The 137,776-nt window shown below is 43.6% G+C and overlaps 1 protein-coding gene and 1 non-coding gene across 12 annotated transcripts; both read left to right on the forward strand.

Annotated features, from left to right (window-relative positions):
• The first annotated feature begins 10,443 nt into the window (after window positions 1–10,443).
• On the forward strand, window positions 10,444–10,517 carry trnal-uaa. Its single transcript has one exon. It is a non-coding gene; the product is annotated as a tRNA-Leu (tRNA).
• A 14,606-nt stretch (window positions 10,518–25,123) lies between these two features.
• On the forward strand, window positions 25,124–104,757 carry LOC121576350 (C2 domain-containing protein 5-like). Of its 11 annotated transcripts, none has more exons than XM_045213609.1 (29): window positions 25,124–26,342; window positions 47,968–48,076; window positions 48,174–48,260; window positions 48,574–48,745; window positions 51,067–51,162; window positions 51,283–51,438; window positions 60,175–60,424; window positions 70,900–71,060; window positions 71,573–71,803; window positions 72,517–72,605; window positions 80,680–80,788; window positions 93,709–93,823; window positions 93,985–94,158; window positions 94,347–94,538; window positions 94,661–94,847; window positions 94,960–95,124; window positions 95,222–95,266; window positions 96,378–96,518; window positions 96,635–96,698; window positions 96,793–96,854; window positions 96,956–97,054; window positions 97,179–97,268; window positions 97,448–97,508; window positions 97,666–97,758; window positions 98,385–98,423; window positions 98,721–98,852; window positions 101,478–101,674; window positions 103,255–103,401; window positions 103,599–104,757. In XM_045213609.1, exons 2-29 carry the CDS (start codon window positions 47,987–47,989, stop codon window positions 103,722–103,724), a joined length of 3,570 nt encoding a protein of 1,189 aa, XP_045069544.1. In that variant the 5' UTR covers window positions 25,124–26,342; window positions 47,968–47,986; the 3' UTR covers window positions 103,725–104,757. The 11 variants fall into 11 exon arrangements, with proteins under 11 accessions (XP_045069544.1, XP_045069541.1, XP_045069545.1 ...); XM_045213610.1 differs by having other exon boundaries at window positions 25,125–26,342; window positions 98,751–98,822; XM_045213606.1 differs by having other exon boundaries at window positions 98,385–98,822.
• The last annotated feature ends 33,019 nt before the right edge of the window (window positions 104,758–137,776 follow it).

Genomic DNA, 137,776 nt, shown 5'->3' on the forward strand with positions numbered 1-137,776 from the left:
ATGCGTTTTTCTGGATTTTCTGTTGTTATTCTGTCTCTCACTGTTCAGATAAACCTACCATTACAATTATAGACTGATCATGTCTTTGTCAGTGGGCAAACGTACAAAATCAGCAGGGGATCAAATACTTTTTTCCCTCACTGTACCTGACACATAAAAAAAGTCACAATCGGGCTGATGGAAACAGGAAATTTTATAAATGCCGACAGACAATTTGTTCGTTCGACACGGTGGGATCTTTTTGTGTCTGTAAAATTAATTATGCGAGAAATGGCGTAATGCGCAAATATTGATTTATATATAATTTAGTAATGACCATCATATCGAAGTAAACTTGGAGTCACGCAACGATACACTATATATACAATATATATAATAACCTGTCAAGGGGTGCTGAAGGTGGGTGTGGTGCATGAATCAAGCGCAGGACGCAGAAGCTCAGTCCAAAAGACTTTAGTGCAATAATCACGTAGAAAATAAGCACAATAAGCCCGAAGGCGAAATCACGGCGCACACAGGCGTCAAACAAACGGCGCACTAACATGTGTGTCACGGTTTCGGCCGAGGCTGCTCCTCCTCCTGGTTTGGGCAGGCATCGGCGGTCGTCGTCCCCGGAGTACTAGCTGCCACCGATCTATGTTTCATGTTCGTTTGGTTTGGTCTTGATGTTGTACACCTGTGTCTAGTTAGTCCTCATTAGTGTTCTATTTAAGTCTCGTTGGGTGTGTCTGTGTTTGTGTGTGATTGTTCCTGTCGTATGTTTGCTTGTCGATTTCCTTATTCGCTCGGTTGAGCTTTACTCCACTGTGTTGGAGCGTTTTACGCACCTGTGTAGTGCGCCTTTTGTTTGTCGCCTACGTGCGTAGTTTCGCCTTCGGGCAAGTTTGTTCTGTTTTCCTTGTTGGATATTCCACTAAAGTCTTTTGGACTATACTTCGGTGTCCTGCGCTTGATTCCACCACTACACCCACCTACAGCATTTATGACAGACCATCGGAACCTGGAGTACATCCGGGCAGCGAGGAGACTGAACCCTCGCCAGGCTCGATGGAGTATGTTTCTCACCAGGTTCGTATTTAAAATCACGTACATCCCTGGGTCCCAGAATGGTAAGGCAGATGCACTGTCCCGGCGGTATGACACGGAGGAGAGGTCCGTTGAGCCTACTCCCATACTACCGGAGTCTTGCCTTGTGGCACCGGTGGTGTGGGAGGGTCGTGCCGAGACGAGCGGCGTTGCGTACCGACCCCAGCCCTCACAATGTCCTGAGGGTCGGAATGACGTTCCGCTCGAGATCGGGATCGACTCATCTACTGGGCTCAGCGTCACCCTCCTCTGGACATCCGGGTATTGGCCGGACAGTGCATTGCCTTAGCACTAAATACTGGTGGCCTACTTTGGCTAGGGATGTGAGGGTTTACGTCTCCTCCTGCTCGGTGTGCGCCCAGTGTAAGGCGCCCCGACATCTGCCCAGGGGGTAAGTTACAGCCCCTACCCGTTCCACAACGACCATGGTCCCACCTCTCGGTGGATTTTGTAACAGACCTTCCCCTCTCTCAGGGGAATACCACCATCCTGAGTCGTTGTGGACCCGGTTCTCTAAGGCCTGTCGTCTTCTCCCTATGTCGGGTCTTCCTACTGCCCTACAGACCACTGAGGCCCTATTTACCCACGTCTTCCGGCATTCGGGGTCCCCGAGGATATAGTGTCTGATCGAGGCCCTCGTTTACCTCCCGTGTGTGGAGAGCGTTTTGGAGCGGGGGTCTCGGTTAGCCTTACCTCGGGGTACCACCCGGAGAGTAACGGGCAGGTAGAACGTGTTAACCAGGATGTGGGTAGGTTTCTGAGGTCGTATTGCCAGGACCGGCCTGAGGAGTGGGCGCGTTACATTCCCTTGGCCGAGATGGCCCAGAACTCTCTCCGCCACTCCTCTACTAACCTAACCCCTTTCCAATGTGTATTGGGTTACCAGCCGGTTCTGGCACCATGGCAGCAGAGCCAGATCGAGGCCCCTGCGGTGGATGATTGGATGAGGTGCTCAGAAGAGACGTGGAACGCTGCCCACGTCCACCTGCAGCGGGCCGTCCTTCGTCACAAGGCGAGCGCCGATCTCCACCGCAGTGAGGGGCCGGTGTACGCACCCGGAGATCGAGTCTGGCTTTCTACCAGAAACCTGCCCCTCCGCCTGCCCTGCCGGAAGCTGGGTCGGCGGTTTGTGGGGCCCTTTAAAGTCCTGAGAAGATTGAACGAGGTGTGTTATAGGTTACATCTACCTGTTGAATATAAGAATATTAACCCCTGCGTTCCATGTGTCTCTTCTCAGGCCGGTGGTAGCTGGTCCACTCCAGGACAATGAGATAGGGAGACTCCTCCGCCCCCATTGGACATCGAGGGGGCTCCGGCGTACACCGTTCGGTCCATCTTGGACTCCAGACGCCGGATGGGGGTCTCAGTATCTCGTGGAGTGGGAGGGGTACGGCCCGGAGGAGCGGTGCTGGGTGCCGCGGGAGGGACATCCTAGACCCATCTCTCCTGTCGGAGTTCCACCGGGACCATCCCGCGCGCCCTGCTCAGCGTCCTCCTGGTCGTCCCGGGCCGGGGCGGCGCCGGCTGGAGCCGCGCGTCAAGGGGGGGTACTGTCACGGTTTCGGCCGAGGCTGCTCCTCCTCCTGGTTCGGGCAGGCATCGGCGGTCGTCGTCCCCGTTACTAGCTGCCACCGATCTATGTTTCATGTTCGTTTGGTTTGGTCTTGATGTTGTACACCTGTGTCTAGTTAGTCCTCATTAGTGTTCTATTTAAGTCTCGTTGGGTGTGTCTGTGTTTGTGTGTGATTGTTCCTGTCGTATGTTTGCTTGTCGATTTCCTTATTCGCTCGGTTGAGCTTTACTCCACTGTGTTGGAGCGTTTTCACGCACCTGTGTAGTGCGCCTTTTGTTTGTCGCCTACGTGCGTAGTTTCGCCTTCGGGGCAAGTTTGTTCTGTTTTCCTTGTTGGATATTCCACTAAAGTCTTTTGGACTATACTTCGGTGTCCTGCGCTTGATTCCACCACTACACCCACCTACAGCATTTATGACAATGTGCGAAAACCCTCTCCAAAACACTGGAGGGAAGTACGTAGCTCCAACACGAAAACAGAAGAGCAATCACACACAAAGACAAACACAACCAACGAGAACTAAATAGGACACTAACGAGGACTAACAAGACACAGGTGTACAACATAAAGACAAAACCAAACGAACATGAAACATCGATCGGTGGCAGCTAGTACTCCGGGGACGACGACCGCCGAAGCCTGCCCGAACCAGGAGGAGGAGCAGCCTCGGCCGAAACCGTGACATAACCCTTTCAAATTAGTGGTTATTTCAGCCATACCTGTTACTGACAGGTGTATAAAATCGAGCACACAGCTATGCAATCGCCATAGACAAACATTGGCAGTAGAATGGCCTTGCTGAAGAGCTCAGTGACTTTCAACGTGGCACCATCATAGGATGCCACCTTTCCAACAAGTCAGTTCTTCCCTGCTAGAGCTGCCCCCGTCAACTGTAAGTGCTGTTATTGTGAAGTGGCAACGTCTAGGAGCAACAACGGCTCAGCCACGAAGTGGTAGGCCACACAAGCTCACAGAATGGGCGCTGAGTGCTGAAGCGTGTAATGCTTAAAAATCCTCTGTCCTCAGTTGCAACACTCACTAGCGAGTTCCAAATTGCCTCTGGAAGCAACGTCAGCACAAGAACTGAAATTCATGAAATGGGTTTCCATGCTCAATGCCAAGTGTCGGCTGGAGTAATGTAAAGCTTGCCGCCATTGGACTCTGGAGCAGTGGAAGGCGTTCTTTGGAGTGATGAATCACGCTTCTCCATCTGGCAGTCCGACGGACAAATCTGCGTTTGGCGGATGCCAGGAGAACGCTACCTGCCCCAATGCATAGTGTCAACTGTAAAGTTTGGTGGAGGAGGAATAATGGTCTGGGGCTGTTTGTCATCGTTTGGGCTAGGCCCCTTAGTTCCAGTGAAGGGAAATCTTAACACTTCAGCATACAATGACATTCTAGACGATTCTGTGCTTCCAACTTTGTGGCAACAGTTTGGGGAAGGCCCTTTCCTGTTTCAGCATGACAATGCCCCCGTGCACAAAGCGAGGTCCATACAGAAATGGTTTATTGAGATCAGTGTGGAAGAACTTGACTTGAGCCCTGACATCAACTCCATCTTACACCTTTGGGATGAATTGGAACGTAGACTTCGAGCCAGGCCTAATAGCCCAAATTCAGTGCCCGACCTCAGTAATGCTTGTGTCTGAATGGAAGCAAGTCCCCGCAGCAATGTTCCAACATCTAGTGGAAAGCCTTCCTAGAAGAGTGGATGCTGTTATAGCAGCAAAAGGGGGACCAACTCCATATTAATGCCCATGATTTTAGAATGAGATGTTCAACGAGCCGTGTCCACATACTTTTGGTCATGTAGTGTACTTGAGAAGGCATGCAGTTTATTAGGCTACAGATTAAATAAATTATGATGAACTTCACAGGGTGGTGAATGTGCAAGGTGACGCGCATTTCCAATAAATATTGAGGGTCTTATTCTGGTGACATGATGATCGATGCTTGGCTGCCGTTTGACAAATACAAATAATATAGCTCTTATCCATAATAATCTTATAATGTACAGTGGGGAGAACAAGTATTTGATGCACTGTCGATTTTGCAGATTTTCCTACTTACAAAGCATGTAGAGGTCTGTAATTTTTATCATAGGTACACTTCAACTGTGAGAGACGGAATCTAAAACAAAAATCCAGAAAATCACATTTTTAAGTAATTAATTAGCATTTTATTGCATGACATAAGTATTTGATCACCTACCAACCAGTAAGAATTCCGGCTCTCACAGACCTGTTAGTTTTTCTTTAAGAAGCCCTCCTGTTCTCCACTCATTACCTGTATTAACTGCACCTGTTTGAACTCGTTACCTGTATAAAAGACATCTGTCCACACACTCAATCAAACAGACTCCAACCTCTCCACAATGGCCAAGACCAGAGAGCTGTGTAAGGACATCAGGGATAACATTGTAGACCTGCACAAGGCTGGGATGGGCTACAGGACAATAGGCAAGCAGCTTGGTGAAGACAACAACTGTTGGCGCAATTATTAGAAAATGGAAGAAGTTCAAGATGACGGTCAATCACCCTCGGTCTGGGGCTCCATGCAAGATCTCACCTCGTGGGGCATCAATGATCATGAGGAAGGTGAGGGATCAGCCCAGAACTACACGGCAGGACCTGGTCAATGACCTGAAGAGAGCTGGGACCACAGTCTCAAAGAAAACCATTAGTAACACACTACGCCGTCATGGATTAAAATCCTGCAGCGCACGCAAGGTCCCCCTGCTCAAGCCAGTGCATGTCCAGGCCCGTCTGAAGTTTTGCCAATGACCATCTGGATGATCCAGAGGAGGAATGGGAGAAGGTCATGTGGTCTGATGAGACAAAAATATAGCTTTTTGGTCTAAACTCCACTCGCCGTGTTTGGAGGAAGAAGAAGGATGAGTACAACCCCAAGAACACCATCCCAACTGTGAAGCATGGAGGTGGAAACATCATTCTTTGGGGATGCTTTTCTGCAAAGGGGACAGGACGACTGCACCGTATTGAGGGGAGGATGGATGGGGCCAGGTATCGCGAGATCTTGGCCAACAACCTCCTTCCCTCAGTAAGAGCATTGAAGATGGGGTCGTGGCTGGGTCTTCCAGCAGACAACGACCGAAACACACAGCCAGGGCAACTAAGGAGTGGCTCCGTAGAAGCATCTCAAGGTCCTGGAGTGGCCTAGCCAGTCTCCAGACCTGAACCCAATAGAACATCTTTGGAAGGAGCTGAAAGTCTGTATTGCCCAGCGACAGCCCCCGAAACCTGAAGGATCAGGAGAAGGTCTGTATGGGGAGTGGGCCAAAATCCCTGCTGCAGTGTGTGCAAACCTGGTCAAGACCTACAGGAAACGTGTGATCTCTGTAATTGCAAACAAAGGTTTCTGTACCAAATATTAAGTTCTGCTTTTCTGATGTATCAAATACTTATGTCATGCAATAAAATGCAAATTAATTACTTAAAAATCATACAATGTGAGTTTCTGGATTTTTGTTTTAGATTCCGTCTCTCACAGTTGAAGTGTACCTATGATAAAAATTACAGACCTCTACATGCTTTGTAAGTAGGAAAACCTGCAAAATCGGCAGTGTATCAAATACTTGTTCTCCCCACTGTAGGTAGCCTACCCACGCTGTATCTGCGAGCTGTTGGGTAGAGCACACGTGCCAAGACCAGAGTGGGCACATTTGCTATGTAACGCAACAGTTTTTGTGATAAAACCATCAGTAGAGTTGAAAATGCGGTGGAAAACCATTTGACTTTCATTCGGTACGTGGGAATTTAACCACAAAATTATTTTTTATGTGTACTACTTCATCACGCACAGCCTTTTCTCCGCAATAAGTCAATTTGATGGAAACATCTCTGGTGGGGAAAATGTGCAAATTGTTTTATGCAGACTTTAGAATATTTGCATGAAAATCTGTCGCAAATAGGATGGAAACCTAGTTAGTAACTCTTGAATTGTTCAAGTTAGAGACACCAAACCAACTTTCCTATGTTCAGGCTATCCTAACTTCAAATTCTTTAAATTCTTGATCAACTATAACTATGTAAATGTGAATAAACTAGCATAAAATAATCCACAAACAATATCTCTTGAACTGTTCAAGCTAGAGACACCAAACCAACGTTCACATGTTGAGGCGATCCTATCACATCATATCCAATCATTCAATCTTTCCATCTACCAACTTTTCCAACTATAACCAGTCACTACCATTACTACAGCTGTCACGACTTCCGCCGAGGCTGCCCCCCCCTCCTGGTTCGGGCAGGCTTCGGCGTTCGTCATCACTGGAGTACTAGCTACTGCCGATCCCATTCTCATCACTCCACTTGTCATGTCTTGTCAATCACACACACCTGGTGCTCATTCCCCTAATTAGTATGTGTATAAGTGTTCCCCTTGTCATTGTGAGTGATTGTTTTGTTGTGAGAGTGTGTAGCTCGGTTGAGCTGCCGTTCACTGTGTTTATTGCCAAGGTGGATGGTTTCCCTTGTACAGTTTCGTTTGATGCTTGAGGCGTTTGATTTATGCAAACGGATTAAACTCTGGACTTCGGTATTTTACCTCCTGCGCCTGACTCCTTCTTTCACACCTCGTCACAACAGCAGTCACTACCACTACTAAAACGTATTTTAAAACCATTAATATTTTAAAACAAATCTAGTAAGCACACCACATTTTCTTTAGGAAATGTACTTTTCTACTTATTGTAATGGCATGATTTGAGACAAAAATTTAAATAAAACTGTGCAACTTGACAATGTTTTTTCTTCACCTACCAAGGGTCAGTGTACCTTTTGGCTAATCAATTTTGCAGTATAGTCAATTTTATAAGACTGACAAATTCAAATGCAAACTGTAATTGGGTAAACCAAAAGCAATCTCCCATTTGAGATTTCATTTCCTTGACATGCATTATCGGTGTGTACTAACTGGGATCTTTGAGATAACCCTTACCTTAACCATAAACCTTACCTAACCTTAACCCCTTACCTTAATCGCTTCAACTTCGTCAGAGTTTGGTCGTCCCAAGCATACCAATTAGCACAAACCATGCATTATCCTGAGCCCTATACTACAAATCAGGTTTAAGGAGTTACCGAAGTAATGTTGGTAAACTCTGAGTTCAACTCAGGATAACCGGTACCACGAAAGTGGCTCACCTTTTAGCCAGGTACGTTTCTATGGCAATGAATCCTTCAGAACACTGCTAGCTTAGGTTAACTGTTTTGAACTCCAAGCACAGATAGGACACTGTCACGGTTTCGGCCGAGGCAGCTCCTCCTCCTTGTTCGGGCAGGTTTCGCCGGTCGTCGTCTCCGGAGTACTAGCTGCCACCGCTCTATGTTTTCTGTTTGACTAGTTTTGTCTGTTAGCCACACCTGTCTTGTGTTATGTCTAATTAAGCACCCTATTTAGTTTCCTTGTTGTTAGTGTAGTGTTGTGTGTAATTGTTTCGTGTTAGGTGTCATTTTCGTACCTGTGTTTGGTACGCCTCTACTGTATTGCTTACTTCTCGGTTGAGAAGAGTTTTGCGCGCCTGTTTGTGCGCGCTTGTATTTTACGCCTGTGTGCGTTTTGCCTCTGGCTGTATTGGATTATTGCCTCGCACTTTCCAGTAAAGATTATTGGACTATCAATCTGCTTCTGCACCTGATTCCACACCACACCATTTCTACACGGCCCTGACAGAATTACACACCACTTCGATGGAATCAGCAGGAGCACAAGTCGACAGCGTGGAGGACCGTCTCCAGGGACAGGAACATCGCATCAATCGGATCGGGCACGCGTTGGAGGGCGTCATGGACACTCTTCGGCGCTGGGAGATCAGCGGTGTTCCCACAGCCCCACCGGTCGCTCCATCACCACCAGAAAAACCCACCACAACGAGACCAAGCAGCGTTTCCAGGAGTTGGATGACGAGTGGTGGAGACAGAAGAGCGAAGGTTGGGAGAGGACTATAGAGGCCTGGTCCACCGAGAGGAGAGACCCCCAGAAATTTTTTAGGGGGGGGCTCACGACGTCGGGGCAGCAGGAGTACGGGTTAGAGGAGTGCAGTAGGTTGGCAGAAAAGGCCGCCAGGTTAAGGGGGCCACTGGTCACGAAGGGGAAGGAAGGTGTGGAGGCACGGCGAAGGGTACTGGGGTGTGTTACCAGTCCGGTCCGGCCCGTTCCTGATCCCCGTGTAGGGCCAGGGGTGTGTGTCCTCAGTGCGGTCCTGTCTGTTCCTGTTCCTCGCATGGAGCCTGTGGTGCGCGCCGCCAGCCCGACTCGGTCTGTTCCTGCTCCCTGCACCAAGTCTGTGGTGCGTTTCGTCAGCCCTGTCCGGCCCGTCCCTGCTCCCCGCACCAAGCCAATGGTGCGCGTCGCCAGCCCGGCCTGTCCCTGCTCTACGCACCAAGCCAAAGGGGTGCGTCGCCAGCCCAGCCCGGCCGGTTCCTGCTCCACGCATCAAAACTACGGTGTGCGTCGCCGGCCCAACCCGGACTGTTCCTGCCACTCGCACCAGGCTAAGGGTGCGAGTCGTCAACCTGGGTCAGCTCGTTCCGGCTACTCGCACCAAACCAAGGGGGCGAGTCGTCAACCTGGTTCAGCCTATTCCTGCTACGCGCACCAAGCCAGGGAGGCGAGTCGTCAGCCTGAGGAGGTCCGTTCGGCTCCACGCACCAAGCCGAGGATGCGTATCGTCAGCCAGGTCCGGTCCGTCCCTGCCTCACGCGCCAAGCTAGGGGTGCGCGTCATCAGTCCGGATCCAGCCAGCTGGGTGGGATCGGACCGGGGCCATCACGGGGGATGGATGTAGGAAGGTGGTCAAGCCCGGAGCCAGAGCCGGAGCCGCCTCCGAGGAGCAACACCCACCCAGCCCTCCCCTATTTGGGTTCTTTGGGCGCGGTCGCAGTCCGCGCCTTTAGGGGGTACTGTCACGCTCTGGCTCCGGGACTTTGTATTATTGAGCCAGGGTGTGTTCATTTTTGTTGTGTTTGGGGATTAGTTGGGTTGTTATTGGTTGTTTCATTGTTTGGTCCAGTGACTCCCAATCAGTGGTAACGAGTGTCAGCTGTCGGCTCGTTATCTCTGATTGGGAGCCATATTTAAACTGTCATTGTTCACCTTGGGGTTGTGGGTTTTTGTTCTATGTTCAGTCGTTGTCACTGAGGACTTCATGATCGTGTTTTGTTTTGTATTCTCGTGTATTGCATTAAAGTCAATATGTTCGCTACCAACGCTGCGCTTTGGTCCTACTTCATAGACGATCGTGACAGACACATTTAAATTAATTTGCTTAGGCATTTTATTGTGGCATCGTGTCAGTGAGATTCACACCTATGATCTTCTATTCTCTATCCATTGAACTGGTCCACTGTGCCACTAAGATGGAGCTAGTGTTTTAAAAAAAATATATATTAATTCAAAGCTTTATTTACACCAGAACAAGATAGAGAATAGAGAGACACTGAGAACGGAATGTATATGTTTTTAAATAACATTCTTAGAACATTCTTTGAATGTTACTAATGTTTTGTTGTGGTTTTTATGGAAAGTTTTCTTAATGTTCTGAGAACATTACTTTAAATAGAACTATGAGGAAACCTGTAGGAAATGTTATGCTGAAGTACTGAAATTCCCACAGAAAAACGTTGTTTATTAACGTTCTCTGAACTATTTGAGAACATTCCCAATGTCAAACCAGTTGGAGAACGTTCCTAGAACATTACCAAAATTGAAAAATCTAACCATGTTTGAACTTTTAAGAGACGTTCTGTTAAATTAATGTAGCCTCCTGTAGCTCAGTTGGTAGAGCATGGCGCTTAAAACGCCAGGGTTGTGGGTTCGATTCCCACGGGGGGCCAGTATGAAAAATGTATGCACTCACTAACTGTAAGTCGCTCTGGATAAGAGCGTCTGCTAAATTACTAAAATGTAAACATTTAAAACTAACCTGCTCTGGGGCAGGCTAACTCAGAGTAACTCAGAGCCGTGAGTTGAGGACCAATGAAATCAGATCCCCTCCCTCTCACAAAGATTGCGGCATCCCCTTAATTTGAGGAAGATGACTGATTATACATTTTATTAACCAAATGTTTGTTTGTGTGTAAAATAATTGTAATGTCAAAATACCTATCACATTACACCTTTAGTAATGACTGAATACATTTTAAACTTCACACACAGTAAAACTTTAGTATGACTTAATACAATTATTTTACAAAAGCACACCAAAGATGGCATTAACGATAAGTAATAAAATAAAGACGGCACTTCTAAAAGCCTATTTCACACAATAGCCTGCTGAATTTGCAAGATAACTTTTCTTACATTTTGATTCCGGCATAAATGAAAATGTGGCACCGACTCCCCCTTGGATTGATGTTAAAGCATTGTCTCAATGACGAGTTCGGTGTTTGACTCACCAAGTACAACATGCACATGCAGTTACAAGCCTGCTAGAATTAGCGGCAGGCGTATGGAGGTTTCATAGTGTCTTAATTATACAAGCATGTAAAGTATGATTTGCGCATATAAAATATGAGTTTCACCTGTATACTGAGTTTTGTAGTTGCAAAAAATATTTTCTAACATGTAACTTCTTTTCAGAATAAATGCAACACTTGCAAGCGCATAACTTGATGTGTGAATAAATGCAACAACACTTGCAAGTGCATAACTTGATGTGTGAATAAATTCAATAAGATTTGCTAGCATGCAACTCAATTTCAGAATGGATGCAACTCATTTTCTAAACTTGCGACTGGTGAATCTTCTGTGAATCAAAGCTACATTTGCTGATGTCGAATCTGTGCTCTCAGAGTTTTGGCCCAAATTTTGTGATTAACCTGTGACAAAAGCTTTGCAGTTGTATAAAAAATGAAAAATCTGCAAGCAAGCAGCACAGAACACAAGCCTTTCTTCCGACCAATGAGGTGAGGTGTTGTCATTCATGAACGTGCTTTCACGTTTTACAGGGTTCCGGTCTGGAAGCAAGCTTTCGACTGCTAAATATGGATAACATTTGTTAAAATGACTAGCTAGTTAGCTAAATGATATTAACAGAATGTGAAAGCTACAACAAGGCGTTGGTGAGGAAGATGACGGGAATAATAAAAATTACTGTTTACACATAGCATTACTGCTACAAAGCTGATGCCTAGCCTACTTCATCTTCAAGAGGCCTGTGAGTTTCACCTATCAATCACACTGTCTGTATGAATAACTCTTACAGGTCATCTTACATCATGTGCATTTCCCCTGTGTTTGAAATCTCTTTCACACTGGCATAACAATCAAAGAAAACATAGCACACTAACAAGGGTCTAACAATGTCTTGATGAGTTTCTATGCTACTCTCTGTACTCCAGGCGATTGAGCAGCCAGTGCGAATCAAGATCATTAGGCAGATCCATTAACATTCCTTCTTCACCAAGCCCGTGCCCCGGAACCGTCATGGGGGCATCCATCCCTTCGGCTGCATCTTCATTCAGCTCTTCTTCATCCTCAACAGCATCTGGTTTGAGTTCCTGTTCCTGGTGTTCATCATTTTCCTCATCACATGCTCCAAGGCCACCGTCCTGCTGTGCTACTTCTACTTGTGTGCAGAAGTGGGTGGAGACATACAGTATGTACATGGATCTGGTTATCACAGTAATGGCATTCTATGCTCTCTCTTTGAATGTAAATGAATTATGTTATATTTGTAAAACGGATTTCCAACCTTTCCAGTTTGCCAGATTATCTATGCTGTTATGTTTAGCTACCAAGTGTGAAGTCTTCGTGTCAACAGTAAATCAAATGTTTTAAACATTCTAAATGATGCAAAAGTTTCTTTCTCATATCACTCAATTTATCTCTGCTCATCGATCCAAGCACTTAGACCTCACTACAGTGTCAAAACATTTTATTGAGCCGAACCCAGAGTGTGTTGTGTTTTGTATAGGACTCACTGGTGGTGGCACTCCTTCCTGAGCAGTCTCTTCATTTTTATTTATTTAACCAGGTAAGCCAGTTGAGAACAAGTTCTCATTTTCAACTGCGACCTGGCCAAGATAAAGCAAAGCAGTGCGATTAAAAACAACAACAACACAGAGTTACACATGGGATAAACAAAACATACAGTCAATAACACAATAGAAAATCTATATACAGTGTGTGCAAATGTAGTAAGTTATGGAGGTAAGGCAATAAATAGGCCATATATAGGCCAAAATAATTACAATTGAGTATTAACACTGGAGTGATAGATGTGCAGAAGATGATGTGCAAAAAGAGATACTTGGGTGCAAATGAGCAAAATAAATAACAATATGTGGATGAGGTAGTTGGGTGGGCTAATTACAGATGGGCTGTGTACAGGTGCAGTGATCGGTAAGCTGCTCTGACAACTGATGCTTAAAGTTAGTGAGGGAGATAAGTGTCTCCAGCTTCAGAGATTTTTGCAGTTCGTTCCAGTCATTAGCAGCAGAGAACTGGAAGGAATGGCGGCCAAAGGAGGTGTTGGCTTTGGGGATGACCAGTGAGATATACCTGAGGGAGCGCATACTACGGGTGGGTGTTGCTATGGTGACCAATGAGCTAAGATAAGGCGGGATTTGCCTAGCAGTGATTTATAGATGACCTGGAGCCAGTGGGTTTGGCGACGAATATGTAGTGAGGGCCAGCCAACGAGAACATACAGGTCACAATGGTGGATAGTATATGGGGCTTTGGTGACAAAACGGATGGCACTGTGATAGACTACATCCAATTTGCTGAGTAGAGTGTTGGAGGCTATTTTGTAAATGACATCGCCGAAGTCAAGGATCGGTAGGATAGTCCGTTTTACGAGGGCATGTTTGGCAGCATGAGTGAAGGAGGCTTTGTTGCGAAATAGGAAGCCGATTCTAGATTTAACTTTGGATTGGAGATGCTTAATGTGAGTCTGGAAGGAGAGTTTACGGTCTAACCAGACACCCAGGTATTTGTAGTTGTCCACATATTCTAAGTCAGACGCGCCGAGAGTAGTGATTCTAGTCGGGCGGGTGGGTGCAAGCAGCGTTCGATTGAAGAGCATGCATTTAGTTTTACTAGCATTTAAGAGCAGTTGGAGGCTACGGAAGGAGTGTTGTATGGCATTGAAGCTCATTTGGAGGTTTGTTAACAGTGTCCAATGAAGGGCCAGATGTATACAAAATGGTGTTGTCTGTGTAGAGGTGGATCTGAGAGTCACCAGCAGCAAGAGCGACATCATTCATGGCAGTCTACCTGTTTGTCTACGACTTGCACTACTTCTTCTCCAAGCTGCAGTTCATCAGTGCGGCCACTACCATCCTCTACTTCACCATGATCATGGTGCTCATATTCTTCCTCTTCACAAGGGTGTCAACGACAGTGCCACACTACGCAAGGCTAGACTCTGTAACAGGTTTTTGCAGAGCTCAAACAAATGGAGTATCTCCTGATTTTCACTTTAACAAACACAGTGCTAGAGCTTTTTGCAGACTTTGGCAGATTTGTCTGTTTCCAGCCACCTCGCTCAATAAGAATTGTATCCACCTTTAATAAATGGAAATTGGTGGTGCTGTAATAGCGAGCCGAGCCAGTTGAAAATATTGATGCCATGGATATTTTTGGTGTCTGTGTGCTCCTGAAGTGCTGTGGCCCTGTGTGCTCTTTCATTAGTTTCGTGTTTTTATTCATTTATTTCTGGTACCCTCCTACCTGAGTGCAATGAGGCCTGTGTGGCATTGCATTGTTAAAATCATCCCAGTGTGGAGATGAAACATCTGTGAGGTGCAAAGCCACATGCTCTAAGTCCTCTCTGCTCTAGCTAAATGTATATGTTTTAATGGGCTGATGTGAGTAATACTAATACAGAGATAACCATTGTAAATGTATTTTCTCCTCTTTATTGCTTTTTGCCTTTTTATGCCATTATGTTTTCCACTTCAATGCCCGTAAATCTGTAGTTTGAAGCATATATAAAACATTTTTCATTATATTACATATTCAACAATAAACATCACACAACACTTTAGAAGGGTATCTGTGATGATTCTTACCATTCAATTATGTTTGTTAGCTATCTCTTCTGGTCAATTAAGTTTTATACGTTTCATTTTTCACCACCCAAGTCCACTTTACATGAATACCTAATGCACATCTGAGGTTGACGAGTGCTAATTTCACTAACATTTTGTAAAAGGGTAGTAGACATTTACAGATCATAGTCTAGCCCAAAACGAATGAGACTGTTTCAGCATCTACAAAGTAACAACACATCATTTTAGCAAACATTTAAAAAGGCAACATAAAATAATCCAAGTGACTTGCGACTGAATATATATTTAAGAAACACAGCTTCTACCCCCAAGCCATAAGACTCCTGAACAGCTAATCATGGCTACCCAGACTATTTGCATTGACAGTTGGTGCGATTATTCGCAAATGGAAGAAACACAAAATAACTGTCAATCTCCCTCGGCCTGGGGCTCCATGCAAGATCTCACCTCGTGGAGTTGCAATGATCATGAGAATGGTGAGGAATCAGCCCAGAACTACACGGGAGGATCTTGCCAATGATCTCAAGGCAGCTGGGTATATAGTCACCAAGAAAACAATTGGTAACACACTACGCCGTGAAGGACTGAAATCCTGCAGCGCCCGCAAGGTCCCCCTGCTCAAGAAAGCACATATACAGGGCCGTCTGAAGTTTGCCAATTAACATCTGAATGATTCAGAGGAGAACTGGGTGAAAGTGTTGTGGTCAGATGAGACCAAAATCGATCTCTTTGGCATCAACTCAACTCGCCGTGTTTGGAGGAGGAGGAATGCTGCCTATGACCCCAAGAACACCATCCCCACCGTCAAACATGGAGGTGGAAACATTATGCTTTGGGAGTGTTTTTCTGCTAAGGGGACAGGACAACTTCACCACATCAAAGGGACGATGGACGGGGCCATGTACCGTCAAATCTTGGGTGAGAACCTCCTTCCCTCAGCCAGGGCATTGAAAATGGGTCGTGGATGGGTATTCCAGCATGACAATGACCCAAAACACACGGCCAAGGCAAAAAGGAGTGGCTCAAGAAGAAGCACATTAAGGTCCTGGAGTGGCCTAGCCAGTCTCCAGACCTTAATCCCATAGAAAATCTGTGGAGGGAGCTGAAGGTTTGAGTTGCCAAACGTCAGCCTCGAAACCTTAATGACTTGGAGAAGATCTGCAAAGAGGAGTGGGACAAAATCCCTCCTGAGATGTGTGCAAACCTGGTGGCCAACTACAAGAAACATCTGACCTCTGTGCAGTGGCGGCTCCTGAAAAAATTCTCAGGAGGGGCAATTTTTCTGATGATTTAGGTGACCTACACACATTTTAAAAAAGATATGTCCAGCAACAACATGAAGACAGGGGCAGCATATAAGTCAATACCAGAAGCATTTATTGACTGATCTGGGGAGATGGATTCCAGTTTCTGTGACAGATTATAAATAATCTCTGATGCCTTTGTTATATTAGCTTTTGGTTGAATGTACTGTCGTAGTAAATATATAATGTTATAGCTTGGTCTGACTAAAATCTTGTGCATATCCACCCTGTCCAAAGTCTCTACTTGGTCTCAGTTCTCCAGTAAACTTGTGATTATCAACAGTACACAACGGTAACAAACAATTGGGGGAACTCACGGGGCAGATAGTAAGGTCACAGTGACACAGAAAGCAGTTCAATGTCGGGGCTCGGGGTACAGAGTCGCTCTCTTACCAGGATCGATTTTCCCTGTGACTGTCAGATCGAGGTCCGCTCCGACCAGGGTGAAGCCGGCCGGCTCCACTTCTCTGTCCGGGACTCTGTCATCCAGCCAAGTCTCCCAGCTGTATTGGATTCCGCTGCCAGCAACGTTTTCATTATTTAGTCCGTTCGTAGCGGGTATGTACACGATCAACAAGATCAGTCCAAAACCCACCACTCGAAATCCATGGTTGGCAGAATGTTTGTAAACTAAGTGTACAAATTAAAAACATAAAATAACGCCACTAAGTGTACAAATTAAAAACATAAAATAACGCCACACTGCAGGTCGCAAAGAGACGCTGCTAGCCGCTATTTGCTTAGTTACGTTCATGGTTACGTCACGTATGACGAAAGCGCGTAAGTGCAAGCCCACAGACACCCATAGAGAATGTATTGAAAGCTTTGAAATTTGAAAAAAATAGATTTTACATGACAGGCTATGAGAGACTTCTGGGCGATTTTCAACCTGACTGAAATCGCCCAAAAACGGGCGGGGCCATTTGAAGCACGACTTTAGCCTGATTTGACATTTAGTGGCAGTCAGATCAGATTACAACACTGATAACTACTGTTGCCGTGATATAATTGATTAGAAAAAAAATCCCTTCCTTTTCCCGTTTGGCAGTGCGTCGCCCATATCGCCCTATTGAACAGGCCGTCCCTGCCTCTGTGACTGCCAACAAGGGTTTTGCCACCAAGTACTAAGTCATGTTTTGCAGAGGGGTCAAATACTTATTTCCCTCATTAAAATGCAAATCAATTTATAACATTTTTGACATGCGTTTTTCTGGATTTTGTTGTTGTTATTCTGTCTCTCACTGTTCAAATAAACCTACCATTAAAATTATAGACTGATCATGTCTTTGTCAGTGGGCAAACGTACAAAATCAGCAGGGGATCAAATACTTTTTTCCCCCTCACTGTACATATTACCTAAATTACCTTGACTAACCGGTGCCCCCGTACATTGACTCTGCACCGGTACCCCCCTGTATATAACCTCCCTACTGTTATTTTATTTTACTGCTGCTCTTTAATTTTTATTTTATTTTATTTTTTAAACTTTTTATTTTTAAAACGGCATTGTTGGTTAAGGGCTTGTGAGTAAGCATTTCACTGTAATGTCTACACCTGTTGTATTCGGCGCATGTGGCAAATAACATTTGATTTGATTTGTGTAGGTGATGTAGAGAGAAGCTGTTGGTTTTCTTTCCCATCATTTGTCCGTGGTGCTCGTTCAACATAGCATTAGGAGAGTCCTGTGAACATCAACAGTCATGAACATGTCATTCTGAACAGCACCATCTTCCTAATAGATAACTTTGACAAATTAGCATAATATTACATCTGATGGGCGACAGCGTCACCCCCATAACCTCCATACATAAAGTCTAAAGACATGTTTAAAGACTTTTTCATTCAAGCATGTTGCTATGAGGTGTAGAAGATGTTACTGACAAAAGGGAATATTAATCATGAATACATAGAAAATGTTGTTGTTCCATTTACAATAGATTGAGGAATATTAATTAGAAAAGTGGTGGTGGATTGCATGTGGATAGTAGTCATGGGTTATGATGGGTTTTAGTCATCCTAGCAAATAATTTTAATTCAAATATAGTCCACTCCAGATCAACTAATTTGCAAAATAAGGATCTACAACCCCCAAACTACACTAACTGTTCTTGTTACAAATGCATGACTATTGTCTCATGTTAATCAGGACAGCCCTGATCAACAGTCAGAAAGAGCTTTACAGATACCCAGCCTAAAACCCAAAAGAGCAAGCAATGCAGAGGTAGAAGCACAGTGACTACCTGGCTTGATCAGCAGGGGGTCCACAGCTGCAGTCGGAACGGCAGTACCACCAGGGGCTCAGATCCTCAGGGAGGGGAGATATAGTGTCAGGTCCCACCAGTCAATATAATTTGATTCATTACAATCTAAAAGTAAAAACTGATACTAGATCAGCACTCCTACTCTAAGACGCTTTGTGAATACATGTCCAGATAAGACAAGTTGACCCTAGCATAATAATTACTGGGGGCTGAGACAGGGGGTTGGGAGACACTGTGGCCCTGTCTAATGTCACCCCTGGACAGGGCCAGCCAGGAAGGAGCTTACCCAACCAATCTGAGGCAGTGGTTGTGTGGCTAGCAGAGGCAGAGGTGTGCTTGGCAGATCTGAAAGAGAGGCACAACATTATTTGAATGAGAAACCTGAAAATTCAAACAGAATTTATGCTGATGATTTGTACAACTTGAGACAGATAGCAATACAGTACAAATAGATTAAAACATCATATTAAATGTAACACAGATACAGATTATGTGCATGTGGTGGTTTCAAATAATAAAATGACTACTGATAGCTAGCTCTATCCATCCTTTTCCAGAAAATGTTTATCTGATATTATAGCTAGCTAGTTGATGTTGTTCTAGCGAGCTCACCCAAAGCAGGCTTTTCTCCTCCTCTCTGGTCTGCAGATGCATGACTACATGATCATGATGTTGTGGCTGCAACATTTAACTGACACTAGAACAACAACTAGCTAGCTACAGTATATCAGATAGACCTTTTCAGGAAAAGCAGCTCATATAGCAAGCCAATAAAATTAATATAATTGCATTGGTTCGACATTGACATCTAGCTAGCTAAACTAATGTTAGTCTCAACCAAATGAAAAGTACAAAGCTAGACCTATTGCTCTGATACAAAACGTAAGAACCATTAGATACATGCTAGCCAGAAGGCTCTAATGCCAGCTAGCTAGCTAATCAGTCATGTAATGCCAATAGAAGAGACTAGGAAGCTAGTTAGCATCAGCTTTGTAGTGGTTATGCTATGTGGAAATCATCCTCACCATCATCCTCACCAAAGCCTTGTAGCTTTCAAATTCTGTTAATATCATTTAGCTAACTAGCTAGTCATTTTAACACATTTTATCCATACTTAGGACATTGGAAAGCGTGGTTCCAGACCGGAACCCTGTAAAACGTGAAAGCGGGATTCTTCAGATAGCATTGAGGAGTACACCACATCAGTCACTGGCTTCATCAATAAGTGCATCGATGATGTCGTCCCCACAGTGACCGTACGTACATACCCCAACCGGAAGCCATGGATTACAGGCAACATCTGCACTGAGCTAAAGGGTAGAGCTGCCGCTTTCAAGGAGCGGGACTCTAACCCGGACTCTTATAAGAAATCCCGCTATGCCCTCCGACGAACCATCAAACAGGCAAAGAGTCAATACAGGACTAAGATTGAATCGTATTACACCGGCTCTGACGCTCGTCGGATGTGGCAGGGCTTGAAAACGATTACAGACTACAAAGGGAAGCACAGCCGCGAGCTGCCCAGTGACACAAGACTTCCAGACGAGCTAAACCACTTCTATGTTCGCTTCGAGGCAAGCAACACTGAAGCATGCATGAGAGCACCAGCTGTTCCGGATGACTATGTGATCACGCTCTCCGTAGCCAATGTGAGTAAGACTTTTAAGCGGGTCAACATTCACAAGGCCGCAGGGGCCAGACGGATTACCAGGACGTGTACTCCGAGCATGTGCTGACCAACTGGCAAGTGTCTTCACTGACATTTTCAACATGTCCCTGACTGAGTCTGTAATACCAACATGTTTCAAGCAGACCACGGACAAGGACACTAAGATAACCTGCTTAAATGACTACCGACCCGTAGCACTGACGTCTGTAGCCATGAAGTGCTTTGAAAGGCTGGTCATGGCTCACATCAACACCAATATCCCAGAAACCCTAGACCCACTCCAATTTGCATACCGCCCCAACAGATCCACAGATGATGCAATCTCTATTGCACTCCACACTGCCCTTTCCCCCCTGGACAAGAGGAACACCTACGTGTGAATGCTATTCATTGACGACACCTCAGCATTCAACACCATAGTGCCCTCAAAGCTCATCACTAAGCTAAGGATCCTGGGACTAAACACCTCCCTCTGCAACTGGATCCTGGACTTCCTGACGGGCCGCCCCCAGGTGATAAGGGTAGGTAACAACACATCTGCCACACTGATCCTCAACACGGGGGCCCCTCAGGGGTGCGTGCTCAGTCCCCTCCTGTACTCCCTGTTCACCCATGACTGCATGGCCAGGCACGACTCCAACACCATCATTAAGTTTGCCGACGACACAACAGTGGTAGGCCCGATCACCGACAACGATGAGACAGCCTATAGGGAGGAGGTCAGAGACCTGGCCGTGTGGTGCCAGGATAACAACCTCTCCCTCAACGTGACCAAGACAAAGGAGATGATTGTGGACTACAGGAAAAAAATGAGGACTGAGCACGACGGGGCTGTAGTGGAACAGGTTGAGAGCTTCAAGTTCCTTGGTGTTCACATCACCAACAAACTATCATGGTCCAAACACACCAAGACAGTCGTGAAGAGGGCACGACAAAGCCTATTCCCCCTCAGGAGATTGAAAATATTTGGCATGGGTCCTCAGATCCTCAAAAAATTATACAGCTGCACCATCGAGAGCATCCTGACTGGTTGCGTCACCGCCTGGTATGGCAACTGCTTGGCCTCCAACCGCAAGGCACTACAGAGGGTAGTGCGTACGGCCCAGTACATCACTGGGGCCAAGTTTCCTGCCATCCAGGACCTCTATACCAGGCGGTGTCAGAGGAAGGCCCTCAAAATTGTCAAAGACTCCAGCCACCCTAGTCATAGACTGTTCTCTCTGCTACCGCACGGCAAGCGGTACCGGAGTGCCAAGTCTAGGTCCAAAATACTTCTCAACAGCTTCTAACCCCCCACCCCCACCCCAACCCCCACCCCATCTTTTTACGCTGCTGCTACTCTGTTAATTATTTATGCATAGTCACTTTAACTCTACCCACATGTACATATTACTTCAACTACCTCAACTAGCCGGTGCTCCCGCACATTGACTCTGCACCGGTACCCCCCTGTATATATAGCCTCCCTACTGTTATTTTATTTTACTTTTTTCTCAACACTTTTTTGTTGTTGTTTTATTTTACTTTTTTATTACAAAATAAATGCACTGTTGGTTAAGGGCTGTAAGTAAGCATTTTACTGTAATGTCTGCACCTGTTGTATTCGGCGCATGTGGCCAATAAAATTTGATTTGATTTGATTTGAGGAATGACAACAACTCACCTGATTGGTCGGAATAAAAAGCCCTGTACACCAGAGCTCGTGTTTTTCTGTGCTGCTTGCTTGCAAAACATTTTTTTTTACAACTGCAAAACTTATGCCACAGGTTAGTTGCAAAATTAGTGCCAGAACTCTGAGCGCACAGATGTAGTTTTGATTCACAGAAGAAAATTCACCAGTTGCAAGTTTAGTAAATTAGTTGCATTCATTCTGAAATGTAGTTGCATGCTTGCAAATCTTATTGAATGTATTAATATATCAACTTACATGTTTACAAGTGTTGTTGTATTTATTCACATATCACGTTATTCGCTTGCAAGTGTTGTTGCATTTATTCTCAAAAGAAGTTACATGTTTGAAAATATTTTCTGCACCTACAAAACTCAGTATACAGCTGCAACTCATATTTTACATGTGCAAATCATACTTTACATGCTTGTATAATTAAGTCACTATTTTACCTCCATACAGGCGGGGGAGCAATATCCACCATCATAATATGGATGAAGCCTGATGGAATGTGAAGCTAACTGAAGCTGGCTAGCTTTAGAAAACCCTGAGTAGACCTACCATCCTTCCTTCATAGTATACCCCTCTGGCCACAACTAAAATCACATCTCATCCCAGTTTGGCCTGTCACTCAGTCACTTTGTGAGAGACAGCGTTGGTAGGGTTTCAGACCTGTCAATCAATCACTGGGGATGGAGTACAGGGAGGGGTTAGGATCAATTACGTATATAAACCTGATGCTATGTATTGGCCATTGACAGGCTTTGAAGCCACCGGTCGGCCATATTGGCACTCCCTAGTAGGAGCAGTCCTCCATAGGAATGAATGGAATTCAGTATTTCAATTAAATGTTTCAAGGACAAAATGACATATATTTAAGTATTTTTGTTGTTGTAGTGAGGAGAGCACCATCAGTACTCCCCAAAAAAATACTTCAAGGAAAATGTTTTTATATCTTTTTTCCTTTTTTTATTTTTTCTGTTTAGCTCACATAATATAATTTAAAAGTATGCATTAATGTGTGTAACATAATAAACGTGTCAAAAACGAATGTAGACATTAATAAATGCATTTCTATAGCTTCAAAAATATGTTTTACAATTGAGGAGTACCGAGATGGCGGCGCGGTGGCTTCAATACAGCGCCCCCTGTCCATCCAGGGTTTATACACATCGATTGGTAGGACGCTACTAGGGCTAGGCTGGGTAGACAGGCATAACAGTTGGGTTTACTGAAGCTGGGGTGCACCATGGCCGTTTTAATCATGTTTGACGGGTCTGGCCTCTGTGTGTGATGTCTCTTCCTTCAGATAGTAATTATCTGGTCATGTGGCAGACTTTTCTCTTTAATACATATAATCAGTATGTATTAGTGGCCCATGCAGGGCTCAAACCTACCACCCTCTTCTATAACCAAGCGATCTGAACCAGATCTAGATCTACAGTGCATTCGGAAAGTATTCAGAGCCCTTGACTTTTTCCACATTTTGTTATGTTACAGCCGTATTTTAAAATGGATGAAATAAATAAAAATTCTCATCAATCTTCACACAATACCCCATAATGACAAAGCGAAAACCAACAGAAATACCTTATTTACATAAGTATTCAGACCCTTTGCTATGAGATTCGAAATTGAGCTTAGGTGCATCCTGTTTCCATTGATCATCCTTGAGATGTTTCTACAACAGTCCACCTGTGGTAAATTAAATTGATTGGTCATGATTTGGAAAGGAACGCACCTGTCTATATAAGGTCCCACAGTTGACAATGCATGTCAGAGCAAAAACCAAGCCATGAGGTCGAAGGAATTGTCCGTAGAGCTCCGAGACAGGATTGTGTCGAGGCACAGATCTGGGGAAGGGTACCAAAAAATGTATGCAGCATTGAAGGTCCCCAAGAACACAGTGGCCTCCATCATTCTTAAATGGAAGAAGTTTGGAACCACCAAGACTCTTCCTAGAGCTGGCTGCCTGGTCAAACTGAGCAATCGGGGGATAAGGTTTTTGGTCAGGATGGTCACTCTGACAGAGCTCCAGAGTTCCTCTGTGGAGATGGGAGAACCTTCCAGAAGCACAACCATCTATGCAGCACTCCACCAATCGGGCCTTTATGGTAGAGTGGCCAGACGGAAGCCACTCCTCAGTAAAAGGCACATGACAGCCCACTTGGAGTTTGCCAAAACACACCTAAAGGACTCTCAGACCATGAGAAACAAGAATCTCTGGTCTGATGAAACCAAGATTGAACTCTTTGGCCTGAATGCCAAGCGTCACATCTGGAGGAAACCTGGCACCATTCCTACGGTGAAGCATGGTGGTGGCAGCATCATAGTGTGGGGATGTTTTTAAGCGGCAGGGACTGGGAGACTAGTCAGGATCGAGGGAAAGCTGAACGGAGCAAAGTACAGAGAGATCCTTGATGAAAACCTGCTCCAGAGCGCTCAGGGCCTCAGACTGGGGCAAAGGTTCACCTCCCAACAGGACAGTGACCCTATGCACACAGCCAAGACAACGCAGGAGTGGCTTCGGGACAAGTCTCTGAATGTCCTTGAGTGGCTCAGCCAGAGCCCGGACTTGAACCAAATCGAACATCTCTGGAGACCTGAAAATAGCTGTGCAGTGATGCTCTTCATCCAACCTGACAGAGCTTGAAAGCATCTGCAGAGAAGAATGGGAGAAACTCCCCAAATAGAGGTGTGCCAAGCTTGTAGCGTCATACCCAAGAAGACTCGATGCTGTAATCGCTGCCAAAGGTGCTTCAACAAAGTACTGAGTTTATTTTTAATACATTTGAAAAAAATTCTAAAAACCTGTTTTTGCTTTGTTATTATAGGGTATTGTGTGTAGATTAATGAGGGAAAAACAATTGAATACATTTTAGAATAAAGCCGTAACGTAACAAAATGTGGAAAAAGTCAAGGGGTCTGAATACTTTACGAATGCACTGTATATATATTACACTAATTTCTCCGCTTGAGACCCCCCATTCTCCGCTTGAGGCATAATAAAAAAATCCCCATGCAAATCTTTCTTTAACTAGAGATATCCGTTTTTTTGCATGGGCTGCGTCTCAATCCACCACATCCGCCGATGTCGGCCTTCCACATCTGCGGTGGAAGTTGGCAGAGCTACAGCGATGTATGTCAGACCAGGAGACATCTCGAAAATCGGTCTTTTCACAAAAACATCCGTAGCATACCCCCCTATGGAAAGATGATGTCTACGACCCCCAACATGTGTCACGGGACTCGTCTGAAGGTAACCCGGTACCGGGCAGAAACATTTATGGAACTGAATAGGGAATTTCCATGTCAAAGGTATACAGGTAATTCCATGGTAAAAAGTTTTTATTTTATTTTTTTCTGAGCTCTCTCAGATATAGAACAGACACGCCACGTATGAATCTGTTATTCAATGCATTTCTATTGGCGAATAGGCCTAAGACCAAATTCAATGTTTCATCAAATAGTTTTACAAATATATGTATTTTTTATATCTACCAGGGGTCCTCCAATTCAAAATCAAATAGCTACATATTTCTTGGTATGACCATCTTAAAATAATTCCATATGTTAGTTTAGTAGTAGTCTGGCGTTGGCATATCTCCAAAGTCACATAGCTGCCATGCCTCTCTTGGAGGTCTGGATAATTTTGAATGGCAAAAACGGTTTGAATGGTCCGCTGGCTCCCAGCAACAAGATTTTGATTGGATGTTACATTTCAAGAACCCTCCCACACATGTATGTTGGTGGTAAATCACAGAAAATAGATGTGGAAGCTGCAGAGAAGTATTTGATCATATGAGATTTGACTTTAGTGGTGGTGTCCCGTCCTTCCAGGCCGTTGGCATGGTGCAGGAGCAGATGGGGTCAAAGTAGTGGAATGGGGTAGTGGGTTTTTAAATGAGTGTAAGGTTAGTTGGACTTTTTCTTTTCTTTTCACCTTTTCCCATTTTGTTTCACGAAGCATCATGGATTTAAATAATAGTCCAGTTGGAGGCGGTAATACAACATTTTGGATTCCAACCGCCGTTAAACTCCAAAGAAGAAGAAGAATGACGTCTGTTGGTGCTATGTTCATCACTGTTTTCAGACCAGGAAGGACACATTTGACCTTATGCTAGTTTGCAACATTGCAGAAAAAAAACGTAATTCTGTTTTGTCAGAAGTGTGCTCTATACACAAAATCGACATACATTTTAATCGGCGATTTCCCTGCCATCCTCAACATAGACTTAAAAATAATCCTCACGCGCTGTTGCAGACCGCCCCTGTGTGTACAATTCATTATCAAGTAGAACAGACAACCAGCAGGCTCTCGACCTCGTAGGGTAAGAGTTGAATCCCCCTGTCCTAGTGAGTAATCCCAACCCTACTTTTTACTTTGGCACCTAGAATAGTGGACTTTTATTTTGAAAGATTCCGAAACGGCGTTACCCGGAACTACTTTTTAGTGTTACTGCCGAGACGCTAGCATTTTCCATTCGTCGAGTCGGGGATGTTAGCCGCAATGTGTCTACAGTGTATTTGCATTTTTTATTAGCTAATTATCAACTTAACAGAAGTAACGTTTTTGAAGCAGTGAATGGCCATATAGCGTCGAAGAGTGAATTAGCCAACTCCAACCGGTATTTGAGAGGAGAACCCTTCTGTCATGTTTGGGAGAGAGGCGGAGGTCAGGCGCGCGGGTTGTCAACAATGTCCAGCTGAAAAAACGCTGCTGGGTCCCCAACTTTCTCGTAAGTCATAGTCCTGGTAACGACACTCAATGACGTCTAATAACATAGTTAGCCAACTTGCTTTATATGTTAGCTACCTATGCTGTTTTTAACAGATGTCAATGTTGTGTGGCGACCCAGAAATAGCTAACTACGCATGTCACTCAACTGCAATGCCGTAACGTTAACGCTAGCTACTGGTAGGCTGGACACATTACATTTTTTACCATTTTTTCTGATTAAAACTACTTAATTGCATCCGCCATGGAGCCCAGTTTCATTATTACCATATGTCCCAGCTGATTGCCGTAGTTTGAAGTAATCGTGAAAAAACGGGCCTTACTTTAGGACATTTTTCAACCTGCCAGCTCCTATTAGTTCTATTGAGCAGCAACTCTCCTTCCGAAAGTTCTATTCCCAGACCATTGTTCTGCGTCACAATGCCAACTTCGCTATAGTTGGCACATTAACCTTGTAGGCTTACCCAGTGGCGACCCGTCATTCAGGGAAGTTCATTGAGTTAATAAAGCCGCATACAAACATGGTCTCTTTTTTGCTTTCTTTAGTAAGGCAGCTCCAAAATGCAGGTGTTTCAGCCTAGCTCAGTGCTTTCTGTGGTGGTGGGGTAGCCAGTGGAAAATACAGAGTTTAGGGGTTGGTAACGTTCTCTAGTTTCGCCGTGATTGGATCAGTGTTCTGTCACTCATGGGGACCCTATGTCACCGCCAAATCTAAGGGTAGAGCCATAGTTACATTAGAAGTGCCCATCCAATAATGCTCAAGGTCATTGGCCACATAAAATGACATCAAATCACGTTATATCTACAGTAGTTTTGATTGGACTGATCATGTCAACATCATACTTTCAAAATCTTAGCTAGCAGTCATCATCATGAGTCAAGTTGACAATCTACTGGAAAATCATGTTTAATCCTTGTCATATGAAGATAAATATTCTTGAGAAATTATATGAAATGTATCGGTGCTCATCGGCCATTGGACATAAACAGTACACAACAAGTTGGAAATCGCAAATTCAACAATGAGTGGTTTGAAAGGAATTAGTGACTAACTGCAAGCATTGCAAAGCAATAACTAGCCTGCTATTCAGTGGATTAGGTGTGGGTCCCATATCTGGGTTTAAGGGTCTATTTTCCAAGCTTAAAAGGATAAACATTCAACATTGGCCATGCTGTCAAGCCAGCATAATTTATGCCGCGCTCAAAACAACTGTTAACTCGGAATTGGGAAATCTGACTTCAGTGAGTTCAAGACAACTGGGAACTCAAGGAAAAAAATTAGCTCTGACTGGGAAAATACGTTTTGAACGGTCATCCAACTCGGAATTGTAAGTCGGGAACTCAGGCCTCTTTCTAGAGCTCCGACCTGAAGATCACTGACATCATCATGATTCGACCTTGTTTTTTTCAGAGTTCCCAGTTGTCTTGAAAGCACCATAAATCCAGAGAATGCCAGACTTTGATGACAAAGTTTGATGACAAAATTTGCCCACAATGGACTGCCGCGCCACCTTCCTGTTCAAGTAAGCACAACAAGGTGAGTCCAAAAATTTCTTGAATGCTGCTGCATAAATGTAATATGCCAGGGAGATATGTATACTGTAGCTAAGCATGTAATACTAAGTGTATGTTGTGTAGTAAGCTGTTAGTAGCCCATGTGCCTCACCCTAATAATTTTGTCTAATTTCACCTACTGTTCTGACTTGGTGGTGCACATGTGGCCTATAACCTGTTTTAGAGAAATGTAGTCATTGAATATTGTAAGAGCTTTCATTGTCTGCTTATATGCCCCCTTTATTTATCATACGTTTCTGACTTGGTGTACAGGGAGAACACTGTAAGAAAGGCCCATGTTCTGAATTCTATCCCTGTACATTTCAAAAGTGCTGAACAAATAGTTATATTGACTACATCCGTCCTAGCTCGCTCATTAATGTCTTTATAAAATGACGGATTGCCTCTTATCCGCATGTCGTCCCCTTATGCCATAGTTTGTACATCTCAATTGTCAGTAGAAACCCAATTTGTTTAAGCAAGTCACCCATATCAGCAATGTTTTTTTAAAAGGCAGTAAATGAGCCTGAATGAACTGTTTCGCTGCCAGACAAGGCTCCGCTGAAAGCCAGGTGTAACAGTGGTAAGGTGTTGGGACTGCTGTTGGGACAGACCGCTTTATGTAGGCCCTAACAATTTGTGGTCACCTTTATAGTGCAATTCATGTTTTGTGTTATGTTGTGTAGTGGCTTTGCTGGCATGCATCCCCAAATATTGTTTTTTTGCCCACCAAGATTTACATGCTAAAATCGCCACTCCGCTAACCTCAGGTAACTTATTATTACGGCTACTTGGTGAGCAAGCAAAGTGTTCCCCTCGGAACATGTTGTGATGACCCACAGTGCTAGAGATGGCTGGCCATATTTTTTTTTTCTTCAGAAAAAGGTGTAAAACTTGGCCTCTTATTCAAAATGTGGCCAATTTAAACAGCCAGAATACATATAATTTAATTAAGAACTTTTTTTTAAACGATTTGTTGTTTCTAAATGGCTGCTGGATAACTTGATATGCGTTGAAATCTGTTCGTTCTTAGGCATCGAATTGAGCGAATACTGCGCAGGTTCACTTGAGTTGCAAACCAAATGGATAGGTTTGCAACTCAGTCTCCAAAGCCCCATATACTACCCACCACTGTGACCTGTACGCTCTTGTTGGCTGGTCCTCACTACATATTCGTCGCCAAACCCACTGGCTCCAGGCCATCTATAAATCACTGCTAGGCAAATCCCCGCCTTATCTTAGCTCATTGGTCACCATAGCAACACCCACCCGTAGGATGCGCTCCAGCAGGTATATCTCACTGGTCATCCCCAAAGCCAACACCTCCTTTGGCCGCCATTCCTTCCAGTTCTCTGCTGCCAATGACTGGAACAAATTGCAAAAATCTCTGAAGCTGGAGACACTTATCTCCCTCACTAACTTTAAGCATCAGTTGTCAGAGCACCTTACCGATCACTGCACCTGTACACAGCCCATCTGAAATTAGCCCGCCCAACTACCTCATCCCTATATTGTTATTTATTTTGCTCATTTGTACCCCAGTATCTCTATTTGCACATCATCTCTTGCACATCTATCATTCCAGTGTTAATACTAATTGTAATTATTTTGCACTATAGCCTATTTATTGCCTTACCTCCATAACTTGCTACATTTGCACACACTGTATATATATTTATTTATTTCTGTTTTATTTTTGACTTTGTTTTGTATTACCCCATATGTAACTCTGTGTTGTTGTTTTTATCGCACTGCTTTGCTTTATCTTGGCCAGGTCGCAGTTGTAAATGAGAACTTGTTCTCAACTGGCTTACCTGGTTAAATAAAGGTGAAAAAATAAAATAAAAATAAAAATAGGTCTAGCTCATTGATTTGTAGCTCTACCTCAGAATATGAGCCTAGTAAGTGTGAGGTATGTAGTACCCACAGTAGGCCACAGGGAGGAGCAAGAGCACTATAAACACAGTTTTCCCCCCTTAAAAACCCTAAATCTAACCCTAAACCCAATTCTAGGGTAGGATTTTTTATAAACTATTTTAGTAATAATATTATGTTAGTAAATACCATTTATAGTACTTCAAAATGCTATTTAAGCATTTTGCTGTTTTTTTTTTGTTATTTTATTTATTATTGCAAGGCAGAACACTTGATAATCAAGCCACATTTGTTTTATTTTTCAAATGTTGTTTGTACTGGGTGTGACCTAGTAACCTCTATGTGAAAGTCCAGAAATTGGCGTGGGATACAGTGAGGGAAAAAAGTATTTGATCCCCTGCTGATTTTGTACGTTTGCCCACTGACAAAGAAATGATCAGTCTATAATTTTAATGGTAGGTTTATTTGAACAGTGAGAGACAGAATAACAACAAAAAAATCCTGAAAAATGCATGTCAAAAATGTTATAAATTGATTTGCATTTTAATGAGGGAAATAAGTATTTGACCCCCTCTCAATCAGAAAGATTTCTGGCTCCCATTTGTCTTTTATACAGGTAATGAGCTGAGATTAGGAGCACGCTCTTAAAGGGAGTGCTCCTAATCTCAGCTTGTTACCTGTATAAAAGACACCTGTCCACAGAAGCAATCAATCAATCAGATTCCAAACTCTCCACCCTGGCCAAGACCAAAGAGCTCTCCAAGGATGTCAGGGACAAGATTGTAGACCTACACAAGGCTGGAATGGGCTACAAGACCATCGCCAAGCAGCTTGGTGAGAAGGTGACAACAGTTGGTGCGATTATTTGCAAATGGAAGAAACACAAAAGAACAGTCAATCTCCCTCGGCCTGGGGCTCCATGCAAGATCTCACCTCGTGGAGTTGCAATGATCATGAGAACGGTGAGGAATCAGCCCAGAACTACATGGGAAGATCTTGTCAATGATCTCACGGCAGCTGGGACCATAGTCACCAAGAAAACAATTGGTAACACACTACGCCGTGAAGGACTGAAATCCTGCAGCGCCCGCAAGGTCCCCCTGCTCAAGAAAGCACATATACATGCCTGTCTGAAGTTTGCCAATGAACATCTGAATGATTCAGAGGAGAACTGGTTGAAAGTGTTGTGGTCAGATGAGACCAAAATGGAGCTCTTTGGCATCAACTCAACTCGCCGTGTTTGGAGAAGGATGAATGCTGCCTATGACCCCAAGAACACCATCCCCACCGTCAAACATGGAGGTGGAAACATTATGCTTTGGGGGTGTTTTTCTGCTATGGGGACAGGACAACTTCACTGCATCAAAGGGACGATGGACGGGGCCATGTACCGTCAAATCTTGGGTAAGAACCTCCTTCCCTCAGCCAGGGCATTGAAAATGGGTCGTGGATGGGTATTCCAGCATGACAATGACCCAAAACACACGGCCAAGGCAACAAAGGAGTGGCTCAAGTAGAAGCACATTAAGGTCCTGGAATGGCCTAGCCAGTCTCCAGACCTTAATCCCATAGAAAATCTGTGGAGGGAGCTGAAGGTTCGACTTGCCAAACGTCAGGCTCGAAACCTTAATGACTTGGAGAAGATCTGCAAAGAGGAGTGGGACAAAATCCCTCCTGAGATGTGCGCAAACCTGGTGGCCAACTACAAGAAACGTCTGACCTCTGTGATTTCCAACAAGGTTTTTGCCACCAAGTACTAAGTCATGTTTTGCAGAGGGGTCAAATACTTATTTCCCTCATTAAAATGCAAATCAATTTATAACATTTTTGACATACAGTGGGGAGAACAAGTATTTGATACACTGCCGATTTTGCAGGTTTTCCTACTTACAAAGCATGTAGAGGTCTGTAATTTTTTATCATAGGTACACTTCACCTGTGAGAGACGGAATCTAAAATAAAAATTAAGTAATGCATTTGCATTTTATTGCATGACATAAGTATTTGATCACCTACCAACCAGTAAGAATTCCGGCTCTCACAGACCTGTTAGTTTTTGTTTAAGAAGCCCTCCTGTTCTCCACTCATTACCTGTATTAACTGCACCTGTTTGAACTCGTTACCTGTATAAAATACACCTGTCCACACACTCAATCAAACAGACTCCAACCTCTCCACAATGGCCAAGACCAGAGAGCTGTGTAAGGACATCAGGGATAAAATTGTAGACCTGCACAAGGCTGGGATGGGCTACAGGACAATAGGCAAGCAGCTTGGTGAGAAGGCAACAACTGTTGGTGCAATTATTAGAAAATGGAAGAAGTTCAAGATGACGGTCAATCACCCTCGGTCTGGGGCTCCATGCAAGATCTCACCTCGTGGGGCATCAATGATCATGAGGAAGGTGAGGGATCAGCCCAGAACTACACGGCAGGACCTGGTCAATGACCTGAAGAGAGCTGGGACCACAGACTCAAAGAAAACCATTAGTAACACACTACGCCGTCATGGATTAAAATCCTGCAGCGCACGCAAGGTCCCCCTGCTCAAGCCAGCGCATGTCCAGGCCCGTCTGAAGTTTGCCAATGACCATTGGGATGATCCAGAGGAGGAATGGGAGAAGGCCATGTGGTCTGATGAGACAAAAATATAGCTTTTTGGTCTAAACTCCATTCGCCGTGTTTGGAGGAAGAAGAAGGATTAGTACAACCCCAAGAACACCATCCCAACCGTGAAGCATGGAGGTGGAAACGTCATTCTTTGGGGATGCTGTTCTGTAAAGGGGACAGGACGACTGCACCGTATTGAAGGGAGGATGGATGGGGCCATGTATCGCGAGATCTTGGCCAACAACCTCCTTCCCTCAGTAAGAGCATTGAACATGGGTTGTGGCTGGGTCTTCCAGCATGACAACGACCCGAAACACACAGCCAGGGCAACTAAGGAGTGGCTCCGTAAGAAGCATCTCAAGGTCCTGGAGTGGCCTAGCCAGTCTCCAGACCTGAACCCAATAGAAAATCTTTGGAGGGAGCTGAAAGTCCGTATTGCCCAGCGACAGCCCCGAAACCTGAAGGATATGGAGAAGGTCTGTATGGAGGAGTGGGCCAAAATCCCTGCTGCAGTGTGTGCAAACCTGGTCAAGACCTACAGGAAACGTATGGGCGGCAGGTAGCTTAGTGGGTAAGAGCGTTGTGCCAGTAACCGAAAGGTCGCTGGTTCTAATCCCCGAGCCGACTAGGTGAAAAATCTGTCAATGTGCCCTTGAGCAAGGCACTTAACCCTAATTGCTCCTGTAAGTCGCTCTGGATAAGAGCGTCTGCTAAATGACGTAAATGTAAAATGTAAATGTATGGTCTCTGTAATAGCAAACAAAGGTTTCTGTACCAAATATAAAGTTCTGCTTTTCTGATGTATCAAATACTTATGTCATGCAATAAAATGCAAATTAATTACTTAAAAATCATACAATGTGATTTTCTGGATTTTTGTTTTAGATTCTGTCTCTCACAGTTGAAGTGTACCTATGATAAAAATTACAGACCTCTACATGCTTTGTAAGTAGGAAAACCTGCAAAATCGGCAGTGTATCAAATACTTGTTCTCCCCACTGTATGTTTTTCAGATTTTTGTTGTTTTGTTATTCTGTCTCACACTGTTAAAATAAACCTACCATTAAAATTATAGACTGATCATTTCTTTGTCGGTGGGCAAACTTACAAAATCAGCAGTGGATCAAATACTTTTTTCCCCTCACTGTAGGTGGGGCAGGTTTGAGACTGATCTCAGGAATTAATAAGAAAAAAGCACTTTTTCAGCTTCCTCACCAATGTCTTTATGTGAATGAATAACTTTTAATTGCTAAATATTTCCAATAGATGGCAGCATAAGACCACGAAGCATCAGTTATAGGCTACAAGCAGCAATATGATTGACATAAAATAGCATTGACCAAAGACTATATGTCCCATGATTTTCTAAAATGGTCACTCATGACTTTACAGTTAGCTATATATATATCGTATTAGGCCTGTCTTGCTTTTGAGAGAGCAAAAAAATATTAACTATAGCAGGTATTGAACTCCAGCCAAATAATCACTAGTCAGATGTGCTAACCTCTACCCTAGTATACATGTATTATATATTCATCTTAATATCTATGACAGTGCGAGTAAACAGCCTCGGAATAGAAAAGACAAAAGAGTGCATCTTCAACAGCCCGCCAATAAATTACATCATGCAACCCTCGCGGTTAGAAAATGTACCTCAACATCCCCCTCGCTTGCGCGAGAAGGCAGAGTGCTTGCTGCCCCTGACGGCACAAGCTTTTGGCAGGGCTTGTTGAGTTGGCTACTTGTGCGAGAAGGCAGAGCAGCTCGATGCTGATTGATGAATTTGACAGTGAATGTACTAGGAAAATCGTTTTTTTTCGTCGACCAGAGGTGACTGAATTAATGTTCAGGATTATTTATCATCATTATAGTAATGAAGTATAATTTCAAAACATGAGCATAAAAACAGGAAATAATAAACATGAATCATCATTGTATTACTTCACAGTAATCTGTTAACCTCTTAAGGATCTGACCCTTTTTTCAATTTCCGCCTAAAATGACATACCCAAATCTAACTGCCTGTAGCTCAGGACCTGAAGCAAGGATATGCAAATTGTTGATACCATTTGAAAGGAAACACTTTGAAGTTTGTGGAAATGTGAAATTAATGTAGGAGAATATAACACATTAGATCTGGTAAAAGATAATACAAACAAAAAAACATGGATTTTCTATTTCTTTTGTGGTTCCATCATCTTTGAAATGTAAGAGAAAGGCCACAATATAATATTGCAGTTTAGGCACAATTTAGATTTTGGCCACTACATGGCAGCAGTGTGTGTGCAAAGTTTCAGATTGATCCAGTGAAGCGTTGCAATACTGGACTATTTTGTATCAAGTCTGCCCAAATGTGCCGAATTGGTCAATTGATACATTTTCAAGTACATACCTATAGAGAACATACATTTTGTATTACCATATCATTTTTGTATGTTTACACACTCCCAGGATTGTCAGACATGATGGATCATTAGTTTATACACTAACTTTCACACATCTAGATGGCCGGGCGGGGTGGGTGTGGAGCCAGAGACAACAGGCGTTCAAACTGTAGAACCCAGTTCCTACATTTGAATATGAAAATGGATTTTATCAAACAAAACTATGCTACATTTTATCTCTGGGACCCTCAGGGTGTCAAATCCAGAGCAAGATTACTGAATGTAAGTACATTATTTACCTTCAGAAGTGAATATATCAAACCAGTTGCCGTGATATGTTCTTTGTTGTTGTGCACTCTCCTCAAACAATAGCATGTCTTTTTTTACTGTAATAGCTACCGTGAAATGGACAGTGCAGTTAGATTAACAAGGATTTAAGCTTTCTGCCCATATAAGACATGTCTATGTCCTGGAAGGTTTGCTGTTACTTACAACAGTCATGCTAATCACATTAGTGCACGGTAGCTCAACCGTCCTGTATACGGGAAACCGATCCTGTAGAGGTTAAATGCTTTTTCAGACCTTCCTCTTGCGTTAGCCGTGTGGAAAGGGACAGAAAAGGCGCGTGCAGGAGTTTTCCTGTGAGGGGGAGTGGTGTATCCAGGGAGAAAACGAATCTTCTGAAATTTCATTTGTGGTCTTATGCTGCCATCTATTGGAATTTTTTAGCAACAGCAGTAGTATTGAATAAAGTATATCCTTACTAATTATATATCCTTACTAAAGTAGTATTACTCAGAATTGCAAAATATATAATGTTCTAGTTCATTTTATCACTTACAACCATAAAATAAAAATGTATAGCATAACAAACAATGAAACTGACATAAACCAAAAACACCATACATTTAGTTAATTATATATATATATATATATATATATATATATATATATATATATATATATATAATACACACACACACACACACACACACACAGTTGAAGTCGGAAGTTTACATACACCTTAGCCAAATACATTTAAACTCAGTTTTTCACAATTCCTGACATTTAATCCTAGTAAAAATTCCCTGTCTTAGGTCAGTGAGGATCACCACTTTATTTTAAGAATGTAAAATGTCAGAATAATAGTAGAGAGACTGATTTTATTTCCTTCATCACATTCCCACTGGGTCAGAAGTTTACATACACTCAATTAGTATTTGGTAGCATTGCCTTTAAATTGTTTAACTTGGGTCAAATGTTTCGGGTAGCCTTCCACAAGCTTCCCACAATAAGTTGGGTGAATTTTGGCGCATTCCTCCTGACAGAGCTGGTGTAACTGAGTCAGTTTTGTAGGACTCCTTGCTTGCACACGCATTTTCAGTTCTGCCCACAAATGTTCTATAGGAATGAGGTCAGGGCTTTGTGATTGCCACTCCCAATACCTTGACTTTGTTGTCCTTAAGCCATTTTGCCACAACTTTGGAAGTATGCTTGGGGTCATTGTCCATTTGGAAGACCCATTTGTGTCCAAGCTTTAACTTCCTGACTGATTTCTTGAGATGTTGCATCAATATATCCACATAATTTTCCTTCCTCATGATGCCATTTATTTTGTGAAGTGCACCAGTCCCTCCTGCAGCAAACCACCCCCACAGCATGATGCTGCCACCCCCGTGCTTCACGGTTGGTATGGTGTTCTTCGGCTTGCAAGCATCCCCCTTTTTCCTCCAAACATAACAATGGTCATTATGGCCAAACAGTTCTATTTTTGTTTCATCAGACCAGAGGACATTTCTCCAAAAAGTACGATCTTTGTCCCCATGTGCAGTTGCAAACCGTAGTCTGGCTTTTTTATGGTGATTTTGGAGCAGTGGCTTCTTCCTTGCTGAGCGGCCTTTCAGGTTATGTCGATATAGGACTCGTTTTACTGTGGATATAGATACATTTGTACCTGTTTCTTCCAGTATCTTCACAAGGTCCTTTGCTGCTGTTCTGGGATTGATTTGCACTTCCTGAGCAGTATGACGGCTGCGTGGTCCCATGATGTTTATACTTGCATACTATTGTTTGTACAGATGAACGTGGTACCTTCAGGAGTTTGGAAATTGCTCCCAATGATGAGCCAGACTTGTGGAGGTCTACAATATTTTTTCTGAGGTCTTGGCTGATTTCTTTAGATTTTCCCATGATGTCAAGCAAAGAGGCACCGAGTTAGGTAGGCCTTGAAATACAGCCACAGGTACACCTTCAATTGACTGAAATGATGTCAATTAGCCCATCAGAAGCTTCTAAAGCCATGACATCATTTTCAGGAATTTTCCAAGCTGTTTAAAGGCACAGTCAACTTAGTGTATGTAAACTTCTGACCCACTGGAATTGTGATACAGTTAATTATAAGTGAAATAATCTGTCTGTAAACAATTGTTGGAAATATTACTTGTGTCATGCACAAAGTAGATGTCCAAACGTACTTGCCAAAACTATAGATTGTTAACAAGAAATGTGTGGAGTGGTTGAAAAACAAGTTTTAATGACTCCAACCTAAGTGTATGTAATCTTCCGACTTCAAGTGTGTGTGTGTATATACAGTGGGGAGAACAAGTATTTGATACACTGCCGATTTTGCAGGTTTTCCTACTTACAAAGCATGTAGAGGTCTGTAATTTTTATCATAGGTACACTTCAACTGTGAGAGACGGAATCTAAAACAAAAATCCAGAAAATCACATTGTATGATTTTGAAGTAATTAATTTGCATTTTATTGCATGACATAAGTATTTGATACATCAGAAAAGCAGAACTTTATATTTGGTACAGAAACCTTTGTTTGCTATTACAGAGATCATACGTTTCCAGTAGGTCTTGACCTGGTTTGCACACACTGCAGCAGGGATTTTGGCCCACTCCTCCATACAGACCTTTTCCAGATCCTTCAGGTTTCGGGGCTGTCGCTGGGCAATATGGACTTTCAGCTCCCTCCAAAGATGTTCTATTGGGTTCAGGTCTGGAGACTGGCTAGGCCACTCCAGGACCTTGAGATGCTTCTTACGGAGCCACTCCTTAGTTGCCCTGGCTGTGTGTTTCGGGTCATTGTCAAGCTGGAAGACCCTGCCACGACCCATCTTCAATGCTCTTACTGAGGGAAGGAGGTTGTTGGCCAAGATCTCGCGATACATGGCCCCATCCATCCTCCCCTCAATACGGTGCAGTCGTCCTGTCCCCTTTGCAGAAAAGCATCCCCAAAGAATTATGTTTCCACCTCCATGCTTCACGGTTGGGATGGTGTACTTGGGGTTGTACTCATCCTTCTTCTTCCTCCAAACACGGCGAGTGGAGTTTAGACCAAAAAGCTCTATTTTTGTCATCAGACCACATGACCTTCTCCCATTCCTCCTCTGGATCATCCAGATGGTCATTGGCAAACTTCAGACGGGCCTGGAGATGCGCTGGCTTGAGCAGGGGGACCTTGCATTCGCTGCAGGATTTTAATCCATGACGGCGTAGTGTGTTACTAATGGTTTTCTTTGAGACTGTGGTCCCAGCTCTCTTCAGGTCATTGACCAGGTCTTGCCGTGTAGTTCTGGGCTGATCCCTCACCTTCCTCATGATCATTGATGCCCCACGAGGTGAGATCTTGCATGGAGCCCTATTGTCCTGTAGCCCATCTCCGCCTTGTGCCTGTCTACAATTTTATCCCTGATGTCCTTACACAGCTCTCTGGTCTTGGCCATTGTGGAGAGGTTGGAGTCTGTTTGATTGAGTGTGTGGACAGGTGTCTTTTATACAGGTAACGAGTTCAAACAGGTGCAGTTAATACAGGTAATGAGTGGAGAACAGGAGGGCTTCTTAAAGAAAAACTAACAGGTCTGTGACAGCCGGAATTCTTACTGGTTGGTAGGTGATCAAATACTTATGTCATGCAATAAAATGCAGATTAATTACTTAAAAATCATACAATGTGATTTTCTGGATTTTTGTTTTAGATTCTGTCTCTCACAGTTGAAGTGTACCTAAGTGTACGATTTATTTAGATGGGTGACATTATATGCCAAAGTTAACAACCCCTTACCATATAAACACAGACACTGAAAATGAGATTTTGTTTTATATACACTGCTCAAAAAAATTAAGTGAACACTAAAATAACACATCCTAGATCTGAATGAATGAAATAATCTTATTAAATACTTTTTTCTTTACATAGTTGAATGTGCTGACAACAAAGTCACACAAAAATTATCAATGGAAATCAAATTTATCAACCCATGGAGGTCTGGATTTGGAGTCACCCTCAAAATTAAAGTGGAAAACCACACTACAGGCTGATCCAACTTTGATGTAATGTCCTTAAAACAAATCAAAATGAGGCTCAGTAGTGTGTGTGGCCTCCACGTGCCTGTATGACCTCCCTACAACGCCTGGGCATGCTCCTGATGAGGTGGCGGATGGTCTCCTGAGGGATCTCCTCCCAGACCTGGACTAAAGCATCCGCCAACTCCTAGACAGTCTGTGGTGCAACGTGGCATTGGTGGATGGAGCGAGACATGATGTCCCAGATGTGCTCAATTGGATTCAGGTCTGGGGAACGGGCGGGCCAGTCCATTGCATCAATGCCTTCCTCTTGCAGGAACTGCTGACACACTCCAGCCACATGAGGTCTAGCATTGTCTTGCATTAGGAGGAACCCAGGGCCAACCGCACCAGCATATGGTCTCACAAGGGGTCTGAGGATCTCATCTCGGTACCTAATGGCAGTCAGGCTACCTCTGGCAAGCACATGGAGGACTGTGCGGCCCCCCAAAGAAATGCCACCCCACACCATGACTGACCCACCGCCAAACCGGTCATGCTGGAGGATGTTGCAGGCAGCAGAACGTTCTCCACGGCGTCTCCAGACTCTGTCACGTCTGTCACATGTGCTCAGTGTGAACCTGCTTTCATCTGTGAAGAGCACAGGGCGCCAGTGGCGAATTTGCCAATCTTGGTGTTCTCTGGAAAATGCCAAACGTCCTGCACGGTGTTGGGCTGTAAGCACAACCCCCACCTGTGGACGTCGGGCCCTCATACCACCCTCATGGAGTCTGTTTCTGACCGTTTGAGCAGACACATGCACATTTGTGGCCTGCTGGAGGTCATTTTGCAGGGCTCTGGCAGTGCTCCTCCTGCTCCTCCTTGCACAAAGGTGGAGGTAGCAGTCCTGCTGCTGGGTTGTTGCCCTCCTACGGCCTCCTCCACGTCTCCTAATGTACTGGCCTGTCTCCTGGTAGCGCCTCCATGCTCTGGACACTACGCTGACAGACACAGCAAACCTTCTTGCCACAGCTCGCATTGATGTGCCATCCTGGATGAGCTGTACTACCTGAGCCACTTGTGTGGGTTGTAGACTCCGTCTCATGCTACCACTAGAGTGAAAGCACCGCCAGCATTCAAAAGTGACCAAAACATCAGCCAGGAAGCATAGGAACTGAGAAGTGGTTTGTGGTCACCACCTGCAAAACCAGTCCTTTATTGGGGGTGTCTTGCTAATTGCCTATAATTTCCACCTGTTGTCTATTCCATTTGCACAACAGCATGTGAAATTTGTGGAGTTGCATTGTTGTTTAAGTGTTCCCTTTATTTTTTTGAGCAGTGTATATCAATCTGGTAGCTCTCAAAAGAGCCTTTGCTCTGCTGAGCATTTCGTTTTCAGGAGTGTGCTGCCTGCCATCAGATGAGTCTGCCTGCCTGCCTGCCAGCCAGCCAGCCAGCCATGTCATCAGAGGAGTAGATCTGTGAATAAGTTATTGCCACGCTTTCACATAGAGGCCTAGTTCACATTTACGTTGAAGTCATTTAGCAGACGCTCTTATCCAGAGCGTCTAGGGTTAAGTGCCTTGCTCAAGGGTACATCGACAGACTTTTCACGTAGTCGGCTCGGGAATTCAAACCAGCCACCTTTCGGTTACTGCCCAACGCTCTTAACCGCTAGATTACAAACCACATAATGTTAAACACAAAAAGGCAAATGGTAGTAGATAAACGGTAAGCTGGTTAAATAAGACTGCTCTTAGAATTTTCAGACTACCATTGTTTTGGGGAATTAGGGACATGTCTGTCTATTTCGCCAAATATCTCAAAATGTATGTATTTTAATGCTTTGAAGTTCTATACAATTTTAATCAGGATAACCTATTATTTCTAATGATGTAAGATTGGGCAGCGTACAAATGCAGTGACCAATTGCTCGTAGTTAAAATGTCAAAAATAAAAAATGTACTCATTGAACTCTGAGGTCGTCCCATTGTTTCCTATAGGGGAAATTTTAATTATGTCTGTTTATTTCACAGAATATCTCGCAATGTGTATATTTGTATTCTTTTCAATTCAGACACCATTTTAATCAGGATAATCTCCTCTTTGTAATGATGTAAGGCTGGGCAGCGAGCGTACTCAGTTGTGATCAAAAGCTAGTATTTAAAATAAAAGCTCTGAGGCTGCCCCATTGTTTCCCAATGAGAAAATTCTACACGGACATGTATGTCTATTTCGCCAAATATCTCACAATGTGTATATTTCTTCACCATTTTAATCATGATAATCTCCGCTTTCTAATTATGTAAGGCTGGGTAGCGTACTCCATTGTCATGAAACGTTAGCCGCATAATACTTTTTCAATTTGGAAGACCCATTTGAATGTAGCCTATGTCTTTTGGCCCCCCGCTTTGGTTCTGAAATCACAGCTAATTAACTTGTCATTTTTGCAGATTGTGTTTGAGCTAGTAATGCATCAATATTTCTCATTTACAAATTAGCTATGACATAGACAATGAATATATAGCTCAGTATTCATTAGGAAATGTGTTGATGACATTGTACCCACAATAACAATCTGGACATACTCCAACCAAAAACCCTGGATGAACGGAGATATCCGTACAAGGCTGAGAGCCTGTACTGCAGCAACTCCGCAAATCCCTTAGGGAGAGGCGCAAAAATCTTCAACCTGTCCCTGTCCCAGGCTGTAGTCCCCACCTGCTTTAAGGAGACCACCGTCGTCCCAGTGCCCAAGAAAAACAAGTTGACATGCCCAAATGGCTATCGCCCCGTCGCGCTCACCTCGGTCATCATGAAGTGCTTCGAGGGGCTGGTCATCTCCCACATCAAGGCCAGCATCCCAGGCACACTGGATCCACTCCAATTTGCCTACCGCTCCAACAGATCCATGGAAGATGCCATTTCCATCACTATTCACATGGCCATAACACATCTGGACAAGAGGAACACCTACAGTGAGGGGAAAAAAGTATTCGATCCCCTGCTGATTTTGTACGTTTGATCATTTCTTTGTCAGTGGGCAGTCTATAATTTTAAATGTAGGTTTATTTGAACAGTGAGAGACAGAATAACAACAAAAAAATCCAGAAAAACACATGTCAAAAATGTTATAAATTGATATGCAGTTTAATGAGGGAAATAAGTATTTGACCCCCTCTCAATCAGGAAGATTTCTGGCTCCCAGGTGTCTTTTATACATGTAAAGAGCTGAGATTAGGAGCACACTCTTAAAGAGAGTGCTCCTAATCTCAGTTTGTTACCTGTACAAAAGACACCTGTCCACAGAAGCAATCAATCAGATTCCAAACTCTCCAACATGGCCAAGACCAAAGAGCTCTCCAAGGATGTCAGGGACAAGATTGTAGACCTACACAAGGCTGGAATGGGCTACAAGACCATCGCCAAGCAGCTTGGTGAGAAGGTGACAACAGTTGGTGCGATTATTCACAAATGGAAGAAACACAAAAGAACTGTCAATCTCCCTCGGCCTGGGGCTCCATGCAAGATCTCACCTTGTGGAGTTGCAATGATCATGAGAACGGTGAGGAATCAGCCCAGAACTACACAGGAGGTCCCCCTGCTCAAGAAAGCACATATACAGGCCCGTCTGAAGTTTGCCAATGAACATCTGAATGATTCAGAGGAGAACTGGTTGAAAGTGTTGTGGTCAGATGAGACCAAAATGGAGCTCTTTGGCATCAACTCAACTCGCCGTGTTTGGAGGAGGAGGAATGCTGCCTATGACCCCAAGAACACCATCCCCACCGTCAAATATGGAGGTGGAAACATTATGTTTTGGGGGTGTTTTTCTGCTAAGGGGACAAGACAACTTCACTGCAATAAAAGGGACGATGGACGGGGCCATGTACCGTCAAATCTTGGGTGAGAACCTCCTTCCCTCAGCCAGGGCATTGAAAATGGGTCGTGGATGGGTATTCCAGCATGACAATGACCCAAAACACACGGCCAAGGCAACAAAGGAGTGGCTCAAGAAGAAGCACATTAAGGTCCTGGAGTGGCCTAGCCAGTCTCCAGACCTTAATCCCATAGAAAATCTGTGGAGGGAGCTGAAGGTTCGAGTTGCCAAACATCAGGCTCGAAACCTTTAATGACTTGGAGAAGATCTGCAAAGAGGAGTGGGACAAAATCCCTCCTGAGATGTGCGCAAACCTGGTGGCCAACTACAAGAAACGTCTGACCTCTGTGATTTCCAACAAGGTTTTTGCCACCAAGTACTAAGTCATGTTTTGCAGAGGGGTCAAATACTTATTTCCCTCATTAAAATGCAAATCAATTTAAAACATTTTTGACATGCGTTTTTCTGGATTTATTTGTTGTTATTCTGTCTCTCACTGTTCAAATAAACCTACCATTAAAATTATAGACTGATCATGTCTTTGTCAGTGGGCAAACGTACAAAATCAGCAGGGGATCAAATACTTTTTTCCCTCACTGTATGTGAGAATGCTGTACATTGACTACAGTTCAGCATTCAACACAATTGTTCCCCCCAAGCTCGACACCACCCTCTGCAACTGGATCCTGTACTTCCTGACGGGCAGATCACAGGCTGAGAGGATTGGCAACAACCCCTCCTCCACACTTGCATGACACCAACTCGATCATCAAGTTTGCTGACAACACCACTGTTGTAGGCCTGATAACCAACAATGACGAGTCAGCCTATATGGAGGAGGTAAGTTAACTGACATTGTGTTGTCATAACAACCTCCACCTCAATGTCAGTAAAACAAGGAGATTGTTGACTTCAGGAGGCAGAGGAGGGAACATGCCCTGATCCACATCAATGGGACTGTAGTAGAGTCACAAGTCTTAAGTTCCTCTACGTCTACATCATGAGGACTTGTCATGGACCAACAACACCACCACTCATGTCAAGAGGGCGCAACAATTCATTCTCAATGGATGCAAAAACAGACTTTGTTTACTTGCTGTTTGAGGTGAAAACATTACTCTGAGAAGCTCCATAGCTCATTAGTGGTTGCGAGTTAAAACAATTAGTGGTTGCGAGTTGCCCAATATACTTGTAAATATTGTACTATTTTCAACAGCGCATGGATAACAACAATTTCAACGTTTTTACGGAGTTACAGTTCATATAAGGAAATTCACTAGGCCCTAATCTATGGATTTCACGACTGGGAATACAGATATGCATCTGTTGGTCACAAATATCTTAAAAAATAAAGTAGGGGCGTGGATCAGAACCAGTCAGTATCTGGTGAGATCACCATTTGCCTCATGCAGCGCGACACATCTCCTTCGCATGGAGTTGATCAGGCTGTTGATTGTGGAATATCCCACCGCTCTTCAATGGCTGTACGAAGTTCCTAGGTATTGGCGGGAACTGGAACACGCTGTCGTTCACGTCGATCCAGAGCATTCCAAACATGCTCAATGGGTGACATGTCTGGTGAGTATGCAGGCCTTGGAAGAACTTGGACATTTTCAGCTTCCAGGAATTTTGTACAGATCCTTGCGACATGGGGCCATGCATTATCATGCTGAAACATGAGATGATGGCGGCAGATGAATGGCACAATAATAGGCCTCAGATCTCGTCACGGTATCTCTGTGCATTGAAATTGCCATCAATAAAATGCAATTGTGTTAATGTCCATAGCTTATGCCTACCCATACCATAACCCCACTACCACCATGGGGCACTCTGTTCACATCATTGACATCAGCAAACCACTCACCCACACGATGCCATCTGCTCGGTACAGTTGAAACTGTGATTCATCCGTGAAGAGCACACTTCTCAAGCGTGCCATTGGCTATCGAAAGTGAGCATTTGCCCACTGAAGTCGGTTACGACGCTGAACTGCAGTCAGGTCAAGACCCTGGTGAGGACGACGCACGCAGATGAGCTTCCCTGAAACTGTTTCTGACAGTTTGTGCATAAATTCTTCTGTTGTTAATCAGCTGTCAGGGTGGCTGGTCTCAGATGATCCCACAGGTGAAGAAGCTGGATGTGGAGGTCCTGGGCTGGTGTGGTTACTCGTGGTCTGCGGTTGTGAGGCCAAATTCTCTAAAATGACATTGGAGGTGGCTTATGGTAGAGAATTTAACATTAATTTATCTGGCAACAGATCTGGTGGACATTCCTGCAGTCAGCATGCCAAATGCATGCTCCCTCAACTTGAGGGAAATGTGTTGTGACAAAACTGCACATTTTAGAGTGGCTTTTTATTGTCCCCCAGCACAAGGTGCACCTGTCTAATGATCATGCTGTTTAATCAGCCTCTTGATATGCCACACCTGTCAGGTGGATGGATTATCTTGGCAAAGGATAAATGCTCACTAACAGGTATGTAAACAAATTTGTGCACAATTTGAGAGAAATAAGCTTTTTTTGTGTATGGACAATTTCTGGGATCTTTCATTTCAGCTTATGAAACATAAGACCAACACTTTACATGTTGCGTTTTATATTTTTGTTCAGTATAAATAAAGCCTAATATCACGTAAGCTGTTTTAGCATTTGAATGCTGAAGGTGCTGCACAGATGTGCAATATCAGAAACAGGTCACCTACCTTGCGTTGGTCAGCACACGAAGCTGGGCACTGTGCGTGCATGAAGCAGGGCACCGTACCCAGTTTGACTAGGCTATTGATATTGCCTGGGGGTTGTTCGGCATGCAAAATGACTTGTAGATCAATATGTCAACAGTTACATGCTTAGTTCGAAGCTGAAGGAAATTCCACTAATTAACTTTTAAGAAGGCACACCTGTTAATTGAAATGCATTCCAGGTGACTACCTCATGAAGCTGGTTGAGAGAATGCCAAGAGTGTGCAAAGCTGTCATCAAGGCAAAGGGTGGCTATTTGAAGAATCTCAAATTATAAAATATATTTTGATTTGTTTAACACTTTTTTTGGTTACTACATGATTCCATGTGTTATTTCATATTTTTGATGTTCTCACTATTATTCTACAATGTAGAAAATAGTAAAAATAAAGAAAAACCCTTGAATGAGTAGGTGTTCTAAAACTTTTGACCGGTAGTGTAGATTTGCATTAGTATATGCGTCAAAAGTCCCAATGCTAAGTTACACCTCACTTTTCTATTTTTCGAGTTATTACATCAAACCGAAGAATGCCGAAGTCATGCTTGAAAATGTTTTGTGCGATGTGATGTAATATGGAGGACCCGGCAAGCCAGCCTACTCCCTATAATGTAAACTCCCAACAGAAATAACTTTAAATGTATAAATTAAAATTAAACCAAATTGTTTGCACTACTGGTTTCACTTACATTTTCAGCCAACTTACAAGCATATACAGTACATTATGAGTTTGTTACAAATCAGCTTGCAAGGTTGCTAGCCACCTAGCCTGCTAACATTAGCCCTACTAGCCTGCTAACGTTAGCCCTACCATCCTGATACTCTTATGTTAGCACTGCATGAATCAGCCAGTTGCTATCAACACCTAGCTTACAGCTACATTAAAGTAAACCAACGTTTTGGAAATACATAATGCCATCTAACCAGTTATCAAATAATGTTACCGGTATATACAGTTATCTTAGCCAGCAAGCCAGCCAGCTAAAGTTAGTTATTTGAGCCTGCTAGCTAGCCTAGCTAGCCAACCCCCACGTCGACATAGCGAAGTGGTAAGATGGAGAACAACACCATCTAGTCTAGCACAGGCAGGAACTCACAGAACACAACAACAAAAAAAGCCAGCACATATAAAGTAGAGAGAGCGAAGACTTACTGATTTGACGGAGAGCCAAGGAAGGATGCGCTTCACCATTTCACCGGCCGAGGGAGAGTCAGCTAATCCAATAGGAATATAGTGCGGTAAATCCAAAGTAGATACATTCCAGAGGCAATAATCCAGAGGTGGCATTGGGCACAGGAAACGAGGGGAAACGTCAACAATAAGACAGCGATTGGAGGAAGGCTCCAGGAAGATGGAAATGATCACAACAGCACAGTCAGTCAGCTACTGTAGCGCGCTAGTACTAAGCCAAGGTTGAACAATTCTGGTAGCCTACTTCATCATGCGGCCCCCACATGTGGGGGAATCTGATTGGTTGTTTACGGCACACCTCCTCGGTGATTGGTGGATTGTAGCTCACCACTGCCAACGCTCGAGCTAGCTAATGCAAAGTATATTCTCCATATGATGTTGAGAAATAGTGCAATTGTGGCAAGTGTAGAAGATATCTGGAAATAAGTAAATAAATATGAAAATACATAACTGTTTGTAGTTATAGGTAACCAGATTGGGACTACAACTAAGTTACTAAGTCCTTGACCACACTGTTTTGTTACTTTGAGTAAAAACTCCTGCTTCCTACTCTTTAACTGTCAGCAACATATGTCACCTGACCACGTGCCCATGTCTGGGCCAAACAGGACTATCATCATTCTTCTTAGTAGCATAACTGCAGTGTGACCTTAGGTTTGTTAGCTCATTAATTTTTCATATTTTATCATGGTCTGATGAATACAGGTAAACAGTACACGTGTTGGCATTGTAATAATGGAAGAGATGGAGACCCGCACACTGCCGAAAAAAGGAATACATCCAAAACTGAGGCTTGAATGCAAAATTAAGATGTTTATTAAAACATCATGGTGCCCATGAAACAAACCTTTTCATTTATGCACTTTCTTGCACTATGATGTTTTAATAAACTTATTTATTTTGCATTCAAGCCTCAGTTTTGGATTTATTTCTTTTTTCGACAGTGTGCGGGTCTCCATCTCTTCCAGTTTTCTTATTTTGACTCCTACGCACCTGGAACAGACACTTCAGTATTAAGGATTTTTAAAGAACGCTGACATCTTCTTATGTAGGCATTGTAATAATGAAGTGATTTACCTTTTAATTCTTGCATCTGCAGGTTAAGACAAAGCTGAATCATGCCGGGGAAGTTGAAAGCTAAGATCGTGGCAGGGCGCCACTTACCAGTCATGGACAGAGCCAGCGACCTCACTGATGCCTTCGTAGAGGTGAGCAACGTAATCCTACAACCATTTCAACACGTATATACTGTGTTACAGTGCTGCAGTCCTAGCCTTGTGGTGTTCTTCATTGATGTTCTTACAGGTCAAGTTTGGCAACACAACTTTCAAAACAGACGTCTTCCCCAAGTCCCTTAACCCACAGTGGAACTCAGAGTGGTTCAAATTTGAGGTAAAATGTATGGAAACTACTTCTTGACTTATTTCTCTGTGAAATTAGATCTCCGTGAAGTAGGCTACCAGAATTGTTCAACCTTGGCTTAGTACTAGCGCGCTACAGGAGCTGACTGACTGTGCTGTTGTGATCATTTCCATCTTCCTGGAGCCTTCCTCCAATCGCTGTCTTATTGTTGACGTTTCCTGTGCCCAATTAGATGTTTTAATAATTCGTGTTTGTGAATGGCATTGGATTACAGTGTAAATACGCTACAGTCAACATGATAGTATGTATCCTTGTTTCCTCAACTTTGTCACCCTCCTACTAGGTGGATGATGAGGACTTGCAGGATGAGCCATTACAAATCACAGTGTTGGACCATGACACTTACAGTGCCAACGATGCAATAGGGAAGGTCTACATTGACATCGACCCTCTGCTGTCCTGCGAGGCTGCTACTGTCATCTCTGGATGGTTCCCCATCTACGACACTATACACGGTGTGTTTGTTATAGGGTCATTCTATTTGATTTCAATCACTTTTTGACCCACCTCTTTTGATTTGAACGAAACTTTCCATACTTATTTGCCCATGGTAGAAGGGGTCAGAAAGTGACATTTTGGACCTGATTGGCAAAACATTCAGGAGATGGAGGTACTCAAAGTTGACCCGTTTTGCATACCCCACCATACCATGAGACATCCATTTCTTAATCACTGGAACATTTTTACGGATGAGTTTGATATAATTTAAAAGCTTATATAAAAAATAAAGCTTGTATGGAAAGTTTCGTTCAAATCAAAAGGGGTGTGGTCAAAAAGTGATCGCAATCAAATGGAACGACCTTGTATAATTCCCCGTCTACCACACTATACATTTAGTCTGTTATATACAGTGAGGGAAAAAAGTATTTGATCCCCTGTTGATTTTGTATGTTTGCCCACTGACAAAGAAATGATCAGTCTATAATTTTAATGGTAGGTTTATTTGAACAGTGAGAGACAGAATAACAACAACAAAAATCAGAAAAACGCATGTCAAAAATGTTATAAATTGATTTGCATTTTAATGAGGGAAATAAGTATTTGACCCCCTCTCAATCAGAAAGATTTCTGGCTCCCAGGTGTCTTTTATACAGGTAACGAGCTGAGATTAGGAGCACACTCTTAAAGGGAGTGCTCCTAATCTCAGCTTGTTACCTGTATAAAAGACACCTGTCCACAGAAGCAATCAATCAATCAGATTCCAAACTCTCCACAATGGCCAAGACCAAATAGCTCTCCAAGGATGTCAGGGACAAGATTGTAGACCTACACAAGGCTGGAATGGGCTACAAGACCATCACCAAGCAGCTTGGTGAGAAGGTGACAACAGTTTGTGCGATTATTCGCAAATGGAAGAAACAAAAGAACAGTCAATCTTCCTCGGCCTGTGGCTCCATGCAAGATCTCACCTCGTGGAGTTGCAATGATCATGAGAACGGTGAGGAATCAGCCCAGAACTACACGGGAGGATCTTGTCAATGATCTCAAGGTAGCTGGGACCATAGTCACCAAGAAAACAATTGGTAACACACTACGCCGTGAAGGACTGAAATCCTGCAGCGCCCGCAAGGTCCCCCTGCTCAAGAAAGCACATATACAGGTCCGTCTGAAGTTTGCCAATGAACATCTGAATGATTCAGAGGAGAACTGGGTGAAAGTGTTGTGGTCAGATGAGACCAAAATCGAGCTCTTTGGCATCAACTCAACTCGCCGTGTTTGGAGGAGGAGGAATGCTGCCTATGACCCCAAGAACACCATCCCCACCGTCAAACATGGAGGTGGAAACATTATGCTTTGGGGGTGTTTTTCTGCTAAGGGGACAGGACAACTTCACCGTATCAAAGGGGACGATGGACGGAGCCATGTACCGTCAAATCTTGGGTGAGAACCTCCTTCCCTCAGCCAGGGCATTGAAAATGGGTCGTGGATGGGTATTCCAGCATGACAATGACCCAAAACACACAGCCAAGGCAACAAAGGAGTGGCTCAAGAAGAAGCACATTAAGGTCCTGGAGTGGCCTAGCCAGTCTCCAGATCTTAATCCCATAGAAAATCTGTGGAGGGAGCTGAAGGTTCGAGTTGCCAAACGTCAGCCTCGAAACCTTAATGACTTGGAGAAGATCTGCAAAGAGGAGTGGGACAAAATCCCTCCTGAGATGTGTGCAAACCTGGTGGCCAACTACAAGAAACGTCTGACCTCTGTGATTGCCAACAAGGGTTTTGCCACCAAGTACTAGGTCATGTTTTGCAGAGGGGTCAAATACTTATTTTCCTCATTAAAATGCAAATCAATTCATAACATTTTTGACATGCGTTTTTCTGGATTTTTTTGTTGTTATTCTGTCTCTCACTGTTCAAATAAACCTACCATTAAAATTATAGACTGATCATGTCTTTGTCAGTGGGCAAACGTACAAAATCAGCAGGGGATCAAATATTTTTTTCCCTCACTGTAGTTCCCCATCTGACACTAGTGACGTCAGTCATATACTTCCCCATCAAAAGGTGCATGGCCACAGTGGGACTTTTCAGACACAGATACAGTGTTCTCTGTGTAACAGCCTATAAATGTATGCTGTTGGTCTTTGCTGTAAAAAAAACTGCTTTACTTAAAGCTGTTCTTTAACTGTGTCCGTTGGGTCGTGATGATGTAGGTTCTGTCTTCCTAGTGTCAGATGAGAGAGTAACGTGTTAGTGAAGAGTTGGGGTTTCTAGGGTTAGGTGCTGTTTCTATCTGGTAGTAATGTTTCTGTTGATGTCCTCTCCTCTCCTGCAGGTATCAGAGGGGAGATTTATGTTCTGGTGAAGGTGGACCTCTTCAATGACCTGAACCGCTTCAGACAGTCCTCCTGTGGTGTCAAGTTCTTTTGTAGTGAGTCTGGTTCGCTATGGGGCTGTAATATAGTAGAGATGACGTCTAGTCACAAGAAATGACTAATGATGATGATGAATATGTGTTTGATATGTGTTTATGCGCATCGCTGTGTGTTAGCAACGTCCATCCCGAGGTGTTACCGCGTGGCGCTGGTCCATGGCTTTGTTGAGGAGCTGGTGGTGAACGAGGACCCAGAGTACCAGTGGATTGACCGCATCAGAACCCCCAGAGCTTCTAACGAGGCCCGCCAGAGACTCATCTCTCTCATGTCTGGTACATAACCCCGCTATCTAACTCTCTCTATATACACTCCCCTACGTTTTGGACAGTGAAGCTAAAACGTTTAATTTGTCTCTCTACTCCAGCGTTTTGGATTTGAGATCAAATGTTTTCTGAGGCGACAGTACAGGAATGTCTTTTTATTTGAGGGTATTTTCGTGCCTTCAGAAAGTATTCATACCCCTTGACTTATTCCACATTTTGTTGTGTTACAGCCGGAATTCAAAATGGATTAAATTGATATATGTTCTCACCCATCTACACGTAATACCCCACAATGACCAAGTGAAAACATGATTTTAGAAAATGTTGCTAGTTTATTTAAACTTAAATACAGAAATATCTAATTTACATAAGTATTCACACCCCTGAGTCAATACTTTGTAGAAGCACCTTTGGCAGCGATTACAGCTGTGAGTCTTTCTGGGTAAGTCTCTTAAAAGCTTTCCACACCTGGATTGTGCAACATTAGCCCATTTATTATTTTCTAAATTCTTCAAGTTCTGTCAAATTGGTTGTTGATCATTGCTAGACAAGCATTTTCAGGTCTTGCCGTAGATTTAAGTTAAAACTGTAACTCGGCCACTCAGGAACATTCACTGTCTTCTTGGTAAGCAACTCCAGTGTAGATTTGGCCTTGTGTTTTATGTTATTGTTCTGCTGAAAGGTGAATTCATCTCCCAGTGTCTGGTGGAAAGCAGACTGAACCAGGTTTTCCTCAAGGATTTTGCCTGTGCTTAGCTCCATTACGTTTCTGTTTAATCCTGAAAAACTCCCCAGTCCTTAACGATTTGAAGCATACCCACAACATGATGCAGCCATCCCTATACTTGAAAATATGGAGAGTGGTACTCAGTAATGTATTGGATTGGATTTGCCCCAAACATGACAAAAAGTTAATTGCTTTGCCACAGTTTTTTTGCAGTATTACTTTAGTGTCTTGTTGCAAACAGGATGCATGTTTTGGAATATTTTTTATTCTGTACAGGCTTCCTTCTTTTCACTATGTCAATTAGGTTAGTATTGTGGAGTAACTACAATGTTGTTGATCCATCCTCAGTTTTGTCCTATCACAGCCATTAAACTCTGAAACTGTTTTATTAAAGTCACCATTGGCCTCATGGTGAAATCCCTGAGCTGTTTCCCTCCTCTCCGGCAACTGAGTTAGGAAGAATTTACATTTTAGTCATTTAGCACACGCTCTTATCCAGAGCGACTTACAGTTAGTGAGTGCATACATTTTCATACTGGCCCCCCATGGTAAACGAACCCACAACCCTGGCGTTGCAAGCGCCATGCTCTAACAACTGAGCTACAGGGGACTACAAGAATGCCTGTATCTTTGTAATGACTGGGTGTATTGATCCACCATCCAAATGTAATCAATAACTTCCCCATGCTCAAAGGGATATTCAATGTCTGCTTTTCTTATTTATACCCATCTACCAATAGGTGCCCTTCTTTGCGAGGCATTGGAAAACCTCCCTGGTCTTTGTGGTTGAATCTGTGAAAATACACTGCTCGACTGAGGGACCTTACAGAAAATGTTATGTGTGGTGTATAGAGATGAGGTAGTCATTAAAAAATCATGTTAAACATTATTGCATTTGTAAAAATGTCTGATAACATAATTCCACTTTGACATTATAGTGTATTTTGTAGGCCAGAGACAACAAATCAACATTTAATCCATGTTTACATTCAGGCTCTAACACAACAAACTGTGGAAAGAGTCAAGGGGTGTGAATACTTTCTGAAGGCACTCGGAAAGTATTCAGACCCCTTCACCTTTTCCACATTTTGACTAGTCTCCCAGTCCCTGCCGATGGAAAAACATCTGCATGATGCTGCCACCATCATGCTTCACCGTAGGAATGGTGCCAGATTTCCTCCAGACGTAACGCTTGACATTCAGGCCAAATAGTTCAATCTTGGTTTCATCAGACCAGAAAATCTTGTTTCTCATGGTCTGGGAGTCCTTTAGGTGCCTTTTGGCAAACCCCAAGTGGGCTGTCATGTGCCTTTTACTGAGGAGTGGCTTCCGTCTGGCCACTCTACCATAAAGGCCTGATTGGTGGAGTGCTGCAGAGATGGTTGTCCTTCTGGAAGGTTCTCCCATCTCCACAGAGGAACTCTGAAACTCTGTCAGAGTGACCATCGGGTTCTTGGTCACCTCCCAGACCAAGGCCCTTCTCCCCCGATTGCTCAGTTTGGCCGGGCGGCCAGCTCTAGGAAGAGTCTTGGTGGTTCCAAACTTCTTCCATTTAAGAATGATGGAGGCCACTGTGTTCTTCTGGACCTTCAATGCTGCAGATATTTTTTGGTATCCTTCCCCACATCTGTGCCTTGACACAATCCTGTCTCGGAGCTCTACGGACAATTCCTTCGACCTCATGCCTTGGTTTTTGCTCTGACAAGCACTGTCAACTGTGGGACCTTATATAGACAGGTGTGTGCCTTTTCAAATCGATGTCCAATCAGTAGAATTTACACAATCAAGGGGTCTGAATACTTTCCAAATGCACAGTACGTCTCTTGTCTGAGCCGTTGAATTGCAACTCCACTCTGTCCCTGTACTGTCGTTTTCACCTGCTTGATTGCCTTACGGAGGGCATATCTGAACTGTTTGTAGTCTTCCATGTTCTCAGTCACCTTGGTTAAATGCGGTGGTTCGCACTTTTAAGTTTTGCGCAAATGCTACCATCTATCCACTTGTTTTGGATAAGTTCAAATCGTCACAGTGGGAACAACATCCTCTATGTACTTCCTGATGAACTAAGGCACCGAGTCAGTGTATACGTCAATACTATTCTAAGGCAACAAGGAACATATCCCAGTCCACTTGATCAAAACAATCTTGAAGTATATATTCTGAACGGTCAGACCAACATTGAACAGTCCTTACCACGGGTACTTCCTGTTTAAATTTCTGCCTATAGGAGGGGAGGAGCAGAATGGAGGCATTGACTACAGCTCAGCGTTCAACATCATAGTGCCCACAAAGCTCATCACTAAACTAAGGACCCTGGGACTAAACACCTCCCTCTGCAACTGGATCCTGGACTTCCTGACGAGCCGCCCCCAGGTGGTAAGGGTAGGCAACAACACGTCTGCCACACTGATCCTCAACACTGGGGCCCCTCAGGGGTGCGTGCTTAGTCCCCCCTGTACTCCCTGTTCACCTACGACTGTGTGGCCAAGCACGACTCCAACACCATCATTAAGTTTGCTGACGACATAACAGTGGTAGGCCTGATCACCGTCATCGATGAGACTGCCGATAGGGAGGTCAGAGACCTGGCAGTGTGGTGCTGGGACAACAACCTCTCCCTCAATGTGAGCAAGACAAAGGAGCTGATCGTGTACTACAGGAAAAGGAGAGCAGAACACGACCCCTTTCACATCGACGGGGCTGTAGTTCCTTGGTGTGCACATCAACAACGAACTATTATGGTCCAAACACACCAAGACAGTCGTGTAGAGGGCACGACAAAGCCTATTCACCCTCAGGAGACTGAAAAGATTTGGCATGGGTCCCCAGATCCTCAAGAAGTTCTACAGCTGCACCATCGAGAGCATCCTGACCGGTTGCATCGCCGCCTGGTATGGCAACTGCTCGTCATCTGACCGTAAGGCGCTACAGAGGGTAGTGCGTACGGCCCAGTACATCACTGGGGCCAAGCTTCCTGCCATCCAGGACCTATATACTAGGCGGTGTCAGAGGAAAGGCCAGAAAATTGTCAGACTCCAGTCACCCAAGTCATAGACTGTTCTCTGCACGGCAAGCGGTACCAGAGCGCCAAGTTTAGGACCAAAAGGCTCTTTAACAGCTTCTACCCCCAAGCCATAAGAATGCTGAAGAATTAATCAAATCGCTTCCTTGACTATTTACATTGACAACCCCCCATTTAATTTTACACTGCTTCTACCCGCTGTCTATTATCTATGTATAGTCACTTTACCCCTACCTACAATTGCCTCGACTAACCGGTACCCCTGCACATTGACTCGGTACCGGTACCCCCTGTATATAGCCTCGTTACTTTTTATAATTTTTTACTTTTGTTTATTTGGTAAATATTTTATGAACTCTATTTCTTGAACTGCATTGTTGGTTAAGGGCTTGTAAGAATGCATTTCACGGTAAGGTCTACACCTGTTGTATTCGGCGAATGTGACAAAGTTTGGTTTGATTTGCTGAAGTGAAGGCGGGGTACGGCCTTGTAGCTGACCCGGAAGGGATAGTAGCATTGGTCAAGAGTGCTCGATGAGCGAGTAGCACAGGAGATCTGTTGATAAAATTTCCGTAGCGTTTTCCGCAGATTTCCTTTAAGTTCCCAGCTATAATAAATATGGCCTCAGGATATGCGGTTTCCAGTTTGCACATAGTCCAGTGTAGTTCCTTGAGCCGTCGTGGGGTCAGCTTGGGGGGGGAGTATACACGGCCGTGACGATGACCGAAGATAATTATCTCGGGAGGTGACGCGGTTGGCATTTGATGGTGGGGTATTCCAGATCTGGAGAACAAAAGGACTTGAGTTCCTGTACGGTACTACAGTCACACCATGAGTAGTTAATCATGAAACATACACCTCCACCTTTCTGTCTGTGTGATGGATGGAGAACCCCGCTGGCTGAATGGACAGGGACAGCATATCCGGAGAGAGCCATGATTCCGTGGAAGAGTAATTTATAGGGTTGAGCGATATCCTGATTTTCATACTACCATTTCCTTTCTGTACTGTAGTGTGGTATACGGTATTACCGAATGTGCACACAAGGGGCGCTATTATTGTTTTAACGCACAAAACAATTTAGTTAACAGGGATCTTGATCCAGGAGGGGATTGAATGTATCTGCTGTAACCAAGAAGCATGATCTTGACATCTAGCCACTTAGCTATCAAGTTAGCAAATCAAATGCATGGAGCCCTGAGCTAGATAAAATGTATTTGACACGTTTTAGATTTCTTATAGTTATACTTAACTTATTGCTTAGCTATAAGCAGTGGCGTAGCACGCACCCTCGCAGCTCCCCCAACCCCTCATACCATCGGGATTTCGAAATACCCCTGTACACTGTATAAACGGATATTGCCCAAGTCTAGTATGTTAGTCCCTGATGTCTCTGGAAGGATATCCTCTCCCTGAGCTCGTCTACTTTATTGTCCAGGGACTGAACATTAGCGAGTAATATACTCCGAATCGGTGGATAATATGCACGCCTCCTGAGTCGGACGAAAAGCCCACTCCTTATTCCTCTTCTCCAACGACGGTGTCTTGGGGCAGCCCCTGGGATTAATGGAATTGCCTTGGGGAGTAAAAGAAAAGGATCCAATTCAGGAAAGTCTCATTTCTAGTCAAAATGCTGGTGAGTGACCGTTGATCTAATATCCAAAAGTTATATTCGGCTGTAGGTAATAATGCAAGAAACGTTCTGAGCAAAAAAAACATTTATTCGAAGTTGGCTAGGCGCTATAAACAGGGCGACCATGTCTGTCGGCGCCATCTTGTTGATCTCGCTCTCCGAGGCCGACGTGAGTAAGTTATTTAATCAGGTCAACACTCGCAAGGCCGCGGGGCCAGACGGTATTACAGAGCGTTCTCAGAGCATGCGCAGAACAGCTGGCAGGCATATTCACAGTCATTTTCAACGTCTCCTTGTCCCAGTCTGTAATCCCTACATGTCTTAAACTGACCACCATCATTCCTGTTCCCAAGAAGTCGAAGGCTTTATGCCATAACAGCTACCGCTCTGTAGCACTCACATCTGTTCCCAAGAAGTCGAAGGCTGGTTATGGCACACATCAACTCCATCATCAAGCTTAGGACCCTAGGACTGAACACCTCCCTCTGCAACTGGATCCTGGACTTTCTGACGGGCCGACTCCAGGTGGTGAGAGTAGGCAACATCACCTCCGCTACGCTGACCCTCAACACGGGGGCCCCACAAGGGTGTGTGCTTAGTCCCCTCCTGTACTCCCACGGCTGCGTAGCCACGCATGACTCCCAACACAGTCATCAAGTTTGCTGACGACACGACGGGGGTAGGCCTGATCACCGGCAACAATGAGAAGGCCTACAGGGAGGAGGTCAGTGACCTGGCAGTGTGGTGCCGGGACAACAACCTCAACGTCAGTAAGTGCAAGGAGCTGAACGTGGACTACAGGAAACGGGGGGGGGGTGAACGAGCACGCCCCATCCATATTGACGGGGCTGCAGTGGAGCGGGTCAAGAGCTTCAAGTTCCTCGGTGTCCAAATCACTAAGGACTTAAAATGGTCCACACACACTGGCACAGTCGTGAGGAAGGGGCGACAGCGCCTCTTCCCCCTCAGGAGGTTGAAAAGGTTTGGAATGGGCCCTCATATCCTCAAAGTTATACTGCTGCACCGTTTGAGAGCATCTTTACTGGCTGGATCACTACTTGTTGTAGCAACAGCACCACCCTCGATCTCATGGCTCTACAGAGGGTGTTGCGGACAGCCCTGTACATCACTGGGGCCGAGTTCCCTGCCTTCCAGGACCTCTATATCAAGCGGTGTGAAAGGAAGGCCTGGAAAATCGCAACAGACTCCACCACCCAAGTCATAGACTGTTACTCTGCTTCCGCAAGGCAAGCGGTACCGGTGGATCAAGTCTGACACCCAACAGGCTCTTGAACAGCTTCTATCCCCAAGCCATAAGACTGGCTACACAGATTATTGGAGTTGACCCTTGTGTGTTAGTGTCTCTATGCACACTCACAGGACTCTACACACTCACGCGCGCACAAACACACACTCCATATGCTCACACATAACATGCATACACATTTATACTGACTCTACAAACACACACACACTCACGTACAATCATCATATACGCTGCTGCTACTCTGTTTATCAAATGTCCTGATGCTTAGTCACCTTACCCCTATACATATCTACCTCTTATCACTACAGTATCCCCTGCACATTGTAAATATGGTATTGGAACTGACCCTATATATACCTTACTTACTTTTCGTGTTCTTATTTTTATTTATTGTGTGTTTTCGTTCTACCTTGTTATTTTTAGTACTAAATTGATATTGGTTACTGCATATTAGGTTTAGAGCTTGCAAGAAAGGCATTTCACTGTACTTGTGCACGTGACATTAATACTTTAAACCTATTCTTAGCACTCAATGACTACTGTATATATTACACTATATAACTATTCTATAGTATTACAGTATATAACATCAGAACCCTCAGGGCTTCTAACAAGGCCTGCCAGAGACTCATCTCCCTTATGTCTGGTATATACATCAACACCCAGGGTTATCTAAACATACACATACTGTAGGATAATCTGAAGGTAAACCACGTGTCAAACTCCAGTCCTTGAGGACAGTAGTGTCTGTGGGTTTTAGTTTTTCCCTGGTAATGATTAGCTAGGAAGTCCACACATAACTTGGTTGAAATATAACTTAGTCTTTCCAGGTCTAAATCAGACACTAAAGTAAAAACATCACTGGCCTTTGACCCCTGGTTAAATTAAGGCCATGGCTGCGAACACTGAGTTTTCTCCCCCGCCCTGCCCCTCTGGAAACCTCTTTCTCAAAGCTACGGCTCCAGATCACCTTCTGTGCGTGTGGTGTTTTACACAAATTTTTTCTACATAGCTGCTGCTCACACTCCACCTCCCTTAACGTTTCTCTCTTTACTCACCCTCTTCTGAAACATGATGATGTAGCTGATGTCTCTGCCTCATATTTCTGAACAGCTGAAATAAACACCCAGAGGCGATTTGAATGAACATTCAAGGCCGTAATTATATTTATTTATTTTACCTTTATTTAACTAGGCAAGTCAGTTAAGAACAAATTCTTATTTACAATGACGGCTTACACCGGCCAAACCCGGACGACGCTGGGCCAATTGTGTGCCGCCCTATGGGACTGCCAATCACGGCCGGTTGTGATACAGCCTGGAATCGAACCAGGGGGTCTGTAGTGACGCCTCAACCACTGAGATGCAGTGCCTTAGACCGCGGCGCCACTCGGGAGCCTGCCATTGTTATGAAGGCTACAACCTTCAGACTGTTGTAACGGATATTGCAGTTGCACATGCAGGACACAGTCCCTACACATTGCATTGGAGCAAAAACAATCTGCGTTTTGTGTGATGATGTAGGCTAATGTTTGTAGTTGCTGCCGTATTGTAGCCATTAGCCAGACTTGCTGAAAAAGAACACTACTACTTTGTCTGCATCCTGCTTAGCCAATGTTTGCAATCATGATTAAAAAACGTTGTGTTTGATATGCTGCCTAGATAGCTGCATGTAATGCCCCACTTGAGTTTTGCGATGAAACAAAAAACTCTGCAAGTTTGTACGAACATGTTCATATCTTTCGTGTACAACATATAAATAGCTCTATGTAGCCTAAGTCCCCTCCTGAAAAAGGAACATGGAATCGCGCTTATGCTTAATAGCCTACTGAGGCATGGAATTTTTACATTTGTAGACGACACCAGACAAAGGCGTTCATCGCCGATATAGGATAGGGAAGCAGCAGCGGAGCAGTGAGCAGCAGCTACAGTTGCAGCGGAGTGGGCAGCAGCTATGTAAAAACAAATCCCGCACATGAACAGAAATCTCTGTATCCTTAAGCCACGGCAAATCGGGTTTCCAGAAAATCCGGAACTGCAGCCACTCCATTAAATTAAACCGTCTCTCCCTCTCTGTGTGTATGTGTGTGTGTGTAGGTGAGCTGCAGAGGAAGATAGGTCTGAAGGTGTTGGAGATGGGTGGTAATGCGGTGGTGGGGTACCTGCAGTGCTTTGATCTGGAGGGAGAGTCAGGTCTGGTGGTCCGAGCCATCGGCACCGCCTGCACTCTGGACAAACTCAGCCCTGGGACTGCTCCAAACACCACCACACATACCAACACACATACACTCCCCAACACTGCCCCCACATCCAATGCCTGCAACTCCCCCTCCAAGGACAGCAAAGAGTGAGTATTGAATGACTGTATGAGCATGGAGCCTGTGTGTGCGCGTGTGCATGCGAGAGAGGGAAAGAGTGTATGTGTCCATGTCCTGCCATTGTACTGACTCGTGTGTGTTTCAGTATTTTTGAGGTTCTCAACATGTGGTGTTTGTTAGGGCTGGGCGGTATACCGTATTTTACTATATACCGGTATTGATGCACGGACTGGTTTGGATTTTTTCTTTATCTTCTATAACAGTATTTCAATGCTTGGTTTGTTAAATGTGATATGCAAATCTGGGGCGTGTAATGTCAGTTTTTATAGTTTACTCCGTTTTCTACTTGAGTCGTCTTTCTCCTATTGTGTAGCTGCATGCCGCTTTCCACACCAAGCCCTGACCCCTGTCACACAAGGAAAGAGCAGTTGCTCGACCACTGAGTCAGATAAATACAACAACATGTTGGTGACATGCTACTTTCCACAAGTGTTCTAAAAGTACACTATTAGTTTGTGTATCTTACTGTCTGCAAACTGTCTGCTAGTTTGTAATTTCTTAGAAAGTTAGCCGCTAATGCTAATCGCTAGCTAGCTGGCTAAATGTACTCAGTCAGAGCAAACGTAATATAGCCTGGTACCAGTGCTGGTGTAGGCCTAGATACGCATGTTGTTTGTGAAACGGTGTATTCTAAATCAGAGAGGAATAGGCGAAGCATGAATAGCTAGCTACGTGAGGTAAGAACATGTAATGTAACATCTAATTATGATCACCTGGAAACACTGACCAACACTTGGATCCTACCCTGTCAATAATTATTCCCTGGCTTATTAATTCGTTGTCATGTCAAACAACTATGTATTCATTGTGCTGCCCACTATATTCCAACTATATAATTAGAATAATCATTATATTTCCATGACTCCAACAGTTCACCAATTAACTAGGCCAAGATTCTTTGCCTGTGTCATCCTGCCTTGCGTGGCACAGTGTGGAAATGATAACAAAAGGACAGGAAATGCTGAAATTGATGAAAATGCTGAAAATGATTTTTGTTTCAAGTTGGATTTAACAGAATAAAACAGAATGGAGAAAGCCCCATTTGAAATCACTTAATTTGTGTTGCCACCCTAGGGTCGTGAACCACTCATAAAACATATTAAGATATTTTAATATTCCAAAACTGTCATACCGTAAAAAAAGTGAAAAATATTATGATATGATATGTTGCCTGTATCGTCCAGCCCTAGTGTGTTTTTGTATTATAATCATGTGACATGGCTACAGTACATTCCATATCTGGGACATACACACGTACACACACAGCCCCCTTCCCTGTACAGCCTCCCCCTGTCTCTCTGTCTGTCTGTCTGATAGTTATCCAGGCTAATCAATGTACTGTGTGCTCCTGTGGTTAAGCTTTTTTGACTAGTACTCCACTATCAATAGCGTACCTACTGCTGCTAGTGAGTTCTAGATGCATTGTATGTCTGAGAGCTGTGCATGAGCTTGTAACTGCTCGTGCACGGTCGGAGAGAAATGGAAAAGGGGAGGGATGGATGGAGGGGAGGGATGAAAGGAGGTAGGGTGGGTGCCCGATGCAAGTGTTTTCTTTAGCTACAGCATGTACAGTGAGGGGAAAAAAGTATTTGATCCCCTGCTAATTTTGTACGTTTGCCCACTGACAAAGACATGATCAGTCTATAATTTTAATGGTAGGTTTATTTGAACAGTGAGAGACAGAATAACAACAAATAAATCCAGAAAAACGCATGTCAAAAATGTTTTAAATTGATTTGCATTTTAATGAGGGAAATAAGTATTTGACCCCTCTGCAAAACATGACTTAGTACTTGGTGGCAAAACCCTTGTTGGCAATCACAGAGGTCAGACGTTTCTTGTAGTTGGCCACCAGGTTTGCGCACATCTCAGGAGGGATTTTGTCCCACTCCTCTTTGTAGATCTTCTCCAAGTCATTAAGGTTTCGAGGCTGACGTTTGGCAACTCAAACCTAAAGCTCCCTCCACAGATTTTCTATGGGATTAAGGTCTGGAGACTGGCTAGGCCCCTCCAGGACCTTAATGTGCTCCTTCTTGAGCCACTCCTTTGTTGCCTTGGCCGTGTGTTTTGGGTCATTGTCATGCTGGAATACCCATCCACGACCCATTTTCAATGCCCTGGCTGAGGGAAGGAGGTTCTCATCCAAGATTTGACGGTACATGGCCCCGTCCATCGTCCCTTTTATTGCGGTGAAGTTGTCCTGTCCCCTTAGCAGAAAAACACCCCAAAAGCATAATGTTTCCACCTCCATGTTTGACGGTGGGGATGGTGTTCTTGGGGTCATAGGCAGCATTCCTCCTCCTCCAAACACGGCGAGTTGAGTTGATGCCAAAGAGCTCGATTTTGGTCTCATCTGACCACAACACTTTCACCCAGTTCTCCTCTGAATCATTCAGATGTTCATTGGCAAACTTCAGACGGCCCTGTATATGTGCTTTCTTGAGCAGGGGGACCTTGCGGGCGCTGCAGGATTTCAGTCCTTCACGGCGTAGTGTGTTACCAATTGTTTTCTTGGTGACTATGGTCCCAGCTGCCTTGATATCATTGACAAGATCCTCCCATGTAGTTCTGGGCTGATTCCTCACCGTTCTCATGATCATTGCAACTCCACGAGGTGAGAACTTGCGTGGAGCCCCAGGCCGAGGGAGATTGACAGTTCTTTTGTGTTTCTTTCATTTGCAAATAATCGCACCAACTGTTGTCACCTTCTCACCAAGCTGCTTGGCGATGGTCTTGTAGCCCATTCCAGCCTTGTGTAGGTCTACAATCTTGTCCCTGACATCCTTGGAGAGCTCTTTGGTCTTGGCCATGTTGGAGAGTTTGGAATCTGATTGATTGATTGCTTCTGTGGACAGGTGTCTTTTATACAGGTAACAAGATGAGATTAGGAGCACTCCCTTTAAGAGTGTGCTCCTAATCTCAGCTCGTTACTTGTATAAAAGACACCTGGGAGCCAGAATTCTTTCTGATTGAGAGGTGGTCAAATACTTATTTCCCTCATTAAAATGCAAATCAATTTATAACATTTATGACATGCGTTTTTCTGGATTTTTTTGTTGTTATTCTGTCTCTCACTGTTCAAATAAACCTACCATTAAAATTATAGACTGATAATTTCTTTGTCAGTGGGCAAACGTACAAAATCAGCAGGGGATCAAATACTTTTTTCCCTCACTGTAGGTGGATGTTAAAATGCAAAAGGAGGGGGTAGAGAACCACTTACAGTGGGGAAAAAAAGTTTTTAGTCAGCCACCAATTGTGCAAGTTCTCCCACTTAAAAAGATGAGAGAGGCCTGTAATTTTCATCATAGGTACATGTGAACTATGACAGACAAAATGAGGAAAAAAAATTCCAGAAAATAACATTGTAGAATTTTTTATGAATTTATTTGCAAATTATGGTGTAAAATAAGTATTTGGTCAATAACAAAAGTTTCTCAATACTTTGTTATATACCCTTTGTTGGCAATGACACAGGTCAAACGTTTTCTGTAAGTCTTCACAAGGTTTTCACACACTGTTGCTGGTATTTTGGCCCATTCCTCCATGCAGATCTCCTCTAGAGCAGTGATGTTTTGGGGCTGTCGCTGGGCAACACAGACTTTCAACTCCCTCCAAAGATTTTCTATGGGGTTGAGATCTGGAGACTGGCTAGGCCACTCCAGGACCTTGAAATGCTTCTTACGAAGCCACTCCTTCGTTGCCCGGGCGGTGTGTTTGGGATCATTGTCATGCTGAAAGACCCAGCCACGTTTCATCTTCAATGCCCTTGCTGATGGAAGGAGGTTTTCACTAAAAAGCTCACGATACATGGCCCCATTCATTCTTTCCTTTACACGGATCAGTCGTCCTGGTCCCTTTGCAGAAAAACAGCCCCAAAGCATGATGTTTCCACCCCCATGCTTCACAGTAGGTATGGTGTTCTTTGGATGCAACTCAGCATTCTTTGTCCTCCAAACACGACGAGTTGAGTTTTTACCAAAAAGTTCTATTTTGGTTTCATCTGACCATATGACATTCTCCCAATCCTCTTCTGGATCATCCAAATGCACTCTAGCAAACTTCAGACGGGCCTGGACATATACTGGCTTAAGCAGGGGGACACATCTTGCACTGCAGGATTTGAGTCCCTGGCAGCGTAGTGTGTTACTGATGGTAGGCTTTGTTACTTTGGTCCCAGCTCTCTGCAGGTCATTCACTAGGTCCCCCCGTGTGGTTCTGGGATTTTTTCTCACCGTTCTTGTGATCATTTTGACCCCACAGGGGTGAGATCTTGCGTGGAGCCCCAGATCGAGGGAGATTATCAGTGGTCTTGTATGTCTTCCATTTCCTAATAATTGCTCCCACAGTTGATTTCTTCAAACCAAGCTGCTTACCTATTGCAGATTCAGTCTTCCCAGCCTGGTGCAGGTCTACAACTTTGTTTCTGGTGTCCTTTGACAGCTCTTTGGTCTTGGCCATAGTGGAGTTTGGAGTGTGACTGTTTGAGGTTGTGGACAGGTGTCTTTTATACTGATAACAAGTTCAAACAGGTGCCATTAATACAGGTAACGAGTGGAGGACAGAGGAGCCTCTTAAAGAAGAAGTTACAGGTCTGTGAGAGCCAGAAATCTTGCTTGTTTGTAGGTGACCAAATACTTATTTTCCAACATAATTTGCAAATAAATTCATTAAAAATCCTACAATGTGATTTTCTGGAGAGAAAAATTCTCAATTTGTCTGTCATAGTTGACGTGTACCTATGATGAAAATTACAGGCCTCACTCATCTTTTTAAGTGGGAGAACTTGCACAATTGGTGGCTGACTAAATACGTTTTTCCCCACTGTATTTTGTCTTGTTTTTTGTTGTGCTCTATTTTTCTTTGCTGCAATGTTGTGGTGTGTTGTGTTTCTCTTCTTCTCTGCCTTTGCTGCACACGGATTGGCTCTTCTCTTGCTGTGTGCGTTTGGATTCGTCTACTCTCTGTCTCTGCGTGGTGAATGGTTCAGGTCTCCCCTGGCCCACGGATGTCGCTCCACCCACAACAGCCCTGTCCACTCAACCTGCAGCTCTCAGAGACTGTCCCACTCCCAGAACTTCTCTGTCTCTGTCCCTACTCTGGTCTTCACTGGTACGGACAGAAAAAAAGAGGGAGAGAGTGAAGGAGGGAGGGAGAGAAGGGGAGGCAGGAAGATAAATATTGTCCCAGAACTTCTGTGTTCCTACATGGGCCTTCACTGGTACATAGAGAGGGAGGGAGGGATTATTAAAGAGGGATAAGGAGACCGAGGTAAAGGGGGGGTGGAAAGGGAAAGCCAGAGAAAAAGAGCATGGGACAGAGAATCGAGAGAGAATTACTACCCTCTCCCTAAAAAAAAAAGTCGCCCGGAGAGCCCCTTCTTCCTTGCAATTAGATGAGAAGATGGTGACATCCGCAGCCCCAAACACTTCCTCTTCCTGTGTACCCCTCAGCCAATCATAGAGCCCCCTCAGCAGAGCCATGCCCACTGTTGGACATATGATACCCAGCCAGGCAGATCCATCCCTTCCACCTTTCCTCAGCACCCATCTTAGTCCAGTTTAGTATAATCAACGTTGTTTGTCTCAAAGGGGCAGTCACTCAGGAGCCTGTTGGGCTCAATTCCATTTCAGTTCAGTCTATTCTGGAAGTTAATTGAAATTACATTTCAAGAAACTGCTCATTCCTTTGGTGTTGTGTTGGTATGGCCCATTTTGTGTTGTTTCCATGCTTTCTTCCTCAGTTGGATATACAGTAGCTGTGTTTGTGTGTTTCTGTTTACCAGTGTTTCCCCTAGGATTTTTTTCAGCAGCAGTGGCAAGGTTTTTTCTGGATCAAAATGGTGCTTAAGTGGTGGGCGTGGCGAAGGCGGGGTAGTGGGCGTGGCCAGTGGTGCAGTCTCCGACCAAAGATTTTAGAGGCCCTCCTCTTGGCCGCAGAGAACAACTGTCGCTGTTTTAAAGCATTTAAATATTATTATTACTTTTTTTTAGTTCGTTTCCTGCAATTCTACAATTTGTCATTGGGCTGTTTGAAAAAAAATCTGTTTTAAAGCAAATTTCCTGCAATTGTACACATTTTGCCATGGCTTATGCCGTGTTCTTATGCTATCTGAGTGACTTAAACATTATAACTAAATCAATGGGGGCCATGCCATGCCATGACATTTTTGGAATTTTTATTTAGGTGATTGTTAGTTCTCAAAGATAAACTGAACAAAAATATAAACGCAACATGTAAAGTGTTGGTCCCATGTTTCATGGGCTGAAATAAATGATAGCAGAAATGTACCATACGCACAAAAAGTTTTTCTCTCATTTTGTGCACAAATTTGTTTACATCCCTGTTAATGAGCAATTCTCCTTTGCCAAGATAATCCGTCCATCTGACAGGTGTGGCATATCAAGAAGCTGATTAAACAGCATGCTCATTACACAGGTGAACCTTGTGCTGGTGACAATACAAGGCCACTCTAAAATGTGCAGTTTTGTCACACAACACAATGCCACAGATGTCTCAAGTTTTGAGGGAGCGTGTAATGGCATGCTCACTGCAGGAATGTCCATCAGAGCTGTTGCCAGATAATTTAATGTTTGTTTTAGAGAATTTGTCAGTACGTCCAACCGTATTAAGGTAAGAAATTCCACAAATTAACTTTTGACAAGGCCACACCTGTTAATTGGAATGTATTCCAGGTGACTACCTCATGAAGCTGGTTGCGAGAATACCAAGAGTGTGCAAAACTGTTATCAAGGCAAAAGGGTGGCAATTTGAAAAATATAAAATGGATTATGATTTGTTTAATGCCTTTTTTGTTACTACGTGATTCCATATGTGTTATTTCATAGTTTTGATGTCTTATTCTACGATGTAGAAAATACACTGCTCAAAAAAATAAAGGGAACACTTAAACAACACTATGTAACTCCAAGTCGATCACACTTCTGTGAAATCAAACTGTCCACTTAGGAAGCAACACTGATTGACAAATTTCACATGCTGTTGTGCAAATGGAATAGACAACAGGTGGAAATTATAGGCAATTAGCAAGACACCCCCAATAAAGGACTGGTTTTGCAGGTGGTGACCACAGACCATTTCTCAGTTCCTATGCTTCCTGGCTGATGTTTTGGTCACTTTTGAATGCTGGTGGTGCTTTCACTCTAGTGGTAGCATGAGACGGAGTCTACAACCCACACAAGTGGCTCAGGTAGTGCAGCTCATCCAGGATGGCACATCAATGCGAGCTGTGGCAAGAAGGTTTGCTGTGTCTGTCAGCGTAGTGTCCAGAGCATGGAGGCGCTACCAGGAGACAGGCCAGTACATCAGGAGACGTGGAGGAGGCCGTAGGAGGGCAACAACCCAGCAGCAGGACTGCTACCTCCGCCTTTGTGCAAGGAGGAGCAGGAGGAGCACTGCCAGAGCCCTGCAAAATGACCTCCAGCAGGCCACAAATGTGCATGTGTCTGCTCAAACGGTCAGAAACAGACTCCATGAGGGTGGTATGAGGGCCCGACGTCCACAGGTGGGGGTTGTGCTTACAGCCTAACACCGTGCAGGACGTTTGGCATTTGCCAGAGAACACCAAGATTGGCAAATTCGCCACTGGTGCCCTGTGCTCTTCACAGATGAAAGCAGGTTCACACTGAGCACGTGACAGACGTGACAGAGTCTGGAGACGCCGTGGAGAACGTTCTGCTGCCTGCAACATCCTCCAGCATGACCGGTTTGGCAGTGGGTCAGTCATGGTGTGGGGTGGCATTTCTTTGGGGGGCCGCACAGCCCTCCATGTGCTCGCCAGAGGTAGCCTGACTCCCATTAGGTACCGAGATGAGATCCTCAGACCCCTTGTGAGACCATATGCTGGTGCGGTTGGCCCTGGGTTCCTCCTAATGCAAGACAATGCTAGACCTCATGTGGCTGGAGTGTGTCAGCAGTTCCTGCAAGAGGAAGGCATTGATGCTATGGACTGGCCCGCCCGTTCCCCAGACCTGAATCCAATTGAGCACATCTGGGACATCATGTCTCGCTCCATCCACCAAAGGGAGGTCATACAGGCACGTGGAGGCCACACACACTACTGAGCCTCATTTTGACTTGTTTTAAGGACATTACATCAAAGTTGGATCAGCCTGTAGTGTGGTTTTCCACTTTAATTTTGAGGGTGACTCCAAATCCAGACCTCCATGGGGTTGATACATTTGATTTCCATTGATACATTTTTGTGTGATTTGTTGTATGTAAAGAAAAAAGTATTTAATAAGATTATTTCATTCATTCAGATCTAGGATGTGTTATTTTAGTGTTTCCTTTATTTTTTTGAGCAGTGTAGTAAAAATAAAGAAAAACCCTTAAATGAGTAGGTATTCTAAATCTTTTGACCGGTAGTGTATATATTTTATGTATTTAAAATATTACATAAAAAAAACATATGTGTGGCGGCAGGTAGCTTAGTGGTTAAGAGCGTTGTGCCAGTAACCGAAAGGTCGCTGGTTCTAATCCCCGAGCCGACTAGGTGAAATATCTGTCGATGTGCCCTTGAGCAAGGCACTTAACCCTAATTGCTCCTGTAAGTCGCTCTGGATAAGAGCGTCTGCTAAATGACTAAAATGTAAATGTAAAATATATACAGTGGGGAGAACAAGTATTTGATACACTGCCGATTTTGCAGGTTTTCCTACTTACAAAGCATTTAGAGGTCTGTAATTTTTATCATAGGTACACTTCAACTGTGAGAAACGAATCTAAAACTAAAATCCAGAAAATCATATTGTATGATTTTTAAGTAATTAATTTGCATTTTATTGCATGACATAAGTATTTGATCACCTACCAACCAGTAAGAATTCCGGCTCTCACAGACCTGTTAGTTTTTCTTTAAGAAGCCCTCCTGTTCTCCACTCATTACCTGTATTAACTGCACCTGTTTGAACTCGTTACCTGTATAAAAGACACCTGTCCATACACTCAATCAAACAGACTCCAACCTCTCCACAATGGCCAAGACCAGAGAGCTGTGTAAGGACATCAGGGATAAAATTGTAGACCTGCACAAGGCTGGGATGGGCTACAGGACAATAGGCAAGCAGCTTGGTGAGAAGGCAACAACTGTTGGCGCAATTATTATAAAATGGAGGACGTTCAAGATGACGGTCAATCACCCTCAGTCTGGGGCTCCATGCAAGATCTCATCTCGTGGGGCATCAATGATCATGAGGAAGGTGAGGGATCAGCCCAGAACTACACGGCAGGACCTGGTCAATGACCTGAAGAGAGCTGGGACCACAGTCTCAAAGAAAACCATTAGTAACACACTACGCCATCATGGATTAAAATCCTGCAGCGCACGCAAGGTCCCCCTGCTCAAGCCAGCGCATGTCCAGGCCCGTCTGAAGTTTGCCAATGACCATCTGGATGATCCAGAGGAGGAATGGGAGAAGGTCATGTGGTCTGATGAGACGACAATAGAGCTTTTTGGTCTAAATGCCACTCGCCGTGTTTGGAGGAGGAAGAAGGATGAGTACAACCCCAAGAACACCATCCCAACCGTGAAACATGGAGGTGGAAACATCATTCTTTGGGGATGCTTTTCTGCAAAGGGGACAGGACGACTGCACCGTATTGAGGGGAGGATGGATGGGGCCATGTATCGCGAGATCTTGGCCAACAACCACCTTCCCTCAGTAAGAGCATTTGAAGATGGGTCGTGGCTGGGTCTTCTAGCATGACAACGACCCGAAACACACAGCCAGGGCAACTAAGGAGTGGCTCCGTAAGAAGCATCTCAAGGTCCTGGAGTGGCCTAGCCAGTCTCCAGACCTGAATCCAATAGAAAATCTTTGGAGGGAGCTGAAAGTCCGTATTGCCCAGCGACAGCCCCGAAACCTGAAGGATCTGGAGAAGGTCTGTATGGAGGAGTGGGCCAAAATCCCTGCTGCAGTGTGTGCAAACCTGGTCAAGACCTACAGGAAACGTATGATCTCTGTAATTGCAAACAAAGGTTTCTGTACCAAATATAAAGTTCTGCTTTTCTGATGTATCAAATACTTATGTCATGCAATAAAATGCAAATTAATTACTTTAAAATCATACAATGTGATTTTCTGGATTACAGACCTCTACATGCTTTGTAAGTAGGAAAACCTGCAATATCGGCAGTGTATCAAATACTTGTTCTCCCCACTGTATATATATCTTTTAATTAAAATCAGTTTTATTTTTTGGGGGAGTGGCGGCAATACTTTAGCAGCGGCGACCCGCTGTTGCTAAATTAATATAAGGGAAACACTGTGCTTACGCTTCATGTGCTTGGCTTTCTGTTCTGCGGCCAAGTCATTTGTACTCCACACACTTCACATACACCTATCAGCAAAGCATCTTTCCACAAACACAAACACAAACACACACACTGACTGATGTGTGTGTATGTGTGTTCTCCTGGCAGGCCCGTGTTCAGTGAGGACCCCCCCCCCCCCCTCTCCGTCCCACCCACGCCTCTCAGAACCCTCCCTTCCTCCTCCTCTCCTCCTCCCTTCTCTCCATCCAAGCCATGCAGTCGCCAGTCCTCCTCCTCAGACACAGACCTCAGTCTGACACCCAAGATGGGTAAGACCTCACCACCCTTCCTCACCCTCTCCTCCCCTCTCTGCACCTTTCCTCACCCCCACTCAGAAACTCACTGTGTTGTTTGATTTTGCCATCCGAGTTCATTGTTTTATTCTTTTTTTTTTCAAGTCATTTTGTTAGAAACACGCTAACAACAGCTGTGGACCGTAGAGTTCTGGTTTTCATCACATAATAACCCGCACATCCCGTAGGACAGGACATGGCTCCCCCTACTGGTGGAAAAACACCCTAGGATCCCCCTTACTTCCTCTCTTCCCCTACTCCCTTCTTCCTAAAGGAGTTTTATGTCCCTTCCTTTTGTTTTCCTGTCAGATTTAAGATCACGTGACTCTCCTCCATTGTCTCTTTCTTCTTTTGTTGCTGTCTTTTCTTCTTGTTTTCTCCTTGTTTTTTCTCTCCTCTCTCCTCTCCCCACCTCCTGCCTCTCTCTCTCTTTCTCTCTCCCCTCCTCTCCTCCCCTCTCTTTCTTTACCTCTTTCTCTGCCCAACAGTGACCTCCTCCCCAGAGAGATTTGTGTCTCGTCCTGGGATCTTCCTCTGTCCCAGTTCCCCAGCCCTCTCCTCCGATTCCCCGTCCTTTCCTCCCTCTGGGCTAATCCTGTGCAGCATTGGGTCTGCCCTCATAACCTACACCCCACCCCCTCTCCCCTCTCTCCAATCAGAGGGGTCCGTGTTGAGAAAGAGTGTATCATTCAGTGAAGAGCTGATGCTGGCGTCCTCCGGTAGGACAGTCATGAAGGTCTATAGCAGTCCTTATAACACCTGTTACACTTAAATAATTAAATATCCTTTATTATAGTCTCTGGTAGGGTACAGAGTTCAGAAGTCATGAAGCTCTAAAACACCTTTTACAAACTGCATCTATAACTACTCCTTAGAAACCTCTATAACAGCCATAAATGTGCTCCTCTCAAACTTTACCCCACTTGACTTTACCCCACTTAACCTTGGGTGAACTGTCCAGCCCTGCTGGTCTCTGGCCCTGATACTGACTGCCCTGGAGTGACCCCCTCCCCCCTACCCATGTTTCTCCACCCCAATGTGTGGTTAAGGCATGTCCAGCCCCCCCACATCCACCCCTATTTATGATTCTCTATGGTGGCGTAGTATGTAGCCTCCATGGCCAGTGGCAGGTAGAGTAGTGTACAGAGGGGATAATAAAGCAGCTATCTGAAGTATCTCTATCCTCACAGGTAGATTTAAGGGAATGGGAATGTTGTCATTAACAAAGATGTATGATAAATACTATGTAGATATTAGCATAGGAGTCTAAGGGACACTATTAATATGGGATATGCATGCTTTTCAAGGTGTTCCAGCTCACACAAGCTAAGGCTCATGCAAGGCTACTTACATACTTATGGTTGTCGACGAATGCCAGCTTTCTGTGATGAAGCGACGTGATTGGTGAAGTGTTGTTCTCTCGTCCTATCAGGGACGGGGAGTGTGGGCAGCGTTGGAAAAGAGGTGGGGCCTCTGAAGACCCTCCTCAGACAGCATACCCAATCAGCTCTGGTGCAGAGGGTACGCACACACACCGGACACACACCGCACCGCATTTAGCTGTGTGAAAGGATGAATTGTGAAAAGTTTATTAGGGGGAAGTATGATTATGTAATAGTGAATAATGTTCCCTCTCTCCATCCTCTTGACCACTCCTTCCTCTCAGGGAGCCTCATCCTCTGGTATATTTGTAAACACCAGGGTATGACACACACACACACACACACACAGTGTTTGTTCTGGATGCTTCTATCAAACCTCTCTTTTCTGCCTGGGTTCTGCTCAGGGGTTTTATTCTTGAGTTGGGCTGCTTCTCAACAGTTTAGTTTTTTTCCTCTCCTTACGGTGCATTCGCAAATTATTCAGACCCCTTGACTTTTTCCACATTTTGTTACGTAACAGCCTTATTCTGAAATGGATTAAATTGTGTTTTTATCATCAATCTACACACAATACCCCATAATGGCAAAGCGAAAACAGGTTTTTAGATTTCTTTGCAAATTTATAAAAATGAAAATACGGAAATATCACATTTACATAAGTATTCATACCCTTTACTCAGTACTTTGTTGAAGCACCTTTGGCAGCGATTACAGCCTCAAGTCTTCTTGGGTATGACGCTACAAGCTTGGCACACCTGTATTTGGGGAGGTTCTCCCATTCTTCTCTGCAGAACCTCTCAAGCTGTGTCAGGTTGGATGGGGAGCGTCGCTGCACAGCTATTTTCAGGTCTCTCCAGAGATGTTCTATCGGGTTGAAGTCCGGGCTCTGGCTGGGCCACTCAAGGACATTCAGAGACTTGTCCTGAAGCCACTCCTGCGTCGTCTTGGCTGTGTGCCTAGGGTCGCTGTCCTGTTGGAAGGTGAACTTTTGCCCCAGTCTGACATCCTGTGCGCTCTCTGTACTCTGCTCCGTTCGTCTTTCCCTCGATTCTGACTAGTCTCCCAGTCCCTGCCGCTGAAAAACATCCCCACAGCATGATGCTGCCAGCACCATGCTTCACCGTAGGGATGGTGCCAGGTTTCCTCCAGACGTGACCTTTGGCATTCAGGCCAAAGAGTTCAATCTTGGTTTCATCAGACCAGAGAATCTTGTTTCTCATGGTCTGAGAGTCCTTTAGGTGCATTGTGGCAAACCCCAAGTGGGCTGTCATGTGCCTTTTACTGAGGAGTGGCTTCCGTCTGGCCACTCTACCATAAAGGCATGATTGGTGGAGTGCTGCATAGATGGTTGTCCTTCTGGAAGGTTCTCCCATCTCCACAGAGGAACTCTGGAGCTCTGTCATTAACCATCGGGTTCTTGGTCACCTTCCTGACCAAGACCCTTCTCCCCCGATTGCTCAGTTTGGCCAGGCGGCCAGCTCTAGGACGAGTCTTGGTGGTTCCAAACCTCTTCCATTTAAGAGTGATGGAGGCCACTGTGTTCTTGGGGACCTTCAATGCTGCAGGGATTTTTTGGTACCCTTCCCCAGATCTGTGCCTCGACACAATCCTGTCTCAGATCTCTACGGATAATTCCTTCGACCTCATGGCGAGTGGAGTTTAGACCAAAAAGCTATATTTTTGTCTCATCAGACTACATGACCTTCTCCCATTCCTCCTCTGGATCATCCAGATGGTCATTGGCAAACTTCAGACGGGCCTGGACATGCGCTGGCTTGAGCAGGGGGACCTTGCGTGCGCTGCAGGATTTTAATCCATGACGGCGTAGTGTGTAACTAATGGTTTTCTTTGAGACTGTGGTCCCAGCTCTCTTCAGGTCATTGACCAGGTCCTGCCGTGTAGTTCTGGGCTGATCCCTCACCTTCCTCATGATCATTGATGCCCCACGAGGTGAGATCTTGCATGGAGCCCCAGACCGAGGATGATTGACCGTTATCTTGAACTTCTTCCATTTTCTAATAATTGCACCAACAGTTGTTGCCTTCTCACCAAGCTGCTTGCCTATTGTCCTGTAGCCCATCCCAGCCTTGTGCAGGTCTACAATTTTATCCCTGATGTCCTTACACAGCTCTCTGGTCTTGGCCATTGTGGAGAGGTTGGAGTCTGTTTGATTGAGTGTGTGGACAGGTGTCTTTTATACAGGTAACGAGTTCAAACAGGTGCAGTTAATACAGGTAATGAGTGGAGAACAGGAGGGCTTCTTAAAGAAAAACTAACAGGTCTGTGAGAGACGGAATTCTTACTGGTTGGTAGGTGATCAAATACTTATGTCATGCAATAAAATGCAAATTAATTACTTAAAAATCATACAATGGTATTTTCTGGATTTTTGTTTTAGATTCCGTCTCTCACAGTTGAAGTGTACATATGATAAAAATGACAGACCTATACATGCTTTGTAAGTAGGAAAACCTGCAAAATCGGCAGTGTATCAAATACTTGTTCTCCCCACTGTATATGGACAAGCAATGACAGCGGCTTGGACTATGATGCAGTAGAATATTATAGAATAGAATACAGTATTTACATATGAGATGAGTAGTGCAAATATGTACACATTATAAAAGTGACTAATGTTCCATTTCTTAAAGTGGCCAGTGATTTCAATAGGCAGCAGCAGCCTCTAATGTGATCATGTTGAGGGAGAGGTCGTTATCCTGGCACCACACGGCCAGGTCTCTGACCTCCTCCCTATAGGCTGTCTCATCGTTGTCGGTGATCAGGCCTACCACTTGTGTCGTCGGAAAACTTAATGATGGTGTTGGAGTCGTGCCTGGCCATGCAGTCATGGGTGAACAGGGAGTACAGGAGGGGACAGAGCACGCACCACTGAGGGGCCCTTGTGTTGAGGATTAGTGTGGCAGATGTGTTGTTACCTACCCTTATCACGTGGGGGTGGCCCGTCAGGAAGTCCAGGATCCAGTTGCAGAGGGAGGTGTTTAGTCCCAGGGTCCTTAATTTGTGATGAGCTTTGAGGGCACTATGGTGTTGAACGCTGAGCTGTAGTCAATGAATAGCATTTTCACGTAGGTGTTCCTCTTGTCCAGGTGGGAAAGGACAGTTTGGAGTGCAATAGAGATTGCATCATCTCTGGATCTGTTGGGGCGGTATGCAAATTGAGTGGGTCTAGGGTTTCTGGGATAATGGTGTTGATGTGAGCCATGACCAGCCTTTCAAAGTACTTCATGGCTACAGACGTGAGTGCTACAGGTCGGTAGTCATTTAGGCAGGTTACCTTAGTGTTCTTGGAAACAGGGACTATGGTGGTCTGCTTGAAACATGTTAGTATTACAGACTCAGTCAGGGACATGTTGAAAATGTCAGTGAAGACACTTGCCAGTTGGTCAGCGCATGCTCGGAGTACACGTCCTGGTTATCTGTCTGGCCCTGCGACCTTGTGAATGTTGACCTGCTTAAAAGTCTTACTCACATCGGCTACGGAGCGCGTGATCACATAGTCATCCGGAACAGTTGATGCTCATGCATGCTTCAGTGTTGCCTGCCTCGAAGCGAGCATAGAAGTGATTTAGCTTGTCTGGTAGGCTTGTATCAAGGGGCAGGTCGCTGCTGTGCTTCCCTTTGTAGTCTGTAATAGTTTGCAAACCCTGCCACATCCGACGAGCGTCAAAGCTGGTGTAGTACGATTCGATCTTAGTCCTGTATTGACTCTTTGCCTGTTGATGGTTCTTCGGAGGGCATAGCGGGATTTCTTATAAGAGTCCGGGTTAGAGTCCCGCTCCTTGAAAGCGGCAGCTCTACCCTTTAGCTCAGTGCGGATGTTGCCTGTAATCCCTGGCTTCTGGTTGGGGTATGTACGTATGGTCGCTGTTGGGACGACGTCATCGATGCACTTATTGATGAAGCCAGTGACTGATGTGGTGTACTCCTCAATGCCATCGGAAGAATCCCGGAACATATTCCAGTCTGTGGTAGCAAAATAGTCCTTTAGCTTTGCATCTGCGTCATCTGACCACTTCCTTATTAACCGAGTCACTGGTACTTCCTGCTTTAGTTTTTGCTCATAAGCAGGAATCAGGAGGATAGAATTATGGTCAGATTTGCAAAATGGAGGGCGAGGGAGAGCATTGTACGCGTCTCTGTGTGTGGAGTAAAGGTGGTCTAGAGTTTTTTTTCCTCTCGTTGCACATTTAACATGCTGGTAGAAATGAGGTGAACGGATTTAAGTTTCCCTGCATTAATGTCCCTGGCCACTAGGAGCGCTGCCTCTGGATGAGTGTTTTCCTGTTTGCACTCAATGAGCTGTATAAGGCCATAAGCAATCTAAGTGCCAGCATCGGTTTGTGGTGGTAAATAGACAGCTACGAAAAATATAGAAAACTCTTTTGGTAAATAGTGTGATCTACAGCTTATCATTAGATACTCTACCTCAGGCGAGCAAAACTTTCGAGACTTCCTTAGTATTACATTTCGTGCACCAGTTGTTGTTTACAAATATACACAGACCACCACCCCTTGTCTTACCGGAGTCAGCCATTCTATCCTGCTGATGTAGTGTATATCCCTCCTGCTGTATGTTATCCATGTCGTCGTTCAGCCACAACTCGGTGAAACATAAAATAGTACCGTTTTTAATGTCCCGTTGGTAGGATATTCTTGATCTTAGGTCGTCCATTTTGTTTTCCAATGATTGTACGTTGGCTAATAGGATTGAAGGAAGAGGCAGATTACTTGCTCGCCGTCGGATTCTTACAAGGCACCCCGACCTACACTACCGTTCAAAAGTTTGAGGTCACTTAGAAAAGCATTTTTTGTTGTCCATTTAAATAACATAAAATTGATCAGAAATACAGTGTAGGCATTGTTAATGTTGTAAATGGCTATTGTAGCTATTAACGGCTGATTTTTTTTATGGAATATCAACATAGGCATACAGAGGCCCATTATCAGCAACCGTCAGTCATGTGTTGCAATGGCACGTTGTGTTTGCTAATCCAAGTTTATCATTTTAAAAGGCTAATTGATCATTACAAAACACTTTTGTAATTATGTTAGCACAGTTGAAAACTATTGTGCTGATTTAAAGAAGCAATAAAACTGGCCTTCTTGAGACTAGCTGAGGATCTGGAGCATCAGCAATTGTGGGTTCGATTACAGGCTCAAAATGTCCAGAAACAAAGAACTTTCTTCTGAAACTCGTCAGTCAATTTTTGTTCTGAGAAATGAAGGCTATTCCATGCGAGAAATTGCCAAGAAACTGAAGATCTCGTACAACGCTGTGTACTACTCCCTTCACAGAACAGCGCAAACTAGCTCTAACCAGAATAGAAAGTGGGAGGCCCCGGTGCACAACTGAGCAAGAGGACAAATGCATTAGTGTCTAGTTTGAGAAACAGACGCCTCACAGGTCCTCAACTGGCAGCTTCATTAAATAGTACCCGCAAAACACCAGTCTCAACGTCAACAGTGAAGAGGCGACTCCGGGATGCTGACCTTCTAGGCAGAGTTGCAAAGAAAAAGCCATATCTCAGACTGGCCAATAAAAATAAAAGATTAAGATGGGCAAAAGAACACAGACACTGGACAGAGGAAGATTGGAAAAAAGTGTTATGGATCACAAAGAAGAACATTTGTGAGACGCAGACCAAATGAAAAGATGCTGCAGGAGTGCTTGATGCCATCTGTCAAGCATGTTGGAGGCAATGTGATGGTCTGGGGGTGCTTTGGTGGTGGTAAAGTGGGAGATTTGTACAGAGTAAAAGGGATCTTGAAGAAGGAAGGCTATCACTCCATTTTGCAATGCCATGCCATACCCTGTGGACGGCGCTTGATTGGAGCCAATTTCCTCCTACAACAGGACAATGACCCAAAGCACAGCTCCAAAGTATGCGAGAACTATTTAGGGAAGAAGCAGTCAGCTGGTATTCTGTCTATAATGGAGTGGCCAGCACAGTCACCGGATCTCAACCCTATTGAGCTGTTGTGGGAACATCTTGACCGTATGGTACATAAGAAGTGCCCATCAAGCCAATCCAACTTGTGGGAGGTGCTTCAGGAAGCATGGGGTGAAATCTCTTCAGATTACCTCAACAAATTGACAACTAGAATGCCAAAGGTCTGCAAGGCTGTAATTGCTGCAAATGGAGGATTCTTTGACGAAAGCAAAGTGTGAAGGACACAATTATTATTATAATTAAAAATCATTATTTCTAACTTTGTCAATGACTATATTTCCTATGCATTTTGCTATATTTCCTATTCAAACTCATTTAATGTATGTTTTCATGGAAAACAAGGACATTTCTAAGTGACCCCAAACTTTTGAACAGTAGTGTACGTCCACGATATCTCAGTCTCTTTCTCATGCGAATGACGGGGATTTGGGCATTGTCGGGTGTCTGTACATTTACATTTTAGTCATTTAGCAGACGCTCTTATCCAGAGCGACTTACAGTTAGTGAGTGCATACATTTTCATACTGGCCCCCCGTGGGTAACGAACCCACAACCCTGGCGTTGCAAGCGCCATGCTCTACCAACTGAGCTACAGGGACCCTGTAGAATATCCTTCTCATCCAACTCGTTGAAGAAAAAATAATTGTCCAATACGAGGTGAGTAATCGCTGTCCTGATATTCAGAAGCTCTTTTTGGTCAAAGGACGGTGGCAGAAACATTATGTACAGAATAAATTACAAATCACGCGACAAAACACACATAATGGCACAATTGGTTAGAGGGCCGTAAAACTGCAGCCGTCTCCTCCGGCGCCATTCTCCTGCAACCGATCCGGGACCCGAGCATTCGAATTCTAAATATTGGTACAGGTCTGGGTCCGCTCTGTTATGATTGTCATGGGTCTCGGGTATGTGTAATTTTAACTGACTTGTCCTGAATGGCCCGTACAGATCCAAACGGACTGTTGCAGTAGAGAGAGAGCTCAATTCTATTATTTATGCTGCTTCAGTGTTGCCAACTCCTCAGTAAGGAAAGTAGCTATTGGCTGTCCTAAAAGTTGCTAGAAGTCGCTACATGACGTCATCACCTAATTTGCATAATTTACCATGTGCATGTCATTGTGATGGACTCTGTAGGAGAGAGGAATAACTTTGTGGGTGAGACAAAAAGTGAGTGAAAAACACCCTAAATATGTTTAGAACTACAAATGAACTTTCTTCTGTCGATTCTTCTTGTTTTTTTTTATGTCACAATTCCAACCCTCCTCCTTTATCCGGGCTTGGGACCGGCAAAAGTTACCCAAAAGAGACATTCTGGCGGAGTTACTTATTATTATTTTTTGGAGACACTGAAAACCAGTTATAAGTCTCTCGTACCAAGTACTCCACACTACGGGGGATGGTGTCATTGGAAGCATGACTTACAGCAAGCTGCAGAGAGTGGCACACACAGCGAATAAGAACCAGATCTAGTTGTCCTCTGTTCGGAACGAGTCTCTATAACAAAAACAATATGAATATCAGGTCCGGGTGGGAAAGCCCCAGGTCCATTTTGGAATAGGTCCAACTTATTGGACCCGTGAAGACCTCTACTCACTACCCCTCACCTGGATCACACCTGGATCACACTTGGGTTAACTACAGACCATTAGAGCAGGAGGCTGCAGTATGACCCTGTGTATTTACTCTGATACACAATTAGATTTTCACTGGACTCAGTATTGTATTACAGGTATGCTGTTGTAGTATAAACTGTATATTGGGGATATTTAAATCCAGACCTCTAGGTCAGTACTCCTGTTGGTTGTTATCTTTCCCTTGCTAATCAGGGACATGATTTAGACATTGGTGATAATCAATCAACTGAATTAACTAGCAGGGAGAAAAGCCTACCAGTAGTACTTCAGACCTCCAGGCCTGGACTTGAGCCCTGTTGTATACTCTCTGCCTGCCTGTCCTATGTCTGGTTGTGTTTCAGAAGTAGAAGAGAAGAACCAACACTCATTCATTTAGCAGATTACATATATCTGTGTGGGCAGAGACTACTTTAAGTCAGTGTAGGTTTTTCTCATGCCCTTACAACCCTGCACCTTATTGTGTGAAGAAGATAGGGTTGAGCACGCCAATCCTTTATTCTACTGTTTCCACTGTAAGGAGAGGTCGTGGAGACAGGTTTGATCACTGATTCCTAACCTGACTTTTACTGTAACTGACCCTATTTGTGACCCTGTATCTTTTCAGGAGTTCCCCTTCTTCACGTTGACCTGTTTCCCCCCTGGCTTCTTGGTTCACGTCGGGGGAGTGGTCAGCACCCGCTCGGTCAAGCTGCTTGACCGCATACACAACCCCGGTGAGTTCCACACGACCGCACGGTCCCAGCTATAGGAAAACACTGCAACGTGTGTTACAGGTTGTATTCCATTTTGCACTGTAGCTTGTGTTTCCAGGCTAGTTAGATCATGTTTATGACATGACCCACCCACCCAATAGGATAATCAATGGGATCATCTGTATTAAGGATCAACAAATGGCTAGAGGGGTGTGTCACATAGTGGGATCAGTGTGTTAGTCAGCTAGAGTTTATTAGGGATGGGCGGTATCCAGATTTTCATACCTTCATACTCTTCCTGTACCATACCTGGGTTTACGGTATTACTGGCAGTCCACACAAGGGGGCGCTATTTATGTCAAAGTGTAAAAAATATATATATATATTTGCTAACAAAGTACTAGCGAATTCCCGTAGCGGACGCTAGCTAAATGCTAACTAGTGCAAGCGAATATAAACTAATGCAAGGACAGACACCCCAGCTCATAAAGTTGTACAACTATCTCAAAAGGTTTGCTGCACGCACAAAACAAATATTAGACAGCAGGGATCTTAAACCAGGAGGGGATTGATTGTCTTTACTGTTACCAACAGGTGATCAAGTTACACTTGAAATTCTGGGCAAAATTACAAGAAGCATGATCTTGCAAGCTAGCCACTAGCTAGCAAGTGAGCAAACCAAATGCATAGCTGGAGCCCTGAGCTGGAGAGGATTTTTTTTGGCACATCTTAGATAATTAGACTTATAGTTAAAGTTATAAGATATTTAGATGGCAAACATTAGTAGTGAATTTCAAGTGTAACTTAATCATATCTCTTGCGCTGCACAACAGTGGATCGTCACGTCAGGAAAGCGCCATTTCAGGTATCCTCACTGGTGGGGTTTCGGGGGCATGACTCTGCGTAAGTAGAAAAAGGGTTTACATTCCAGGTAGCAAATAATGGACCTTTATCTGATATTTAGTGTCTTCAGAAAGTATTCATACCCCTTGACTTTTCCACATTTTGTTGTGTTACAACCTGAATTTAAAATTGATTAAACATGTTTTTTCTCACCCACACACAATAACCCATAATGACAAAGTGAAAACATGTTTTAAGAAATGTTAATACATTTATTGAAAATGAAATACAGAAATATCTCATTTACATACAGTACCAGTCAAAAGTTTGCACACACCTACTCATTCCAGTTATTTTATTTTTTACTATTTTCTACATTGGAGAATAATAGTGAAGACATCAAAACTATGAAATAACACATATGGAATCATGTAGTAACCAAAAAAGTGTTAAACAAATATATTTTGAGATTCTTCAAAGTAGCCACCCTTTGCCTTGATGACTGCTTTGCACACTCTTGGAATTCTCTCAACCAGCTTCATGAGGTAGTCACCTTGAATACATTTCAATTAACAGGTGTGCCTTGTTAAAAGTTAATTTGTGGAATTTCGTTCCTTCTTAATGCGTTTGAGCCAATCAAATCAAATCAAATTTTATTTGCCACATGCGCCGAATACAACAGGTGTAGACATTACCGTGAAATGCTTACTTACAGCCCTTAACCAACAATGTATTTTTAATTTTTATAAAAAAGTAAAATAAAACAACAACAACAAAAAAGTGTTGAGGAAAAAAAGAGCAGAAGTTAAATAAAGTAACAGTAGGGAGGCTATATACAGTGGGGTACCGGTGCAGAGTCAGTTGTGTTGTGACAAGGTAGGGGTGGTACAGAAGATAGCCCTATTTGAAAAAATACCAAGTCCATATTATGGCAAGAACAGCTCAAATAAGCAAAGAGAAACGACAGTCCATCATTACTTTAAGACATGAAGGTCAGTCAATACGGAAAATTTCAACAACTTTGAAAGTTTCTTCAAGTGTGCAGTCGCAAAAACCATCAAGCGCTATGATGAAACTGGCTCTCATGAGGACCGCCACAGGAAAGGAAGACCCAGAGTTACCTCTGCTGCAGAGGATAAGTTCATTAGAGTTACCAGCCTCAGAAATTGCAGCCCAAGTAAATGCTTCACAGAGTTCAAGTAACAGACACATATCAACATCAACTGTTCAGAGGAGACTGCGGGGATCAGGCCTTCATGATCGAATTGCTGCAAAGAAACCACTACTAAAGGATACCAATAATAAGAAGAGACTTTCTTGGGCCAAGAAACGCGAGCAGAGTAGGTGAACGGATGATCTCTGCATGTGTGGTTTCCACCGTGAAACAAGGAGGAGATGGTGTGGGGGTGCTTTGCTGGTGACACTGTCAGTGATTTATTTAGAATTCAAGGCACACTTAACCAGCATGGCTACCACAGCATTCTGCAGCGATACGCCATCCCATCTGGTTTGCGCTTAGTGAGACTATCATTTGTTTTTCAACAGGACAATGACCCAAAACACACCTCCAGGCTGTGTAAGGGCTATTTGACCTAGGAGAGTGATGAAGTGCTGCATCAGATGACCTGGCATCCACAATCACCCAACCTCAACCCAATTGAGATGGTTTGGGATGAGTTGAACCGCAGAGTGAAGAAAAAGCAGCCAACAAGTGCTCAGCATATGTGGGATCTCCTTCAAGACTGTTGGAAAAACATTCCTCATGAAGCTGGTTGAGAGAATGCCAAGAGTGTGCAAAGCTGTCATCACGGCAAAGGGTGGCTACTTTGAAGAATCTCAAATATAAAACACTTTTTTGGTTACGGCATGATTCCATATGTGTTATTTCATAGTTTTGATGTCTTCACTATTATTCTAAAATGTAGAAAATAGTAAAAAATAAAGAAAAACTCTTTAACTTCTGACTGGTACTGTAAGTATTCACACCCCTGAAAGTAACAAAGTGAATTCTCACCTCTCTCTCTCCCCAGTTTTAGCTTGCGGCTATCATTGTCTAACTAGCGAGATTTAGTATATTTACTAGTCCATACCAGTGACAAACTTAGCAATGTTATGAACAAATGGCAGTACACAAACAAAATCTAGCTCACTTATTTAGCCAGCTAGAAAGAAATTGCCACAAATGTATTCAGAAATGGAAGAAGAGGATAGCTAGCTATAGGAAGCTAATGTTATCTGCTGCCTCTTCAACAAGAAGCAACTGGTGACCACATTGATCATAAGGTTAAAAAATACACTTTTCCACGGACCAGAATCCACAATTTACCCCTCCAAAGAAAGCATGGCTCCGGGGCTTCTCCGAAATGCCACCTGATCCACAATCGGATCCATGGCCGACGCGTCATATTTCAGTTTAGCCCACACTCGGCAGGCTATATAGAAAACTGCAGAACGACCGAATTACCACATCATGCAGCCCGAAAAAACACCTTGAAAACTACTCTTTCCCATGGGCTTGTACCATCTATGACAGCATCAGCAGTTGGCTACCAACAGCTGGCAGACATGTTTACATTTGGTTAGTTGTATCAGTGTTATTTAGATGGAAGACATTAGCTAAATGCGGTAGCTCTATAGCTAGCTAATGTTAGCATAGCATAGCAAGCTAGCTAGCGCTTTCACTTACCCGGTTCACTAGCATGCCAGTGATAATGCTTGTGGTTTCTGCTGGTGCTGCTGGCTGTTTGAGATGCTTTAGAAGCCATGTTAATGGAAGGGTCAGCATCCACTTTGAGAAGCAACTTCTTGCTGAAGTCCTCTTTCCATTGTTGATAGCCATGGAAGTTATCAGGGAAGACGTGCCCGGCGGATTGACGAGTAGACTCCAAATGCGCCCACCTCATTTTCACCACTTTTTAGAAGTTTTTCATTCACCGTGTGACGCTGACCGCAGGGCATTTTGGGATTGTTTCCGAAGTTAGAGCTGATTTGGAGAAAACCTCAAACCCAACTTTTAGAATAACATTACAATATTATAACAATTGATTTAGGAGTTTGTAATTTGGAAATGTTTTCTTGGGGTGCTCTAAGTTACTATTATATGCATTTCTGACATTGAGAAATAGGTGCTACACTGCCTTTAATTGCCAAAATCTCACACTATCCCTTTAAGGATGTGTCTCGGCTAAATTAATATAGGGGAAACACTGCTAGATCTGTGGTTAGGGTGGACTTCAACCGGGAGCTGCTAGTTGTGCATGTGTGGTAGTTGTGTGTGTGTGTGTGTGGTAGCTGTGTAGTAGCTTACGCTGTGCTGTGTGTGTTGTTTGCTGCCCCTGGTGTTGAGGTTTGGTAGTGCATGGCTGTGGCTTGGCTGTGTCGTATGTTGGTGTTTTGGCCTAAACCTCCCACTCTCCTGGGATGTAGAGCTGACAGGTGTATAAAATCGAGCACACAGCCATGCAATCTCCATAGACAAAAATTGGCAGTAGAATGGCCTTACTGAAGAGCTCAGTGACTTTCAATGTGACACCGTCATAGGATGCCACCTTTCCAACAAGTCAGTTCGTCAAATTTCTGCCCTGTAAGTGCTGTTATGGTGAAGTGGTAACGTCTAGGAGCAACAACGGCTCAGCCGCGAAGTGGTAGGCCACACAAGCTCACAGAACAGGTCCGCTGAAGCGCTTAGCGTGTAAAGATAATCTGTCCTCTGTTGTAACACTCATTAGCAAGTTCCAAACTGCCTTTGGAAGCAACGTCAGCACAAGAACTGTTTTGTCGGGAGCTTCATGAAATGGGTTTCCATGGCCGCACACAAGCCTAAGATCACCATGCGCAATGTCAAGCATCAGCTGGAGTGGTGTAAAGCTCGCCGCTATTGGACTCTGGAGCAGTGGAAACGCGTTCTCTGGAGTGATTAATCACGCTTCACCATCAGGCAGTCCGACGGACAAATCTGGGTTTAGCGGATGCCAGGAGAACGCTTCCTGCACCAATGCATAGTGCCAACTGTAAAGTTTGGTGGAGGAGGAATAATGGTCTGGGGCTGTTTTTTGTGGTTTGTGCTAGGCCCCTTAGTTCCAGTGAAGGGAAATCTTAACACTACAGCATACAATAACAATATAGAGGATTCTGTGTTTCCAACTTTGTGGCAACAGTTTGGGCATACATAATAGTATCATCTGCATATGTGACCGACTGCCTCGATTCGGTCTTATATAGCAACATTTGAAATTGTGTTTTTTACGTTGGATAAAAGTAGCGACTCAGAGCTAGAAAATGGTATATCATACATTGCAGTTGAAGAACAATGGGAAAGTAATTCTGCTTTGAAAGTTCATAAACTTGTAACTCCACTTTCGAGAAAATGGCCCTTGAATGTTTTGGTACACCTACTGGAGAGCTGCTCTTTGTCTATGCCCATTCAGCATCGTTCACACCCATGTCTTTAAGCATTCACATGAGGCCATTTGCTAAACAGAGCGATTAGTTTAGTAAACAACCAAAGATTTCAAGACTAAAAGTGGTTAAAGTAGTAGCCTACAATAAGGAAAAACTCCAGGTAAAAATACACTTTATCTAGTCCTTGGCCTATTTCCTAATCAGACTTTGGTGCAGGTCATGTTGTTCTTCACATTACAGTCTCTGGTAAACACACTATGTCAAATAAAATAAAAAGTTGATTTGTCACATGCACAGGATACAGACGGTGTAAACAGGATAGTGTAATGGATACGTGCATAGTAGCAATATCAAAAACAAAGTGTCCAGATAAAAATATTTTATAATTATTACATGACGCTTACCTGACACACTTGTCTAAATTGATGGGTCATGTGAAGGAAATGCTAGAATGCTATCAAGCTAAGTGGATGGGTCACTATTGTCTAGACATATACAAATGTTCATGAAATACAATAGATGGCCGTAATCACCCCCAGACACACCTGGCTAACTTGATGGGTCATGTAATCATCTGGCGAAGTGTTTTGTTTAGACATGTAGCTAGCTAGCTAAACAATGAACTGGCATAATCCAAACTCGTACTACTATCAACCAATAGAAACATTGTCATAGCTGGAGTATGAATCTGCATGTAGCTAAAGCTAACCAACCAGGTTCAATGTTAGCTAGCTTACATTAGGCTGTAACTAAGAATGCAAATAGCGAGCCAGCAAGCTAACGTTCACTAGCTAGCTAACAGTACGCTTTAACTTGCAATGAAAATGACTTTCTGACAAAATTTGAAATTTATAACATCTGAAATTGTTTCTAGACTCTTACCCGTATACATGGATGAAAGCTTCACGGCAGACTGGAACCATTTAACTCAGTTTTGTTTGTAGCTACATCTTGTTTGGGCAGCATTGTGTCAAGTTACTCCGGTTCACACTGACTGTGGCGTGTGCAGAAAGTAGCAAATCACTTTTTCCATCTGATCTGTCGATAGCGCCTGCTAAATTCAGGGCATCAATGTTGTTAAGAAAAGTAGCAAAACTTCTGTAGTTCTCGATGGCTAACGTTATACATTTAAAAAACGGAGCAGTAGAAAGGACTATCAACACATACTGAGCAGCTCACATTATAAACAGAAGCATGCTACATGGCAGACCAATCCAAACTCATCTACCTGCATGTCCAGCCCATCAATTATAATAATATGCCATTTAGCAGACGCTTTTATCCAAAGCGACTTACAGTCATGTGCGCATACATTTTTACGTATGGGTGGTCCCGGGGATCGAACCCACTACCCTGGCGTTACAAGCGCCATGCTCTACCAATTGAGCTACAGAGGACCACAATTATCTCAGCCAATCATGGCTAGCGGGAAGGTTCTTGTCTTTTTCTGTGGCTAAACCAACTAGGCTCGCAATTTAACGATTTTATTTGTATTTACGAATGGCATACAAGTTTGTTATTAAGGCACATGAAAGTTCACATGTTCCAGAAGGCATTTCTGCCCCAATAACGCATTTTCATAAAATAAAAAAAGTTTACGTTCAAATGGCTCTCCTGTGAAGTAGTGACCCGCGACATACGCCTAGTTTATTTTTTTGCGTGGTGTGGAGAAAAGTAAGGCGTGGCAACCGTTAAACAGTAATTCAACTTTGTCCAACCTTAACAACTAAAGTTTTTGCTGAAATAGTGCTATGCCCAGGCCTAAATCCTGATTGGTTTACATTCAAAATATATTTCTCAGATAAAAAAGAGCTAACTTGTACATTTACCAAGGATTTAAGAATCTTAGCTAGACAAGGAAGCTTTGAAATGGGGCGATAATTATTAAAATCACTACTATCCCCGCCCTTATGGAGTGGCAGCACGAGCTGATTTCTATACTTTTTGAATATGTTATTAACACTATACAGTGTTAAATAAAAAATGTGGTTCATTTAAGCCAACAATGATGGGTGCTGCACACTTAAGCAGACCGGGATCCGGTTAGTCAGGCCCTGTGGATTTCTTCTGTAAATAGCCTAAAAGAAGAGCTTTGACTATCATTTCTCTGATCATACAGCAAGTTTCCCCTATCAGCATCCAATCCAATATCATTATCAATAGGCTTAGAAGTTATTTCTAAAAGAGAGCCCGCTGAAATAAAATGGTGATTAAATGCATCAATGATGGCATTTTTTTCAGTAAATTAATTTGTTGTGGCAGAGAGGAGGAAGTAGAACCCTTCAGGGATCTGAGAGTTTTCCACAATTTAGCTGGGTTCCCATTACAATCAGATTTAGCCTTTCTGATTTGTCTTAAACAAAGATTCCTCAGTTGTTTACAGTTTTTCTCAGTCGCTTTGGTGCATTTTTCACATCATCCCTAACATGTGCAAAATAATAAGTGCATTTCTCAGAACAATTTGTACAAACTGCAATATACAATAGATATGTTTCTAAAGCTAGTCAGTCACTAAAAATCCTTAGTACATCTCTCAAAAGTAAATATTCATGCCAATGATCATGTCAGTGTCATCAGAATGATAAGTCATTGAGTCATTGTTCACGAACAAGGTTGTCAAAATGTTTAGGCATGTTGTCAATGGAACTGTGTACTTTGACAGTATTACCTGATGTAAACTTAGGCTACAGTTTGGATGACAGTTACTGTATTGAAAATGCACAAGGCTGCACTTCTATGGCATATATCAATTTCAACAGTACTATTTACATATTACTGTATGTGGGTTATTGATTGAAAGAGACTGGACAACCCAAGGGGCACAAAGGAAAAAAACTAAATTAGAAAGAAACACAGGAAACCACCCCTAAGGCACAACTCTTGCCCACAGCACTGTTCTAGTGCTGTCTCTACACATCCAGACGTTCCTGTCTGTCAGCCCACATATTCTCATCCACATCACACCGGATATTTTCCCTTCCAATGCAACGTGGAAAGAATCTTTTGGAATGCCTTATCCATCCTCTGCAGGCGTCTACTGTGGTGTCCTCACATGCTGCATCCATTGCAGCCAGCAGGGTCATCTGTGTGTGTGGCTGACGATCGTACACCTTCCACCTCCATGCTGAAAAGAACTCCTCAATTGGGTTAAGGAATGGTGAATAAGGTGGGAGGAATTCTATGAGCATCCTCGGGTGGGTCACAAACCATTGCCTTATGATGTTTGATCGATGGAAACTCACATTATCACACATGACCACATACTTTGGCAAATCCTCTCTAAACAGACCCTCTCATCATCAGGGATGAGAGCCCTGTAGAGAGTCTCTAAAAAGTTGAGTAGATGCTGGGTGTTGTATGGCCCTAAAAGGGGGGATATGGGTTAGGACACCATGCTCCGAAATAGCAGCACACATGGTGATATTTCCTCCCCGTTGGCCTGGCAAATCCACAGTAGCTCTGTGACCGATGATATTCCGACCCCGCCTTCTGCATTTGGTCAGGTTGAAGCCAGCCTCATCCACGTATACAAAGTTGTGAGAGGGTTCACTTGATTCCAACTCCATTATACGCTATATCCCAGAACACACAGTTGAATTTGTTTTGGTAAGGAAGAGTGACATAAAATGTACATATTGCATGTTCCTTCCACAGCAATGGAAATGTGTGCAGTTTATGCTTACTGTACTATGTAACACTATAAAATGTTGCTGTAAAGTAGTTACATAGATATATGTTTTACCTGTACATACTGGTACCGTAGCTCCTTAACTCTGTCCTCATTCCTTTGGAATGGTACACGGTACAGCTGTTTCATACTCATCTGGTTTCTATGCAGCACCCTGTCGATGGTTGAGATGCTAACCGTATGGATGTTTTCAAAGACATCGTTGTCTTCTATAATGGTCCTTTGTATTTCCCTGAGTCTCATGGCATTGTTTGCTCGGACCATGGTGCAAATAGCCTCCTCCTGTTGAGGTGTGAAAAGGCGTCCTCTGCCACCGGTTTGAGGTAATCTTGCAGTCCTATGTGTGGAAAAATGCAGTGATGCATCGCACACTTTCACATAGACAAAAACTATGCGAACACACATTTTACTGTAAAACATACAGGTGGGTGCATGTAAGGTGCAGTATGTATCTGTATAGAGTGTATTTCTGTATGCTGTGAAATACAAGTGGACTACTGTAATATGAAGCATTGTAGGAAGTATACAGTATACTGCTTATATACAGTAACAGTGCACTGTACATTGGTGGACATACCTGTTCTCTCTTCGAAACGTTTGTACTATTGAGGACACGGTTGATCTCCCAATATTCGGCTGCACCCTTCGACCCGCCTCAGCCATTGTAAGGCCATGATTGACAACATGGTCTACAATAGTGGCCCTTATGTCATCAGATATGCGCCTATGTCCTCTTCTGCCTCTTCCTCTGTTTTGCCTTCCACCACGCATCCTTGCTCCTCTTCTTCCTCCTCTTGGCTGTTGACCCTGTTCGGTTTCCTGGTCCATCCATTATTGGAAAATTGCAACTCTGTGTTGTGGTCTGTCTATATATGCTTGCCAATTGATTCTTCATGAGATGCACCTTTGAGCAATTTAGACAACTGGTTGATTGTTGGTTGAACTAACACTTTACATTCCTTCATGAGTGAGGGTTAATTTCACCTGCACGATTCAGCAATTTACGTTTTTGTACAAAAGGTCTAATAGAAATGTGTAAAACTATGCTTGACAGTTTATGACAAATAGTTCAACAATTTTGCATGTAATGGCTTATGCAAGGAACTAATGCCTAGATGTTTTGAGGGGTAAGACTATTCAACAGAGAACCATCTACTATATTTTGATCAACATGACATGAGCAATTGAAAATGTGGAAAAAAGCTGACACTTGTACATTATCAATTGCAATATGTACAAAAGCAATTGCAATTTGTTCAAAGGAATAAGAAATTGCTTTAATGATGTGCACAAGTTACTAGATGATTTGGAATTTGTACAAGTAGTATCAAGAATTGCACTTTTGATCTAAGAAATGCACCAAAGCGACTGAGAAAAACTGTAAAAGCTTGCCAGTCCGGCCCTATGCCTATGTTCCAGGCCTTGGCCCAAGCGTGATCTCTTTTATGAATGACTTCTGATAATTCTGGAGTGTACCAGGCATTCAATCTACCTTTAACCCTTCATTTTTTGAAGGGAGCATGATTAAGGGACATCAATAAGGGATCATAGCCTTCACCTGGATTCACCTGGTCAGTCTATTTCATGGAAAGAGCAGGTGTTCTTAATGTTTTGTATACTCAGTGTGTGTATATATTAATTTTTTATTACTCAAACTACCGGTGGGCCAGATTGACACCCTTGTCTTAGACATCTGCTAGTGAATGCCTCTTCTCTTTCTCTAATAGCCTATACCTCTCTCTCCCTGCTTGTCTAATTCCACATCATCTCTCTGATCAGTCTTCTCACCCTATCTGCTTTTCTCTCTACTTGTCCGCTCTCTCTCTCTCTGTTAGACTCTGGTATTGACTCAGTGGTCTGTGTCTTTGCAATGACTGTGGTGCTGTTGTGTTGTAGTTTGTCTTCTCTTTTTCCTCTCTCTTTCTGTACTAATGGTGTGTGTTGTTCTGGCCCAGTGTTGGGTAACACACGCTCTTACAAACTGCTAGACTGGAATAGTGTCGCTGCAGGTACCTCCCTCCTCCTACTGGTCTCACACACTGGAGACATGGTAGCTCACTGAAACACCCAGCCACACAAATATGGGTGTCTGCAAGCATCTAGTTAAACCTCTAAACTAAAGCTCTGTTTCTTTCACTGAGCTGCCATCCTCCTCTCTCTAGTCTGTGTATGTGTGTGTGCTGAGCATGTGCTAAGCCCCCCCTACCTTCCCCCCTGGCTAGCCCACCTTCCCAAGCTGCTACGGCAGTGTGTGACACATTGCATCCCTAACATTCTCCCTGCACTTCAGTAATGCTCCTCTATCAAACCTGTCCAGGTTCAAACTGAGACAGACTGGGCATGTGCATCATCCCTGGATCCACTGGGCCGTATTCATGCTGGGAGGGGGGGAAGAGACAAGAGGATGGAGGGGGGTACAGGAATGGAGGGAGTGCGAGACAGAGGGTAGTGTAGTTCGATTGAGAAAGGGCTGTGTTGGTTCAAGCTCTGTGATGAATGAATATGGCCCTCTGCCCATGCGCGTGCACGTGTTTATGAGCTCACCCATGCGTGTGGACACAAGCATACGTGTGAGACATGCTGCTTTTTTTTGAGAGGACCCTGCTCTGGGTCTGTTATGCCTGATTCATTTATCCATTCCTTCCTTCCTTCCTCTCTCTGTTTTCCTCTTTTTCTCTCCCTTCTTCCCTCTCTCTCATCTCTCTATCTCTCTGTGAGCATGTGGCCTGTCCCAGGAGGTACAGAGTGGACCCATGGTTATTATTAAGGACCATGGTTCAGCCTCCACCAGGTGTCCCTCATTTGAGTATGATGAAGGCTCTGAGAGGGCCTCTTCTCCTCCTCTCCTGGCCTTATGTGAGGCCAGGGCCTTGTTCAGGAGCCTCGAAAACTGTAGATAATGTTTTGAAACAGGAAAGCACTTCCTGAACTTGTCCAATAAGAATACTCCTATTTGTTTCCATATTTATAGCTTTGGTGTGGCCTACTGAACACAACACATTATGGGAATGAAGTAAAGGAGATGTAGGGGGTTTGGACGCCACCCTACATTCCTGTCTTCCTGTGATTGGCTGGCCTGGAGATGATGCTATGAGATGAGAACAGCCCAGACACTAGCTAAACACCTTCATTATGTTCATCATCGTCATCAACATGTTCACTGTGTTACGAACTGACAGTTGGTTAAGCGTTATCTGCTTGCTATGATGCACCATTTTAACACAATCAGCAAAAAAAAATGTCAGTTGCATCTTATGTTCTGATAATCGCTAGTTTCGATAGTTCTAGTTTCTAATAGTCGCTATTTGCAAAAAGTCACTAATTTGCGATAGTTGCTATTTTCCGATAGTAGCTAGTTTTTAATAGTCGCCACTCCGATGGTCAGTAAGTTTCTAAAAGTTTCTAGTTTCTAATAGGTGCTAGTGTATGATAGTCTGCTAGTTTCTAATAGGTGCTAGTGTATGATAGTCTGCTAGTTTCTAATAGGTGCTAGTGTATGATAGTCTGCTAGTTTCTAATAGGTGCTAGTGTATGATAGTCTGCTAGTTTCTAATAGGTGCTAGTGTATGATAGTCTGCTAGTTTCTAATAGGTGCTAGTGTATGATAGTCTGCTAGTTTCTAATAGGTGCTAGTGTATGATAGTCTGCTAGTTTCTAATAGGTGCTAGTGTATGATAGTCTGCTAGTTTCTAATAGGTGCTAGTGTATGATAGTCTGCTAGTTTCTAATAGGTGCTAGTGTATGATAGTCTGCTAGTTTCTAATAGGTGCTAGTGTATGATAGTCTGCTAGTTTCTAATAGGTGCTAGTGTATGATAGTCTGCTAGTTTCTAATAGGTGCTAGTGTATGATAGTCTGCTAGTTTCTAATAGGTGCTAGTGTATGATAGTCAGCTAATTTCTGACTGTTGCTAGTTTCTGGTAGACAGTCAGTCAGTTAGGTAGCCAGCCAGTGTGTGTGTGTGTCGCTATGCATGTCTGTGTATTATGTTATGTGTGTTTGTGTTGCAGACGAGCCGGAGACGAGGGACGCGTGGTGGGAGGAGATTCGTCAGGAGATCAAGTCTCATGCCAAAGCCCTGGGTTGCCACGCTGTTGTGGGATACAGCGAGAGCACCAGCATCTGGTACACTACACACACACACCATACTCATACTCACACAATACATAGACTGAAGCGCTATTTCAAAGTTTGTTAGTGTATTATAGGCAAAGAAATGTATCTAAAGTTATCCACCATCTCCACCCTCTCTTCTCCTCCTTCTCCCCTCACTCCTCTTCCCACAGTGAGGAGGTGTGTATCCTGTCTGCATCTGGCACGGCAGCCATGTTGAATCCCAGATTCATGCGTGAGGGCTGTCTGGACACTGGCGGCAGCGACCACAGGTTGTCACGGCAACCGCACCCCAGCATGGTGGGGTCGGAGAGGGGCGATGGGGAAGTTAGCTCAACTTGGCTGGGGTAGGAACACACACACAATGCTGGATGGGTGTTAGTGTAGGTATGAGAAGATTTGAGTGGCCGGGAGGTTTTGGACTAACCTAGTCATTGATTGGTTCTAAATGGAGAGTGGTGTTATGAATGAATTGGATTAATTGAATTAAAAAATTGCGTTTTAGCAGTCTTTCTGAGCAGTGTGTGTATTCCAGGTTTGAGGATGCGTCGCCCCCTAGCTGCGGGTTTTGTCACATCCCGTATGATGAGTTCAACATGCCGTTCCCAGCTCAGCTCACATACTGCTACCACTGTAGGAGACAGAAGGTCCCTGACGTGCTCTTTACTACCATAGACCTACCTGCTGAGGCTGCTGTTACTGGAAAGGGCTGCCTCATACAGGCCAGGTAACACACACACTACCACCATATATCCTGTCTATGTGTGGGTAATATTATGTTGTTCCTCCAAACTGTTTCCTACGAAGAAGGTGGCCCAGGGAGGTGTATAAAATTGTGTTATATTACAGGTTGTGTCGTACGAAGAAGAAGGCCCAAGGGGAGGTGAACGCTACAGCCATCTCTAACCTCCTCCCCTTCATGGAGTATGAGCTCCACACCCAGCTGATGAACAAACTCAAGCTGCGCTCCATGAACGCTCTGTTTGGACTCCGCATTCAGATCAGTGTGGGAGAAAACATGCTCCTGGGACTAGCTGTAAGTCTGTGTGCTTGTGTGCGTGCCTACCTCTCCTCGAGTCTTCTACAAGGTGTGTATCTGACAAGTGTGTGTGTGTCCCTCTCTCTGACGTGTGTGTGTGTGTGTCCAGTCTGCAACAGGCGTGTACTTGTCAGCGCTGCCAGCTCCAGGTGGTATCCAGATAGCTAGTAAGACCCCCAGTGACCTGAGCTACGACCAACACATCTCCACCATGCAGAAACGCATCAATGACACCATCGCCAAGAACAAGGAGCTCTACAACATACACCCCCCGGTGAGACACACACACAGCCATATGTGTGTAGCTGTAATTCTGTGTAAATATGAAGGTGATAGTTATCTCCTCTCTGTATCTTTCTCTGGTTGTTAAGAAGTTATTTACGTTGGACCCTGAGGCATTCACCAGCCTGAATACGGTACTGAGCATGCCCAATTAGTGATGCATGCCACACTACCCTCTCTATTAATCATAGCTCTCTATGAGTGCAACACCCTCTAGAATCACAGCTCTGTATGAGTACAATAGCCTCTCAAGAATTAAACATCTATATGAGTACAATACACTAAAATCACAATATGAGTAGTCCTACAATTACAGCTGTATGAGTACAGTCCAGAATCACTGCTCTATAGTAAATGCGTACACTCTAGAATCACAACTCTGTGTAAGTACAGTCTAGAATCAGAGCTCTATGATGGTACACTCAAGAACACAGCTAGTATGCTCATGCATTTCCAAGGGGCGTGCAACTGTAGTTTTTCTTAACACAAAATACATTAGTGCAACAAATTTGGCAGAAAATAGTTTATCAGATGACAACAGCAGTGTAATGCTATTTGGCTAGCATCCAAACATCAGTAAATTAGCTTACAATCAATAAGCAAGGTATTTTTAGCAAAAATGTTTATCATAGAAAGAATGTAGCCAGCTGCATTTCCTAATGTTTTGTTTGCATTTTAACTTGCTACCGGAGAAAAGTACCTGAGAAAAGTAGCCTACACATCAGTCAGAGCTCTGTCTGGTGATCCAATGACTAGAGCAAAGATATTTCATCCGAGTGGAAAAGTGAAACTGAAGCATGAAATTAGTCCTTTTACATTAATAATTTTGAGCAAACCCTGACTGAAGCCAAGCAGAATTTACAATAAGAAGCATTTTAGATCTGCATTTACAAAATGCAGCAAGATATTTTTTCTGCGTTTTGTCTTTCCTTTTCTGCTTGAAAAAAGCTAAATCCTGCGTTAACTCGACCCCTGAAAAGAGTCCTCTCACTTTCCCTCCCTCTACTAAATTGTGTGTGTGTGCTATTAACTAATATAAAAACCTACTCTGATGATAGCGCTATATTGGGTGTGGGTGAATTGGATGTGATATGGAAGTAGCTACTTATTGTGTGGTTTGGACTGATGGTGTTTCTATGGGACTGTGACTAACTCAGCGGCTCAAAACCCGGACAGGGTTGGTCAGAAACACACAGACACACGTTTACATGTATTGTTGTGTTGTTGTTATTGCTGTTGTTGTAGGAGTGTATTGAGGAGGTGGTGGGGTCTCCTATCCCTGACAGACAGCGGTCCAGCAGACTGTTCAGGTCTACCTCTGAGAGTTCAGACGAGCTGTCAGAACTAGACCTTTCCCACGGCAAGAAGGATGCCTTCGTACTGGAGGTATGGCTGGCTGGGTGTCCTGTACTGTAGGGTGTGTTATGTTGGATGTGTAAATTGTAGTGTGTGGTCATAGTATTGGATGCGGTGTGTTAATGCATTTCTTCTTCTGTCTTAAGATTGATGACACTGATGCAGTAGAGGACATCCAATCCCTACTCACTGATGCCCCCATACCTGCAGGTATACACACACGCACACTGTTCTACTATAAATTATATTTTCAATTCGGCTCTGCTCTTTCACCATATCCATCCATCTGTCTGTCTCTCTCCAGGGTTCTACAGCTGTAACACGGAGGTCATGCCTGGGATTTACAACTGGACTTCAGGACTACAGGTTAGACTCGCACACTGAAACAATACTACTACCACTACTACTACTGTACTACAGGTTATTGTGCGATTTATAATATATTGTTCTCTTCTGTTCCTCCCAAGATGTTTACGTCTGTCCGGGTCTACAGACTCAGTAATGCCAATCTGACCAACCAGGGCCTAAACAAGATCTTCACTGACCTCTGTGAGAACTTGCTCAAAGTAAGACCATACACACAAGAGGGAAGCATGGGTCAAGCGTTGTTGTTCCTCTTACTTAATCTACTTAATCTATAACTTCCATATTAAATTGAACTGTCTGCTTTTTATTTGTCTGTGTGTGTAGAGTCTATACTTTAAGCTGCGTTCCATGATCCCCTGCTGTCTATGCCATCTCAACTTCACTGTAGCCGTACCAGAGGAAGAACTCATACAGGTGAGAGGACATGCTGTACATACCTGAGCACACCTCTCCTATCTTGTCCATCTTTCTTAACTCAATTTTTGTCAGTGTCTTTTTCTTACATTTGTGTCATTAAATGATAGCAACAAGGTAAAGATAGTTTCATTTTCTCACATACCTTCTCCCGTTTTCTCTCCCCCTCTCCCTTCCAGGTGGCGGTGACAGCCGTAGCCATGAGTTTTGACAAGGAGACTCAGCAGGCAGTCACCAAGGGTCAGTATTCTTAAAGGCTATATGTCAGGGCTTAGAGAAGGTTCTGGAGTTATGGAGAGCTGGAGAGATAAGACCCTCTACTTGAGTTGGTGCACTCTGGTGGGTTGAGTGGTGAAAGAGATTGAACTCTGTGTGTGTTTGTTTGTTTGTTTTCCAGGGAGTGGTGAGAATGAGGAGCAGCTACAGTTTTCTATGGAGCTGTGTGGAGAGTCAACGTCCTCCAACAACCAGCCTACAGCCAAACCTTCAGGTACACCACCACACCTTACTCCTTATACCCTCTAACCCTAACCACTCACAACCGCCTAACCTTTATCCTCCAATAACCATCCCTCAGCAGACAAAACATCAGAAATCCTCTAACTGCCTGTAATCTCTCACCCCTTGAAACTCCCTTAACCATAGTGTTCTATTCTCTGTCTTTTTCAATGTGTTCCGTGGTGGTTGTTAAGCATGAATTTACCACCTGAGACTGTATGACCAGGTAAATACTGTGACTGTATAACCAGGTAAATCCTCTCTCAGGTATTTTAGACCTGCAGCCCTGTCTGTGTATCTAGAGCGAAGTGGAGTAATAGCATTTTGATGTCTAGAAGAGAAACAATCCTGTTCTTCATTGGTCTGGAAAGAGAGCAGGGGTTCAACCAAAACGGCTGCCCTCCACCTCCTCCATATCAACCAAGACTAGGAGATGGGATTTAGGACTAGGGAACAAGATGTGGATATAGGACCAGGTAGTAGGACAAAGGAATAGAACGTAGGAAAGGAAGTGTCTGTAAGGTATTCAGATACTGTGTGTTGTATCTTGCTGAGGACTGAAGAGTCAACACCTGTGGGTGTGTCTGGCAGTGGATCATGGTGTGTGTATGTCGACAGGTGTTCCTGAGAGTGTCATGGTCCACTCCTCGTCTCGAGGTAAGCCCCATCCCACCCCCTCCCGGCTGCCATGGCTACCACGGTCCTGTTTTAAGTTCTCATCCTTTTGTTCTCCTGCTCCGCCCCCAACCTCATCCTTTATTTATTGTATTTTTTTGTCCCATGTTCTTTTCTTTATGTGTGTCTGTATTATGCATTATGTTATGTTGTGTGTATGCGGTTTTCGGTACTTGTGTGCGCACGCGCATATATGCGGTGTGGATGTTGTGTTCTCTCTCTCTGTTTGTGTGTGTGTGTGCATGTATGCGGTGTGTGTGTGTGTGTATTTTTCTCCAGCTCCCTCGGTTGATTACGGTTCCTTTGCAGACAGATGCAGCACCTGGCTAGAGCTGCTTAGGCTGAAAGCTCACACCATAAGACGAGGATCAGTTAAGACAAGTAGGAGGACACAGTTGCTAGCACACTCTGGTACACACACACACACGCGCGCGCGCGCACACAAACAAATATACACATCCCTCCCCGCTGGGTGGTGGAGCGTCGCAGATCATGCACCAGCTGATTAGCTAGAGTGTGAAAGTTGAAGCTCCACCCCTCAGAGGGTTAGCCCACCAACAGCCAGTGTATAACCTCTGACTCTGTCGCAATAGTGACCGACATGGAGGAAGTAAACATCAAAGAGGATCTTAAAACCCGCTTAAACCGCACTAAAAATATCTCACTAAAGCTGGCAACTGGGGGAAATGCAGTTTGATATTTCTGCGCTACGTAAATTAACTGTCATAAACTGTGATGATAACTGAGCATAATTAACTGGGTTTAAATGACACGACACATCTCAAATCACACCCTATTCCCTTTATAATGCACTATTTTGGATCAGAGCCATATGGCAGATCCCTGTGTAATGCTCTAACTGGGGAGTGATTTGAGATGCAGACATAATGTTGTTCAAATTGTCTGTGAAGGTTCCTGGTCTGATTGAAGCATCATTCACTATGTTACTAGATGGAACATCTTTCACACTCTGTCTTGATTCAATCATTCTGCTTAGCAGACTGCCTTCTGTTTCTGTTTTGTATCGATCATATACACACACGCTAATTCAAACAAACGCACATGGGGACTCGTTCTCACACATAGGTACAGTGCCTTCAGAAAGTATTCTTACCCCTTAACTTATTCCACATTTTGTTGTTAGTCTGAATTCAAAGTGTATGAAATGTTTTTCTCACCCATCTACACACAATACCCCATAATGACAAAGTGAAAACATGTTTTTAGAAATGTTAGCAAATTTATTGAAAATGAAATACAGAAATATCTAATTTACACAAGTAGTCACACCCCTGAGTCAATACTTTGCAGAAGCACCTCTGGCGGCGATTACAGCTTTGAGTCGTCTTGGGTATGTCTGTATCAGCTTTGCACATCTGAATTTGGGGATTTAATCAAATTCTTCCTTGCATACTTTCTCAAGCTCTCATAAATTACATGGGGAGCGGCGGTGAACAGCAATCTTCAAGTCTCCACAGATTTCCAATGGGATTCAAGTCTGGGCTTTGCCTGGGCCACTCAAGGACTTTCACATTCTTGTTCTGAAGCCATTGCAGCGTTGCTTTGGTTGTATGCTTGGGGTCATTGTCCTGTTGGAATTTAAATCTTTGCCCCAGTCTAAGGTCGTTTGCATGCTGAAGCAGGTTCTCAAGGTCTTGCCTGTATTTGGCTCCATTCATTATTCCCTCTATCCTTACCAGTCTCCCAGTCCCTGCCACTAAGAAGCATCCCCATAGCATGATGCCACCACCATGCTTCACGGTAGGGATGGTGTTCGACAGGTGATGAGCTGTGCCTGGCTTTCTCCAGACAAAGCACTTTGCATTCACCTCAGAGTTACATTTGTCTCGTCAAACCACATCTTTTGCCTTATGATCTCAGTCTTTCACATGCTTTGCCTTATGATCTCAGTCTTTCACATGCTTTTTTGCAAACTCCAGGCGTGCTGTCGTGCCTTTTTCTCAGGAGTGGCTTCCATCTGGCTACTCTCCCATAAAACCCAGATTGGTGAAGTGCTGTAGAGACTGTTGTCCTTCTGTCAGGTTCTCCCATCTCAGCCAAGGAACTTTAGTTCTGTCAGAGTGGTAATTTGGTTCTTGGTCACCTACCTGACCAGTTGCTCAGTTTGGTCGGACGGCCAGCTCTAGGCAGAGTCTGGGTAGTTCCATATTTTTTACATCTCCCAACGATGGAGACCACTGTGCTCTTTGACACATTCAACACTGAAATTGTTTTATACCCTTCCCCAGATATATGGCTCATCACAATTCTGTCTCGGAGATCTATGGACAGTTCGTTGGACTTCATGGTGTAGTTTCTGCTCTGACATGCACTGTCAACTGGGGACCTTATATAGACAGGTGTTTCTTTCTAAATCGTGTCCAAACAATTGAATTGGCCACAAGTTGTAGTGACATCTGAAGGATAATCAAAGGAAATTGGATGCACTTGAGCTCAATTTGGAGTGTCATAGCAAAGGGGTCTGAATACTTATGCAAATTAGATTTATGTATATCATTTTCAATACATTTGCAAACATTTCTAAAAAACATGTTTTCACTTTGCCATTATGGGGTATTGTGTGTAGATGGGTGAGAATTCTTTTTTATTTAATCCATTTTGAATTCAGGCTGTAACACAACAAAATGTGGAATAAGTTAAGGGGTATGAATACTTTCTGAAGGCACTATAAATACATACGCACGCACACATGTGGCTGAGGTCTGGCCAGTCTGTCTGTCTGCGGAGGCTGTATGGCTGTTTATCTGTCTGTCACTACATGGCAGCTCACGCTTTCATCACTGTGATTATACTGGCACCATGCTGCCTTACTGCGCACACACACACTCACATACACACACCGCTTATAGTTCATATTCAAATTACACACACACACTGCATCGATTTTCTTCCAGCTCATAGCTCATGTCTGCTATTCTTTGTAGCGCCATCTAAAGGCTGAGTTTGTTATCTCCATCCATCCCTTTCTTTTTTTCTCTCTCGCTCCCTTTCTCTCCCCCACCACCCCTCCTCCAGTCTCGTCTTCAGAGCGCTGCAGTCCTCTCCCAGAGGGGCGGTCCCGGTCTCTACGCTCCACCAGGTCGTTGCCGTGCAGTGCCCCTGTTACCGTGGTGAAGATGACTCCTCTGTCCTTCCTTCCCGGGACGCGCATTGTGAAATACTTGGGAATCATCAACATGTTCTTCATTAGGGAGACCACATCACTACGAGAGGTACACTCACACACACGTTTGTGTGATAGATTCCTGAAGGTGTCATCAGAGATGAATAGGAAATGAGGTGTGCGTAGTCTGTTCCTCTGCTCGCTCATAGCAGTGATAAAAAATATATATATATATTTCACCATTATTTAACCAGGTAAGCCAGTTGAGAACAAGTTCTCATTTACAACTGCGACCTGGCCAAGATAAAGCAAAGCAGTGCGATAAAAACAACAACACAGAGTTACATATGGGGTAAACAAAACATAATGTCAAAAATACAACAGAAAATATATATACAGTGTGTGCGAATGTAGTAAATTATGGAGGTAAGGCAATAAATTGGCCATAGTGCAAAATAGTTACAATTTCATATTAACACTGGAATGATAGATGTGCAAAAGATTATGTGCAAATAGAGATACTGGGGTGCAAATTAGCAAAATAAATAACAATATGGGGATGAGGTAGTTGGGTGGGCTAATTACAGATGGGCTGTGTACAGGTGCAGTGATCGGTAAGGTGCTCTGACAACTGATACTTAAAGTTAGTGAGGGAGATGAGAGTCTCCAGCTTCAGAGATTTTTGCAGTTCGTTCCAGTCATTGGCAGCAGAGAACTGGAAGGAATGGCGGCCAAAGGAGGTGTTGGCTTTGGGGATGACCAGTGAGATATACCTGCAGGAGCGCAGACTAGGGGTGGGTGTTGCTATGGTGACCAGTGAGCTAAGATAAGACTGGGGTTTGCCTAGCAATGATTTATAGATGACCTGGAGCCAGTGGGTTTGGCGACGAATATGTAGTGAGGGCCAGCCAACAAGAGCGTACAGGTCACAATGGTGGGTAGTATATGGGGCTTTGGTGACAAAACGGATGGCACTGTGATAGACTACATCCAATTTGCTGAGTAGAGTGTTGGAGGCTATTTTGTAAATCACATCGCCGAAGTCAAGGATCGGTAGGATAGTCAGTTTTACGAGGGTATGTTTGGCAGCATGAGTGAAGGAGGCTTTGTTGCGAAATAGGAAGCCGATTCTAGATTTAACTTTGGATTGGAGATGTTTAATGTGAGTTTGGAAGGAGAGTTTACAGTCTAACCAGACACCTAGGTATTTGTAGTTGTCCACATACTCTAGGTCAGACCCGCCGAGAGTAGTGATTCTAGTCGGGTGGGCGGGTGCAAGCAGCGTTCGGTTGAAGAGCATGCATTTAGTTTTACTAGTGTTTAAGAGCAGTTGGAGGCTACGGAAGGAGTGTTGTATGGCGTTGAAGCTCATTTGGAGGTTTGTTAACAGTGTCCAATGAAGGGCCAGATGTATACAAAATGGTGTCATCCGCATAGAGGTGGATCCGAGCGTCACCAGCAGCAAGAGCAACATCATTGATATACACAGAGAATAGAGTCGGCCCGAGAATTGAACCCTGTGGCACCCCCATAGAGACTGCCAGAGGTCCAGACAACAGGCTCTCCGATTTGACACATTGAACTCTATCTGAGAAGTAGTTGGTGAACCAGGCGAGGCAGTCATTTGAGAAATGGTTAGCATATTTACCTGTGTGTGTGTGTGTGTGTGTGTGTGTGTGTGTGTGTTAGGAGGGGGGTGTAAGTGGGTTCCTCCATTCCTTCATAGCGGAGGTGTTTGCCATGGTCCGTGCCCATGTTGCAGCTCTGGGGGGCAACGCCTTAGTGTCATACAGCATGAAGGAGTGTGTCTTCATGGAAAACCCCAACAAGAACCAGGTACAAAAACACACACACTGTTAATTTGCTCTGTTAGTTAAAGAACTGGAGGCCTATAGCATTACAAGATATTCTCAAAGAACCAACAGGTTAAAGAACCTCATGTCTGTCCTCGCTCTCTTTCTCACTCTCTCCGTCATTCATTCTCTCTCTTTCTCTCTCTCTCTCTCTCTCTCTCTCTCTCTCTCTCTCTCTAGGCTCAGTGTCTGATTAATGTTAGTGGTGATGCTGTTATCTTCATCAGAGAATCAGACCAAGAGGCCATACCCCCTCTGTTGACCAGCAGACAGACCAGCAGCACTGGGGCTGATGGGACCACATGACACACACACACACACACACACACACTTGAGTCTAGCCATCCAAATAATCGGGATTTGTGTCTGCCTTAAACAGATGGACGTCATAAGGTTAGGTAAGACCCCAAAAGTTACACATGCAAACAAACACGCAGAGGTAATGGAGAAATTGTCTCTTAATTGTCCATTGAGGTTCTCTACAGAAGCCATTTAGAGAGGCAGTCTGTCATGTCGCTGTCTCTCTGTCTGTTTGTGATATTATAGACATTCCAAAACATGGTGAAGCTTTATGCAGCTAAAAGACCGATCCTTCTCCATCCAGTCTCAGCAGTCACTAGCCAGCCATGCTAGAGTGGACAGGGTATTCATTAGTGGACAGCCATGGGAGAGAGGACAGGGAAGTTACTAGATGACCATGTTAGAGAGTACCATACTCAGTACAGGGTAGTAACTACTGTAGATGGCCATGATAGAGATTGTAGAAATAAAAGTATTTTAATTGTCTGTCAGACTATTTTTTGGCCAACACACACACACATACACACACACACACACACACACACACCCACCCTGTGGACAGCCTCCTGCCATACTCCTGGCTGTCCTGACTGCAGCCTTCCAGGTCTCCATACTACTGAACTCTCCTGTCTTTAACAATCATGTAAATGCTGGAAAACAAACTAATTGCGATGACACATTTTTGTTCATTGTTTATATGCCACTTTTGTTTGTGTAAATGTGCTCTACTATCAGATTTGAGTATTTTTATAATGTAAAATGATATTTGTGGAGTCTAATTTTGCATGTCTAATGAAATCCTGGAAGTTTGATTTATACGGTATAAGAGAAGTAAGGGTACGGTGATCTGTTCTACTGTTAATTAATATAACCTGTCTCTTTTGCTGTAAGACTTGAATGTACATACATACATAGGTTGTGTTGCTTAGTGTCTGCATGTATCTATTATTGCCATGACTGTCTGTTTGCTCGTTGCCTGAGATAATCAGTCCTTCACAATAAACTAAACTAGTCCTGTTGACTAGTTACCTTATTCCTAGTTATAGGTGCATATCTGCCTCAATTGCCTCATGCCTCTGCACATCGACTCAGTGCTGGCACCCCATAAGTCGCTCTGGATAAGAGCGTCTGCTAAATGACGTAAATGTATATATTATCGCTACTCATTTTGTATATATTATTGTTTATTATGTGTTACTACTTTTCTATTATTTTTCTATTTTCTTTCTCTTTGCATTGTTGGGAAGGGCCTGCAAGTAACTATTTCACTGTTAGTCTACACCTGTTGTTTACGATGCATGTGATTAATAAAATGTGATTTGATACAGTGAAAAACAGCCTGCCAGTGCCTGGTCCTGCCTCAATGTCAAAGCAGATAACATTGCATTGAAATTATGATTAATTTGTAAACGAGGAAAGACAAGTTATCCTGGGGTACATTAAATCTTCTCGATTGAGGGTAGCTCTGGTCCATGGCGTTTGAGGCCGCACGTATAACGTCAAGCTCAGGACCAGAGCTACGTGATTTAGGGCTAAGACAGTACAGTATGGAGATAAGCAGAAACTGCGTCTCCAATCGAAATCCCCGATCACGCTTGTAGGCGATATCATAGTGACGTTAGCTAGCTAAGCGCATGCGCAGAAACACGTCATCGTCGAACGGTTGTCTCGCGCCGAACTGCGCATGTGCAGACCATCGATGTAAAGTTTGACTATCAATCAATTTTATTTTATATAGCCCTTCTTACATCAGCTAATATCTCGAAGTGCTGTACAGAAACCCAGCCTAAAACCCCAAACAGCTAGTAATGCAGGTGTAGAAGCACGGTGGCTAGGAAAAACTCCCTAGAAAGGCCAAAACCTAGGAAGAAACCTAGAGAGGAACCAGGCTATGAGGGGTGGCCAGTCCTCTTCTGGCTGTGCCGGGTGGAGATTATAACAGAACCATGCCAAGATGTTCAAAAATGTTCATAAGTGACAAGCATGGTCAAATAATAATCAGGAATAAATCTCAGTTGGCTTTTCATAGCCGATCATTAAGAGTTGAAAACAGCAGGTCTGGGACAGGTAGGGGTTCCATAACCGCAGGCAGAACAGTTGAAACTGGAATAGCAGCAAGGCCAGGCGGACTGGGGACAGCAAGGAGTCACCACGGCCAGTAGTCCCGACGTATGGTCCTAGGGCTCAGGTCTCTCAGTTGGCTTTTCATAGCCGATCATTAAGAGTTGAAAACAGCAGGTCTGGGACAGGTAGGGGTTTCGTAACCGCAGGCAGAACAGTTGAAACTGGAATAGCAGCAAGGCCAGGCGGACTGGGGACAGCAAGGTGTCAGCATGCCCGGTAGTCCTGAAGTATGGTCCTAGGGCTCAGGTTCTCAGAGAGAAAGAGAGAACGAGAGAATTAGAGAGAGCATACTTAAATTCACACAGGACACTGGATAAGACAGGAGAAGTACTCCAGGTATAACCAACTAACCCCAGCCCCCCGACACATAAACTACTGCAGCATAAATACTGGAGGCTGAGACAGGAGCGGTCCGGAGACACTGTGGCCCCATCCGAAGAAACCCCGGACAGGGCCAAACAGGAAGGATATAACCCCACCCACTCTGCCAAAGCACAGCCCCCGCACCACCAGAGGGATATCCTCAACCACCAACTTACAATCCTGAGACAAGGCCGAGTATAGCCCACAGAGGTCTCCACCACAGCACAAACCAAGGGGGGCGCCAACCCAGACAGGAAGATCACGTCAGTAACTCAACCCCACTCAAGTGACGCACCCCTCCTAGGGACGGCATGAAAGAGCACCAGCAAGCCAGTGACTCAGCCCCTGTAACAGGGTTAGAGGCAGAGAACCCCAGTGGAGAGAGGGGAACCGGCCTGGCAGAGACAGCAAGGGCTGTTCGTTGCTCCAGAGCCTTTCCGTTCACCTTCACACTCCTGGGCCAGACTACACTCAATCATATGACCTACTGAAGAGATAAGTCTTCAGTAAAGACTTAAAGGTTGAGACCGAGTCTGCGTCTCTCACATGGGTAGGCAAACTGTTCCATAAAAATGGAGATCTATAGGAGAAAGCCCTGCCTCCCGCTGTTTGCTTAGAAATTCTAGGGACAATTAGGAGGCCTGCGTCTTGTGACCGTAGCGTACGTATTGGTATGTACGGCAGGACCAACTCGGAAAGATAGGTAGGAGCAAGCCCATGTAACGCTTTATAGGTTAACAGTAAAACCTTGAAATCAGCCCTTGCCTTAACAGGAAGCCAGTGTAGGGAAGCTAGCACTGGAGTAATATGATCAAATTTCTTGGTTCTAGTCAGGATTCTAGCAGCCGTATTTAGCACTAACTGAAGTTTATTTAGTGCTTTATCCGGGTAGCCGGAAAGTAGAGCATTGCAGTAGTCTAACCTAGAAGTAACAAATGCATGGATTAATTTTTCTGCATCATTTTTGGACAGAAAATTTCTGATTTTTGCAATGTTACGTAGATGGAAAAAAGCTGTCCTTGAAACAGTCTTGATATGTTCGTCAAAAGAGAGATCAGGGTCAAGAGTAACGCCGAGGTCCTTCACAGTTTTATTTGAGACGACTTTACAACCATCAAGATGAATTGTCAGATTTAACAGAAGATCTCTTTGTTTCTTGGGACCTAGAACAAGCATCTCTGTTTTGTCCGAGTTTAAAAGTAGAAAGTTTTCAGCCATGTCACTTGCACGGGGTTAGAGTAATAACATGTTCAACAACTTAAGACATTGGCTCGAATCTAGGTTGTGCCTTTAGATTTCGAGAAAATGTACAACTAAGGCAGAATGTTTCACTCATCTCGTTGACTTCTCTAACCCCAAAACCTGGCCTGGTCTGCTTCATAAGCTTTCCCGGGAGTCTCGCGATGTTGCGCATCTGGGTTTAGAAACTCTGTTTAGGGTGTCTATCCTGCGCATGTGCGGCAGTCTTTTCCTTACCCCCTGAACATTTTCAATCACCTGTAGCGACGTGTCTCCACCACTAAAATAATAATGCCGCGTTCACATACTAGTCGGAACTAGGATATGTCATACACATGCCGCGTTCAACCAGGTAGCAAGTCGGACATTTCCGAGTTTCCTAGTTCCAACTTGCATGTGAACGCCGCTTTAGAACGGTCTCCACCTCAGTGCTCCACCTCACATGTCTTCCGGTCATGTGGAAATCCCACTCTGATTTATCCCGCTACAGTAGCCAACTGATGGTCCCTGTTGGAGGAGCAGTGAGAGAGGAGACACCCAGTAAAGTGCTCCACACAGCGCAGACATGGGCTGTATCACTCTGCCGCGCCGCCTGTTCCTCTGGTGTATAGCTCTCATCTAAATGTTCGCCTTCGTCTCCCTCTATCTACACATACCAGATGAGCTATCTAGCTAGCTGTCCCATTTAGTTAGGATAGCTTTCTAGCATACAGTCATCGCTTTCTAACCAGATAGCGAGCTATGATTGTTGTGGTATGTTAGCAGCTGTTTGCCAGCCAGCTAGCTATTTTCAATTCAAAGGGCTTTATTGGCATGGGAAACATGTTTACATTGCCAAAGTAAGTGAAATAGATAATAAACAAAAGTGAAATAGACAATAAAAAGGAACAGTAACCATTACTCACAAAAGTTCCAAAAATAAAGGCTTTTCAAATGTCATATGTCTATATACAGTGTAGTAGGATGTGCAAATAGTTAAAGTACAAAAGAGAAAATAAATAAACATAAATATGGGTTGTATTTACAATGGTGTTTGTTCTTCACTGGTTGCCCTTGTGCCAACAGGTCACACATCTAGCTGCTGTGATGGCACTGTGGTATTTCACCCATTAGATATGGGAGGTTATCAAAATTGGATTTGTTTTCTAATTCTTTGTGAGTCTGTGTAATCTGAGGGTAAAATGTGTCTCTATGGTCATACATTTTGTCAAAGTCGCGTCAATTCAAATCTGGTATTAGGAACAAAAGAGGTCAACACGACTTCTAAGATATACTAGTTATTTTAATTAATGCAAAAACCTTCAATGGTAAATATGATGTTTCGTATATACGGGCTCTCTGAGATGCCTCGCAGGACACCCCAGAGAACTAACACATTGTTTCAGATTCAATACTCAAATACTCTGACAGAGGGAATTTCCCACTTCTCTGCTGGCCAATTAGAGTAAAGACTTGAGCGTGGTTTAAACTTACTCAGCCAATCCGTTGGTTCAGGGGTTGGTCCCATCTCCTCGGCACCATTTGTTGCACACTTCAGCCAGGCACAAGTTTATCATAGCAACCTGTCATAGTGAGAAGAGCCAGCTCCCTTAGACATCATTCCTACGTCCAAGGAAGGCTCACAGATCACAAAGAACCAGTATAGTCTAGCATTTGAAGACACAATCCTTATCTCATTTTACCCCCTAAAACAGCTCTTCACATCAATCACAGCCTTGCCAGGTGTCACAACCTACATTAGCCCAGTCAAGAATGCATTCTTTCTAAGTTAGTCATCCCATCAATTTAGGAGAATAATAAATCCCCAATAATCCCCCTTTTCACACCTAATAAGGTGTGATTCAAAAAATAAGAAAACACAGATTGTCATTCATTATAATACAATACAAACAAAAAATCACACTTTTATTAATAGGCCATAATGATACAAAAAAATGCAAACCCTCAGTTCATCTACACCCCACTTGCAAATTGTTACCAGTCATCAAAGAACTTCAAACCATCACATAAGGAAAGACAAACATTCACATGATTAACTTGATTAATAAAGCATAAAACACAGGATTAATAGAACACAAAACATAAGACTATTAAAACATAAAACACAAACAGAGAAGTCCAGGATTGGGCCGTATCTCACCATCTGTTGGGAAATCACCTTCTCCATCTCCTTTCTCACCAAACCTCAGACACAGGAAATAAGACAACATCCACAAAGAACAAGTATACTCATAGAAGCTATAACTTCACCCAGAATAGTTACAACAATAGTTTTCCATTTATCAAATATGTTATCAAACCAACCGTTTATGGAGCTATCAATACCAGATCTCTCAGCCAGTTTGTTCACCAGCGTAGTTACTCCCCTGAAGCTTTTTTGTCACTGACCCATCCGGTGCTATATTGTTTGAGGATGAAAATACAGCACATAGATCCAAACAGAACACAAACTCCGCCCCTCTCAGCCAAAAGCATATCTAAAGCTATTCTATTCTGCCTTGTCATTAAGATAGTTGCCGCTGTCTGCTCATCTAATCCCTTTATTGCATCACAAGTGTGGTTTATAAATCTTTGCTGGTTATAGTAAATATAATTTATCCAATCTACGTTTTTATTAATTGTTGACCACCAGAAAATACTTGATTCAAACCCAGCTGCGATCTGATTCCTAGCTTTGAATTGTTCTGGAACCCCTCGAGGTGCTCCTATCCCATCACAGGATCCTTTCATCAAAGGATCCCGGGAGGAGGTCCTACTTTCTACGTGACAACTCACCAGTCTCTGACACGTTTGATTGTTTGCGTATGTAGGTGAGTTCACAATCAGTTATCACCACACAACCATCAGATGTCAGCACGGGCCTGGTTTTAGTTCCTAAAATCCTCTGGCTGCAACAAAGAGGAGAGATTAGTCATGGTCTCTTTCAGTTGTGATATTCTCTGTGTAGGAGCAGAGCTAAGATGCCCTACTCTGTATCCTATCTTACTAGTCCTAGAAAAACAATTAGAATCCCCTGAGACTTCAAACGAAGGCAACCTAGGTCGGAATGACTTTGTTATCGGGGGATACAGATAGTTCAAGTTACTACAAGACTCTTTCACCACATTCCCAGGCGGCCCGCATGGAGGACAAACCCGTTCCTGTGCACTTCAGACCCTCAGACAGTACCCACCCCTCTATGGGTCGCACTGCCACCTCTGGCAATTCCCTACCCTCACAACACTACACCTGTCCCCAAACTGTGCACGGAGACCTACACATCCCCCACGCTCTCGACATGAGCAACTACATAGTCCCAGGATGTACACGGCGACACACATACAGTGATGTCCTCCCCTAAAGTCCCTAATCTTCCCCTTTCCCTACGTCTAGCTGTCTCCTATGCCTTCATAGACTGTGCTCAGGTATTATTTTATCAACTTGTTTTAGGTTAACTACTACTTTTGGCTGATCAGAAGGGTTTGAGTGTGTTAGGAATATGGCCCCCACAATCAGACAGCTACCTACCGTCAGGAGACCTGTGAATCCCCACCCTTGCCCTGAGAACATGTCAGACGCCAACCCATTGCTTCACCTTCTACCAAACTCACACAGGGATGATCAGACAGGGTAAGGGAATCTTCGTTAAGGAGCCAACCCCCGAGCCCTAATGGTGATCGGTTCTTTCTCCTAACTCTGTGTTTGTTCATCAGGTGTAACTGGGTTTACCTTTTTTCAGTGTGTGACATGCACCCAGATGGATCTAATATGACTTGATAGGGCCCTTCCCAACAGGCCTGCTTCCAGTTTTTCTTCTTTTAGGGACTGGATCCACACCCAGTCTCCTGGTGAGATAGAGTGGGTCACCTTCTCCTTTAGTTCACCTGTGGGGCACAAAACCTCTGACATACGGGTGTGGTTAATAAACTATCTTCACACATACATGTTGAGCTCTCAATTTCTATTGTTTTTTTATTTTTATTTTTATTTAATCCTATCATTATTATTTAATCCTATCACTCCCCCTTTTTGACACATGATTTGCCCATGTGTCAATATTACCACCTTTCTAAACCATTCCTTATGTAATTTATCATCCAATTGCCATGCCTTTCATTTTTGAGATTATCTTTTGCTTCTTTATTGCTCCTCCCACTTCCTTTTTCTTTTATGGCAGCTAAATTCAACTTTCATCCAGTTCAGAATCAATTAGTAATCCAATCAATCAATCTCTTATCTTGTAAAAACACTTATGTTTAGTTCAAACTCTGTTCTACCCAGGCTCTCCCGGGCTTGACCTGAAGACTAATTGTTGGACATGACAAGTCTATTTTTTAGGTCACCTAAGTCTTCTGTCTAGCAACAAAGAATAAAAATCTCTATGTTCATGATTAACCCAGTTATATCTAATAGCCCACCAAAAAACCTCATCATCTGTAAATCACTACCAATGTCATATCCCTCGTTACTCTCTACCATTTGGATAACATCCCTGATGTATGTATGCCTCCTTAGAGTTCCAAATTACTTTACCATGGGCTACCATTGCCTTCCCATAGATAAGATCACTTAATTTACCCGTATGCAGTACATAATGGAGTATCCAAACTTTACAGCACTTTATCATTACCAAAAAGCTCATCATTTGTTTTTTGTTTTAACGGTTTTGGCGCTTCAAATATAGCAGTTTTCCTGGATGAGTTTAACATTCGCCCCTCCTGTGTTATAGTGTGTCCTAGGTAAATGACCTCGCTCTACCAAAGTTGAAGTTTCTTTTTGCTCACTTTGTGTCCCTGTTCTGCCAGGAAGGTTAACAATTGGATTGTATCCCTCTTACATCCCTCCTGAGTGGGATTAGCCAATAGAATATCATCTACATAAACTAACATTTGCTTCCTTCCCTAGGTTCAAACTTTCCCAAATTCTTAGTTATAGCCTGGGCTAAGATTGTAAGACTTTCCGAGTAGCCTTGAGGCATCCTAGCCTAAGTCCATTTCCTTCCCTGAAAAGTAAAGCCAAACCACCCCTGACTATCCGGATGAACTTGGATACTAAATAAAGCATTAGCTAAATCTATCACTGTAAAATAGGAGTTCTCTGGTTTCAATTGGTTCAGCAATGTATGTGGATCTGGTACACATGGAACTCTGGGAATGATATTTCTATTAACCCCCTGCAAGTCCATGACCATCCTCCAGTCGGCGCTAGGTGCCTCCTTTCTAACAGGAAATACTGGAGAGTTTCATTGTACCTCATCTCCAGGAATTATCACCCCTCCCTTAAGTAAATGCTCAAATGTAGGTGTTATCCCTTTTATTGCTTCTGGTTTCATAGTATATTGCTTTTGGTATGGTCTATTATCGAATCGAGGAATCACTTGTACTGGAGCTACCCCCTTAATTAGTCCTACATCTGCTGTCCTTGTGACCATAATTTGAACGGAATTGCTGCTAACTCAGCCTCCTGTTCCTGAGTTAAGAACATCTCTTCCTGTCATCCGTTAAAACTTATCTCCAGGTGGACCCTGGGCTGGGTTTTTTGCTCTCCAATTTAACTTTCTTCTATATCTCCCAGTGGAGTGGCTATACTGATCCCCATTTGGTGTATTCTGCCAATCAGTAATGTTTTTCCCCTGTTTTATCCATTTACCTAGTGATAACCATTCCTCTGAATGTTCTTTCACTAGGGCAACATGGGGGCTCCACCTTTCTCTGTACAGCCTCTGGCTCTGTGAACCCATTTTAACCCAATTTGAAAAAACAACAATCACAAATAGCCAGGCCTCACTCAATTTGATAGCTCACTTTTATGACCTAAATACTGCCTAACTGAGATGAGCTAATCACTTTCTCCTAGTTATAATCTAAAGATGGTAGTACACACAAAACATGATAGATATGCCCAGTCTTAACCCATCAATAATTGTTTGTATCATTCTAATTCCTCCTAACTAATCCATTAAACCACTCAAAATTCCTTGAGTATACAATGATTATTTAATTGATTACCCTAACTCTGCTACATGTGATCTCATCTCAAATGATCCATTTATCAATTATTTATTCAACCCCCTAGGAAAATCTGTCTCCCCTTATATTGTTCCTGTCTCCCCTGTAAATGTCATATTTGAGTTTTTAGCCAATACAATCACGGTTACATCAAATGTTCCCTCATTTAATGGTATTTTCTTCCTAATATAACTTCCCTAAATGAGATTAAATCCCCTGCCTTCCTCTACTATCCTTATATCATTACTGGATCAATGATAATAACTGTAATAACTATCAATAATAATTGTAATAACTATTTCACATTAAATTGTGTCTTTTTTCTGATAATGTTATAATTGTAGCCTATTCCATCACTTTAATTTAAAATATAAGTTTATGTAACAAATCCATAACCCACCACAGGCTGGTGCTATTCCCCAGCACAACAGCCAATGCATACTTGCATCCTAACCAAAATATATTATCGTTCTAATGATCCATCTATCTTGTATTTTCCCGCTAACCCATTTCAGTTCGCTATTCAATTTATTTAACTGTTCTCTCTGATTAGGCCCTTATTAATAAAACAAATACTTGCTATCGTTGGTCAGCATACGCTTAATGACATTCCTACCATCTGAACTATACTGTCTCTCACCCTCCCCTTGCTCCTTCGGGGAGAGCGCATGGTAACCTTATAACATATTTTCATAGACTTTTCTAGAATACTTCTATTTAAGCTATCTAATTCAACCTTTCACATTTCTCAATCCACATAGTAATCTAGGTATATAGCCCCACTGCGAAAGCTTTGTCTACTGTCCCTACCTGTGTTCGAACTAGGGACATCGCCAGTCACTCCACACCATCTGCGATGCTCTCAAAGTAACTACTCCCAGTTCATAGAGCAAGTGACGTCACCAAATGAAAATCGCAGTAGCTTTCACCTCAGCAAAAAAATCTCTCTACCTTTGATTCCCTATTGAATAAGTTAGTTTTTTTCTATTTAACCCCAAAACACGCTACAAATAGTCCATACAACATTACCAAACCAACTACTCCATCGTACCCATTCGATCAACACATCAGCAGTGGAATTTACACTCATAAATGCAGATTGTTACTCCATGCCTTGAAATGATAAATAGATTTCCACCAATAGTACCATTAATGATCTCATCTTACCCTCTGACACAAAATGAAGTTCCCTCACTGTACTACGTTAGCTCTACCATGATAATTAGTTCAATTTAACCCTCTATTTGCTTTGTACTATATTATACATTACGTCTAAAACAACATTACTTATGGTCAGTTTATTCCAATCACATTATCCAACAACGCCACAATCTTAAACTCATATGGGGCGGCTGGCAGTTTAGTGACCAATAGCGCCGCGCCAACAACCGAGAGGTCGCCGGTTCCAATCCCCGAGCCGACCAGGCGAAAAAGCTGCCGATGTGCCCTCGAGCAAGGCACTCAACCCCAATTGCTTCCATAAATCGCTCTGGACAAGAGCGTTTGCCAAATTACCAAAAATGCAAATGTAAACATTCTCTACTTTCTCACCCATGATGCTCGGGTGAGCAAGTTTAGAACATTCTCTCGTCAGATACCCCCATGCGTTCCCAGCCAACTGACAGTCTTTTCTGGCTCCAAAAGCCACACTTTCGCTCTCTCCAGCCCCTCCCCTCGCAACTCTACTTATTTTTTGTCCAGGGGGAACAGGCTTTTTGAGGAGCTGTGAGGAGCTGTTTTCTCATTTTAGCGCGTTTCTAATATTCTGCCGTTATTCAAAGTACTTTAGTCTATTTATTTAAATCAAATAATTCCCACCTAATTAGTTAAATTTGGTGCACGTTTATATCTCAACGATAAACCGAATTATTTCGGTCTAATTGTTTAACCAGTATTTTGCACGGTCAAACATCAAATGGTAAATCAAATAATAAACCAAATAGCCCACACTAAGCACCTAAAACCAGTATTATGCTATGTCAAACATCAAACATCAAATCAAATACTAAACCGAATTGTTTCGACACAACTATTCAAAAGCAGTATTATGCTATTTCAAACACCAAATGTTATATTTCAAATATATCAGTTCAAACGTTTTAGTTCAGTCACACTCATTCATCACTTTTCATTTCATGTTTTCGATTGTCACTGACGGGTTATATGGTTTGAGTAACCACAAATCCAACATTTATTCCCAAATTATACCGTTTGAACAGCCACAAACGTCTTTTGATTCCCAATTTGTTTTCTATCAAGTGTGATGTCACGAGAGGCTGTGTCCTGGAGGGACGTTACATCCCCCTGAGGTGGCTGCAAACCCAGACAGCTATGGCTCCATCTGCTGGTATGGTCGGGAACTCCACCCCTCTATGGCCAATCTTCCCACACAGCTGAAACAAATCAGGAGCTGATGAGCTGAAGGTTTGGGAAGGGAAGAGACACAGTCTCCAACCTGGGCTCTCTGGAGGACAAGAGTGCTGCACGTCCACTTCCATGAGGAATATAAGGATTTGGAGATACTTACCTTTGGGAAATACTCACCTTTGGATATATGCACCTGTGGAAATACGTGAGAGACATTTGGAAGGACTTTTTGCTGGGTTGGCCACTAGCTGCAACGTGGACTACAGTAAGGCTGGGGAAAAGTTATCTGAGCGAGTGAGAATTATGATTTTGGATGTGGAAGAGACATCCCTGAACTGTTAACCCTTAAAGAGCCACAAGAGAACAGAATTTTGTTATATTTTCGTTAATTTCCCAAGACCTATAATAAATTCCTTGTTTTGTTTGAACCTTGTCTCCTTGCACTACTTGAGCAATCCCGCTGAAAGCTGTGTAGCCTCTCGTGACGTCACACAAGGTATACAGGTTTATAATTTTTAATAACTCCTATTCACTATTTTATTTCGTCTGTGATCATTCGCGCACTCATGCATACAACAACACCCAGTGTCCCCCTGACTCTATCCGTATCTAGCCTTCTGATACGTGTCAGTAGCGTAACACTATCTAACATTTAAGTGGCCATTATGATTCTAGCCATATCTCAGTGGATATGTGCCACAACATTACACTTTAATCAATTAATCCCTGTATCTCACGGTTCCACCATTTGTGGTCCAGAGATTTCAGTATCTTCCTTGATCCTAGCCATATCTCTCTGAATATGTGTCAAAGGAACAATACTCAATTAAAATTTTGGCGCTCCTCTGATCCTAGCCATATCTCGATGGATATGTGTCAGTAGCCAACGCCCTTAGCCAATAATTCCCTTTATCTCTGAACCTTAGCCGTACCCTCGCAGTTACGGACCTTGCCGGTAGATGTCAGCATTGTCTCCTGAACCTAGCCGTATCCATAGTTACGGACCTTGCCGGTAGATCAATACTCTCTGGTACCATGGTTTTAAACATCACATTTAGCAAAGGTTTGCATGTCACAATATTGTGCTTATCTACTCATAATAGTTTCATAATTTAGTTCACTTACATCAGACAGTTGTTTCACAAAATTAATTTGGATAAAGCCAATGTGCAGATCTTTGGTTATTTAACAATAGGTATCTGCTTATCTTTTTAGAAGCCCGGGCAGTTTGTGAAACATACGGTTCGATGAAAGAGGTGACCAAATGTGCCGGACATTACCCAGCAAAGTCCCTTCTACCAGACCGCGTCGGGGTCACCAATTGTCAAAGTCGCGTCAATTCAAATCTGGTATTAGGAACAAAAGAGGTCAACACGACTTCTAAGATATACTAGTTATTTTAATTAATGCAAAAACCTTCAATGGTAAATATGATGTTTCGTATATACGGGCTCTCTGAGATGCCTCGCAGGACACCCCAGAGAACTAACACATTGTTTCAGATTCAATACTCAAATACTCTGACAGAGGGAATTTCCCACTTCTCTGCTGGCCAATTAGAGTAAAGACTTGAGCGTGGTTTAAACTTACTCAGCCAATCCGTTGGTTCAGGGGTTGGTCCCATCTCCTCGGCGCCATTTGTTGCACACTTCAGCCAGGCACAAGTTTATCATAGCAACCTGTCATAGTGAGAAGAGCCAGCTCCCTTAGACATCATTCCTACGTCCAAGGAAGGCTCACAGATCACAAAGAACCAGTATAGTCTAGCATTTGAAGATACAATCCTTATCTCATTTTACCCCCTAAAACAGCTCTTCACATCAATCACAGCCTTGCCAGGTGTCACAACCTACATTAGCCCAGTCAAGAATGCATTCTTTCTAAGTTAGTCATCCCATCAATTTAGGAGAATAATAAATCCCCAATAATTTTCAGGAGCTTAGGAAGTGCAGTTCAGTTTCCACCTCATTTTGTGGCCAGTGTGCACATTGCCTGTCTTCTCTTGAGAGCAAGGTCTGCCAACGGTGGCCTCTCTCAATAGCAAGGCTATGCTCACTGAGTCTGTACGTAGTCAAAGCTTTCCTTAATTTTGGGTCAGTCTCACAGTGGTCAGGTATTCTGCCACTGTGTACTCTCTGTTTAGGGCCAAATAGCATTCTAGTTTGCTCAGTTTTTTTGTTAATGCTTTCCAATGTGTCAAGTAATTATATTTTTGTTTTGCTGTCCTGGGTCTCTGTTTGTGTTTGTAAACAGAGCCCCAGGACCAGCTTGCTTAGGAGACTCTTCTCCAGGTTCATCTCTCTGTAGGTGATGGCTTTGTTATGGAAGGTTTGGGAATCGTTTCCTTTTAGGTGGTTGTAGAATGTAACGGCTCTTATTTGGATTTTGATAATTAGCGGATATCGGCCTACTCCTGCTCTGCATGCATTATTTGGTGTTTTACGTTGTACACAGAGGATATTTTTGCAGAATTCTGCATGCAGTCTCAATTTGGTGTTTGTGCCATTTTGTGAATTCTTGGTTGGTGAGCGGACCCCAGCACTCACAACCATAAAGGGCAAAGGGTTCTATAACTGATTCAAGTATTTTTAGCCAGATCCTAATTGGTATGTCAAAATGTAATGTTCCTTTTGATGGCATAGAAGGCTCTTCTTGCCTTGTCTCTCAATTGTTCACCGCTTTGTGGAGGTTTCCTGTGGCGCTGATGTTTAGACAGAGGTACGTATAGTTTTTTGTGTGCTCTAGGGCAACGGTGTATACAGTGGGTGGAACAAGTATTTGATACACTGCCGATTTTGCAGGTTTTCCTACTTACAAAGCATGTAGAGGTCTGTAATTTTTATCATAGGTACACTTTATCAAAAATCCAGAAAATCACATTGTATGATTTTTAAGTAATTCATTTGCATTTTATTGCATGACATAAGTATTTGATCACCTACCAACCAGTAAGAATTCCGTCTCTCACAGACCTGTTAGTTTTTCTTTAAGAAGCCCTCCTGTTCTCCACTCATTACCTGTATTAACTGCACCTGTTTGAACTCGTTACCTGTATAACTGTAAGTCGCTCTGGATAAGCACCTGTTTGAACTCGTTAACTGTAAGTCGCTCTGGATAAGAGCGTCTGCTAAATGACTAAAATGTAAAATGTAAATGTAAATATATAAAAGACACCTGTCCACACACTCAATCAAACAGACTCCAACCTCTCCACAATGGCCAAGACCAGAGAGCTGTGTAAGGACATCAGGGATAAAACTGAAGACCTGCACAAGGCTGGGATGGGCTACAGGACAATAGGCAAGCAGCTTGGTGAGAAGGCTACAACTGTTGGCGCAATTATTAGAAAATTGAAGAAGTTCAAGATAACGGTCAATCACCCTCGGTCTGGGGCTCCATGCAAGATCTCACCTCGTGGGGCATCAATGATCATGAGGAAGGTGAGGGATCAGCCCAGAACTACACGGCAGGACCTGGTCAATGACCTGAAGAGAGCTGGGACCACAGTCTCAAAGAAAACCATTAGTAACACACTATGCCGTCATGGATTAAAATCCTGCACGCAAGGTCCCCCTGCTCAAGCCAGCGCATGTCCAGGCCCATCTGAAGTTTGCTAATGACCATCTGGATCATCCAGAGGAGGAATGGGAGAAGGTCATGTGGTCTGATGAGACAAAAATATAGCTTTTTGGTCTAAACTCCACTCGCCGTGTTTGGAGGAAGAAGAAGGATGAGTACAACCCTAAGAACACCATCCCAACCGTGAAACATGGAGGTGGAAACATCATTCTTTGGGGATGCTTTTCTGCAAAGGGGACAGGACGACTGCACCGTATTGAGGGGAGGATGGATGGGGCCATGTATCGCGAGATCTTGGCCAACAACCTCCTTCCCTCAGTAAGAGCATTGAAGATGGGTCATGGCTGGGTCTTCCAGCATGACAACGACCCGAAACACACAGCCAGGGCAACTAAGGAGTGGCTCCGTAAGAAGCATCTCAAGGTCCTGGAGTGGCCTAGCCAGTCTCCAGACCTGAACCCAATAGAAAATCTTTGGAGGGAGCTGAAAGTCTGTATTGCCCAGCGACAGCCCCAAAACCTGAAGGATCTGGAGAAGGACTGTATGGAGGAGTGGGCCAAAATCCCTGCTGCAGTGTGTGCAAACCTGGTCAAGACCTACAGGAAACGTATGGTCTCTGTAATTGCAAACAAAGGTTTCTGTACCAAATATTAAGTTCTGCTTTTCTGATGTATCAAATACTTATATCATGCAATAAAATGCACATTAATTACTTAAAAATCATACAATGTGATTTTCTGGATTTTTGTTTTAGATTCCGTCTCTCACAGTTGAAGTGTACCTATGATAAAAATGACAGACCTCTACATGCTTTGTAAGTAGGAAAACCTGCAAAATCGGCAGTGTATCAAATACTTGTTCTCCCCACTGTAGATGGAATTTGTATGTGGTTCTGCAACTGGACCTTTTTTTGGAACACCATTATTTTTGTCTTACTGAGATTTACTGTCAGGGCCCAGGTCTGAGAATCTTTGCAGAAGATCTAGGTGCTGCTGTAGGCCCTCCTTGGTTGGAGACAGAAGCACCAGATCATCAGCAAACCGTAGACATTTGACTTCAGATTCTAGTAGGGTTAGGTCGGGTGCTGCAGACTGTAGAGTTATTGCACGGCAGTGAACTGGGAAGTTCATTATCGCCAATTAGTTGATATATATATATATATATATATATATATATATACTGTGATGTCACGAGAGGCTGTGTCCTGGAGGGACGTTACATCCCCCTGAGGTGGCTGCAAACCCAGACAGCTATGGCTCCATCTGCTGGTATGGTCGGGAACTCCACCCCTCTATGGCCAATCTTCCCACGCAGCTGAAACAAATGAGGAGCTGATGAGCTGAAGGTTGGGGAAGGGAAGAGACACAGTCTCCAACCTGGGCTCTCTGGAGGACAAGAGTGCTGCACGTCCACTTCCATGAGGAATATAAGGATTTGGAGATACTTACCTTTGGGAAATACTCACCTTTGGATATATGCACCTGTGGAAATACGTGTGGGACATTTGGAAGGACGTTTTGCTGGGTTGGCCCCCTAGCTGCAACGTGGAATACAGTAAGACTGGGGAAAAGTTATTTGAGCGAGTGAGAGTTATGATTTTGGATGTGGAAGAGACATCCCTGAACTGTTAACCCTTAAAGAGCCACAAGAGAACAGAATTGTGTTATACTTTCGTTAGTTTCCCAAGACCTTTAATAAAATCCTTGTTTTGATTGAACCTGGTCTCCTTGCACTACTTGAGCAATCCCGCTGAAAGCTGTGTAGCCTCTCGTGACATCACAGATGGTGGAGAATACAGGCACGCTCAAGCGTTAATAGTGCATGTCAGAGGAGGATACCGAAGGTTTGATCACCCAGTTTTCCAAGTTGGCCGTAGGCTCCCCCGCCGACTGAAATGGAGGACATATTGAAAGCCCTTGTTGCTGGCCAGCACGCCCAGATGCAAGCAAACGTGGCTCTCTTGGAGGAGCAAAAGAAAGCCAACCTTCTGAAGGCAGAGGAATTGCAGTTGCAGAGACAGAGGGTTGTCCAAAATACCCGCCCAATAAAGGCAAGTGACTTTATATCTAAGATGGGAGCTACCGATGACATTGAGGCATACCTGCATGCATTTGAGGCCACGGCCACTAGGGAAGCCTGGCCCAAGCAACAGTGGGTTGGTCTGTTAGCCCCCTTTCTAACCGGGGAATCGCTGAATGCTGTCCGGGACCTGGGCCCTGACCAGGTTACTGACTATGATGCCCTGAAGTCTGAGATCCTCAGCAGATATGGACTCACAAAGTTTGGTATGGCCCAGCGCTTTCACAGCTGGACCTTCCAACCAGACCAACCTCCTCGGGCGCAGATGCATGAACTTGTCCGAATCGCAAGGAAATGGCTGGATCCGCAGAGGAATACAGCAGCGGCGGTGGTGGAGGCCGTTGTGGTGGATCGTTACCTACGCGCCCTGCCTTATGAGGCAAAACGGTTCATCAGTCAACAGGCCTTGACCACGGCTGATCTGACCGTGGAAGCTGTGGAAAAGTACCAGGCCACAGCGGAGATGCTGAATGCTTCCCGAAAAGACCCCAGGAGTGCGGCCCCACCACAAATGGGGAAAACCCGTCCAAAGGACCCCAAGGTCTCGAACCCCGCCGCGTCAGGACTTATCCCGGCTCCAGGGGGAGCCAGAAACCAGGCGGGTCCAAGAAGAGTACACCAGGATGGGGAAACTCGACAGTGTTACCGGTGTGGGGAGATGGGACATATCTCCTGGCAGTGTGGGAAACCAGCCGATGAACCTATGCCCACTGCGGAGTCCTCCAGCTCAGCACCCACACATCGTTTTGCCTCGCTCTTGGGAGTCGTAGATGGCGGCCCAGATCGACCCCCCACCTGCCCGGTAACTGTGAATCACCATGATGTGGAGGCCTTACTGGATTCTGGTAGCCGGGCCACCCTGGTGCGTAAGGATTTGGTGGGCCCAACGTGTCTGACCCCGGGAAAGTCCTCCCAGTTTCCTGTGTCCATGGGGACACCAGAGAATACCCCATTACTGAACTTACAATGACCAGCACACGGGGAACCATACACACGACGGCGGGGGTGGTTGATTCCCTCCCGTCCCTGTCCTAATTGGACGAGACTGCCCAGCCTTTTACCCACTCTGGAGAGAGTCTCAGGAGAGGATAACCCGAGTACCTCGGAAACGGAGAGGCAAGACTCATCCTGGGAAGGCTCCGGTGCAATCCTCCGAATTACTCACTCCCGCCCGGGCTCTGATAGGGATGGCAGGTGCCCAGACCGACACAGAGACGGAGCTACAGAATCTGGACAAAGAACTGTCTGGTCTGAAGGGGACCGCTGAGAGGTATCGTTTGTTAAAGCAACAGTTAGACATGAAGACAGAAGAGTTAGATATCCTCCAGGCTAAACTCCAACAGAGCTCCTTCCCTAAGCAACAGGAGGAGCTGGAGAGGCTGCGCAGGACCATCGAGGAGTGTGAGGAGACCCTGCGCAGTAGTAAGGAGGTCCAGAAGAAGGCAGAGGAGAAGTACAAGGTGTTGGAGAACAAGATGAAGAATGCGGAGGCAGAGAGAGAGAAGGAACTGAAAGCTGCTCAACAGAAGCTAAACTCTGCTAAAACCAAGGCTGATGCGTTCAGTAAGAAACTCAAGGAGAGACAACAGGAGGCTGAGTCCCTGGTCCTAGAGTTGGAGGAGTTGAAGAGAGAGCAGTCTGGCAAGCACCACGGCAATGCGGACGCCCTCTCCCGGCGTGATGCCTTCTTCGCTGCCTTTACCCGACGAGGACGTCGGTCCCGAGGAGGGGGATGTGTGATGTCACGAGAGGCTGTGTCCTGGAGGGACGTTACATCCCCCTGAGGTGGCTGCAAACCCAGACAGCTATGGCTCCATCTGCTGGTATGGTCGGGAACTCCACCCCTCTATGGCCAATCTTCCCACGCAGCTGAAACAAATGAGGAGCTGATGAGCTGAAGGTTGGGGAAGGGAAGAGACACAGTCTCCAACCTGGGCTCTCTGGAGGACAAGAGTGCTGCACGTCCACTTCCATGAGGAATATAAGGATTTGGAGATACTTACCTTTGGGAAATACTCACCTTTGGATATATGCACCTGTGGAAATACGTGTGGGACATTTGGAAGGACGTTTTGCTGGGTTGGCCACTAGCTGCAACGTGGAATACAGTAAGACTGGGGAAAAGTTATTTGAGCGAGTGAGAGTTATGATTTTGGATGTGGAAGAGACATCCCTGAACTGTTAACCCTTAAAGAGCCACAAGAGAACAGAATTGTGTTATACTTTCGTTAGTTTCCCAAGACCTTTAATAAAATCCTTGTTTTGATTGAACCTGGTCTCCTTGCACTACTTGAGCAATCCCGCTGAAAGCTGTGTAGCCTCTCGTGACATCACAATACATACACAGTATATCGTTGATATACTGTATATGTTGAAGGTGGGGCTCAAGCTGCATCCCTGTCTCACCCCACGGCCCTGTGGAAAGAAATGTTTGTGTTTTTTGCCAATTTTAACCACACACTAGTTTGTGTACATGGATTTTATAATGTCGTATGTTTTTCCCCCAACACCGATTTCCATCAATTTGTATAGCAGACCCTCATGCCAAATTGAGTCAAAAGCATTTTTTAAAAGAACAAAGCATGAGAAGACTTTGCCTTTGTTTTGGTTTGTTTGTTTGTCTGTCAATTAGGGTGTGCAGGGTGAATACGTGGTCTGCCGAACGGTAATTTGGTAAATAGCCAGTACATTGTTTTCACTGAGGAAATGTACGAGTCTGCTGTTAATGATAATACAGAGGATTTCCCCAAGGTTGCTGTTGAGGCATATCCCACGGCAGTTATGGGGTCAAATTTGTCTCCCCTTTTGTGGATTAGGGTGATCAGTCCTTGGTTCCAAATATTGGGGAAGATGCCAGAGCTGAGGATGATGTTAAAAAGTTTAAGTATACCAATTGGAATTTGTGATCTGTATATTTTATCATTTCATTTAGGATACCATCAACGCCACAGGCCTTTTTGGGTTGGAGGGTTTGTATTTTGTCCTGTAGTTCATTCAATGTAATTTGAGAATGCAGTGGGTTCTGGTAGTCTTTAATAGTTGATTCTAAGATTTGTATTTGATCATGTATACAGTGAGGGATAAAAGTATTTGATCCCCTGCTGATTTTGTACGTTTGCCCACTGACAAAGACATGATCAATCTATAATTTTAATGGTAGGTTTATTTGAACAGTGAGAGACAGAATAACAACAAAAAAAATCCAGAAAAACGCATGTCAAATGTTATAAATTCATTTGAATTTTAATGAGGGAAATAAGTATTTGACCCCCTCTCAATCAGAAATATTTCTGGCTCCCAGGTGTCTTTTATACAGGTAACGAGCTGAGATTAGGAGCACACTCTTAAAGGGAGTGCTCCTAATCTCAGCTTGTTACCTGTATAAAAGACACCTGTCCACAGAAGCAATCAATCAATTAGATTTCAAACTCTCCACCATGGCCAAGACCAAAGAGCTCGCCAAGGATGTCAGGGACAAGATTGTAGACCTACACAAGGCCGGAGTGGACTACAAGACCATCGCCAAGCAGCTTGGTGAGAAGGTGACAATAGTTGGTGCGATTATTTGCAAATGGAAGAAACACAAAAGAACTGTCAATCTTCCTCGGCCTGGGGCTCCATGCAAGATCTCACCTCGTGGAGTTGCAATGATCATGAGAACAGTGAGGAATCAGCCCAGAACTACACGGGAGGATCTTGTCAATGATCTCAAGGCAGCTGGGACCATAGTCACCAATTTAACAATTGGTAACACACTACGCCATGAAGGACTGAAATCCTGCAGCGCCCGCAAGGTCCCCCTGCTCAAGAAAGCACATATACAGGGCCGTCTGAAGTTTGCCAATGAACATTTGAATGATTCAGAGGAGAACTGGGTGAAAGTGTTGTGGTCAGATGAGACCAAAATCGAGCTCTTTGGCATCAACTCAACTCGCCGTGTTTGGAGGAGGAGGAATGCTGCCTATGACCCCAAGAACACCATCCCCACCGTCAAACATGGAAGTGGACACATTATGCTTTGGGGGTGTTTTTCTGCTAAGGGGACAGGACAACTTCACCGCATTAAAGGGACGATGGACGGGGCCATGTACTGTCAAATCTTGGGTGAGAACCTCCTTCCCTCAGCCAGGGCATTGAAAATGGGTCGTGGATGGGTATTCCAGCATGACAATGACCCAAAACACACGGCCAAGGCAACAAATGAGTGGCTCTAGAAGAGGCACATTAATGTCCTGGAGTGGCCTAGCCAGTCTCCAGACCTTAATTCCATAGAAGATCTGTGGAGGGAGCTGAAGGTTTGAGTTGCCAAACATCAGGCTCGAAACCTTAATGACTTGGAGAAGATCTGCAAAGAGGAGTGGGACAAAATCCCTCCTGAGATGTGTGCAAACCTGGTGGCCAACTACAAGAAATGTCTGACCTCTGTAATTGCCAACAAGGGTTTTGCCACCAAGTACTAAGTCATGTTTTGCAGAGGGGTCAAATACTTATTTCCCTCATTAAAATGCAAATCAATTTATAACATTTTTGACATGCGTTTTTCTGGATTTTTGTTGTTGTTATTCTGTCTCTCACTGTTCAAATAAACCTACCATTAAAATGATAGACTGATCATGTCTTTGTCAGTGGGCAAACGTACAAAATCAGCAGGGGTTCAAATACTTTTTTAAAAAGTATTTGACCCCTCTGCAAAACATGACTTGGTACTTGGTGGCAAAACCCTTGTTGGCAATCACAGAGGTCAGACGTTTCTTGTAGTTGGCCACCAGGTTTGCACACATCTCAGGAGGGATTTTGTTCCACCCCTCTTTGCAGATCTTCTCCAAGTCATTAAGTTTTCGAGGCTGACGTTTGGCAAATCGAACCTTCAGCTCCCTCCACAGATTTTCTATGGGATTAAGGTCTGGAGACTGGCTAGGCCACTCCAGGACCTTAATGTGCTCTTCTTGAGCCACTCCTTTGTTGCCTTGGCCGTGTGTTTTGGGTCATTGTCATGCTGGAATACCCATCCACAACCCATTTTCAATGCCCTGGCTGAGGGAAGGAGGTTCTCACCCAAGATTTGACAGTACATGGCCCCGTCCATCGTCCCTTTAATGCGGTGAAGTTGTCCTGTCCCCTTAGCAGAAAAACACCCCCAAAGCATAATGTGTCCACTTCCATGTTTGACGGTGGGGATGGTGTTCTTGGGGTCATAGGCAGCATTCCTCCTCCTCCAAACACGGCGAGTTGAGTTGATGCCAAAGAGCTCGATTTTGGTCTCATCTGACCACAACACTTTCACCCAGTTCTCCTCTGAATCATTCAAATGTTCATTGGCAAACTTCAGACGGCCCTGTATATGTGCTTTCTTGAGCAGGGGGACCTTGCGGGCGCTGCAGGATTTCAGTCCTTCACGGCGTAGTGTGTTACCAATTGTTTTCTTGGTGGCTATGGTCCCAGCTGCCTTGAGATCATTGACAAGATCATCCTGTGTAGGTCTGGGCTGACTCCTCACCGTTCTCATGATCATTGCAACTCCACGAGGTGAGATCTTGCATGGAGCCCCAGGCCGAGGAAGATTGACAGTTCTTTTGTGTTTCTTCCATTTGCAAATAATCGCACCAACTATTGTCACCTTCTCACCAAGCTGCTTGGCGATGGTCTTGTAGTCCACTCCGGCCTTGTGTAGGTCTACAATCTTGTCCCTGACATCCTTGGCGAGCTCTTTGGTCTTGGCCATGGTGGAGAGTTTGGAATCTGATTGATTGATTGCTTCTGTGGACAGGTGTCTTTTATACAGGTAACACACTGAGATTAGGAGCACTCCCTTTAAGAGTGTGCTCCTAATCTCAGCTCGTTACCTGTATAAAAGACACCTGGGAGCCAGAAATATTTCTGATTGAGAGGGGGTCAAATACTTATTTCCCTCATTAAAATTCAAATGAATTTATAACATTTGACATGCGTTTTTCTGGATTTTTTTTGTTGTTATTCTGTCTCTCACTGTTCAAATAAACCTACCATTAAAATGATAGACTGATCATGTCTTTGTCAGTGGGCAAACGTACAAAATCAGCAGGGGTTCAAATACTTTTTTAAAAAGTATTTGACCCCTCTGCAAAACATGACTTGGTACTTGGTGGCAAAACCCTTGTTGGCAATCACAGAGGTCAGACGTTTCTTGTAGTTGGCCACCAGGTTTGCACACATCTCAGGAGGGATTTTGTCCCACTCCTCTTTGCAGATCTTCTCCAAGTCATTAAGGTTTCGAGCCTGATGTTTGGCAACTCAAACCTTCAGCTCCCTCCACAGATCTTCTATGGAATTAAGGTCTGGAGACTGGCTAGGCCACTCCAGGACATTAATGTGCCTCTTCTAGAGCCACTCATTTGTTGCCTTGGCCGTGTGTTTTGGGTCATTGTCATGCTGGAATACCCATCCACAACCCATTTTCAATGCCCTGGCTGAGGGAAGGAGGTTCTCACCCAAGATTTGACAGTACATGGCCCCGTCCATCGTCCCTTTAATGCGGTGAAGTTGTCCTGTCCCCTTAGCAGAAAAACACCCCCAAAGCATAATGTGTCCACTTCCATGTTTGACGGTGGGGATGGTGTTCTTGGGGTCATAGGCAGCATTCCTCCTCCTCCAAACACGGCGAGTTGAGTTGATGCCAAAGAGCTCGATTTTGGTCTCATCTGACCACAACACTTTCACCCAGTTCTCCTCTGAATCATTCAAATGTTCATTGGCAAACTTCAGACGGGCCTGTATATGTGCTTTCTTGAGCAGGGGGACCTTGCGGGCGCTGCAGGATTTCAGTCCTTCACGGCGTAGTGTGTTACCAATTGTTTTCTTGGTGGCTATGGTCCCAGCTGCCTTGAGATCATTGACAAGATCATCCTGTGTAGGTCTGGGCTGACTCCTCACCGTTCTCATGATCATTGCAACTCCACGAGGTGAGATCTTGCATGGAGCCCCAGGCCGAGGGAGATTGACAATTATTTTGTGTTTCTTCCATTTGCAAATAATCGCACCAACTGTTGTCACCTTCTCACCAAGCTGCTTGGCGATGGTCTTGTAGCCCATTCCAGCCTTGTGTAGGTCTACAATCTTGTCCTTGACATCCTTGGCGAGCTCTTTGGTCTTGGCCATGGTGGAGAGTTTGGAATCTGATTGATTGATTGCTTCTGTGGACAGGTGTCTTTTATACAGGTAACACACTGAGATTAGGAGCACTCCCTTTAAGAGTGTGCTCCTAATCTCAGCTCGTTACCTGTATAAAAGACACCTGGGAGCCAGAAATCGTATGTAGAGATTTTTTTTCTATTGATAATGTCAAATTAACAGCCACACAGAAAGACTCATGTGAAGGTGAAAATACAGAGGAGGAACTTCTGGATGCAATTAAAGACTTTAAGTCTGGGAAAACTTCAGGGTTGGATGGCATACCAGTCGAGGTATACCAAACCTTTTTTGATATACTAAGAGGCCCGTTATTAGCATGTTTTAACCACTCCTATGTAAATGGTAGATTATCTGACACTCAAGAAGAAGGACTGATCTCATTATTCCTGAAACAGGATACAAGTGGAAAATATAAAGATCCAGTCCATTTACAAAATTGGAGGCCCCTTACACTTCAGTGTTGTGATGCAAAAATCCTAGCAAAATGTATAGCGCATAGAATTAAAAAGGTATTGTCGGATATTATTCATTCTAATCAGACAGGTTTTTTACATGGAAGATACATTGGAGATAATATAAGGCAAGTATTGGAAACAATAGAACACTATGGAAAATATGGGAAACCAGGCCTGCTATTCATAGCAGACTTCGAAAAAGGCATTTGATAAAGTTCGACTGGGGTTTATATATAAATACCTGGAGCATTTCAATTTTGGAGAATCTCTTATAAAATGGGTCAAAATCATGTATAGTAACCCTAGGTGTAAAATAGTAAATAATGGCTATTTCTCAGAAAGTTTTAAACTGTCAAGAGGAGTGAAACAAGGTTGTCCACTATCGGCATATCTATTTATTGTGGCCATCGAGATGTTAGCTATTAAAGTCAGATCCAATAATAATATCAGAGGATTAGAAATACAGGGCTTAAAAACAAAGGTGTCATTGTACGCTGATGATTCATGTTTTCTTTTAAATCCACAACTAGAATCCCTCCACAGCCTCATAGAGGATCTAGATAAATGTTCTAACCTCTCTGGATTACAACCAAATTACCAAATTTACATTACCAGGTAGTTTACCAATAAAATGGTCTGATGGTGATGTGGATATACTCGGAATACATATCCCAAAGGAAATAAATGATCTCACTTCAATAAATTTTAATAGAAAGTTAGCAAAAATAGATAAGATCTTACTACCATGGAAAGGAAAATACCTGTCAATTTGTGGAAAAATCACACTGATTAACTCTTTAGTATTATCCCAGTTTACCTATTTGCTTATGGTCTTGCCTACGCCTAGCGAACAGTTTTTTAAATTATATGAGAAAAAAATATTCAATTTTATTTGGAACGGCAAGCCAGACAAAATTAAAAGAGCATATTTATATAATGAATATGAATTCGGAGGACAGAAATTATTAAACATTAAAGCATTAGACCTATCACTAAAAGCTTCAGTCATACAAAAGTTATACTTAAATCCGAACTGGTTCAAGCAAATTAGTAAGATTGTCTCACCCAATGTTCAAGAAAGGCCTTTTTCCCTTTATTCAGATTACAACCTCTCACTTTCAGTTATTTGAAAAGGAAATAATCTCCCAAATGTCACTATTTCTAAAACAAGCTATAGAAAGTTGGTTGCAATTTCAATTTAATCCTCCAGAAATGACAGAACAAATAATGCAACAAATATTGTGGTTAAATTCAAATATACTAATTGACTTAAAAACTTTATTTTTTGACAGAATGTTTAAAAAAGGTATAATCTTCGTAAATGATATCATCGGTAGGACTGGTGGAGTTATGACGCACATGCAGCTAACAAAAACATATGGAAATGTCTGCTCTACCCAAAATTACAACCAAATAATTGCAGCCTTACCGCAAAAGTGGAAGAGGAAAGTGGAAGGGGGAGAAAGTAAGGAACTTGTCTGTCGGCCTTGCATTAAAGAACATAATTGGTTAAGGAAAACTGTGATAAATAAAAAAGTATATCAGTTTCACTTAAGGACCAAAGGATTGACAGCCGTCCCATATAGATTGCAAAATAGTTGGGAAGAGATCTTTGACGTACCGATCCCATGGCATAGTGTTTATGAACTGACACGCAAAACGACACCGGATTCAAAAATTAGAATCTTTCAATTTAAATTATTATATACAATTCTTGCTACCAATAGAATGTTATTTATATGGGGGATACAATCTTCCCAGCTCTGCAGAATTTTCTGTGAAGAGACAGAATCATTAGATCATTTGTTTTGGTTCTGTCCATTTGTAGCTTGTTTTTGGACACAGGTCCAGGAATGGCTAAAAGATTGCAATATTTACCTGGAACTAACCTTGCAGATAGCATTACTGGGTGATCTGAAAAGTCATAGTCAATCAATCAATAATATAATAATACTTTTAGCAAATTTTTTTATTTTTAATTCACAATCTGTAGAATCAATGAGAATAGAAAGGTTCAGAACTTTTGTAAAACATCACAGTACGGTTGAAATATATATGGCAAATAGAAATCCTATATGGATGGTGTTAAGAGATAGATGGGAGGTATTGAATAGAGTTGAAGGATGGGACTAATAACAAATAACAACAAATAATAACAAAGATAGCTAATAATGTAAGCATACTGTGTCCATAATAAGCATATAGGTTGTATGTTGGGAGCTTTTGGGAAAGAGCACAGTTAGAAAGATATGGCATATAGAAGCAAACCGGATGGACATCATGAAAATGATCGGAGAGCTTGAGAGTAGAAGAAGTTCAGGAGCAAAAAAAATAAATAAAGAAAAAATAAGAAAAAAAATATATATAATAGAATTATTGTAAAATTAACTCTGTCCATAAGGTGTAGATAGTAAGTATAGACCGGAAGTAGAGGCCTGGGCATTGTTGTTCACTAATTTACTCCAAGTAGGGAAAGGATGGTGGGGTTATGGTGGAGTAATAAAGGGGAGTATATATAAAAATTAAAAAAAACATGGGGGATTGGAAGTGATGCAGACAATTACATTGATAGAAGATACAATCAATCTGCAATATTAAGCTGATCCATTCCCCCTAAAAAAATAAAATAATAATAATAATAATAAAATAAAAAAATTATTTAAAAAATAGATAAAAAAAGATATAATTTTTTTTTTTTTTTTAAAGAGTGTGCTCCTAATCTCAGCTCGTTACCTGTTTAAAAGACACCTGGGAGCCAGAAATCTTTCTCATTGAGAGGGGGTCAAATACTTTTTTCCCTCATTAAAATGCAAATCAATTTATAACATTTTTGACATGCATTTTTCTAGATTTTTGTTTTGTTATTCTGTCTCTCACTGTTCAAATAAACCTACCATTACAATTATAGACTGATCATTTCTTTGTCAGTGGGCAAACGTACAAAATCAGCAGGGGATCAAATACTTTTTTCCCCTCACTGTATATTCTTCAAGAATTTGTACATCATTTAAAAGTCAAAACGTGTATGAAGCAATCACAGATTGACCCTTAAAATATTATAAATTATAACTGTCTCAAGAGCATAGCGTAACTGTTTTACCCTATCATAATCCAAAATACAAGGTTGCATTACTTCATTGTTTATAACAGGAACATAAACCATGTATAGCTTCAAAACATGTTCAAAAGCTGTCAACTACCTTGTCCATTTCCCATCTGAGTAGGCTTATGTATTAGGCTAGGTCAAATGTAGGGTTAATGAATGGTTTCGCGGACACAGATTACTCCTAGTCCTGGACTATAAATAATTTTGGCTGGAGATTTCCCATTGATCTTGCTTTTTAGTCCAGGACTAGGCTTAATCTGTGTCCGGGAAACCTTCCCATAATGTATAAATGAGTGGAATGGGATAATCTCTACCGTAGAGTAGGGGTAAACCTCCTCTAAGAGTATGTATACTGAACAAAAATATAAACACAACATGCAATAATTTCAAAGATTTTACTGAGTTTCAGTTCATATGAAGAAATCAGTCAATTGTAATAGATCCATTAGGCCCTAATCTATGGATTTCACATGACTGTGAATACAGATATACATCTGTTGGTCACCGATACAAAAAATGGGCCATACAATAAAATGCAATTGTGTTTGTTGTCCATTGCTTATGCCTGCCCGTACCATAACCCCACCGCCACCATGGGGCACTCTGTTCACAACGTTGACATCAGCAAATCGCTCGCCCACACGACGCCATACACATGGTCTGCGGTTGTGAGGCTGGTTGGACGTACTGCCAAAATCTCTAAAAAGACGTTGAAGGCAGCTTATGGTAGATAAATGAACATTCAATTCTCTGGCAACAGCTCTGGTGGACATTACTGCAGTCAGCATGCCAATTGCATGCTCCCTCAACTTGAAACATCTGTGGCATTGTGTTGTGACAAAACTGCACATTTTAGACTGGCCTTTTATTGTCCCCAGCATAAGGTGCACCTGTGTAATGATCATGCTGTTTAATCAGCTTCTTGATATGCCACACCTGTCAGGTGGATGGATTATTTTGGCAAAGGAGAAATGGTCACTAACAGGGATGTAAACAAATTTGTGTACAGCATTTGAGAGAAATAAGCTTTTTGTGCGTACAGAACATTTTTGGGATATTTTATTTTAGCTCATGAAACTTGGGACCAACACTTTACATGTTGTGTTTATATTTTTGCTCTGTATATTAGGTTGTTTGAGAGAAGGTTTGAATCCTAATCAACCCATCCAATGTCAGTACGTCTGTTGTTGAAGTACAGTAGATCAATAAAGCTACAGTACTCTAGCAGTAGTCAAGCTGCTTATGCTGAAAAGCTTTGTTAGTGCATTGGTCAAATTAGCTTTTGAATTTCCTGTTTTTTTGGCTTCAGACAAAAGCTAATATTTCACTTAAAACATATATTTTTTTGTATTAAAGGGATATTTTGGGATTTGGCAATGAGGCCCTTTATCTACTACCCCAGAGTCAGATGAACTCGTGTATACCATTTTCAGCATGCTGATTGTGCTCTCATCAGGTATTATATGACTCATGATCATATATGGAATCAGGAATACCAACACTTTGTATTTTCTTAAATAAAGAAAAATTAACTACAGTAACTGTTGGCATTTAATTTTTCCGCTGTACTGAAACCGAACCGTGACCCCAAAACTGCAATACGTACCGAACTGTGGTGAACTGTTACACACCTAATCCCTTGTGTTCCAGCATTTCCAGATCTTGTTCTCCTGTATAGAATATGACTCTAACAGCAGTGTGTGTGTGTTCCAGGTCCCATTCACCTATATAGAGTATGACAGTAACGCCAGTGTGTGGCCGGTGGTGCGTCAGGGTTACGATGCGGTCAGCCGTTACCAGCTGGTCAACTCCTATGGCCTGTTCAGATGCATGACTGGGGTGGGGGTGGGGCGTCCTGAGGTGGTCATTGAGGGATCCATGGACAAAGTCACCTGGACGGCAGGTGACTTTTACTAGTTAGTAATATGTCTGTTATCAGAACTTTGTTTTAAACCTAAGACCTGAAGTTGACAAACTCATTGCTTTCTTAATGCAACTTAATTGTCTCTCTTCTTACCCCTCACCCCGTTCCCCTCCTCTAGGAGATAGAGTTTATGTATAAGCCAGGGAACCTCAGTGCCCCTCCCTCGGTCATCACCCCTCACCAACCATGGCTGGACTGGCAGATGTGGTTTGCAGCCCTGGGAACACACACGGACACTCCCTGGTTCACCAGCCTAATGTACAGACTGCTGCAGGGCAAGACAGACGGTAGGGTACAGACACTTCTTCTTTTTGAGGTTAATGGCACTGCGTTACTGCCGATGCAGCCACAATAACACACACACACACACACATATGCCTTTAAATGTGAGTTCACTGTGTTTTGAAATCTCTTAATACCGTGCATGTCTCTCTCCAGTGATTGAACTGATCCAGTCTGATGTGTCTAAGTACCCTTTCACCAGCAGCCTCCCAAGTACCTCAGACCTCACCCCTACAAATACTGGTTCACTGAAACACTGGCTGACAGGTTAGTACACATACACAGACACAGACAGACAGAGAACCACTGGGTGGTAAATAGGTAGCTGTTGCTTCATGTTGCACGGCAATGTTCTGAATGTCGACATCTTCATTGAGGCAATGCAGAAAGCATCAATTAACGGGTGAGTCATTGTTACGTTTTCACAGCTGACTTAGTGTGTAGGTTGTAGGTCGTATCCTAAGCGCTGGTGGAGGAGGGTGTACATTGAGGAATTCTATCCCACAGTGCATCTGGGTGACACCTTCCTGGAGAGCATGCTCAGCCAGCACAGAAAAAATAATGATGGCTGTCGTTTTATGGACTCTTAATCAACCGTGCTATTGTGTTAGTTTTTTCGCATTGTTTGTAACTTATTTTGTACATAATGTTGCTGCTACCGTCTCTTATGACCGAAAAGAGCTTCTGGACATCAGAACAGCGATTACTCACCTTGAACTGGACTAATACTTTTTCTTTAATGAGTTTAGTTGTGTTTACCCTCCACTAGACCTACACCACCGCCGGTAGCCTACCCTCTCAGCCGAGACAATTTTACACACATGAACACATGCAGAACAGGTAGCCTACATTCAATATAATACACAGGTAGCCTACGTTCAATATAATACAGGAGTTGAATCAAAACATGTTTACACCGTAGTTCATGAGTTGTCCATAATTCATGAGTTGAATGCTTGGAGTCCTTTCCTTACATTAATTACATTTATGACGGTGTTATTTGTAATTATTAGGCATTTAACAATTGAATTAGAACATTGAACTTAAACCCTGTAGGATTCCTGGATCTTGGAGATTTTTGCCATGAAAACAGTTCTCATGGGCACACAAATCCAAAATAATGTAGGCTTATATTGCAAAATGGAATGCTTCTAAGCAAAAGAGGCTACTATTGGCCTACTGTCATTAATGTTGGATGGATTAGATGTGCATTGGTGTCTAGCTGTAGGCTAGTTGTCTAGTGATATTGGTGACCAACATCAGCTGATCCAGGAAAGAAAACAACTATTGATAGAAAATAAATGGTCTACTTCTTCTGGCCACAGACAGCACAGAGCACACCAATACCCGCACACCTGAAAAACTAAGCAATGAGCGCTCTAAACAGCTGACTGACAAACGAAAACAATTATAAATCAATGGATAAATCTAATGTATTGGAATAAAGGCTATTTTTATCAAGGTCGCATGGCCATTTTGGGGGAAAAATGAGCAAGTACAAAGGAAAATCTATGCGTTTAAAGGAGCAGGGAGACCGTTTGTGCAGCCAAGTAGAAATAAATGGTTTAAACCATGACAGAGAGGTGGGGGTGTTTGTTTCATTTCAAAGCTTTTATTTTAATATTTACCACTGCATTTTAAACAAATAGGAAAATTGTTAAATTAGCATTATTTAGAGACCCCTCCAAAGTTTGACTTTTGTTCCATTTAGGGGAGCTAATGTCTCATTCATGGGAGCTGATTTTATGTGAACTACATCATCACACAAAGCCTTTTATCCCCAACAAGTCAATTTGATGGAAACATATCTCTGGTGGGAAAATGCACATATTCTTTTTATGCAGATTTTAGAATATTCGCATGAAAATCTGTAACCAATTGGATGGAAACCTAGCTTGTGTGTGCTGTTTCTTTATGAAGAAAATATCACTCATTATCTGTTACTCTGTTATTTATATAGTGTGGACCACAGTGGAAAATGACAGATCAAAGCTGGGCACTTGAAATGTAAGTCACGACTGTAAAATGAAATTGTCAAGAATTAATGGTTTTTACAATTGATTTCATCCTGTCCAACATATGCCTGTGAGCTCATACTGGACCAAAACACAGCATACGGGTATCTGATTCGGTCTAAGGAGAACTGAAAGGTGACATGGGGAAAAAAGGAACAGCTGTAATCTGATCACTCAGAAGTTTGAGGAATGGTATCTGTCCATCATATCTGTCCACTCATCCTGCACCAACAGAGTAGGATTGTATCTGGACTGGCCAGCCGGCACTCTGTCCTTCTACAGCATCTCCTTTGATACACTGACCCACATGTTCACATTCCACTCTACATTCACTGAGCCGCTATACTCGGGGTTTGGTCTGGCTCTTCACTGACCCTGTGCCAAGTAAATACTTTTGGCAACTTAGCTATAACAGTGTTAGCATAAAGGACCTACCCATTTTACTATAGTGTTACTATAACATGCTACTGTGATTATAGTATTATTTTCTCACCTTGAAATTTGTTTTAAAAAATCTACATCAAAACAAGTTATTTGTAAATGCTCATAATATAGGGACAGTATGAGGGCCGTGTGTGAATGTGTAACGCTTAATATGTAAGGTATGGATGAGCAGATGGTCCGTCTTCTCTGTTTAAAAATGCACTGTAGTAGCCTATGCTTGTAACAGTTATAGTATACTAGCTATACACAATGTGTTTCACTGAGAATCCAGCAGAATCCAGAAAAGAAACAGACAAATCAAAGTCGTTAGATTTCTCCAGCTTTTCCTGCAGTTGTTCTAATAATGTCTGGTTATTTCTTTCCTGAATAAAAAAAAACATGAAACATTTTTGACTTATATCAGAATGGATTGTTTCAGAGCCAAGCTGGTTTGGAGTGTTTGTATAACAGAGATATCAGCCTCACCTTCACACAGCTCTATTCTCCTCCTCACAGAACCACTGAGGGTCCACTGTGTCATCCTCTCTGCTCTCCTCTGGAACCACATCACTCTCTTTCCTTTTCACTGTCCCCTGGATTCCCCTGCTTTCTTTCCCCCTGCGAATAAGCTTACATCGCTCTGCCATGTTCACACCCTGGTTGGGCGTCTCAGCTCTCTTCAAGAAGTCTAAGACCCCTGCACGTCTTTGTTTTACCTTTAGATGGTGCTGTTAAACCGCAGTACCGCTGAAGGTTGTTAGCGATCTATGCTTTATGTTTTACCTCCATTCAAACCAGAATGTTCTATTAAGACATGAGATGCATTCTTTCCTTGATTCCTTGTGTCCTCTCTCCTACTACTCCCTCCCTCCCTCCCTCCCTCCCTCCCTCCCTCCCTCCCTCCCTCCTTCCTTCAAAATGTAGGCTTCAAATTGAAGGGTACTAACA

This window comes from Coregonus clupeaformis, unplaced genomic scaffold (assembly GCF_020615455.1).
Source record: "Coregonus clupeaformis isolate EN_2021a unplaced genomic scaffold, ASM2061545v1 scaf0128, whole genome shotgun sequence".
In the NCBI taxonomy this organism is placed as follows: domain Eukaryota; kingdom Metazoa; phylum Chordata; class Actinopteri; order Salmoniformes; family Salmonidae; genus Coregonus; species Coregonus clupeaformis.

What these genes read in the sequence shown, in the direction of transcription:
- LOC121576350 (XM_045213606.1), top strand. Translation starts at nt 47,987, where the DNA reads ATGCCGGGGAAGTTGAAAGCTAAGATCGTGGCAGGGCGCCACTTACCA. An exon ending in CAGTCTGACACCCAAGATGG is followed by an intron (nt 71,061 to 71,572) that starts GTAAGACCTCAC and finishes TCTGCCCAACAG; the next exon opens with TGACCTCCTCCCCAGAGAGA. An exon ending in TGATGCCCCCATACCTGCAG is followed by an intron (nt 96,699 to 96,792) that starts GTATACACACAC and finishes GTCTCTCTCCAG; the next exon opens with GGTTCTACAGCTGTAACACG.